This window comes from Urocitellus parryii, chromosome 3 (assembly GCF_045843805.1).
Source record: "Urocitellus parryii isolate mUroPar1 chromosome 3, mUroPar1.hap1, whole genome shotgun sequence".
In the NCBI taxonomy this organism is placed as follows: Eukaryota; Metazoa; Chordata; class Mammalia; order Rodentia; family Sciuridae; genus Urocitellus; species Urocitellus parryii.
In genome coordinates, this window is record NC_135533.1 from 145,896,043 (window position 1) to 146,026,203 (window position 130,161).

General features: G+C 38.7%; 1 protein-coding gene across 1 annotated transcript; it reads right to left on the reverse strand.

Moving 5' to 3' along the window:
- Positions 1-664: 664 nt before the first annotated feature.
- Positions 665-111,956, reverse strand: Sppl3 (signal peptide peptidase like 3). Its single transcript, XM_026403425.2, has 11 exons — positions 111,591-111,956; positions 37,816-37,893; positions 21,917-22,005; positions 14,284-14,403; positions 13,544-13,622; positions 12,145-12,257; positions 6,671-6,777; positions 6,075-6,238; positions 4,848-5,047; positions 3,840-3,949; positions 665-2,712 (listed from the first exon to the last, which is right to left on the reverse strand). Exons 1-11 carry the CDS (start codon positions 111,611-111,613, stop codon positions 2,641-2,643), a joined length of 1,155 nt encoding a protein of 384 aa, XP_026259210.1. The 5' UTR covers positions 111,614-111,956; the 3' UTR covers positions 665-2,640.
- Positions 111,957-130,161: the final 18,205 nt, after the last annotated feature.

Consider the following 130,161-nt stretch of genomic DNA (forward strand, 5'->3'; position numbering starts at 1 on the left):
TGGCCCTTTCTTTGGGGCCAGGGGGAACCTCGGGACTCGTGAGGAAGGAAGGGACGGGGTCTATGCGGGAACTGCAGACATGCCATGAGGATTTCCGGACCCCCCTCACTCCCACAGCATTTCAGAAACCACCAAGAACAGAACAAGGACAGATCAGCAGAGGGAGGACGGAGGACCAGCAGAGAAAGCTAAGGGACGTGCTTCCCGTACAGCCCACCACCATCTCCATCAAAAGGCACGACTTTGAGAACTAGAGGAAACTACTGTCTACCATGATTATTTAGAACAAGTATTTGCAGTTTCTCTGAATTCTTTTTTGGGGGTGCTGGGGATTGAACTTGGGGGCACTTGACCGCTGAGCCACATCCTCATCCCTATTCTGTATTTAGAGACAGGGTCTAACTGAGCTGCTCAGGGCCTCGCTGTTGCTGAGTCTGGCTTTGAACTCATGATCCTCCTGCCTCAGCCTCTGGAGCCAGGCGTGTGCCACTGCGCCTGGCCTCTGCCACAGTCTTAAGGACTTTGAAGACTAGCAAGTGAAATCCAAGTGCCAGTCCTGAGTGCCATGCAGATATCCCTTATCCCAAACTTGCAGAGAAGCGAGGATGGCCAAAAAGTTACATTCCTTCTGTCTAGAATTTGATTTTTTTAATGACAACAAAGTTTGAAAAGTCAAAGTGACAGCCAGGATGATATTTCTACCCCTTACAGGCTCATGTCCTCAATCTGAATCCTTAGAGGGCTGCCCGCCCTGTGGAGCCACGTGGATCCTCGAGGGCCCAGGACGCCGCAGCTGATGAACACACAAGCACGTCTATTCTTGACGTCCACGAGTGGCTTGAGTGCTGTGGACAATCGCTATGACCGAACCAGAGCCCCAGGTGAGCAATTCTGGAGAAAGACAAGGTCTTCCCATTGGCCTTTTGGAAGAGGCCGAGCAGTAGGAGGTGATGGGACGCATCTGCTTGGTACCAGCCACCAAATGTGAAGATGATGTGACAAAGGCTAGAAAGGAGTCATTTATTAAAAACAAAACAAAACAAAACACCCCAAACCCCTCAGCAGGATTTGAAGATAACAGAAGAACCCAGTGCCCTGACTGCGGGAGTCCCACCCAGTAACTGCATGCCACAGAGATGACGGCACGCCAGTTCAGTGCATGGGGAGGACAGGCAGGCCACAGAGGGGACACTCTACGGAAGGAACTGGGGTGTGTGGGCCCTTCTCCAGCCTCTGTCATCGGGTCTTTTCAGGACAATGCCAGGCCGAGGGCCACCGAGGTAAAGGTAAGCACGCGTCGCACCAGGTACCACCAGAGCGAAGACCCCGCGCAGGGCTGGCTCCTGAAGGCAAGGACGTCCTGTTCTTTCTCTGGTTCCTGGAATTTTGGGTCCGTCTCAGACGGCATTTGTTCCCAGTACCCAGTTGTCACCACAGGTAAGTCAAGACTATAATCACAACAGCAAGGACAGGATTATGTTGCTTTTTTCCTTTTTTTTTTTTTTTCTTAAGGGAGTGAGGGCATGGAAAATACAGCACACCAATGAAACAAAATGCCAAAAAAAGAAAAAAATACAAAAAAATACAAAATAGAAAAATGTATTTACAGGTAGTACATTACTATGATCAGAAAGCACAAAGACACCTGCTGCTATATTACATGCACTGGTTCAGGAAGAAACTACTAAAAACCCTGCAGGGAGAAGCCTGTAAAAAGAAAAGGACTTTGTTTTAACTTTTCATCCCTAATTTGCTACACTGATCAAACCAAGTTAAGAGTCCCCCAAAGCCCACAGTCTGTCAGTCCAAATGCTATCCTGGTTGGTAACTGCAGGGTCAGTTGTGACGGGGAGACGGCAGCTTATACAAGGAAGCCACAGTAAACTGCTCTACATGCTCAAAATCACAGCAAGCCCCTGTCTGCTACACAGCATGATCTTAGCAGGTTTTAATTTTGTTTATTTGTATATATCTATGTGCGCATGTGTATATATATATATATGTACGTATGTATAAAAACCGTGCCCTTGTTCACCGCCAACACGACATCTGGGTGGACATGAACTCATTACAACAAATCCTTATGTGTATGTTGTAAGAAGTCACTCAATGTCTGTGGATTTAATAAGTCACTTCACACCACAGAAAATATTTAATAAATCCAAAAAAAGGAAAGAAGAAAATAATGACAGAAGAGCTTCTGTCTCAGTTCTCTGAAACTGAGTCCCCCACAGGAAACTGGTCCCAAAGTTCTGGAGGGTTCACTGAAGAAACTTCGGTTTGCTAATTTTTTTTTAATCCTTTTAGTGTTCAAAAAGTTCTAAAACGACTCCTTGCCGTTTGCAGTTTTTAAATAGTCAAATCTCCATCTCCCCGCACGTAACAGTCCGGTGCAGATCCCCAAAAATGGGAGGGAGGGCCTATCCCTCTGAAAGGCTCCACCCTACCACTGCAGGAGGACCAGCAGGGCCAGCACCCTTCCCTGCCAACCGGCTTCCTCAGGTGCAGATTCCAGTCATATGCCTGTTCCTTAAACAGGTGACTTCTGAGTACCAGGCCAGCTCTAAGAAGAGGAAACAAAACCACGCGGTGAGAGAAAAGGATGACACCGGCCATCCTGGTCACTTCCCGTGGGATCCATCATACTTCCAGGAACCGGGAGCTGCTGGACTTGGAGTGGAACGGCTCAGACCACATCCGCCGTAGGTCACCCTAGGAACGAAGGGACACAGTCAATCCGAGTTAGATTTAGACAGAGGCACACAAAGCCACAAGTCCTTTCTGATTCTCAATCTCAAGATTAAACTGCTTCTGTGGGGGCCAGAGAGCAGTCAATAGCTGTGAGGGCGATCTGGCTGTGACATCTGTCACCTTACTGATTGCCAGGGTTGATCTGTCTGGCTAGGTGGGTATCCCCTTCCTTCCTCACTGCTCCACGTGTGTCCCTCCTGAAGCTGCACATTCAGTCCTAGAGGACGACCCTCCTTGATAAAGGAGGACAGTTCTTCCGTCAAGGGCATCCAAGTAGCTGCATCGCCCCCCCGAACCTCCAAACAGGCTCTCAAAGAGCATTAAACCAAACATAACTTGATTTTAAGGAGAACCTGCTAGAAGAGATGATCTCAGGCTCCTTGAGCAAGAAAGATTTTTAAGAACTCTGTTCCAACTCTAGCCCAATACAGGTTCTAGCCCTGACAGTAACGGCCTTAGGCAGGTTAAGGAACCTTGGCCTGTTTCCTAGCTATAAAAATGAGATGGTGATTCAAATTTGGAAAATGAGGTAATGTGCTCTCTGAATTTAGTTTTTACCATATACTGCTTCAATTCTATTAAATCCTTTTTAATTCTTCCCAAGCCTTAATGCAAGATGATTTAAAAAAGATGTTAGAGTACTAGGGGACTGTTCTTCTTTTCCTTCTGGTTCTGGCGATCAAACCCAGAGCCTCACCAAGCTATACTCCCAGCCCTAGGTACTGCTTTAAGAGAAGAAGTAGGAAGTCCCTCTAGTTGGGCTCTTGGAATTTCAGTCAATTAATCCATGACCAGCTGGTATAATGGTCTAATCAATCCCATTTTCTACTAGTGGCTCTAAGAATCCAGAGAAGTTCACCAATGCCAGGCCAGCGTACATGACAGTCGAGATCAGGAGATCAGGGGCTCAAGCAGAACCCCCTCCAGTGAGGAGAGTATGTGCACAAACCCAAGGTCAGTGCCAAGTTACTGCTTTTGCAGGTTTACACCCACTTCTCTCACCTCATGCCCTGTTCCTGGGGATCAAAACCCAGGCACGTGCTGGGCAGACCCTCTACACTGAGCTACAGTCTCAGCCCTCCTCTCACCTTTAAATAGGCCATGGTGAGGAGTGGCAATAAGGTAAATGGCACCAGGTAAAGGAGGGCAGGCTGGGCAGCTCGGTGGATGCGAGACGCCACAGTAGCAGTGAGCAGACCTGGAAGGAAAGACATTGGTGAGTGATCCTGAAAGAAGGGAGGTCCTGTCACCTGGGAAACAGGATGTGACATAGTCCAGTCCACAGATAGAGTATGAAATGCCCAGCTCCAGCAGTTAAATGTGGAGCAACTCCAAGGACATGTGACTGGCCCAAGTCCCACTCCTCGCTCGGTACCTGGTTCAACCCTCCCTTCCACCCTGACTGGGGCTTCTCTCCCTCTGTCTCCTGTGGTGTGTGACGCTGGACTTGAAGGCAGAGCCCTGGGTTCAGGTTCCAACTTTACTATACTTACACGAGCCGTGTAACCCTGGGGAGGAATTCCCCCTCTCTGAGCCTCCTATACTGCCTCACGAGGGTAATGCCACTTGCCTTGTCCCTGTTAGGGTTTCTGCCTGGAAGTGAACCCATGTGCATGCAGTGCTGCAGGTGAGCACAGTGCTGATGTTGGGAGGCTTGGGAGAGGTGCTCTTCCCTATCCACTCTACTGTAACGGTCACGGGCATGGAACAGCCCAGTCAGTCACTGTCTGTCTGTAGGGGAGCTGGCTGGAGAAACACTGAGCCTGGGGAGAGTCTGAGGTCAGGGGTGACAGAAATATTGACCAAATCAAGGTAAATCTCTGCCATTTACTAAATTCTGTGGAAGATTTATGCTGAGCCCAGGGTGCGATCTTGTGTGCTGTGTCTGTGGCTCTCAGCTGTGCTGTTCAGTGGGGAGCTGGTCCCACAGCAGAGACGGGGTGCATCATCTCACAGGCTGGGCGGGGTCCTTTTTAGTTATCTGAACAGATAACAGTTTCTGCTCTCTAGGTCAGCACCTGCACTTGGAAGACCTGATGTGATCCCAAAGATTGGAGGCAGCCAGCGAGAGGAGCAGCAGCTCCCAGCACTCTTACCTACAAAGTATCCAATGAGGGTGCAGTGGAAGTAGGAGACCTTCTGCATGCGCCCGGAGATGTTGGCAGGTCCAGAGGCACCACAGGAGTCACCGCTGGCTTGTTTTTTATAGTTGTCATAGCGAAGGACAAAGCACAACAGCAGACCGGGCATCACAATGTCTCCAATGCCCAACATAGAGAAGTGACTGCCCGTGGAGCTGAAATGTGGAGTCACATGTTAGGAATGCCACTCTCAATCCAATTTCTACTACTGTATAAAGTCTTTTTTGTGGTTGTAGGTGGACAGAATGCCTTTATTTTGTTTATTTCTATGCAGTGCTGAGGATTGAACCCAGTGCCTCACGCATGCTAGGCAAGTGCTCTGCCACTGAGCTCCAGCCCCAGTCTGTCAGCTTTTAAGTAGTCAAAGAACTCATCCAGAGGGCAGAGAACAATCTCTACTGGTGGACACTAGTTTTACAGTTTAGAGATTAAAAGCCCCTTAGGAACTGGCAGCAGAGGTCTCCAATCCGGGGCCTCAGTGTTTCAGGACAGCAGCTTGTCAGTGACTGCTGAAGTGATGTGCCCAAGCACTACCTCCTCTGGAATATCGGGCAAAGCATGATTTGAGATAGATGCTTATTTGCAGTGTCAATAGTGACTGACTACTCCCAGACACAGGAGATAAAAGCAGCACATTAATTTTGCCATGATTATATTTCCAGGAAATGTTCAATTTTACTACTGGAACATTTATATGAGTGTCTTAAAAGTAAAAATGATCCTGATTCTATTAATATTAGCCAACTTTAGAAAGTGGGAACAAGCTGGGCACAGTGGCACATGCCTGTAATCACAGTGACTTGGGAGGCTGAGGCAGGAGGATCGCCAAGTTCAAAGCTAGCTTCAGAAACTTAGGCCCTAAGCGACTCAAAACCTGTCTCAAAAAGGACTGGGATGTGGCTCAGTTGTTAAGGGTCCCTGGGTTCAATCCCCAGGACTAAAAAATTAATAAAACAGGACTAGCAATGATGTTCAGGTGTTTAGTAACATCGATCAAATATAAAACACAACACCCATATCACTCGGTGATGCATCTTGGAAAGTCAAGTCGGTATTCTCAACCTCACTTTTTCACTTAGAGATGGTGGCCTCCTAGCCCTTTTCAGTTTAGGGCCAGAATGCTGAAGACAAGACACACAACCGAGGCAGGAAACGGGATGAGACCCAACAGGCCAGTCCTACCTTGGGAAGACCAATTTTCCAGGCAGAGACAGGCGAGGAACATCACGCCCAACATTTGGCCCCAGGTGGAGCTTCCGGGATAGAACGTCAAGGGGGTTGTCGGCCGGCTGTGTGGCCACCTTCACCATGACATTGCTATTGAAGATGTAGGCTGAGAAAAATACCTGCCAGGGTAGAGAGGTGCCTTTAGTGAAGGGGGCTGCAAGCAACTCGCTTTCAGCATCATCCTTTCTGTTCTCAGAGCAGAGCTCATCAATGCTTTCTTTGACTTCATGCTTTGAAGAAAATCTTTGCTCTTCAAGTGTGCCTCCAGGTTTCCCAATGTCTCTCGTGCCCGGAGACTCCCCAACAGAACTGGGTGCTCCCACGCAGGGAAGCTCGTTTGCTGGCTGCCTCCTCCACCCTGAGCTACTGCACCACAGCTCTACGGGGAGAAAGCTCAACCAGCTGTCAGCACCCTGTGAACGTGCGCAGTGCAGGGCTGCAGGGAGTGGCCCGGGGAGCAGGCTCTGGGTACTTGGAGTGGACGGCTTTCAGCAGTGAATGCTTCAACTGCACATGAGGAGAGCAGGGGCTTTCAGGAAACAGATGCTTACCCAAAAGACATCGTAGATGAGAAGCCCTGAGAGGAGCAGGCAGGAAACCTTGAGGCTAGGCAGCCGAACAAAGGCGATCATGGCGACACAGAGACCCATGGCCAGAGCTGGGGAGGAGAGAGCAGTCAGGTTTGTGACTCTTCCCACAAGCTCTTCAGCTTATCCACCCAATAGTCTGTGGTTCCTTCTGAAGTCTGGGGGCCCTGAACTATAATTTTAGGCACTTATACCCACACTCTTGTTGCTGGGCCCTGAGAAGCATCCTGTCTCCCGCTAGATATGGTGCTGGACCATACAGCGGCAGGTCAGGCTCAGTTGAGACCCCCTTGCTTTCATTCCTGGCCATCCCCTGTTGCTGTGGCTGCACTGTCCTTTCTCTAGAGTCAACTGTGCCCTAGACCACATCCCCTTTCCTCCGCTCAGGATGTCCTTCCAGCCAGTCACTCTTCTCTCTTTATAGGATTTTCCTTTATTAGAAATATTACACATTTGCATTGTATTTTAACACTCACATAAAGATCCCTCCTCAACAAAAAGGTCCTCTGAGCTGTCTCCAAATCCTTCTATTTTCCTTAATACTTACTAAAAAGCAGTAGCTACATTATAGAAATATAGAAAACTAGAGAACACCGTTAAGGTTTCAAAACCTACATTGCCACTCTCCAGAGATAAATGGTGTAAAACATCTTCCCAGAATTTTTTTACACATGTATTTTTATACAGAAAATAAATTTTATTTCTCGGTAGGGAGACTGAAAAGTACAATGTGCTGTCATCTGTCAAGGACTATATCTTGCTGTATTGTAACATGGAGGGCATTACACGGTGAGCAAGCCATGCATGTGTATTTTTAAAATACGAGATCACAAAATCTTCTTTCCATTTGGTTCTGTGGATTAAACCCAGGGTGCCCTATCACATAGCTACACCCTCAGACCTTTTTATTTTGAGAGATGTAGTGGCCAAGGCCAGCTTCAAACTTTCGATCCTCCTGCTTCAGTCTCCTGAGTAGCTGGGACTACAGAGGTGCATCACTGCTCCTGGCTAAAAAATTTCTTTTATATACTAGGGATTAGTCCAGGGGTGTTATATTCTCTAGCCTTCTATATTTTTTTGAGACAGGGTCTTGCTAAGTTGCTGAGGCTGGCTTAAAACTTGCAATCTTCCTGTCTCAGCCTTTCAAGTTACTGGAATTTTGAGCACCTGCCACCACACCCAGCTAAAATCTGCTTTAAAGCCAACAATTATGAGTTTCCATTTCAATGAATTTTCATCTCAATCAAATGTCTCTAATAGACTCCAGAGTGTCTCTTATATACAGTTTGTCTAAGCCAGTATCCAGTCCAGGATCTTTATGTTTTTTAAATCTTTTTCAATCAGCAGGGTTTTTTTAAAAAATATTTTTTTAGCTGTAGTTGGACACAATACCTTTATTATTTTTATGTGGTGCTGAGGATCGAACCCAGGGCCTTCCACGTGCTAGGTGAGTGCTCTACCGCTGAGCCACAACCCCAGCCCCCAATCAGCGGTCTTTTTAATGAGATGGGAGCTGAGATGGGAACTATGTGTTCTACAGTATATTTTACTTTCCTGGTTTTTCCCTTATTGTGGTGGTTGGTTTTTTCCCCTCTTCCGCTCGCTTTCTGTAAGTCAGACATTATTACCTGAAGACTGACTAGATCATATTCACCTCTTTCACCCGTTCCTCAAAGGCTTCTTCTCTGCTACTTCAGAGTTTCTTGGGGCTGCTAAGGACCCTCCTGTTGTTAAGCGCAGCAAGGAACCCTTGTGCTCATCTCAGCTGATCTGTACACGACCATCGATGGCTTCCGGCTCCCTTCTCACGTGGCTTTCAGGAAAGTGCACACTCCTGGTTCCTCTCCTGTATCTGCTGCTCCTTTTTAGGTTTTGCTGTAGCTCTTCCTCAGTTCCCAGACCCTGAACCTGCCCTCTCAATTTTGCTCTTACCTCTGCTTCACTTCCTTGATGATCTCCTCCAATCTCAGTCTATCACACATTTTTATTTCCAGTCTGTATCTCAACTTTTAACTTCTGATTCATACAGACTAGGGCTAAGTGAAATACTTCCTTGAATGTCCAACAGGCCTCTCACATTTAATCTATCGCAAGTTCTTCTCTAAATTGGTTCCCACCAGAGTAGATGTCTATATTTATTCTCTTAGTTGTGCAGACCAAAATCTGTGGCTCATTTTGGAATACTCTCTTATAACATTTGGTACAAGCTACACTGTCTCTAGCCTGGACTGCTACAGTAACCACCCGGTCTCTCTGCCTCTACCTGGCCCTATATAGTCTCTTCACACAGCAGAGGTTCTTAAACTTGAGCACCAAGAGAAGCTCCTTGAGGACAAGGTTCACTGCACACATATATCTATAGTTTTTCAACAACTGTAGCACTGGCTTTTCTAGATATAATAAAGAAGCTCCATATTGTTTGAAAACTTCCCAAGACTCCCTGATAGCTGAAAGTTAAGTTTATTTGTAAAGCTAATTGTAAATTAACCAAAAGTGTTAGGGAAGTAAATTATAAATCGTAGTTATTTAGGTAGTCATTTTAAATTAATTACTGACATCTCTGTATCACCTTGTCTTCCACAACGAGGAAGGTCAGGGGTAAAGACAATGATATGTTAAACTGAGCTACAAGTGTTCTCAACAAGGAATATACAACCTGTGGGGTCTTAAGCAGTGCCCCTGTTGTTAGAGGATCTTGAGATATCCATACCTATGCAGACTAAGCACCAGAGTCTAGCATTTTAAAATAAAATAAATAAAAATATCAACTTTTCGATTCCTAGCACTAAACATTTCTTGGTGATAGGGTAGTAGCAACTGCTTTAAAATGAGGGGTTGGATTAGATATGTATCAAGATTCTGTTAGTCCCTAAACTGGTCAGGGGATGCACATAGTGAACCTGGTTCAACGATCCTTGAAACACTAAGTTGTGTGGACTCAAGATTCATCAGCTACACGTCTGTAATCCCAGTAGCTCAAGAGGCTGAGGCAGGAGGATTTCGAGTTCAAAGCCAGTCTATGCAACTTAGTGAGGACCTAAGCAACTCAGTGAGACCCTGTCTCTAAATAAAATATACAAAAAAAGTTGGGGATGTGGCTCAGTGGTTAAGTGCCCCTGGTTTCAAACCCCAGTACCAAAACAAACAAATAAACAAACAAAACATCAGCTTGGGCTGGGGTGTAGTTCAGTGGTATAGCGCTTGCCTGGGGCATTCCAGGCCCTGGGTTTGATTCCTAGCACCTCAACAGACAACCTATCAGCTTTTAGCCAACAGACCACCATGGACTGGTCAAATAATTCCAAGCTTTCCCAAATTTAAAAGGTTAATTTGCCACATGAAACTGAGAGTAGATGAAGAGTAGATGAAGTTCTAGGTTTCAGTTTAAGAAAATGCTCAAGTCCACTTTTAGTATGAAAACTTCATATAGCACTGCAAAACATCTATCAGCCTATTTCCACTACACATTAACTTCAAAGGATAGCTATTAACTAAAAATAAAAATGCTCATTTAAAAAACCTCACTCCCAAATCTCACTTGTCCACAAGATGAACTGATTCTGCAGAGGATCCTTGGAAATTTAATTTCCATGCTGAGAGCAACCTATTTCAGGATGTTACAGATCAGGGCAAGAAGCTACACTCTTGTAGTAGCAGAAAAGAAGACAAACACGTATCAAATACTAATCCGAGAAACAAAAACCTCAAAGGCTTTCTTAAAAATTCTACTCACAAAAGCAGCTTAGTGTAAACTGGTTTAAAAAAAAAAAAAAAAACCAGGTTCTTGTACAAATAGAGGGAAATTGCAGCAACAATTGAAAATGCAGAAAAAAATCTACTGAGTAGGCCAATTAGGGCCTAAAAAATAAATTTATAATCCCTTTTAATCAGGTTCTGTCCAAATTTGATCATGAACAGAACATCCTTGGTTTTGAATAAATTCTGATAGTTGATGCAAGTGTTTTAAACAAATCATAAATATAAAAACACCTAACCCCCAATATCCTACTCAGCACACATAAGGTCCATCACAGAAAGCAGACAGATCCTGTCAGCGTAACTTAGTCACTCCTGAACTTGAGGCCTGGATGGCAGGTATCCCTTTGGGTGGTTCTGTGCTTAGAGACCCTGAATGACAACTCATGGTAACTGGCAGAGTACAGGCTTGGCAGCTGGATTAACCTCGTGGTTGCTTGGAATGGTAACAGGAGTAGATGCCATCCATACCTGTAGTTTTCTGATTTTCAAATTCCTTCATTAAAAATTCTTTAGATAGTATTACAAGTAAGTATAAAACTGATTATATTTAACCTGCTTCCCTTCTCAACCACCAAAGGAAAGGAAAAGGTGAGCAGATTTTATGAGACAGACAAGAGTCATTTTCTAATGACTTCTGTTTCTTGAGATTAGGAAAGTAAACTGAGAAAAATGACAGCAGGGTCTTAAAGTTTTCTAATGTTTCCAGAATGACTTGAAGAAGGATAAGAGATTTTTGGAAAAGTATTTTCAAGGTGGTTTGGTAGTTAAGTAAGAAATATACACAGAAGCTCTGTAACTTAGAGTCTAAATCACTTGTTTGAACACAGTTACCTCATATGCAAACTGGGAACCATAACTGTTCCAACTTCCAAGAGTTATATTAAGGATTACATGAGGTAATTCAGTGGAGCACCCAGTGCATAAAAAGCACTCAATGAATTTTAGTTGTTATTGTCATTATTTCATCATCATCATCATCAATGAAGGGGAATTCTCATATGCTGTGCACAGGAGCCTAAACTGCTATGGCTTTTCAAAACCCATATGTTATAGTAACTCCACGTCTAGGAATTCATCTTTAAAAAATTAGCTAGGTTGGGGATGGGGATATAGTTCAGTGGCAGATCATGTATTAGGTCCTCAGGTTAATACCCAGTAGAGCAGGGGAAGCGGGGGAGAATCTAAGTGATCTGAAATATATAAGAGGTAGAACAAGTATTTTTACCTCAGGATTATTTATAACAGGAAAAGATTAAAAAACAATCTAAAGATACAGCAATAATAAAATAATTCACACATTATTCATTAACAGCACAAAACAGGGGAAATAACTGATGAATGAATTAAAAAACTCTGGTAATGGAATAATATTCAGTCATAAAAAAAAGAGCACCCATACAGGTTATGACATGTTTACAACTTAGAAAACATGTTGCTAAGTGGAAGAAGTCAGACAAAGAAGGCCATGTAAGTGTCCAAAATAGAGAAATCCAGACAGAAAATAAGATGCCTGGGGCTACAGAGGGGTGGAGTCTGACAGCTGTGAGTATAGGTTTTAGGGTATGAGGAATAAAAATGCTCCACAACTGACTGCAATGATGGTTCTGCAACTGCACAAACTTAAGTTATCCACAAAATCATGTTAAGTCAAATCAGTCTGTTTACATTTAGTTACTTACCATCCATGAGAAGCCAGTGGCCAGTGAGAACCCAGATGAGGACAAGCATGACAGACAAAGAGAAGGACAGTAACTCAGCAGCAGTGAAACGCCCGCAGCAACCAAAGGAAATCCTGGAAAACACACAGCATTTACTAGAGGGGCGGGCACACTGCATTCAGCACCCTGGCGCTTCCTGATCAGAAGTAAGGATGGCTGGATGAGAATAGTAGGCAACACCTCGATACCTGGAAATCTAAAAGCCCAAGGGTGAACTATGAAAACTCAAGAGGAACTATACTTTTCTGATTTGATAATATTATTATTATTTGGTACTGGGATTGATTGAACTCAATCACTGAGCCATATCCCCAGTCCTATTTTGTATTTAGAGGCAGGGTCTCACTGACTTGCTTAATGCCTCGCCACTGCTGAGGCTGGTTTTGAACCTGTGATCCTCCTGACTCCGCCTCCCGAGCTGCTGGGATGACAGGCATGTGCACCACTGTGCCCGGCGATAATGTACTTTTGAGACCAAATTATCAACATGGGAGTTTAAGAGTTGTGACAAGCTAGGCATAGTGGCACATGCCTGTAATTTCAATGACTCAATGACTTGAGAGGCTGAGGCAGAAAGATCTTGAGTTCAAGGCCAATCTCAGCAACTCAAAATATAAATGAATACTGACTGGGGATGGAGTCAGTGGTAGAGCACATCTGGGTTTAATCTTCAATACTATAATAAACAAGAACTCTGGAGAAGCTAAGAGGGAAAATTCTATTCTTAAGTGGAAAACAAACTGAAGAATGCCAACAGTTCAATTCATTTAATAAAGGCAAATAAATATCTGTATGATGATAAATATATTTGGTTATCACTAAATATAAATAGATCACTAAAATATATTTGGTTATCATCTGGTTATCCTGGGAAAATCAGCTGCTCCCAGTGAACATTTCCACGTGCATACATAATACACCACATCCCCGTTAGCATAAACTTAGTTCCCACAAGCAATGATTTTAGGAGCTGAGGTGTGAATGCTATCATTATGCCAAAGGGCACCCAAAAAGAAAGGCAAAGAATATCTGAATTGAACCACTATGCTCACACCCGTTAGGTCACCAGTAAAGGAATGGAAGTGTTCACCAAAAGAAAACTGCTCCTCTTTCAAAATCTAAGCAGGGGCATAACTGCAAGGACTCCTAATTTCTAAGATTTGTTTTTATTTTCTCTGCCATGAAAAGGTACAAAAGGAAGTACTATATTCTAGTTTTAAAAGATCAAACATCTGGCTTCTCAATCTCTTGATATTACTGTGCTTTGGTCAACACTAGAAATTTAAAACTCCTAATAGTGCTACCAAGCATGAAAGAAAAACACACATTTATAACTAAGAGCAAAGTTCCAAGTCCTTACTTGTTCTGAGGTGAACAGGGTCTTGTTAAATACTGGCACATCGGGAGAAGAAGAAAAGCAAAAGCTATCGTTGCAAGAACTAGAGAAAGAAAGGGTCTGGTTAATTTTTTTTTTTTAAAGAAATCTATTATTTAAAAAATGGCATTTTTAGAAACAGTCATTTCCCAAAAAAAGTGGAAATGATTTAATTGACCAGAGAATCTTTCTTTACTATTGAACAAATAACTTCCTTAAAACAAAAATACCTGGTTTGAATTAGGGATAATATGACTAGATTTTCTCATTCTCTCCTAACTCAGTAAGAAAAGATAAATAATGGTTTGGGGGATGACCTCCTAATAAGTCTTGCATTTTTTTTTTTTTGGTATTTCCATCATCTCTTAGCTTGAAAACAGATCAGAGAGTTGACCCTTTAATTATTTTAATTAGCTAGCAATGTTTTTATCTACAGAAGCATTTGTAGAGGCTGCCAATGACCGCTACACCAAACTGGACCTTCTGGTAACCAAACCAATACTGTTCTGGTGTCATAAAGCTCATGAATATTCAAATCCCTAGCATTTTTTTCAGACTGTGTTGACAGGTCTGAATATCAGGTGATTCATGAAGGAGGTCTAAAGGGTGTAAAAAACTGAAATATAATGAAGAAAAACTTGCATAATTTTTGAACAATTATCTTTAAAAAGGTGATTTTTTTTTCCCTTTCAGTGTGCTAAGAACAGACAGAGAAACTCATTTACCTGCTGTACATATTGTAAAAACTACTTGAACTGAGTCAAAGAAGAAAAACATTACTAGGAGAGAGACGGATGCTCCAATTGGAAGAAACAGAGCCTGGGTAGAGTCAATTGTTTGGATACCTGAAAGACAGAAAACAGGACACATTAACCACTTACTACACTATGCTCTTGCATTTTATGTGTAACACGCACTATGCCCTTGCATTATATATACATTAACTCATTAAAGTCCTCATGTATGGACTACCGAGGCCCTAGTGAGATTAGGAGCTCTCTGCTCTCCTCGGCACCTTCCCTGTAGGGATGCCCAGGAAACACTTGTTGAATTACACAGTATTACCTTCTGGTGCCAACCATGTGAATAACAGGATGCAAAAACAAAACCAAACAAAAATCCCAGAATCAAGAACATTAACAGGCAGTGCTGGGAACAGTGGTATATACGTGTGATCCCTGTTACTGAGACTGAGGTAGGTGGATTACAAATAAGAAAGACTCTGTCTCAAAATGAAAATATCTGGGGATAGAGCTCAGGTGAAGTTCCTGGTTCAATCCCCAAGGGGAGAAGGAGGTACCATTAAGAGGTAGTAAAAATCCAGTTTAGTCCATTTGAGTGTATTTGTGGTCCTGCGTACAGGTTTGGTTAAAAGAGGTGATTTTAACCCAGTGACTAAAGTAATCTATGGATTTAATATACTTACATTTACTCTGGTGGGGAGGATGACGAACAAGACTTAGCTGTAAACAGTGAATCAGAAAAATTATTTTCTGAGAACACTTTAAGGTACTAGAATGGGAGATTAATGGGGGACAATGTCTTGGGATAGAACAGGATTTAGCCCAGTGGTTCTCAAATTTTGGCTGCTGCTCAATGAAATAACTTGGAGAGTTTTTTTTTTTTAAGTCAAAATGCCCAGGTTCAACCTCAGACCAATTAAACTGAAACCTCTGAGGATTACACCCAGCTGAAACACTCCCCAGAAAACTTTAATTTGCATCCAGGCTTAAGAACCACTAATAAAGTACTTGGTAGAGAAGGAAAACACGGAAAAATATGATAATCACTGAACGAAGAGGAAAAACTATGGGTTTTGTCTTATATGCTTCCTACTTCCAAATTAACTGTCCTTAGATGTCATCAAGAAAAATGTATGAAAGGGACCTAAGAAATAGCCATATGACTATTACAATAGAAATATTAGAAATAGCAGTTTCTCTTCAATAAATTAAGGCTACAAATAAAATATGCAACAGGGATGAACATAACTAGATATGAAAGGTTGCAATGATGAACCAACGTTTAAAAACTATTCTGGGACTGGGGTTATGGCTCAGCAGTAAAGCACTTGCCTAGCAAGTGAAGCCCTAGGTTCAATCCTCAGCACCACATAAAAATATATTAATTACTTAAAGATATTGTATCCAACTACAACTAAAAAATAAATATTAAAAACAAACTATTCTGAAGCATTTAAACTTGTCTGTTCCCCAAAAGCTACTTAGGGATTTTTGTGAAATAAAATATTAAATATTTCTTCAAAACAAAATTGCTTCTTGGCAGTTAGATAAATGAGTCAAACAATTCATTTAGGGATGAGGCAGTTCAATTTAGGAAAAGTGATCTAGGTGTCATGACAAACAGAACTGATCTGGGAAATGGTTTGTCCTGAGCACAAGTTTGGCTTGTGTGCCACACTTGGGCTGGGATGGGGGTGCTCTTAATAGTAGTTCAAAGAGGAACTAGAGGAAACCACAGATTTTCAGATGCCTTTCACAACAGAAAATAATGTTCCACAAAAGATCATTTACTACAAGAAACAAATTGTTTTATAAGAATCCATACATTTTAAAACACATACCCATATCTGCCTCTCTTTTATAAAACAAATCATCTTACAATCTACAGATATCTATATTAGTTCAAAATATGAACAGAAAAATTAATTTCCTGGTAGAATATAAAGATTATAGTGACTAGGGTATATAAGGTATGCTTACAATCTAAATTTTAGTCTATAATCAATATGTAAAACTAAATACAAAGAACCTTTCTAGAATGTTAAAAAATGCAGATTTTCATTTCTGAAAACAAATTTAAACCAGGAGGCAATGTTACAAAGCAAATAAAGCTCCTTTAGTTGCTGACAATATGCCACTTAAAATAATATACATGACTTCAATACTGAACTTCATAAAGGATAGGAGACAATGGTACTGAAAGGGAAAGAGTGAATTAATCAAAAATTCTAGCCACACTCGTTGACTTAAAAACAAACAAAACAGAGCAAAGTTAAACAGAGCAGCCATCACTGGGAAGACTTCCAAAGTCCAACTATGTTATTTTTAAAGTCCAAAATCAACTTAAGTGGGTGTAGTGATGGAATTAAAAATTATATATGGCAGTCTGGGGCTGTGGCTCAGTGGTAGAGCACTTGCATAGCATGTGTGAGGCTCTGGGTTTGATTCTCAGCACCACATATAAATAAATAAAATAAAAGTCCACTGACAACTAAAAAAAATTTTTTTAAAAATTATATGTGGCAACATTATTTTTAGTATCCAATGGACTAAATTACTAACTTTATACCTTTTACCAAACACTTCTTATACATTAAGCAACAGGCGGGATTAAAAAAAAACCTTTCTAGATCTTATGGAATTTACAGTCTAAGTGGAAAAATTAAACAGATGTATGCCTACTCATGAAGAGAATTTCAATTGTACATTTCCATCAATCTTCATAGTTCAAATATAAGTGAAGTAAAGGACTTTAAGATGTCACATAATGTGGGGTACGTGGCCTTTTCTTAAATGAAGGAATGACATGCTGGGGAAAAACTATACAGGCCTCTTGGGGCAGATGCAGGAGTTAGAACAAGTCAGCGGAAATCAGGAAGGACCTGGAGGGAAGTCCCTCCCTGCTGCAACTTTCTGTTTTTATTTTAACACTCACAGATAAGTAAAAAAAACCCAGGGACCTGAGTGGATCATCACATACCTAATACCAACCCTGGGCGCCTTTGTGGTATCCCTCCTGTCACCACCCTCTCTTTTTCCCCCAAAGGGAACTGCTGTACTGACTTTTGATAATCTCTTCTTGCTTTGTTTTCCACCCAAGTAGGAACACTTAAATATACTCATGTTTATTTTGCCTGTTTTTTAAGCTTCATATATACTAGATTTGTAGTATGTATTTTTGTGTCTGGCTTATTTCATGCAACATTATTTCTGACAATCATCCATGCTGCTGTATCAGCTCAATTTCATTGTATGAATGTTAAAATTTATCCATAAATGTTTAACATTTGAGTTGTTTCCAATTTTTTGGCCTATTATAAATTGTGCTGCTTTTGAGTGTTCTGGTTATGGTTTTGGTGCACATGTGCTTATATTTGCAGGTATATAATTAAAAATGGGGCTGGGGCTGTAGCTCAGTGGTAGAGCGCTTGCCTAGCATGTGTGAGACACTGGGTTTGATCCTTAGCACCACATAAAAATAAACAAACAAAATCAAGGCATTCTGTCCATCTGTAACTACAAAAACAAACAAAAAATTTAGGAGCAACACTGCTATGTCCAAGTGTATTTATTTATTTTTTAATTTTTAAAGGGAGGACAAAGGGCTTTTTTCTTTTGGTGCTAGGGATTGAACCCAAGGCCTCATGCATGATAGACAAGTGCTCTTCCATTGAGCTAAATCCCCAAGCACCCCTGGATGCTTATATTTTTTCCTTTAGTAGATAATGCCAAAATGTTTTTTCAAAGAGATTGAGCCAATGTATATTCTCATTAGTAGTTCAAGAGGGTTCTCATTCTATATCCTAACATTTGGTGAGATCAGGATTTAATTTTAGATATTCTGGTATGTGTGTAGCACTATTTCATTATGGGTGTAATTTCGGGTTTTTTAAGGAGCTGAGTGGTGCCTTGTTCTCCTCTCTCCCTGACTTCCCTGTTGAGCTGCCTAGACAGGTGGCGTATTTCTATAACATGAAGTAGTAATTCCCCAGTCTGGTCCTGCACTCTAGGGAACCCTGCAGGGATCAATATGAAGTAATATGACCTCCATTTTGTTAGTTCTGATATGAATCACATGGTCCATCTAATCCATCAAGTCATCATTAACACTTCTTCTAGCTTGTTTTATAATCAAGGCCAATTGAATCATTTCTGATATAGCCCATAGCATGTGACCTACACATAAACCTTCAACCTCAACTCTCCACCAATGATGCCGTCCTACACTTCTACTTTTCCCTTCTCTCAAGCTTTTTTCACTCTTGAGTGGGCAACTGCACTGTTTTAAAGAAAACTCTCTATGTGGTCACTTTGTCCTCCAACAAGTCTGAAATACTCTCAGGAAAAAAAAAATTGCTGAGGCTGGCCTTGAACTTGCAATCACTGCTGCCTCAGCCTCTGGAGTTGCTGAGATTACAGGCATGTGCCACCATGCTCAACTCTTAGAAAAATCTTAACACTAACACACCTTCCTTTTTTTAGAAACTTCCCACCAATTCTTCTGTGTTGTCAATCATTTTGGATTCCAATTTCCTTAGCAATCTCTTGTGTTTCTCTGTTCATTTTCTGGTTGCTATCTTATTTCTTTGATTCTTGATAAATGTGACCAGTTTTCCATGCTATCCCTTCAATCTGGAATGTTATATTCCATAATCAAGTATTGACATTCTTTGCAAGGGCTAATTCTTTCATAATGTTACTGATTATGCAGAAGTAGATGGCATTTTTATCCTAATCTGTCCTTATCCCTTAGGAAGGTATAAGTGGTTGGAGTAGGTACTGAGGAAATCTGTGTCATCAGGGATAATTTAGTACAATACAGAAGGAAGATCTAAGAAAATGACTATTTTAAAAAGAAGTGTCCTATTCTATTTAGACTCTGATTAATAAGGAAAAAGAAAAAAAAAAAAGCAATGATACCCAGGTAACTTCTTTCCAATGCAAGCTGAAAACAAAATTGTACTTAGATATATACTACTTATCTCTCAGGTTTCTGTGATGCAATATACAACAGATCTATACTCTGGTTTAACTACATAACTGCATATATGCTATATAACATAGGTCTTTTAAGAATAGTTTCATGAGCATAAAGTGATTTGGCCTGAAATGTTGATAGAAGGTACGCTACTAGGTAGTAATTTAATTAGATTCCACAATGGGTTTAACCTTGTTCCAAGTTAAGTTATTGGTATACAATGATTTGGATCAAAAGAAAAGACTCGCTATATTTAAATGATTCTACTGACTGTCTTTATCACACCCATTCTATACTGCTTGGGACAATGAAACACATTCAACCGAGTTAAAACTAAACAAGTATAATTTGTTGACAGGGTAATACTAAACACTAAATACCATGGATATTAAGTGATCTTTTTCAACTTAACATCCATGTTCTTCCATTCATATTCTACCTGAATTTTAGTAGACTTACAGTGTTTCTTCCCCATTAGGTGGTGACTTTAACCTGTCATGCTCACTTTCCTCTCTGTGCCTGTAATTATATGCTCCTGTCTCCAGCAAGCCAAGTTCATTGTTTCAAATCAAGCTCATCCTTCTCCTGGAAAGAGACCTCACCTGAGCCAGTGTTGCTCTCCTGACTTGGCCCTTTACTCTTCGTACATGGATGTTGAAATGATTTCACCTCTAGAGCTTACTCTGACCCAGTAAGTGGCTTGTTCAGAAGAATTCTGGGATCAGTGAAAAAGAAAACCACAAAACACCTGTCCTAGGTATGGAAGGTGAAGTAGTATTTGCCCTCTTAGCACTTTAAAAAACACTTTGAAAAGAGTTGCTCTTATACTTTTGCATCTTTCAAAATATTTAATAGAATATTGAGTACTCAATACAAACCTGTCATTATCAAATCAGGTGCTCTCCCTGTTTCCTTCCCTTGGGATCAAACCCAGGACCTCACACACGGTCAGCAAGTAGTCTATCCAAGGAGCTCCACCCCCAACCCCAAGTCTCCTTATTTCTAATTTAATTCTTTCCATAATAAACATCATACCTTTTCTATATCTATTGAGATATAATTTATCTTATTTATTTATTGAAAAAAAAATTTTTAGTTGTTGATAGACCTTTATTTATTTATACATGGTGCTGAGAATTGAACCCAGTGCCTCATCCATGTAAGGCAAGTGCACGCTGAACCACAGCCTCAGCTCAAGGTATAATTTATATACCATAAAATTCACCCGATTTGTATAATTCGATTTCTGAGGGGTGGGGTAGATTTTTCAACAGTGAACCCATCACCACAATCTAGTTTTTGAATATTTTCATCACCCCAATAAGACCCCTCAGTTTACAGTTACTTCTCCTTCCTATCTCTAGTCCCAGGCAAATCACTAATCTACTGTCTAAATCTATTTGCTATTTTTGAAAATTCACATACATGGACTCACACAATAGTTATGTCTGGCTTCTTTCACATAACATTTTGAAGTTCATCTCCACTGTAGCAAGTATTAGCACCTCACTCTTTTTTTAAAAAAAAAATGCTACATAACATTCCACTGTATGGATAGACCATATTTTGTTCATAAATTCATTGGTTTATGGACCTTTGGGTTGTTGTATTTTGGGGTTACTAATAAGGCTAACTGGGCTGGAGTAGTGGCTCAGTGGTAAAGAGCTTGCCTGGCATGTATGAGGTTCAATTCTCAGCACCACATATTAATAAATAAAATAAAGGTCCATTGAGAGACAGACAGACACACACAAATAAATAAATAAATATAATGCTGCTTATCATTTGTCATACAGCCCACTTTTTTTAAAAAAGCAAATATTCTCATAAGATCTTAAATATCAGGAGAGATACACAAAATCATACTTATTTTCTTTTTGTAACTTTGTAAGTTACAAAAGAGTTAAATGATAAAGCCTTCAAAAATAACTTACTTATTGTCTTATTTATCTTAATCATTGTGTATTTGTTTGCCTTAAACTGTGGATATTATAAAATATCGATTAATTTGTAAAATAAGCATTTGGTGACTTTTTCAGCTCATTACGTACTTCAAGTAAACATCTTTGTTTGTTCTTTTTAGGTATATATGACAGTGCAATGTATTTTAAAGGCAGACATCTTTTAAGAGTAACTGAATGAACTTATGATTAACACAAAATTATCAATCTCATCAAAGCATCTAAATGAAGTCATATGCTGCGTGTAGTGGTGCATCCTTGTAATCCCACTGACTGGAGAGGCTAAGGCAGGAGGCTAGCCTGGGCAACTTAATGAGACCCTCAGCAATTTAGCAACACCATTTCTCAAAATAAAAATGGGATGTAGCTCAGTGGTAAAGCGGTCCTGGGTCCATCCCCAGTACCCCCACCCATGCCCGGCCAAAAAAATCTACCCTGCACTAATCTCTCCTGCTTATTTTTAACAAAGACTCTCAGCAGCAAGCTTTAAGGAATGAGTTTCTTGCATGCAAGAAATCAGTAGTTCAGACTCAGAACATAAAAATTTAACAGATTATAGCACAGAGTTTAGATTTTATTACAGTACCGAATCCTGACCAGTGAATGATTAACTGAGGGTTTAGAAAGAATCAAGGTAATTACATGGATGAAAATTAACTGATATAAAATGTCTTACTATTATTGGTGCTGTTGCCATTGAAAGACCCAGAAGAACTGTTATTGTCTTTCTCCTTATCTTGATTTTCAAAGTCCATATTAAGGGACCTGTGGAAAAAATTTTTATAGGTAACTTTTAGTTTTGATTTACAAAGTAGCAGGTCAGAAAATCAGCAGAGACAATATTTTAAAATGCTTAGGCATAGAAAAGAAAAGAAAGATCTCTTCTTTTAAATGTGGCAACTAGTTCTTGTTGCCACACTTAAAAAAATAACCTTCATTCCTTCCAATGTCAGCTCAAGAGTTTTCCTGACTGCACACAAAAGCATTCCCAAGTGGGTGAATCTCCTAGCAATGTTTTTGTTCACATCCTTAATTATTTCCATATGATAAAAACCTGGAAAGAGAATGTTAGGTCAAAGGGCAAGCACATTTTGAGACTTTTAACATATCACACAAATGCTTCCAGAAAGGGTGCACCCAACTGACATTCCATAGCAGCATATGAGAACACTTCTTTTTCTGTCTCTAACTTGTCAGTGTGGATTCAACAACAAAGACTGAATTTCTTCTATTATCTGAAACTGTTCTAGTACTTATACACAGGATAGCACTATTAAATTTTTAACAAAAGAATTTGTACATTCAAAGGAGGAAAAAGATGATATGTAAGAAAAATAAATTACATATATAAAAAATTAATAGCATGTGTTGAGGAGAAAAAAGGAAGAAACAAAGAATTTGAAATAAAGTCAGATAATAACTCGGTATGGCCAAGGATATACAACTGGGACCTTCATACACTGCTTGTGGTAACATAAATTAATGTAGTCACTTTGGAAGACAGATCTGATTTCTAGCAACCAAAACTCGGAGAAAGTAAATTTCTGCTGTTTAAGCTATCCATTCTATGGTATTTTGTTATGGCAGCCTACGCTAATAGAGATTAGAGATCATACTTCATATATGGAGACTTGTTTTATGCTCCCAAATGTGTTCTATATTAGTAAATATTCCACGAACACTTAAGAATAATGTGTTCTGTTGGAGTGTTTTATAAATGTCAATTAGGTCACACTGATTAAGAATATTGTTGGAGGGGCTGGGGTTGTGGCTCAGTGGTAGAGTGCTCACTTAGCATGCACGAGGCACTGAGTTCGATCCTCAGCACCACATAAATGTAAAATAAAGATATTGTGTCCACCTAAAACTTAAAAAAAGCTTTGTCTGATATTAATATAACCACTCCAGCTTTCTATTGATAAGTACAAGCAATATATTTTCTCCTGATCTTTTGTTTTGGCTTTATATTTGTAGTATGCTTCTTATAAGCAGCATGTAATTGGGTTTTATGTTTTTATTCAATCTCAACAACTGCTGTCTTTTCATTTGGTTGTTTAAACCAATTTCATTTAATGTGATTACTGATATGATTAGGTTTTAAGACTACGATCTATTATTTGTTTTCTACCTGTCCTTTTCTTCGTTTCCCTTTACCAGTTTTTAGGATTAATACAATATTTTTAAAATTTCATTTGACTTTCCTTGTTATTATATTAGTTCTGTGTCTCTGCTTCTTATTTTAGGGGCTAATGAGGGGTTCATGGCATCCACCTTTAACTATGGTCTTTGAGTTATATGACTTCATGTATAACAAACCTTACAATAGTTCACATTTTCCCCTTGCAAACTTTCTACTATTTTGCAAAGCATTTTTTATTACTTTTACATGTTATGAACCTCAAATTATTTTTGTTTATATAATCAATTTTCTTTTAAATAAGAAAAAAGTCATATTTATTAATGTGCTTGTTTCTAGAGATCTATGTTCCTTTGTGTAGATAACTGATTTCCAACCAACACCACTTTAATTTTGCTGGAAGGACTTCCGTTAATATTTCTTATAGTGCAAACTGGCTGGTGATGAATTCATCCAGATTGTGTATGTCTGAAAACATCTTTAGTTTAGATTTCATCTTCTGAAAGATATTTTTGCCACAGAATCCTATAGTAATATACATTTTGAAGCTGTTGTTCCACTGTCTTTTCACTTATTTACTTATTTTTGGTGGGGGGAAGTGTAGGGGAGACAGGGGATTGAACCCAGAGGCGCTGAACCACTGAGCCACATACTCAGCCAGCCCTTCTTATGTAAATTAGAATTTTTTAAAAAATTCAAGACATGGTCTCACCAAGTTGCTTAGGACCTTGCTAAGGCTGGCCTCAAACACGTGATCTTCCTGGCCCAGTCTCCTGAGGCACTGGGATTTGTGAACCACCATGCCTGGCTCACTTGTATTATTTGTTTTTAATGATAGATCAGCTGTCATCCTTACCTATTTACCCCCCAGTCCCCGCTGCTTTCGGGTTTTTCTCTTTTTTCAAATATTTTTTAGTTGTAGATGAACACAGTACCTTTATTTTATTTATTTTTATATAGTGCTGAGGATCAAACCCAGTGCCACACACATGCCAGTTAAGCGCTCTACCACTAAGCCGCAACTCCAGCCCCAGGATTTTTCTTTTATCACTGGTTTTGAGCTACTGATAATGACATACCTTGGTGTAATTTTCTTCAGATTTCTTGTGCCTGGGGTTTATTGAGTTTTTTGGAAATGTGGGTTAGTTTTCAATAAATTTAGAAAAAGTTGGCCATTATTTCTTGGAATATTTTCCTGTCTCTCCCTTTTCTCTCCACTTTCAGGAATTATAATAACCCATGTATTAGGGCACTGATAATTTCTCTTTTCTGTTTCATTCTCTTTATTTCCTTTTGGATAGTTTCTATTGCTAGGTTTTCAAATTCACCAATCTTTTTTCTGTAATGTCTAATTGCAAAAAAATTGTTAAAATTAGTTATTAATTAATTCCATCCAGTGTATTTAAAAAAACTCAGATATTTTCATCTTCATTTCTATATATTTCATTTAGATCTTTTAAAATATCATCCATATAACTAACTTCTATTGTACATGTGGAATATAGTTATATGTTTTTAAAAAATATTTATTTTTTAGTTGTAGTTGGATACAACACCATTTATTTATTTATCTATCTATCTATTCTCATCATGGATCGCATCTTCCTTCCTCTTTGCTTGTCTGACAATGTCTGGTTATCTTGCCTCAATATTTTTATGTTTATATTGGCTGCTTAATATTTTAATACTTCTGTAAATTCTGAGCTATCATCTGGGATGCTGTTATTAGGAAATACCTTTATTTGTTCAGGTTTATCTTTTATGATTTAAGTGATTCCAAAGAAGTGCTTAGTAAAGGGTAATTAATCTCTATCAACGAGGCAAGGTCTGAATCAAATCAATGCCATGTAAATCATACGTTTTTCCAATGTAGCTAATGGGAATAGGCATTCTTCCCTCTCATTTTCTCAAATTATTTTTCTTTCACTATAGGTAATTTGCTCACATGCACACACTGATCAATACTATGATAAGTGCTCAAAGGATTTTTCGGCAGACCTCTGGGATTTTCCTTCTTTCTTTTGTACTCTGCACTTTTATCAGCTCTAGTTGCTTCGGTCATTCTCGACTCTCAACTCCTTGACTTACAGAATCTGCCTGCCTCCATGATCTAGAAACTGTCTTGAGATAGCAAACCGGGAAATTATTGTTTCATGTATTATATATGGTAATTTTTTGTGAGGGGAGGTTGTTGCAGGTGGCATGATAATCCAGTTCCTGTTACTACATCTTGGCTGGAAGCAGACGTGCCATTAGGTAGTTCTTTTAAACATGATCCAAATTGAGCTGACTTTGAGTGAAGGAGAGGCCTCTTTTCACTTCTTGTTCATGCCTTTAACAGTCTCTGGGGTACTGGAACACTGATGAGTTGTATCCTTCTCTTCAGAAAAGTAAAGAATGTTATCCTGAAGAGGTCACAATCTGTCCTGGGACTTTTAGCCAAACTACTGGGCTAAGGCTACACTGATAATGTGCCACCCCTCTCACCCCAAATCTTTTGATGAATTCAAGAGATCTGTCCCATTACTCTCATAGCCTGACTTCACCTGCCACTTGGTTTCATGTACATGGTAAAACTCTTTTATTTGTTATAGGTATTGAAGAAGCCCCAGTTGACATGCCTGTAATTAGAAGGTAAACTGAGCCAGGCATGGTGGTACCCCCAGGTACTTGGGAGGCCGAGGCAGGAGAATCATGAGTTTCAGCTTGAGATCAGCCTGGGCAACTTGGGAAGAACTTGTCTCAAAAAGTGTGCAGAATACAGATTGGTTAGGTATGCTTCACACTGGTCCCTCAATAAATTTGACTAATCAGTTATTTGACAAACTGACCCGCTAGAGGGCAGTCCCCATGGATGACAATTCCTCAAAAGAACTGAAGGAGAAATTTTGGTAGATGTGGCCAACTTCCTAAACCATGGCAGAAATATGGTTAAGACAACTCTATTAGAATATGGTCCGGACTCTGATGTGTTAGCTTCCCTGGGGTTTTAAAACGATGAGGATAAAAAACAGTTTTGGATTATTTCTCTACTCATCAGAGAAAGACACTTTGGCAGGGAATAAAAACATACTAATTGCTTCTACCTCATTTAGTCCTAGAGCAATTGTTATAGTGACTGGCAAGGGAGAAAAAAAAAATTTCTCCTGTCAATTTTTATTAGTTCCAGATACAGATTTTGCATATATTTCCCCTGCCAAGACACCTGTTGGGTTTCAGTGCATGGTTTCATTTCTATGGCCTTTTAAACTTTATTTCATGTGTTCTCATGGCAGAGCTCAACATCTGTGGAAACTAAAGTCTAGGACTGGTGATTCATTTAATTAGAACATGTCTGAAGTCAATGGACATAAAGATTGCTTCTTCCCTTTGGAAAGATAAGTACTAATTTAAATTGAGTTTTCCAAATTCACTTATGAATGGAAATAATAAGAACAACAATAACAACTATACTTGTTATGCCTACTCTGCTTCTCAGAATCTGGTGACAGCTTGGTAAATTTACAAGATTCTTTATGCACAGCTCTACTCTGGGGGCGACCTACTACAGATCATTAACTTCCCCTATTCTAGAATTTTTTTTTTAATATTTATTTTTTAGTTTTCAACGGACACAACATCTTTGTTTGTATGTGGTGCTGAGGATCGAACCCGGGCCGCACGCATGCCAGGCGAGCGCGCTACCGCTTGAGCCACATCCCCAGCCCAACTTCCCCTATTCTTCTTGTTGGCATTATGTTGACATTCTGGACTAGAAAGTTGTCAGTCCTCTCTGCTTTTACCCAAGGCACAGCTTTTATACACTCTCCTTCATAAGACTGGATGAGTGAGGCTGAGTGGAAATGGCAAGGCAGCCTAGGCTGAAGGGTCATACAACTCCAATTCAATTTATTACCTGACAACTACTAATAACTCTTGGTTATTTTGAGGCAAGGGTTTCCCCCTTTTCAAATACTAGGTAGTTGTGCTTAACCTAAAACCTGTTTTAGCTGGTCCACTTTCTTAAAACCTGGTTGGTAAGAAGTGCTACAGAGACAGGAAAGCCTTATTATGTAGGACAATGAGGTTCTACGGGGCAAGAGAGCATTCTTTTTATTACTGGTCTTTCAGTAACTGAAAGCTGACTCTGAATTTCTCATCACTTGAACAAGCTTAAACCAAGCTTCATCTGATTATGAGAAGTAAACATGGGTCACCATTACCAAAAACTGACATCTGGCAAATGATAAAGTGGGGTTCCACATATTAGTTGAAGCTGGGAAGAGTCAAATCTCCCAGCTCTACAAAATAAGATCAAACAGTGGGAGTAGGTTTAATAGATCCCTGGCTACTGTTACCCACACTGACAGCTAATAGCCAACTTAAGTTGTTTAAATATCTTTGCAGAAGATTCTGTCTTCAGGACCAATTTTATTACAGGTCTTTATCCCAACTTACTTGGTAATTTATTAACTCTACAAACATCAAACTGCTTGGCTGGACCTGGAACAATTTGTTCTATCTTCAGAGATGATTACCCATCATCCTCCCTGCCAACCTCACCATCATAGTTTTTTATTACTGCTATACAATGACATATAATATGACGATACATCACAATGTTATTACTACACATTCTACCCAAATTGCACCCTGGTTATTTGCTTAGTAAACAAGTCTGGGTTACTAACATGAATGATTAAATAACAAAAAAAAAAAATAGGACTTGAGCTATGGCTGTTTCATTACAGATAACCATTTAACACTGTTAAGAAAAAAAAGATCCATCCAATTACAGCGTACTTGTTTTTCCTGTCATTTACTATGACTGAATGGAAGTAGTTGTGGGTCAAGTTACAGAACATAAACAAATTTCCAATTATTGATACATAAATATAAAACCTCCAATGAGAATTAGCTACTGGTCAAAAAATGGTGAGTAGGCTTCCTTTGTAGCATTAGACCAGTGGCTGCATACTATTCAAAAATAGTATTTTAATGTTGCAGGATTCAACTGGGGTTCATGCAAGATAATACAAAAAATATATAAGAATGAAGATGTAAAGTAAGGCATTAAGAAGGCTTCTTGAGAACCTTCATAATGACGGGGTGTTTCACATTTGAGGGAGTACTGGGCCTGATCATGAGGTCTGAAGACCAGTGGATAAAACAAAAACAGAAGGATCAATTCTGCTTTCAATCACATCTGAAAAAGATTATTCAGAAAAGAAAATAAAGGAGAATGGGTCAAGAAGTAATCAAGTAGTTGTAATCTGTGGATGTAGCTGTCCTTTTATGAAGCTGGTTAAACCTGAAACATACGCTTTAAATATTGTGCTATGAGCACTGTTATGAGGTCTATTTTCAGCAGGCAACAGAGTACATGTCCAGAGTGCTTGCCATTCATATTTGTCAAGGGCCAACATTCAGGAATAGCCAGTTGAAGAATTAATAACTCATTCACTTCTCCAGATATTGTAAAATATAACCTCAGGACATACTTAGCAGTGAGCTGACCATCTGGACTACAATACAACTCCCTGCTACCTGCTGTACACCTCCAATTTTGGCAAAACTGATTTTGCTGAGATACATTTTTGTTCAATACTACCAGCTTACATTAAAGGATATTACAATTCATTTAACAGACATTTACTTGAATGCCTACTATATGTGGCCTCTTCATGTGGGTGTTTGAGATAAATGTTTATCTAATCTTAAGACCGAGAACAGTTATGGTTCACCTGCACAACTGGGTTCAGGTTCTATTTACTAAAGGACACTGAAAGTTTTAAATTTCTTTCTTAAAGTTGGCTGCTAAAGTTTACCATGGTATTTGTGAAACACCAGTATTAATAGTGTGGGCACGTGATTTTAGGGTCATTTTTGGCTCTATTTTGTCTCTACTTATACTTTTCTTTAGCTCCATGTTAATTTAGCGTATCCTCTCACTTAATGAAACTTGGTAAAAGGTCTGAAATCCTTTTTAACAGGGTAGAACAAAAATGAACAATTGCAGGAAGCAAAATGGAGGTGAAAACACATTAATTTGTTCCAAGTTATACTTGTTCATCCATTTTAATTCTGATAACTGAGTATAATACTGGAAGTGAACATCATGAAGGGGAAAACTCACTGGCCAAAGTAAACATTACAAGGCTGAACTTAATTTTAAGTTAAATATGTGTTCCCAGAAAACTTACAGTAGGTTTTTAAAATTAAACATTTTTAAAATAAATTGAAAATAAATTGTTAAATATATAAAGAACTTGTTCATATACATCATAATGGATATAATCATTCCCTACATCATCTAACAAATTAAATGATACTTTTTTATGCATGACAGATTATGAAATGACAAAGAGCAGCTCCAAAGACAGTAAACACATTGCACACCATTAGAACATCATGACATTAATGAACAACAGTGACTTCTTTTGAATAACCTAGCCTACTATGATTATATGCATTTAGTATGGAGGGAAGTAAAAGCAGATAAAGTACAGCTTTAGTTATCTCTGAAGTCTTATTAATCTGATGACACCATATCCCACAGAGTTTTGAGTATAAGCAAATAAATTTTCCTCACCATTAAAGAATGTAAAGGTAGAAGATGCTTTCCTTAAAAAAAAGTGTATTTACACTGAAGTTATGAAAGTCTTATCATTCTGTAATACAGCAGCTTAAAAATAAATACACAGAGGGTGTTAAGGGAGACAAGGTATGAGGGAGAGGGGAAAGAAAGGGAGGAAGCATGAAGTACACCTTTCTTTTGGATTTATTTCAAACCTGTTATTTCTTGTCAGAGACTCCTGCTGGGACAGAATATCAAGTCTTAAGTTAGTTACAAGCTAAGAAACACCAAACCACCTTCATATCTGCATGAAGTATATTTTTCTTTTAATTTCCTTTTGGATTTATTTCAAGCTTTGTCGTTTCTTTGTCTGAGACTCTAAATGGAACAGAATGTCAAGTGTCTTGGCAGTTACAAGGTAAGAAATTCCAAACCAGATTCACCTTGTAATTCTTTGGCCAACCTGATTGTAATAGTTCGTCCTATTGTATTACTTTTATTTTTCTGTTCGGTTAGTTTTTTGTTTTTCTTTCTGTTAACAGTCTCCTGTAGATTTGTCACACTCTTCAAGAACATGCTGATTGGGGCTGGGGATGTGGCTCAAGCGGTAGCGCGCTCGCCTGGCATGCGTGCGGCCCGCCAATAACTAATAAATAAATAAATATTTAAAAAAGAACATGCTGATTATGATAAATTATTCCACATAGATATCCACCCCATCAACTGGAAAGATTAAGAGGCAGAAGTGAGCTTCAAGTAATACAGGAAGACTTGCAAAGCTCAGCCAAGGGATGGCAAATGTATCATATCTGATACAGCTAAGTTAACAGAAGGAAATTTATACTAGTTTTAAATGCATACATAAAAAGGAAAAGGTTTCAAAATCAATAACTTGAATTTCTACCTTAAGGAATTAGAAAAACAAGTAGAAATAAAAATCCAAAACAAGCAGAAGGGAATAAAAAGATTAATGAAAACAAAACAAAAAAAAAATCAGTGAAAACAAAAGCTGCTTTTTTGAAGTGATCAACAAAACTAATAAACCTTTTTACACCAAAGACATAAATGACTAAAATTTTTTAAAAAAATGAAAGAAGAAACATCACTACCTACATTAGAAATTAAATGAATTATAGCTGGACATGATGGTGCACACCTATTGTATTAGCTGCTTGGGAAGCTGAAACAGTAGGATCACAAGTTTGACGACAACCTGGGCCACTTAGTGAAACCCTGTATCAAAGTTTCAAAATAAGAAGGGCTGGGGATATAGCTCAGTGATAGTGCTCCTGGGTTCAAGACCCAGTATTTGAGGGGGAAATTATAAAGAACACACAAATGCCAACAATTTAAGACACTTCAGAGGAATTGAACAAATTTGATAAAGACACAAATTAGCAATATTGATCAAGGAAGAAATTGGAAATCTAGCCTTTCAAGAAGAAACGGAATTAATAGTTAAAAATCTTCCCATATGCAACCATAAGAGACTTGGAATGGAGGCTGGGGATATGGCTCAAGCAGTAACGCGCTTGCTTGGCACGCGAGGGGCGCTGGGTTCGATCCTCAGTACCACGTACAATAAAATAAAGATGTTGTGTCCATGGAAAACTGAAAAATAAATATTAAAAAATTCTCTCTCAAAAAAAAAAAAGAGACTTGGAATGAGCATAATAATATCAGATAGTAAGACAGATATTGTTACTAGAGGTAAATAGAAACATTTTTAAAGGCCAGTCCATCAGTAAACGTATAACAATTATAAAGAAAGTGAAAAACCAAACCTAAAGATTGAAAGAAATGTTTTGCAAACATTTATCTGGTAAAGAACTTGTCTTCAAAGTATAAAGAACTCTTTAAAATTCAACAATAAAGAAGAGAACCAAATTTACAAATGGGCAAAATATCTGAATAGACACATAACCAAACAAAGTACACAGATAGTAAATAAACACTTGTAAAGGTGCTTTGACAGTGTTAGTCATTAGGTGAAATGCAAATCAAAGCCATAATGAGATACCACTTCATATCCACTATAACAGAATAGTTACAGTCAAAAAGACATAATATCAAGTGTTGGTGTGGATTTGGAGAAACTGGAATCTTCATACACCACTGCTGGGGATGTGAAATGATGTAGCTACTTTGGCAAACAGTAGAACTTCTTAAAATGTTAAACATGGGAGTTACCATATGACCTAGCAATTTTCTAAAAAGAAATGAAAAACTGTACATAAACTCAAAGAATTTATGTAGATAAATTATATAAAATATATATTCATAAATGCTCAGAATTATTAAAAATAGCCCCAAAGTAGAAATAATCCAAACAAAGAGCGTATTACTCATCAATAAAAAGAAATGAAATAACCATAAATGACATATTCTTGACATAATGTCAAGAAAGCATTATGTCAAGTGAAAGCAGCCAGTCACAAAAAAGTTACAATATGTAATATTCCACTTATGAAATGTCCAAGATAGGCAAGTCTACAGAGACAAAGTAGACTAGTGGCTGCTGGGGTAAAAGGAATGAGGAATTGCGGCTAATGGGATGATACTAATGTCTAAAATTGGATTATGCACTATGTCTGCACAACTTTGTAAATATACTAAAAACTGAACTGTATTAGTTTAAGCAGGTGAACTTTATGATATGTATTGCATATCTCAATAAAATAACTAAAAAAGGAACAAAACAGTGAGCCAAGAAGGAAAATCAAGCCAAACCAAAAAATGTCCTACAAAGAAAAGGCTAGCATTACATAGTTTCACTAGTGAATTCTATCAACTAGTTAAAGAAACAAACAACAACAACAAAAAACAACAATGCAATTCTCTACAATATTTTCCAGAAAATAGATTTACTCTATTTCCTAACTTATTCCATGATACTAAAACTTTAAGACATAACAATAAAGCTGTATATTAATATTCCTCATCACTACAGACACACAAAATCTTTAACAAAATGCCAGAAAACCAAATGCAGCACCATGTAAAAATAAAAATTACTTACCTTGACCAAGTAGCATTTATTGCAGGAAGGCAAGGTGGACTTACCATCCAATAATCTGTTAATGTGCCATACTAATTGAGTAAGGACACAACCCATATGATCATCTCAATAGATGAATAAAAAAACATGTAACAACACACATTTATGAAAACAATTCTCCAAAACCTAACGAGGAAACTTCCTCAACTTGGTAAAGGACACTTATGAAAAACAATCTGCTAACATCATACTTAATGACATATGCTTTCCCCTAACATTACGAACAAGGCAAGTGAAGATATGTGTCCTTGTCACTTCTAGTCAACACAACTGGAAAAGCTAGCCTGTACAATAAGGGTGTGGTGGGAGGAATTAAAGGCTTTCAGATTGAAAGGAAAAAGCGGAGCTGTTGTTATTTGCAGACCACATAATCCCGCATGTAAAAACTCCTAAGGAATCCAACACACAAACAAAAAACTTACCAGCACCAATAAGTTCTTCAAAGCAACAGTATACAACATTAATATAAAAAAACCAATTGCATTTCTATATTCTCAGCAATAAACAACCCAAAAATTAAATCAAGGAAAAAATTCCAACCAAAATAAGATCAAGGGGCTAGGGATGTAGCTCAGTGGCAGGATGTAGCTTAGTGGTAGCCTAACATTCACAAGGCCCTGGGTTCTATCACCAGTACCACATAAAAACCCAAACCAAAAAGAATAAAATACTTGGGAATAAATTTAACAAAAGAGGTGCAAGCCTTGTACAATGAACATTATAAAACTACGAAGAGAAATTAAAGATCTAAATAAATTCAAGCCCATGGATTCTAAAGAGTATTATTAAGAAAACAATTTTGCCCTAATTACTGGTCTACAGACCCACTGCACCTAGCAAAATCCCAGCAGGGTTTGTTTGTTCTGGTAGAAACTGACCAGATAAATCTACAATTCCTGTTAAAAAAAAAAAAAAAAAGATTCATAATAGTCAGTCTTAAACTACTCAATTTCAACACTTACCATAAAAGCTATAGTAATCAAGACACTATGGTACTAGCATAAGAAGAGATATACAGACTAACAACAGGAATGGGAAGTCTGGTGACTAATCCTTTTACAGTTAATGATTTTTGACAACTGTGGCAAATTAATTCAATGGGGGCAAAGGATAGTCATTTTTAACAAATGGTGCTGCAACAACTAGATAGCTATATTCATGAAACTGAATTTAGATTTGTAGGTAACAATATACACAAATATTAATTCAAAATGAATCATAGTCTTAAATATAATAATGAGCAAAATGAGAAAATTTCTTAGTAGAAAATCTTTGTGCCTGGAGTATAGGGTATTGATTTAACATTGGAGCAGCCATCTTAAATGTTAACCACCATCTTATGAGTTAAGTTTCGCTTTCCTATACTTCCTCTTACTGGAACTCCCCCACTCCCATTAGTGACCTACCCCGTGGTGTCATCGGCCAAGCCAATCCCATGCTATTCCCATCAGCCTAGCTCTGATGCAAGGACCCTGTGCCTATCCCATAGCGCTACAAGTACAACTCCAAACCCCTACCCCACAAAAGCTGAACCCTGAAACATCTCAGGGCCTCTCTCCTCTGTCTACAGAGGGATGGCCTTTATTTGTCAGCTCTCTTTTCATGGAGATTAGGCAAAAAGCTTGGTACAATCAATACCAAAAGCATGATCCACAAAACAAGAAATTGGAAAAGTTGGACTTGACCAAAATTAAAAATGTTTGACCTTAAGAAACACCATTAAGAAAACCAAAAGGCAAGCCAGAGAACAGGAAAATATTTGCAAATCATAGGCCTGGGAGAGTTTTTGAATGAACATTTCACCAAAGAAGAAAACAAATGGTCAGTAAGGAAAAGATTTCAAACTCTTTTTAACATCACTACCTCAGGGAAATGCAGTGAAAACATTATAAAAATACCACTTCACACCCTACTAGAATGGCTATAATGACTATAATAAAAAGATGTTCAACAGCAGGCACTAAAGAAAATCCTCACCTGCCACTGAACTGTACGTTTAAAAAGTTTAAATGGTACATTTTACGTATCACATTTTGTTTACCACAATTATAAAAGCAAAAACAAAGCTAGGGACAGTGTTACGTGCCTGTAATGACAGCAACCTGGGAGGCTTAAAAAGGAGAATCGAAAAGTTTTGAGTCCAATCTCAGCAACTTAGCAGGACCTTCTCTCAAAAATAAACAAACAGGGCTAGGGTGGTGGCTCAGTGGTACAGTGCTCGCCTAACATGTGCGAAGCCCTGAGTTCAATCCTCAGCACCACATAAAAATAAAGGTATTGTGTCCAATTACAACTAAAAAATAAATAAATAATAAATAAATAACAAATGGCTAGAGATGTAGCTCAGTGGTAGAACATACCTGGATTCAATTTCCAACACTGAAATTTTATATAAGTACACACACATACTATAGACATATATACATGTATATGAAAATAAAATTTCAGTGTGTATATACATATATGTCTATATCTCACATACATATGTCTCACAAAGAAAGCCTAGCTTTATATGGCTTTGCCAGTAAATTCTATCAAAACTTTAAAGAATAACAATTTCACATAATCTGTTCTGGAAAACAGAAGAGGAGAAAACACCAACTTATTCTATGAGTTCAATTTACACATGCACTTAAAGGCATCATTATTTTCAGAAAATGCATTATATTTAAGTATAGAAGACATAAGGTACTAGGACCTTGAGAACTGTTCCAATTCAGACTTTGTTACCAACTAGTTGTGTCATCTCTGTCAAGTTACATCATCTTCTTGGGCTTCATTTAGTCTTCTCATTTGTAAACAGGGACGTACATCAAAGAAATCTTTTTTTAAATCTATGTTATACTATTACACAAAATTTTATTTGACAAATCTTAAATTGGTATAATCATCTGGCAAACAATACAGCAATATATACTAAGAGTCCATCCATACGCTGGTGAATCACGTCCACTTTTGGATATTTATCTCAAGCATATTATCCAATCAAAGTGAAAAAAACACATATGGAGATGGTCACTTTAACAACCCATATGTCCAGCAAGAGTGAAATATCTTACACATCTTTTCTATTTATAATTTCAAACTTTCATAAAGCATATCAGGAATTTCATAAAAAATTGTTTTCAGTGAATTATTATTTTTTGCTATGGTAAGTCATTAAATATAGCATTTACTCTTACAAATGGAAATGTCTGAACATCTAGAATATTGACATATTTCAACTTGCAGTCCTCTTTATGTTTTTTTGGACTGGGTATGTCAACCAACATTATTCTGAATGGTATTAAGTGATGGCTCAGAAGAGAAATTCTTTGAAATTATATAATATTTATTCATAATGATCAATTAAATTGTTTGCTTAAGAAAACTGACTACTGTGCATAACTCTTTCTCAATCTGTATTGTGACTTTGAATTTGACATGAGTTGACAAGAGAGAGCCTGAGTCTACCTGTGGAATATATTGGTTTATTTTCAGTACTTGAAAAACATGCAAAGATAACTGGTTTGGGAAGTTACTATAAAATTTTTAAGTAAACATGCATGCTGTAAATGTGTTTTTATGTTTCAATAAAGAGGAATTTCTTTTGGGGGGGGGAGATATTAATACAAAGAAACGTCAAAATTAATAAAAGCTAGTATGAAAATAACTACAGAAAATATTTTTTAGGTGAAAGAACCAGAATATAATTAATTTGTATTCTGAAAATATCAGTATATGTCAAACAGGCAATTTGCATGAATGAAAGTCGTATTAGGGTTGTGAATCTAAACTGCTTTATTCTGAAATGTTGATACATATTATTATACATATGTATTCCCCACCTACCCAGTGTGGAAAATAATATACAAAATATCAAGGGTAGATATTCCAGATATAATATTAGAGAGGTCAAAAATCCTTAAGCCTATTTAATTGATCATCCTCATTCCCCTTGAGGTTCTCAATATTTCTCAACCTTTATTTTTAAGTGTCTCAATCACAAAACTACTATTTGAATTGTACAACCACTAAAGCTTCTCTCAATTAAGAATAGTGGTGCGAAGAGTGTGTCTAGTTTCTTGGTTTTTCTTCCTATTCCTATGGATGCCTGATAAATGAGAATTTCACCAGGATCCAGTCTTAGCATTTACGAAGTGAGCACAACTCTAATAAAAGTAGGTTGGACCCTATGAAATTATTTGCAGGTCAAAAAAGTTCATCAGCAATTTCATATGGTTCAACCTATGTCAATATCTTTGTGTTTAAAAAAAAAAAACAAGGAAAATTTCCTAAGGATATAATTTACTTGCTTAAAGGCATTTTATGGTGAAATAAAAAACTTCATGAGCTTCTTAGATACGGTTTTATTTTGGTTTCCCTGGCCTTTTTAAGTCTTCTAAAGCTTTGTGGCTATGCTTTTTAGGTTAGGGGGGAAAAACATGAAATTTTCTTTATCATATATTTTATTACAGGAATATCTAGTAATTTTTTTTTTTTGTATGCTGGAGTGTTCTTCTATGTATTTTTTTCCCCTTAAAGACTCTAGAACTCAAGAACTCTTTTCATAACTTTCCCAACAGTGAGTACTCTTAAATCAGTTGTTTTCATAATTTTAAGCAACTAGTTTTTGCCTGTTTGCATTAGTAAGCTAAAGTCATAAGCAAAACCAAGTGTTTAAAATCGGCCAAATAAAGAATATTAACATCACCCTGTTCTAACTCAAATTCTGCTGAAGTCTTGTTTCTCTTCATAAAACAATTAAGTTTTGGTGTCAACACTTCTAGAACAATGCTCCTTCCACATCCAATTGAAATCAGCCCCATTTTGAGAACATCTTACCTGAAACTACCATAGACTATAAGAAGAATGGATATCAGAAACGTAGACACTTGACTGGAATCCACCAGGGAATAGGCCCTAGAGAAATAAAGAGGGGAAAAAATTAAGTTATATGCAGCAAATCCTCATGGAGCTTACAATCTGTGGTCTTCAAGATGACAAATATATGCAAATTAAAACTAGCAAAATAACATTAAAATTAAAGTGTGATTTGCTAGTTCCACATGAGGAATAAATAGTAAGTTCATAGTTATTACAGTTAATATTCACAGGATATTAAGTGATAGATATCTAAGTAAAAATTCCATCTCTTTACGATATACAATGTATTTGTAACATCCATTCTCAATTTTAAAGGTATCCAAATATCTACCAAATATATGCCGACAGAAAACTCCATTTACACTGGAATCACTAGTAGCTAAAACCATAGCCTTTTTTTTCTTTCTTTCTTTTAAATTACTGATAGACTTTTATTTATTTATACAAAGTGCTGAGAATCAGACCCAGTGCCTCACATGTGCCAGGCAAGAGTACTCTGCCGAACCCTAGCCCCAGCTCTCTAGGCCCACTTTTTAAATTTTGCGCCAGGGTCTCAGTAAGTTGGCCATACTGGCCTCCAAACTGATATCCTCCTGCCTCAGCCTCCTGAGTCACTTACAGGCGTGCATTTTTCCTGCTGCCTTGTGCTTTGCCTTACTGCCCCTTTGCTGCAAAATTCAGACCCAGAAAACTTCATGATACAGAAAGAACTCCTTTCTTTGTGTTAATTAAAACTTCTGGTTTTAATGAACACAACTTTCAACCTCATTCTTGATATTCTCATTTTTCTGAGTTACTAACTACAACAGTATTTCCCAATGATTCATACTTGTTCATCTTATTTGACTTGAACTTTTTGAATTAAGAGTGAAATAGAAATAAATGGATGCCTTTACTCTTGCTTTTGATTAAAGATTTAATGAATAAAGGAACATTTGAAACAATGTTTTATCACAGGTAAACCACGGGATCTCACAGGTAAATATCACACATGCCATGCCATTGAATGTTCAAGTCTTCTCTGAAAACAGCATTAGGAAGAAGTGCATTTTGCAATTTTGGCAGATATACTTTAATAACTTCTATCTAGCCTAAAAGAATCATAAAAACATTGATATTTTACATTTTAAGTGTGCAGAGAAATCATTCCTAGAAAATAACATCTGCTTGGCAAATGTGAATACGTTAGCACAAACATTCTGCTATCCTGCAACAACTTTATATGTTTCTTTCCCCCTATTTACCAGGGAACTGTCAGACACTTAGATTCTCTAAGTTTAGGGGCTTCTTGGCATTGATGCATCACAGTTTTTGAATCACCCAAGCTAATTTCTTTAGAGGTTGCTCATAAGGTCAAGTAGAAATATATATACTTTCCTATTGGGTCTTTTAAAAGTTCTGGAGACAAAGAAACTATTAGCTGATGCTAAGCTAATAGTTAGCCTAGGAGGTACTTAGAAACACAAGTTGTTCCCTTCACATTGACTTTCTTAGCTAGTAGTATTTTTTTCAGTCATTTTTATAGTAGGGGAGATAATTACAAAAATAGCAAAACTGGATTCTGAATGGAATATGAACTCAAGTGAATTACACAGAGCTATGTTGTCCAACACTGTAGTCACCAGCCTCACATAGCTATTTAAATTAAATAAAATGAAAAGTTCAGTCTGGCAGTTGCAATAGATAAATTTCAGCTGTTCAAAAGCTGGTGGGTACTGTACTGGACAGCCAGGGAAAGAACATTTCCATCACTGCAAAAATTTCTAGTGGACAGCACTGACATACACAGGAAGACAGACATGTTATATTTCAAAACTGAGGTTCTGGAGCTTTACTGGTGGTAACACCAAAAATACTTAACATTTTTTTAAAATTGTTTTTCTTTTAAGGAAATCTTTTTTTAAAATTTTTAGTTTTAGGTAGACACAATATCTTTATTTTATTTTTATATGGTGCTGAGAATCGAATCCAGTGCCTCACGCATGCTAGGTGAGCGCACTACCACTTGAGGCACATCCCCAGCCCCAATACTTAATATTTTACTGAGCATTTAATTCTTACACCATTCTACAAGGGAAGTACTACACTTTGTTTAGGTAAGAGATTGTACCTAAATCCTTACCTAAACAAAGAACCTTGAGAACAGATGTGTATAAGAACTAAAATAATAATTTTTTTTTATTTTATAAAGAAAATGGGCTGAGGTTGTGGCTGGAGCAGTAATCTGTAATAACATTATTAATAAATAATAATTAGTAAAGATCATAAATAGCCATATTAGTTTTAGGTCAGGTTTTGTTGAAAATGAATTACAAAAAAACTCTTTTGAGTTTTAGAGAATTACCCTTCTGTTTTCTGAAGATCTGGAGCAGGATGCAGTTCTGAATGTAGGCAGCCTAACTCCAGAGTCTCCCAAACTGATTTCCATCAAATTTGGAGTCAGAAAATGTGTGAGTTTCTATCTTTAATTACACCATAACTCGTGGTCTAAATTATCTTCTGGCCCCAATGAAATGAAGGCCCAATTAATTTTTATTTTCAAGGGTCCAAGTTTTTACATTGTGATTTTCTTCCAAAAACCAGAAATGTTACCAGGTTTACCTTCTCTTTCATTTTTCTGGTCACTCATTAAATCAGCTTCAATAGAGATGACACTGTTTCCATGCTATTAAAAATTGGCATTTTAAAAACCATCCAATATTTATAGATGTAAAACAGCTTATATAAATTCTACGTTATACCAGCAGAGAGAGATGAATATGGGGGAAAAGTATGAAGTATTTGTTGGTTTAGTCAATTCATGGGAAATTCTTCTCTTTGGTCACCTTTAAAAAGAGAGTTTTTTATTTGTTTGTTTGTTTGCCAGCTATATAGTCTAACCTACAAGCTTCTCACCCTGTACCAAATAGTTTGCTTTGATATTTGGATATAACCTTGGTCTCCTGGAGTAGGCTTTTTTTAAAAAACTCTACAGGCTCATAAAAAGAATAGCTGTTTCAAATGTCTAAGGTTTTTTCTTTTTAATTTTTTAGTTGTAGTTGGATACAATATTTTTATTTATTTATTTTTAATGTGGTGTTGGGGATGGAACCCAGGGCCTCGCCTGTGCTAGGCGAGTGTTCTACTGCTGAGCCAAACCCCAGCCCCATAGGGTTTTGTTTTGTTTTGTTTTGAATATTTATTTTTTAGTTGTAGTTGGACACAATGCCTTTATTTTATTTCTTTATTTTTACGTGATGCTGAGGATTGAACCCAGGGCCTTGCACGTGCTAGGTGAGCACTCTGCGGCTGAGCCCCAGCCCCAGCCCCTGTCTTAAGGGTTTTCTTGCTGGTAAGAATGGGGGGTAAAAGGGCCCCTTCTGTTACCTGTCTCTATTCTTTTCATCCATACAAATAATTGAAGTAAGGGTCATTAGCACTTTAGAAGTACTCACAAGTTTTAGGACTTTTACTACAGGAGTCAAAATCTGGGGTCTGGATTCTGAGCCCTGGGGTAAGACTAAGATAGATGGGGTAGGTGAGGAGGAAAAGGAAGGTAGTCTAAGGAAAAGGATGAGCAATCTGTCCAAGTCTAGGATTCAAGAAAAGCCTAATAATTGTACTTCACATCTTCTTTATTCTACACTTTAGACTCTACCAAAGCATCAACAGAAATGTGCTATTCTTCAGATGCTCCTACTGAGGTTGTCTATTCTCAGAAATTCTGAATGCATATTAAAAACAGGAACAAATGCTATTTTCTGAAATTAAAAAAAAAAACCTTACTGAAACATAAAAAGAAACTAAATACATGCATTACAGACATACCAAAACTAGTTAGCCAAATATACTTTAAACCGACTTGAAGACTTTGTCAAATGATGTATCGGTATAGGTTGAATGTTGAAGTGTTTTAAGTGGTCATTATGGAAATCACCAATTTTTTACTATATTCCCCCAAGCTGTACCTTAATAGACAAATTCAAAAAGCTACCAGAAAGTCCTCTCATATCCAAAACTATACTATACACCCTATGATTTTTAGAACCAGGCTGGATTTTAGTAATTCTACAGTCAAACATCTATTTCTAGCTGTTTTACCAGCAAGTGCTTATAAAACATATCCTGCTAAAAATCATGCCAAACTGAGACAAACAAAGTACTGTTTTAGAACATGTTCTATGTGTCAGTCTTCCAGCTATACAATGAAGGCATTATTGTCCACTCAACAAACCAAGCTACTACTATTCCAACCCTGCACAGATATTGCCCTTGACCAGCACTCCTCAAACTTTTTGGCTGTGGAAAAATTGAGACCCCCTAAGAGCTTTTGTTCATGTGAGTTACAGTCCGTGATATTTCCCATTTAAAAAATTCAAACTAAAAAAATTTAAAGATATTTGTTAACTTATTTATTTACAATAAAACTACTGTTAACATAATACTTCTAAAGGAAAAATAATCACACTTAAAAAATTAGATAAGCACAGAATTCTTTTATAGTTCTGCAAACTTTGAAAATTTTTAGTTGTATAGACTCAATACTTTTATTTATTATTTAAAAAAATTTTTGTCATTCATGGACATTTATTTATTTATTATTTATTTATTGTGTTGAGAATCAAACCTAGTGCCTCATACATGCTACACAAGTGTTCTACTACTGAGCTACACCCCCAGGTCTGCAAACTTCTTTAATGTCTGATTCTATATTCAACCTGTTGTCATATGTTGCTCAGGGAACTTTATGAGGTAAAATATGGCCTTACACATATGGACAGTGGAAAATAGAGTATTTTAATAACCCTTTCAACTAACTAATGATATTCTTTGATACTACACTAAAATCCAAAAGGTGGAATCTGTGGAATCTGAAACCATATCACTAGATTTTTAAAAATCATATTACATTAAAATCCACTGGACTATTCTGTACTTTATGTGATACTTTCACCCAGGAATGATTCCATAACATTGTACATTGGTAATCTGGAAGCAAATGGTTCACTGAATCATTCAGCTCTTCTAGGTGTTGTCACTTTTCACTATACAATATCTGGAAAATCACATTTGTTAATCTCGTTCCGTTGGTTCATAGGAGCAGATTTAAACTTTCCAAAATTTTAATTTTCATTTGAGCTCAAATTTTCCCACTGGCAAAAAATAATTTTTCCCCCTTGAAGTGATAGTTTCTCAAAAATGAATAAAGTATGCCTAACTGCTAAATACCCCAGTCTGACTAACTCTAGCTTGTCCCCCAGTCATTTCAGAGAAAATGGTGTCCAACCCCTGCCTCATATATATATATATATATATAGATAGATAGATACAGCTGTTTCTAGCTCAGTCAGCATCGAGTGACTACACAAGTATTTTTCTCAAGGTTCTCAAGGTAACCCGAAGGTACTTTGGCATACACAGAAATCTTTGTGGAAACTTTTCATTTTATCATAAAAATGTGTGCTTTAGAGTTGAGAATTTAAATAAAACAAACTTACTGCTTCATCAAGAACATTCTCAGTGAAACTGGACGGCCTATTTATTTATTTGTACTGGGGACTGAAACCAGAGGAGCTTTACCACTGAGCCACATCCCAACCCTTTTTGTTTTTTTGAGACAAGGTTTTCACAAAGTTGCTTAGGGCCTTCCTAAGTTGCTAAGGCTGGCCTCAAACTCACGATCCTCCTGCCTCAGCCTCCCAGGTTGCTAGAATTACAGGTGTCATACCTGGCTTGAAACTGGCCTTAAAACAAACAAACAAACAAACAAAAAAACTGTACTTGGTGATGAATACCATGATCACTAGTACAGAGTGATACACTGCCATGACTCACTGATAACGCATCAGTGTTTATACAACCAATGCCTTTTTATCATGAGCAAAAAAATGCCAAGATGAGGTGTTTGGGGATGTGGGTCAGTGATAGGGTGCTTATTTAGCATTCACAAGGCCCAGGGTTTGGTCCCTAGCACCAAAATGGAAGTCAACATGAGAAAGACAAATAACTTTATTAATATTATGAAAATAGTTTGATCTCATGTACCCACTAAAAGGATCCCAGGAATACCCAGGGATTCACACTGGCCAAAATATCTACTATCTGAACCTCTACAGGAAAAGTTTGCCAACCCTGTTATAACACACTTTGAGAATTGCTGCCTTACACCTTTACCTATAAACCTTGGAAAACTTCTAGCATGTTCTCCAATGTAATCTTTACACAAACACATCACAAAATAACAAAAAGCAGTTGTAATTATTCTGCTATCCAAGATTTTTGGATTCAAATGTTTTTTTTTTTTAAATATTTATTTATTTATTAGTTATTGGCGGACACAACATCCTTGTTTGTATGTGGTGCTGGAGGATCGAACCCGGGCCGCACGCATACCAGGCGAGCGCGCTACCTGCTTGAGCCACATCCCCAGCCCTGGATTCAAATGTTAAGTGCAGAAAATAATTTGTATTTCAGGCCTAAAGAAATGCTAGTTTTCCCACTATTGGAATATGCTGAAATAGGATTCAATTTGTATTTTTAACTAAAAAAGTTAATAACATAATGTGCACAATAATTCTCTTTCACATCTTTCCATATTTTAAGGAGAAAAATAAAATATGACTCATGATGTGTCACATAAAGATATTTTGGTCAACAATGAAGGCCTAAATATGGGTGGTCCCATAAGATTATATAGTCTAGTGATACTGTAGTCAGTTTATGTAAGTATCTATAATGTTCACACAATACCAAAATTACCTAACAACATATTTCTTGGAACACATCTCTTATTGTTAAGCAACCATGACTATATTCTAATCTTAATACAATAGGTACCTTATCAAATGAAAATTTAAGAAATTAAATTCAATTGTTTATGTGCAAGATACCAAAAAAAGTCACAATTCTATAAGAAGGACACAACATATAAGGTGGCAGAATGAAGTTTTTACCAGGGAAATAATGTGCTCTGGGAAATGCCATGAACTGCTACAAACCAGGAACCAGCAAACAATGGCCTACTGCTATAAACACAGACAAACTCAGTTCTTTAGGTATTATCTATGGCTGCTCTAGCACATTAGCATTTAAGTATTTGTGACAGAGAACTATGGCTCTCAAAGGCCAAAATATCTACTATCTGAACCTCTACAGGAAAAGTTTGCCAACCCTGTTATATACTATTGTTTTTTTTTTTTTGGTACTGGGGATTGAACATGGGGCATTCAACCACTGAGCCACATCCCCAGACCTAGTTTGTATTTTATTTAGAGATGGTCTCATTGAATTGCTTAGCTCCTCGCTTTTGCTGACGTTGGCACTGAACTCACAATCCTCCTACCTCAGCCTCCTGAGCTGCTGGGATTACAGATATGCACAACTGTGCCCAGCCTAAAAAATGTTTTATTAGTACATTATAGTTATACATGATAGTGGGGTTCACTTTGACATAATCATTCATGCATGGAATATAATTTGCTCCATTTCAGTCTCCCAGTACTTCCTCTTTCCTTCCCCCATCCACTATTCCCCCCCTTCCTGTATTCTAACTGGTCTTTTTTCTACTTACTTATTTTTTTAAAAATATTTATTTATTTATTTTTTAAAAAAATTTTCGGCAGACATAACATCTTTGCTTTGTATGTGGTGCTGCACGCATGCCAGGCGAGTGCACTACCGCTTAATTTTAATTTTAGGTGGACATAACATCTTTGTTTTGTATGTGGGCTGCATGCATGGCAGGCGAGCGCACTACCGCTTGAGCCACATCCCCAGGCCATATTTACTTATTTTTAATTGGTACTTTATAGATATAAAGGTGAAATTCACTGTGGTATAATCATATGCGTAGGTAGAATATTTTTGTCTACTTCATTCCACAATTACTCCCTTTTCCAGTCCTTCCTCCTTCCACTCCATTGATCTCCCTTCTCTTTTCATGGGATGCTCCCATCTCTCCCCTCTATTTTGCTCTAGCTTTTGCATATGAGAGAAAACATTTAATCTTTGACTTTCTGGTTCTGGCTTATTTCACTTAGCACAACGGTACCTGGCTAAGAGGGCCAGTGAGTGTTAAAGTACAGTCCACCTCCTTCCTCCTAGAGGATGCATATTTATCAGTGTGCCCATGTTTGGTGATCAGAGTCATGTCTTAGAAGATAGGTATAGTCAACTGAAGGGAGGAGTAACTTTCCATTCATAAAGATGGCATTTATGAATTGTGAGTCCACCTGGCCAGAGGACCCCATTTCCTACTGTGCACAAAGGTGTGTGTGTGTGATGTGTTTAAGCTATCAATATTCTTCAGCATCTTAAGAGCCACACCATAAAGATGGGTGAATTTTTCAAACATCAAAATATTAATATCCCTTCATTAGAACCAAATATTTTATTTTGCCTTCATTAGTATAATGTTTTATGAAAAGAACAAATATGAAATGCTCCATATGTTAATAGCTACATTTTACCAAGACTAGTATAGTGAAAAATGATTATTTCTATCAGTGATACTGATGACTGAGCAAATTCATATAAAAGAACAGTATTAGCCTTCAAGGCAGTAAAGATGATCTATAATTACTTTATCTTACATTTTTTATTGCCTATGAAAGACAGGATGAATTTAAAGGGTGGGGAAACAGAAGACCCCTTATTTAAAGGTTTCCATGGCAACATGCTTTAACTCCTTCCCATGAATGACATTCTCATCTCTTTTAAGATTTTTTCAAAAGCATGTGCATTTTATTGTGATTTGAATGTTCATCCAGCAATGTTAACTGCAATTCCTGTGTTAAAACACCAGAAGCCAGACACAGCCCTATTAAGAGACATATCTCCAAGGCACAGGGAAATATTAGTCAATTGTTTTCCTCAAAGTAGACAAATAGCTACCAGCTGGGATAAACTAGTTTATGGCCAAAGGACTATGTATGGGGAAGAGGGATATATGTGTGTGTGATATATATAGATATGTATTTAGATATATATGTAATGCAGTTTTTAAAAACATCTTAGTTATCATTATCAAAACCTGCTTTAGAACTGAAAACAATCCAAATGCCTATCAGCTAGTGAATGAATAAACAAATTGTGGTATCTTTACATTAGAAAAAAAAAAAAACACAGGTTACCAAGATTCAATACGTGCATGACTATGATAAAGTTCAATTTTTAAATTAGACACAGTAGATTAACAAGTTAATAATAAAATATAACAATATACTATAATAAAAGATATACAGATATGTTATCCCTTAAAATATCTTATTGTACGTACCCATTTGACTGTGGGAAAGTAAAACTACCAAAATCAAAATCAAAAGCTCTAATAAGGAGACACTACTGTAAAATGTTTGTGAAACTGGTTATCAAAAAGGAAGGCAGAACCAAATAACATATTGTTCTAAACTCAGATGAAAATTTCATTTCTGTATATGAAACTACACTTAACACTCATCTCTATGACTTATTAAATACCATAAGCATGTGCTCCTCACTGAACAATAACTTTTTAATTATTTCTCATTCCAGAAATCTGTACAAGCTTATTTGTTATAATGTAATAGATTATCAAGAATTCTGCCAAAAAAATCTGGGACCTAACTTTTGACTCACTCTACTGCCACTCTCACAATGAAATGAAGCTTAACATTTCACAGGCAGAAATCAATCTCTCTCTCTCTCTCTCTCTCTCTCTCTCACACACACACACACACACACACACACACATACACTTTTTGGCATTGTAGATTGAATCCAGGGGCACTTAACCACTGAGTCACATCCTAGCCACTGTTATTTATTTTTTAAACTTTTGAGACAGGGCCTTACTAAATTGCTGCGGCTGGCCTTGAATTTGCTTTTCTGCCTCAGCTTCTGGAGTCCCTGGGATTACACGCATGTGCCATCACAATGGGCTCACAGGCAGAAAAATCGTAAGAGAAAATGCTTTCTAGTTTCAATTCCTCAGCTGAAAAGAGTCTTTCTTTTCTTCTTTTCTCTCTTAAACAGTCTCTTCTGTGAAGTTGAAAATACCATGAAAAACAATATCCTTATGCCTTACCTAAAACACTGAATGTCAAGAGGCAAATCTGTGTGGTCCCTTAAAGTTAGTATTATACAAATCTTGAACTATGTATACAAGGCCCCTGCTCTTTTAAGAGCACAAGAAACGGCCAGTCTGGGAAAAAGAAAAGGAGGTGAACCATTCCTAACATCTTAAGAGCCACTTCAAGCAACCATTTGTTCTGTAAATACCACAGGCCCCTGGGGAATCCTTAGATTTGGCTGATAACTTGAACTCTGGCAACTTGCCTTGCAGCAGAACTGCTATATTTGAAACTGGCATTAGCGAAGAAAAAAAAGATATCACTTTATCATGTTCAACTTGGTCTCCTCTTTTTTTTTTTTTTTGAAACTGGGTCTTGCTATGTTGCCCAGGTTAGTCTTAAACTCTTGGACTCAAGAAATCTTCCCCTCCTCGGCCTTCCCATGCTGGGACTACAGAAACGTGCCATACTTTGTGTTTTGAATGGAATTCAAACTACTACAGATTTAAAAACTGAAGGTAACATTTATAACAGATCCAAGCAGACACATGTGCCATCACTCATATATTCAACTATCTTGTCTTAAGTGGCAACATGAAAGAGAGAAGCCCTTTACATGAGAGGAGACACGAGAGACATTTAAGATGCCCAAGCCAAAAGCAAGTACAAAGGCTCAGTCATGTCAACAAGACTATCTTGGATCCTCCATTCCCAGGAGAGTCCAGCAGATATCATGCAGAACAAAGATAAACCATCCCAACTGAGGCCTGCCCCAACTGCAGATCCACAAACTCATGGGGAAAAGTAAAAATAACATTGTGTGTGCATGTATATATGTTACATTTCTGAAAGAAGAAAACATTAGAAATGGCAATTGCCAGGGGTTAGAGACCAGAGTGAGAATGGATGGAGGTCAGCACCAGGAGGGAGGTGGGTGGGCTTACAAAAGGGCAACTCAAAGGATACTTTCAATGCTAGTTCTGTTTTTATCTCCACTGTGGTACTGGATATACACACATAGGAATAAAAATATATATACCTTAGCACATGTGCACACACAAGTGGCCAGTAACTAGGGAAATCTTAATAAAATCAGTAGTTTGAATCAACGCCAACATCCTGGTAGTGATAACATAGTTTTGCAAAATGTTACTCACCAGTAGGAGGAACTAAGCAAAGGGTGTGTAAACTACAATTATTTAAAAAAATTCAATTAAATATAATAAATTAAAATTACTAGGTTTTGAAACAGTCTGTTATACACAATAGATAATTGATATTGATCAGTATCAATTCTCCATTTTCCAGTAGTTATTCCTTCAAATGGCTGGAGAAGCAGGAGTTGGCTTTTGTCACCTACTATGAAAGACATGCCTTCCCCCACACTGTAACAACTCTGAAATTAGAATGCAATTTACAACTGGCAGCATTTTTATTTAGTGGCTCAAAAATGAATGTTCATTCAAATTGAAATCAATTAGTAGAAATACATATTAAAATCTCAGTTCTTTTTTAGTCCAAATATGTATTTAGCTGCATTTCAAGAAAGATTTTTGGGGGCTGGGGTTGTGGCTCAGCGGTAGAGCGCTCGCCTGGTGCGTGCAAGGCCCTGGGTTTGATTCTCAGCACCACAAAAAATAGAGGCATTGTGTACAATTAAAATAAATAAATATTAAAAAAAGAAAGATTTTTACTTTTGAGGGGGAATTCTTTGCTATATAATCACTAAAAGTGAGAATCAGCTCATATTTGCACTCACGCTTTAATTTATACAGTAATTTTCCATTTACTGCCAAGAGGGAATGAGATTCCTACAAGTCAACAGAACACTCAAATTATCACGATCTATTAAACAACCTGCCTATTTATCATTTGCCAAATACCTAGTACATAACGATATAATATCTTTGTTTTACAAAGGAAGAATTAAAAACTATAATATGAAAGAGATTGCAAACTTCCTTCCAAAATATATTATACTTGGTAACAAACTCTTGATTTGTGAGTGTTTATGTGCACCCATGTGTATGTTGGGGATTGATTCTAAGATCTTGTGCATGCTAGGCAAGCACTCAACCATGCAGCTATATCCCAGCTCCACTGATTTTTTTTTTAATGTATCTCCCAACTTTTCTTGCAGCTATATGTTGCAAGGTGACGAAGTTTTGACAATATGAAGACAGCCTAGTAGAAACTGTATTGTATGAGACTTAACAGGAAGTCTCCTCAAAAGAAAGCATGCCCTTCTTCTTTTTCCTTTCCTTCTGCACAGAATATACAAACAATGCTCTGAACTTGGCCCCTTGAGGATGAGGGAATACAGTAAGGATAGTGGATTATCAGGATAGGATCCTGGGTCATTAATGGCATTAATGGTAATGAGGCATCATACCATGTTGCCTACTTCTAGCCACATTTTATATAAGACAAATGAACTACTTTAAGTGGCTGTTGTCCTGGATTTTCCTCATTATATAAAATTAAACCTATTTCAGGTTACTAACATATAGGGCCTACAACAGTGTCTAAAATGTATACCATGGAATCTTATTTTTTCAAATCCCTTTTCTTGGGGAAAAGACTTCCATCATTAAATTAGCGGGGAAAAAAACCACTAACACATTTAAACCTAAATTCCTTAAAGTCTATAAAATCACTTTCCTACAACCTTTGGAAATGCAAGACAAAAAAAAAAATCTTTCTAGGCACACTGCTGAAAATATTTTTTAGGTTACCTAAATGTTTCTAAATAAAATGTTAAATGCCCAACGTTTTCACTAATTCTGCTTTCTAGATATTATAAAATCCTTGTAAAAGTGGATATATAAACTAATTAGTTTGTTAAGTTTTAGATGATCAGAGTAAGATACTTTACACAAGAGGCTAGTATTAAGAATTACCATGCAATTCAGCAAATGTCTTCAGACACTAAGAGGAGCTGAACACAGTATTACTCAGTGGTAGCAATAAATATCATTTATTAATTTTATTTGAATTTTATTTTTGTACTGGGAGTTGAACTCAGAGGTGCTTAACCACTGAGCCACTGTTCGACTTGGTCCCCTCTTTTTTTTTTTTTTTTTGAAACTGGGTCTTGAACTCCTGGACTCAAGAATCTTCCCCTCCTCAGCTTTCCCAATGCTGAGACTACAGAAATGTGCCATCCTTTGTGTTTTGTATGGAATTCAAACTACTTCAGATTTAAAAACTGAAGGTAACATTTACAACTGATCCAAGCAGACACATGTGCCATCACTCATATGATTCAACTATCCCCAACCCTTTTTTATATTTTATTTAGAGATAGGGTCTCACTGAGTTGCTTATGGCCTTGATATGTTGCTGAGGCTGGCTTTGAACTCACTATCTTCTGGCCTCATCCTCCGGAGCAGCTGGGATTACAGGCATGTGCCAACGTGCCCAGTGAACAATAATGGTTTTAATCAGGTTTTTTTAAATATTTATTTTTTTGTTTTAGGTGGACACAATATCTTTATTTATTTTTATGTGGTGCTGAGGATCGAACCCAGTGCCTCGCACATGCCAGGCCAGCACGCTACCACTTGAGCCACATCCCCAGTCTCTTAATCAGGTTATTAAAGTGTGACCAATTATACTCTTCCATAATCTTAATTTATTCAGTCTAAGGAGAAAACTGTTTTTGTCACACAGTCTTATGTACCTTTATTCTTACAACAATACACATAGCTAAGTAATATTCCCAAATCTTTACTACCTGCCTTATTAGAGGTATGCACAAATGTTCACTGTTGTGTGATTCTGCAATGCCTCCCACTGTGGGAACAATGTATTCCCTGGTTATGTGACTTGGTGATATTACTGACTTTCACTAATAAAACTGGGAGGAAATTCAGTGTGCAAGTTGCAAGCTAAAGTCATAAGAGACACTGTATGTTTCCACTCATTCTTCTTCTAATCCTGTGATCCTATGTGAGAAGACCATGTGTCCACATGCCCAGGTAGCCACAGCCTTTCAACCTAAGCTCCAGTAAAAAATTATGAAATAGAGTTGACCTAGTCCAAAAGTTTAAAGTCCTGCCTGGCCTAGCTCAACAGAACTGCACCAACCTGCAGGCTCATATGAAATTGTTGGCTTGTGATTCACTGAGATTTTGAGATTGTTGTGCAGCTTGAAAAAAAAAAAATCAAGAAATAAATTAAAATGCATTTTAGCAAACAGATATACAGAGAAAGTCACTAGAGTGGACAATTCAGACAGTGCATATGATATGTAGAAATTCACTTAATGCTTATCTACATTCTTCTTATTAATGCCCAAAGAATATTTAAACTCCCTTTTGTTTACTCTTTTGCCCTGTTACTTATTAGAATGAATTAGAAGAGTCAAATACAGATTCCGCTTCAGACAAAATCCAGGTTGTACTAAAAACCCAACCCTTTTATTCATCGAGCAAGGGACTATCGCTGAGCAAAAATAAAACATTCTTAACTGTGACAGTCTTTTTAGTATTAGTGATTATAAACACAGCCTACCCTTATCACTTGAAACAAAGGAAACATTTTTAACCAAGTTATAAAATACTTTGCCAAAACAAGTACTTCAGTATAAAAAGGCACAGACATATAAAGGATCCTCAGGAAAATTTAGAAAAAGAAAGGGTTGATATCTAGAGGAAATCACTAGGCTATCAGATTCAGACTTAAGTACAGTGAGTATTATTTTCCTTTATCAGCTCTACAACAGGAGAGGTGTGACTCTGGAGTAGACTGTTGTTGGATTTCTCTCTCCAGCGTACACTTCTCCTTCTTCTACTAGCAGTACCCTAACTTGGATTGCATCTGTTCTCAGCAGCACTAGCTTATCTCAAACCTTGACAAAGATAAGCACACATCCTATGGCAGACCAATCAGGTTCAGTAATATTTGACTTGGGGGTTTCTATTTAAGACATCAAGGAACCCTGTCCTATTTAAAGTGAAGATCAGTCTCGCCTAAACCAAGGTCAGCTTGGTCAACTTAGTGAGATTTAGTCTCAAAAGATAAAATAAAATACATAAAAAAGATAGGGCTAGGGTATGGCTCAGTGAGAAGGCATCCCCAGGTTCAATACCCAGTGCTAGGGTTGGGAACCTAGTAAGTTTTCTTAACTCATATGAAATTAAAGTTTCTTTGTTTTTGTGGTACCAGGGATTGAACACAGGGGCACTTAACCCCTGAGTCACATCCCCAGCCCTTTTTATTTTTTATTTTAAGACAGAGTCTCACTAAGTTGCTTGGGGACTCACTCAATTGCTGAGACTGACTTTGAACTCCTGCTGGTGTGATCCTCCTGCTTCACCCTCCTGAGCTGCTGGAATTACAGGTGTGCTACCATGCCCGGCTTAAGAGTCTCTTTAAATAACCAAAGGGGGAAAAGAACATATTAAAATCTCTAGTTATGTGGCTAAGTGATTTTTTTCAGTATGTGATATGTCCTGTTTGGTGAACTAGTCAACAATTATATTATTCAAGAAACAGTAAGATGGACTGTACAATGATAGCTGTTTTGGAAAACAGTCTGGCAGTTCCTTAAAACATGAAAACACAGGACTAGGGTTGTGGCTCAGAGGAAGAGTACTTGCCTGGCACCTGTAAGGCACTGGGTTCAATTCTCAGTACCACATATAAATAAGGAAAACAATGGTATCATGTCCATCTACAACTAAAAATATTTTTTTAAAAATAAACAGAATTACATATGACCCCAGCAATTCTACTCCTATGTATAGTTAAAAAAGGAAAAGAAAAAAAAAAAAAAAACCCTGAAAACCTATGGTCTTACACACACACATACACATATTTGTAAAACAGCAGTATTCATGATAACCCAAAGGTGAGAACAACCCAAATGTCTACCAATGAAGAATGGATAAACACATTATGGTATATTCATTTGATAAGAATATTCTGGACCATTAAAAGGAATGAAGTACTGACATGTAATAAAACATGAATATACTCTGAAAACATTATGCTAAGTGAAAGAAGTCAGATACAAAAGGCTGCATATTATTCATTTATATGAAATGTCCAGAATAGGCAAATGAACAGAAAGAAAGTAGATCAGCTGTTGCTTAGGACAGGGGTAGAAGGATGGGGGAATGCAAAGTGACTATTAGCATATACGGGCTTCTCCTCACAGGATTAATCAGATAACGATGATGGTTGTACAACTAAAAGCAAAGAACTTGTATACGATAAAAGAGAATCTTAGGGCATGTGGAAAGCTGTTGTTGTAAGAAGAAACAACAAGACAAAGCTTTAAACTATTCAAAACTTCATTATTCACTTTTTGGGGGAGTGGGGTAGGCTACTGGGTTTTAAACTCAGGGGTGCTTTCCCACTAAGCTACATTCCCCAGCCCTTTTTAAATTTTGAGACAGGGCCTTGCTAAATTGCTGGGGCTAGCCTGAAATTTGTAATCTTCCTGCCTCAGCCTCCCCTAGTCCCTGGGAGCACAGACCTATACCACCTGCCCCAGTTTATTCACTGGTTTTGTTAGTGTACTTTTAAGTGGAAGGAATAGTTCATATACAAAATATTTGGGTTGTTCCCATTTCTACTCAATTTTTATTATGGATTCTTAAAACCCTTATTTTGTAGGGGGATGAGACATTCAAGGTCAAGTTATATATTTTCCCTAAAAGAGTGAAAAGAGAAACAACTCTAGTTTGTTCCTTCATGTAAACTAGGTTAAATTGCTTGACTGTGTAAGTTAGAAATTCTGGAGTATGAAACAAAATGTATTAATTGGGCAAGACCCAGTCTGTGCTTTATACAATCAGCCCAATGTTATAAAAACAAGTATCCCTTGTTATCCAAATCTATTCAGTTTCTGAGTTTGGGAAGTGAAAAGGTCAGACACAAAGTGATAACTGAATTTTCTTCTGGTTACAGAAGCTCAGTATCTGACTAGTTAGCTAATGTTCTCCTATAAAGTAAAATTAAGTATCACTATAACGTGGTTTTCTGTTTTTACCACTGATCAACAGCCTGATTCACAGAATTAATGGCTCATACACTTAAATGTGCACCATTGCATTTAGGAAAGTAGTATTTAACAACTTATGTTCAAAGCTTCTATCATACCACAGTTCATTCTTATTATCTGGAACTAGTAGTATATCTGAGGATCAGCAGGCTGAACTAATTTTGATCATAAACATAGATGGTCTTCATACAGCAGTTCAGAGAAAATAAAGCACAGTTAAAAATCATGATGGCAAGAATAAAAAAGGGGTTTGATTTTTGCATCTATGGTCCAGAAGCACACAGGAAATTGATACTGTTAAGGTAGAGTATGAAGAGAGAAAAATAGTTATAAAAGTCCCTTGATACTCTACTTGATTAATGAAAGTTAGTTACTAAGGTCAATAGGCATTATGAAATGAAAGAAACCCACAAATGCTAGAAACTTTGCTCATCAATCTAAGATAATGGTAGAATATTATACTATATACCAAGAAGCTACAGGTAAGAGGAATAAAGGTTTACTGAAAGCTTAAGTTAATGTTCCTGAAGGAATTATTTTCAAAAATAGTGCAAAGGGAAAACAGTGTCTTAGTCTGTTTAGACTGATAAAACAACTTAGAACTGGATAATTCATGAACAAGAGAAACTTACTTCTTATAGTTCTAGAGGCCTGGAAGTCCAAGATTCTGTTTGGTGAGGACTCATGCTCTGGTTCAGAGATGGCACCTTCTTAGTCTGTCTTCCTCGCCTGGTAGAAGCAGCTCACTAGCTCCTTGGGGACTCTCTCATAAAGGAATTAAACCCATTCATCAGGACTCTGCCTTCCTTATTTAATCACCTCCCCAAAGGCCCTACTTCTTTTATTTATTTATTTGCACCAGGGTTTGAATCCAGGGGCACTTAGCCACTGAACCATATCCCCAGTCTTTTCTATATTTTATTTTGAGACAGGGTCTTGCTAAGTTGCTTAGGGCCTCACTAAGTTGCTAAACTTGGAATCCTTCCTGCCTCAGCTTCCCAAGCCGCTGGGATTACAGTGTACCACAAATCTCAGCAAGGCCCTTCATCTTAATACCACCACAGAGGGGATTAGATTCCAACATATGAATCTGGGAAGAGGAGGTAGACCACAAATATTGAGGTGATAGCCCAGAGTATTAGAAAGAACCTTAAACACTACAGCTGATAGGGAAAATACCAAGAAGACAATTTTTTAAATGCAGAAAAACCTGCTGATCTATTACTTGGAAGCTACAATGAGTTGTTCTCTCTCCCCACCATCTCCATCTCTTTCTCACAAACTTACACATTTTACATTATTTCTGGCTTGAAATAGATTAAATTATAGCCTCAAAGTAGTAGAGTGAGTCTCTTACCACACTCCCAGGAAGGCAGATACACGAAAGACTCCCTGCCTACGTTCCATTCACCCCAGCTGCTGGAATTATAGGTGTTCAACACAGCGTCCAGCTTCTTCTTCTTCTAACCAGAAAAACTTGGTTTGTTTATTTGCAGTGGTGGGGGTTGAACCCATAGCCTCATGCACAGTAGGCAAACAATCTAGCACTGAGCCACATTCTTGGCCCCTCTGCTGCTTAACCTTAAAATCTATCTATAGCCCTAACCTCTCTCTGGAACTCCAGAATTACATATTCAATTGCTACTCTGACTTCTCTAATCAGTTTTCTAATAACGATTATCTTAAACTTAAAATGGACAAATACAGGGCTGGGGTTGTGGCTGGGTGGGGTGGTAGAGTATTCACTTAGCATGTGTGAGGGCACTGGGTTTGATCCTCAGCACTACATAAAAAAAAAAATCAAATAAAGGTATTGTGTCCACCTACAATTAAAAAATATATTTAAAAAATGGACAAATGCAACTCCTGATTTTCCTCTTTGTATGGATGACTCTTTGTTACACAGACATCAGCATAAATGTTACCTAAGGTATTTCCTGCCTAGCCAATCTCAGAGCCACTCCACTGTATCACCTATTTGAATTCTCTCCTTAGAATTCATTATTATTATTATTGTTGTTGTTGTTGTTTATTTTTTAGTTGTAGTTGGACACAATACATTTATTTTATTTGTTTATTTTTATGTGGTGCTAAGGATCTAGCCCAGGGCCTCACATGTGCTAGGCGAGCACTCTACCATTGAGCCACAACCCCAGCCCTGATTATTTTCTACTTCTCCCTACAACATCAACAGGTAAACTCCACAGGAGTAGGTGGTCTGAAACCTTGTTCACTGCCATATCCTCAGCAGCTAGAACAGTGTCTCACACATAACAAGAGTCCAGTAAATATTTTAAATGACTAATAAAGAAATGTAGAGACACTGTAAGGAGATAAATAAATTTCTAATTTTATAAATTCATTTCAAATACATGCACAGGATGGCACATTTGTTTAGTGTACACTTAACTTTATCAAAGACACATGCTGAATTCTTCAAATACATCTTTAATTATTTTAATGAATGCCTGACAAGAAAAAAAAACAAGAGTAATATTTGGCTTACACAGTTGATAGCTATTTCAATTTAAAATCGTTGTCTTCAGGTTCTAAAGCCTGAACATGTTTTGTTCCGTAGTGGCTATGGAGAGTAAAATCAAGAGATAGGGATGTTGTTGTTTTTCTTTTTTAGTGTAGGTTACTTAAAACTGGAAAGAGAAGTCTTAAAGTTGCAGTTTTTAAAACTTGCAACAAATTAGATAAAATTTCTTATACAGTAATAAAGTACTCAAGGAAAAAACCAGTTTTTCTTTTTCCTTTTTTAAATAAGTAGCTTGGAGAAAGTGGCAAAATGGAATGGAAACAGTAGAGTTTGGAGCATTTTTTGTAGACATTCACAAAATTTCTAAACTAGTTTCACAGAAGCTCTTGGAACAGATTCCTGTTTCTGTTTGCCAGACAGAGGGCAGGAACAGAAAGCCCAAGGGAGTTTGTGGAGGTGGGGGTGGAGGCTTCTTTCAAGCCCTCAACTTGGGTATGATTTTTGTGACAGAAACTCTGTGGTTAAGTTTGGGCTGTAATTAAATAGTGTGTTTATTATAACTTAAACCTCCACAGACTTTTAAAATTTCCTCTAAGGCTCAAGAAGAAGAAAAATAGCACTCTGATTCAATAAACACAAATAAGTGAAGTTTTATGTTACTAAATTTCTGCACTAATAGTCTCAAGCTTCATCATATACAGAACCAAACATAAGCAGAAGAGGAGACTCAAACAAAATAAACGGAAAGGAAGATGTAACATTGACTTCAACACTAACTTGAGAGGGAGGTAGGGAAAGAGGGAAAAGAATAGGTCTCTCTGGGGAGCCTGGGAATATGAATTAGGTTGGTTTTTAAGGTAATCATTGAACTGACTTTTAATCTAATAAAAAAGAGTGCTGACATTCATAATTAATATTCCCCAATAGAGCACTGTCTTTCTGTTCTCTTGGACCTGGGTACCATAACTACCTTAAGGATGTCCCCTTACTTTTAAAATGCTGCAGTGAATATGAGCTGTGTTCATCTTCACTACTGAGATAAAGAGGATGATCACTGGCTTAGGTAGGAAGTGATCTTTGCAAGCAGTTAAATAGTGACAGAAAAAAGAGAAGTATGGCATTAAGCAAAATTTAAACAACTAGTTTTGTGACGAAAAAATGGTGTACACAAATGAGAACAGATCCTGTCCTAGACTACTACTCCTGATAAGCTAAGCAGTAAGGACCTATTACAGGAAAAGTATCAGAAGTATAAGTATGTGAACAATAAAGAAAAATATTTTTGAAAAAATGTGTGAATAAACTACTCTTTATCACTACTATGGGTAATAACAATGATCAATGAGGGAGACAGATGATTTGTGTGACATTCAACTGTTGTTTCTAAATACTTTTCAGGGTCTGGAACATAAAAGGAACTTGATTAATGTGTAACTGTTTTGGTAGTACTAAAACTAAAGACACATATAGTTTCTTTCCCTCTAACAGTTACCAGAGATTGGATCATTAACTCTAAAAAACATTATTGTACATTAAAGCTTTCTAAAGGTAAAAAATAATTTAATTGGTATTGCAAATTGGTATATACGAAGTTATAGTCAACTAGTAGGACAGTTTGCTAAACTATTAAGTAGTTATTAATGAACTAAGGAGTCCTCACAAAGGCAGGTGAAATAGAATGATCTGTCTATACTAGAAACAGATGAAAAAATCCTGGAGAGTTAGGTAACCAATAAAAGCAAAAACAGGTAAAATCATGGATTTTACTTAAAATCCAAATAGCTCAATAAAAACAACAAAACCCCAAGATCAACCTGATCTTGTGATTTTTGTGATTTTTGCATAAGGCACCGGATAATCATATCCAAGAAAATGTCTAGCTTGCATGAGGCATACCAGTTAGCTCATACAAGCGAACTAGCTTGACTAATGAATAATACATGTCATCTCTACTTTTGGAATTAGAAAAATCCTATTTAGCTGAGATTCCAGAAAATCACTCTGGGTTATAGGTTCTTGTTCTTAATGTAACTATTCTAAAGTTTACATGACCGTACTTCTTTAGGACAGCTGCAGCTTTATAAATCTGTATTCAACTGTGAAATATTTTTAGTTGAAAATCTAGGACTGGAAGGCCCATGACAAGGATGCCTCAGAGAATACACAGATAAATACCTGCAGACCTGGATCTGATGCTTTCCTCCGCAGAATCACCAGGCCATGGAGAACCCCAAGTTTGCACCTCAGAGGGGTTTTAACTACTGCCCTCTGGTGTGAAAATATAAAGCACATTAGGCTTCAAGAAACTTTTAAAACAACTTGCCTGGCAAAGCCACATTTGGAAATATGATGGATAATCAGTGAAGGACAGCTCTATCACAGGGATTCAGTTCCAGGAACTCTTTCCATAAAATTAAGCCCCCAGACACTCATCTTAGATATTCCAAAGGTTTGTGAGTCCTTTTCAATGCCCCTTTCTAATCTAATTACTTTCTCAAAGTCTCTAGAGCCATCTGAGAGTTAAGGCCAAAGGAAAGTTCAACATGTCCACACCACAGAAGTTTATGCCACACTGCAGGGAAGTCTAAAAATCCAAATGCTGCTAACCCAGACTTCACACTACAAAAAAGAATGTTGGGTCTTGACAACAGATTAATAGTTTCTCAAAGAAACTTTCCTTTTTCAATTTGAAGAACACCCTGTATTATTTTCTTATTGTTGCTATAAGCACACACACACACACACACACACACACACACACACAGACTTAAAACAACACTAGTTTATTCTCTTCCAGTCCTGGAGGTCATGAGTCTGTAAGAGTCTTACAGAGCTGGTTCTACCAAGAGATTCTGAAGGAAGAACCCATCTCCTTGTCTTTTTCAACTTCTAGAGGGCCATGGCTCACATGCACACTGAAACATCACTTCAACTGCCATTATCAAATCTACTAACGTTGATTTCCTGCTTACTTCCTCTATGGGTCTTCTGATTTTTTCTGGCCAACTTATATGATATCCCCTGTGCCCAAGTGAGTTTGCTAGTGCACCCAGCCAGTTACTTGAATCTATGGGCTTACTCTTTTCATTATGACCTTACACTCCAATTCTAATAAAAGTGTGCTCTTTGAATGCAAAATGCATAGCTGTGCATCTAAACAAAAAGCTAAAACAAATGAATTTCAAATAGAGAAATCCCAGTTTGTTATTGCCTGCCTATTTTATATTTTCTAGTGACAATATATTCTTTACTATCACTTGTTTAGTCATCCACTATTTTCTCCTGAGGAAGACAAAGAGATGAAGGAAAATGTCTGTCCATAGTGTTTCACTTATTAAGTCTAGGACCATATTACATCTGCAAGCAAAGAATTTGTATGCTGGACAAATAAAACACATTGACATTTTTATCTGCCCAAAGGAAGTGCATTTACTTTTTAAAAGTCACATTCACTGGGCTGGAGTTGTGGCTCAGGGTTCAAGTGCTTGCCTCACATGTGTGAGGCACTGGATTCAATCTTCAGCACCACATAAAAATAAACAAAAAATAAAATTAAAAAACAAAATAAGGGTTTCTACAACTAAAAACAAAAAGTCAAATTTATTCATTAAAATGACAAACTTCTGACACCAAATATATATATATAAATTCCATTAACTTTCAAAAGGTACACAATAGTAGCAAAGCAAGAAACTCTTCATTTTAAGGTTAAGGTTAGCAAGGAAAATATGATGCAAACCAAAGTAGGTAAAAAATTTCAGAGTTTAAAACAAAAAAGTTTCAGAGTTTATCCAAAATGATGGAAATTCATGGGTCTTCTAGATCAGTGGTTCTCAAAGTTAATGGTACAACAGAATCACCTGCAGGTTTCATTAAAACAAATTGCTGGCTGCACCCCAGAGTTTCTGGCTCAGTGTATCTGGGGCCAGAGCATTTTTAAAAAATTCCCAGGCAATGAAGATATCTCCCAGGACCATAAAATTTACATTTTCATAGCAATTCAGAAAAACTACTCAATGTATTATGAAAGCTGGTGAGAAGACTTTATACCTGAAATAGCAAAACAAAATACAAAAAGAAAAATGAAATCAAAACAATAAACAAGGGGAAAAACCCCAAAGAAAACAGTAGAAGTTCTTCACTCAGAATAGAAATGAACTACTCATGGTTTGTGCAACTTATCAACTTACCCCTCATTTACTGCTCTGTGAGGATTAAATGTGGTAATATGCCACTGTGAGATAGGTGGGCAGAGAAAACAAAAACTCAGAAAAGTCCAGGGTTCACCATGAAGTGCCCGAAAAATTCTAAATATTTAGTGGGAGGGTGTAAAATTTGGAAACATGCTCTGTAAAATGGTTTGTGAACTGTTTTAGGATGCTGAAGAAACTAGAAAATTTTGGTGATGTTGACAAATTGTATACTCTAACAGTTAGATGTAAGTTAATCTAGTCTTGCTGATATAAAATGGAGAAGCAAGCATCACCTTTTGTTTTCTTTTTAAGTCCGGGACTATGTGCTGTGGTCACTTCCCTTTTCAAAGCCAACATCTCCAGCAGTCAACCAGTAACTGGTGGACAGGAGTCTGAAGTGCTATCAAAGCTCTAACAAGGGCTGGGGATGTGGCTCAAGCGGTAGCGCGCTCCTCTGGCATGCGTGCGGCCTGGGTTTGATCCTCAGCACCACATACAAACAAAGATGTTGTGCCCGCCGAAAACTAAAAAAAAAAAAAAAAAAAGATTAAAAAAAAAATTCTCTCTATCTCTGTCTCTCACTCTCTCTTAAAAAAAAAAAAAAAAGCTCTAACAAAAAATTTTTAATTTCATCCTGTGTGTTTTATAAAGGCAAAAAAAAATTCTAAATGTACTAAAAATATTTTCTGAAGGTCTCTTAATAGCTGTTGAGTCCATCTAAAATTTAGTCAGTCTCAATGCCACCAAGTCAAGGCATCATTACATTACAGAACTTTGCAAAAAGGTTAATAATAAAGAGCTGGACTTCCTGTTATTTCTTTCAAATAATAGCCATTATCATGTGTTTGAAAAGCAGGGCATTTTGTTTCTGGTATAATCAATTGAGAGAAAAGGTTCAAAAGTAAGAACATTCTTATATTTATGATATTCAGGATATTTACTAGAGCTTATGGCAAGCCAGTATTTGCAATATTCATGCAAGTTACTAGTGACAACTCTGCAAGGGGATGGGAAGGGAGAGGGCAGAAAGAAGAATGCAGAACTTGCCTGAACTTACTGCTCCTATAAAGGAAAGATGAGAGGAAATCATTACCCTTCCAGCCACTATTACTTCTAGGTTCATTAGACCCCAGAGTGCAAGTATAACGAAAAAAATAAATAGAACTATAGATGATTATTACCCTTTTTTTTCCAGCCACATGAAGAACAACAGAAGAGGAAAAAACAATAATTAGTTTATGGAAAGCCCTAGAACAGTTCTACCCATATCCATATTCATAGCACTAATAATTTATGAAGTAGACCACCCAGTATAGGGGCTTCCAGATAGCACAACAATAAACAGAAATAACATACTTACTGACACTTTTCAACGACCCATTTAGATACTGACAAATGTATACAAAACAATTTTTGTCAGGTAAATCACAGCCCCTGTTATTTAGCATTATGACTTTAAAGTTTAATTTCTAAATGAATCTACTGGTCTTGCTTCACAAATGCTTTAGGTATTCTTTTTGGGTAGTGAAATATGTAGCTCATGCAAAGGAATGGCAGTGTGATTCAAAGCCCTACAGCCATACAAAAGCAATCTCATTGTCAGATACTGTGCCTGTTCACCATGTGGATGTCTCCGGAAACTATAAATTAACCAAAATAATCCACTTTGGGGGGGGGGTATCAGGGATTGAACCCAGGGGTGCTTAACCACTGGGCCACATCCCCAGCCCCCACTTTTTATATTCTATTCAGAGACAAGGTTTCACTGAGTTGCTAAGTGCCTCACTAAGTTGCTGAGGCTGGCTCTGAACTTGTGATCCTCCTGCTTCAGCCTCCTGAGTTGCAAGGATTATAGGCATGCACCATGGCACCTGCAAGAATCCAGTCCTAAAGTGAGACTGTAATTCTGAGAAGACCCAGGGATGAACCATGATTAATGTAAGCCAGCACTATCCAAGAGAACTTTCTGTGGCTATTAAGCACTTGAAATGTGGTTGAGTGTGGCTGAGGAAATGAATCTGTAGTTGTATTTAATTTTAATGAATTTAAATTTAAGTAGCCTCATGTGGCTGAGGTTACCTTACTGGACAGCACAGATCTAAACCAATCCTGGAGATTCTAGTCTGTTCGGTAGTGATTTGCACAAGCTTATGATGCAATAATTCTGGCCAATGAGATAGGAGTAAATGGTTTCCTTTGATTTGAAAAAAAAAAAAAAAAAAGACACCAGCAAGGAAAAAAAGGTTCATTTCTCTACTTTTGGATGTGGTCTTTAGGATAAGATGTCTAGGATGTGTTGCATCCATCCTGCAAATAGCAGGACAGGGAGTCTACAGATGGAGCCAGTATGCTACAGAAAGCAGAGCAAGAGAATGGAAAGAACAGGACCCAGGATGCTCTCAATGTCTTTTATTTTCATGTTTTATTCAGATTTTTTTTTTTAAAGATGGGTCTTAATAAATTGCCCAGGTTATTCTCAAACTTAAGGATCTTCCTGCCTCAGCCTCCCTTGTAGGAAGTTTGGATTACAGGTGTGCCACCACACCCAGCTATTTAGATAGTTTTGATTGTTCAGCCTTTTTTTTTTTCTTTTAACCTGTGATTGAACACAGGGATGCTTTACCACTGAGCCACATCCCCACCCTTTTTTGGTATTTTATTTAGAGGCAAGGTCTCACTGAGCTGCTAAGTGCCTCCACAATCTGCTGAGGCTGGCTTTGAAAGAGATCCTCCTGCCTCAGCCTCCCAAGTTGCTGGCATCACAGGCGTGCAGAAACGCACCCAGCAGATATTTTTATTCAAATAGTTCTTAAGCACTGACTGGGAATACAATAACAAACAACAGACAAAACTCACAAATTAAACAAGGTCTTATTGTTTAAGTCAGGAGTTTTTTATTACCTGCAGCTGAAGGTGCAATAGGAATCGAAACAGAAGTGGACGAAGTAATAAATTTTCCTTGGAATGGAAGTGAAATAAACCTAGGCATTTACAGAATAGATATTGATGACAATCCCAAAGGAAGTACTTGTGGAACAAATATAACCTAATAAGGGGTCATAAGGACTTAGGTAAAAATAATTTATTAACACATAGTAAGGCCAGACTACTAAGATAAATAAGTACGGTTTATAGTAAACTGACCATCTGTACTGTCATCCAAGAACTCATTAAAAAAATTGTCATTAAGGTTTAGATATGCACACACATTTTTCCCCTAATTTCTTATCTATTTACCTCCTTCACATTATGAACTTTCTTTAATTATATACACAGACTAAATCATGTTACTAAAGTAAAAATAATTCAAACCTGTCTGCTACTCCTAATGGACTTAAAGAGTATATTACACAAGAACTTTTCCATTATATTGTGTGCACATTTGAAATAAAAATAAAAACACTATCATGCTCAATTTTTACCATGTTTCTGCCTTTTTTTTTTTTTTTTGGTACTGGGGAATGAACTCAGGGGCACTTAACCACAGAGCCACATCCTTGGCCCTTTAATTATTTTTTTGAGTCAGAATCTCACTGAATTGTTTAGGGCCTTGCTAAATTGCTTAGGCTGGCTTTGAACTTGTAATTCTCCTGCCTCAGCTGGGCCTGAAAGAAGTTTTGCATATTCCAACTTATGGACTGTAGCTATCCAAAGGGAGGGAGTAATCTGGACCCTGTACATTCAAAGCTAACCACCTGAAGCTCCTTTCCAGGATAAAGTCGTACAACTGAGGAGAAACTATTGAGAACAGAATCTAAATGATGTAGAACAGACAGGAGATGAAATGGAGAAGGCCCAGATCAAGGATGGAGAGAAGAAATGATCAGAAGACGTCTGAAAGTCCAAGGGTGCCCACCATTTCCACCAGAATTCAAAAGGAGCTCTAGAAACAGGAAGCTAGAAAAGCTTTCCTGATTCACCTCACTCTTCTAATAGTTCAGGAAAATTAATTCCACTTAAAATAATTAACAGGAAAACACTGTCGTTATATCACAAAGTCACTCAAAGTTTTTAAAGAGAAAGATTAAGAGGAATACAGAATCCCTAAAAAACAATGAAAGTCAAACCTTAAAATTAGATGAAAACTATAACGAAATATTATCTCAAAATTAGCTAAAAATTTTAAGAATATGACATAATATGAAGGGGCAGCATAATCAGAGCACGAATTAGAAACACTCAAAAGGGGTGACAGAACTCAGGAAACAATTAGAAATAAAAACTAATTTGGAAATAAAATTTAAAAAGAATGTAACATGTAACACAATGTCTTAAGAACACTTAAAAACTTAACATCAAAAAGAAATAAATAAAAAGATCTTTTTTAAAAAAAAGGATAAAAAGGGTTGCAATCTATAAATATAGGAAAGGAAGATCCAACCTGTGTATAATAGGAGTCACTAAAGAAGAACATCAAAGTAATGGGACATAAATACTAAAAAGCATAATATAAACCATATTTAAGGTGAAAAAAGTAAATAAATTGAAATTACATATTGAATCAATCTAATGATCAATTCTGAAAAATTCTAATAAAAGTGCTAGAAGTTTTTTTTTTTTTTTTTTAAGGAGGTAAAGAGAAAAGCAAAAAGTTCTAGTATCTAGGCAAAACAAAACAAAAAACCCCAAATCACTTGTAATGAATGGAAAAACTCTCATTTTTTCATTTTTAGTCTTTGCCAGCAACAGAAGGCGACCCAAATGTAAGCCAAGAAGTTACAGGGAGCCAAATCAGGAGGGAAACTACAGGGTCAAGTGGTAATTTGCTTGACTTTTGAAGAATCTGTGCCTTTAACCTGTTAGTGTTTCTTTTACTCTACTTGGGGTCTTTTTAATAAGTAGTTATGTTTTCATTTTTTATTGTCTCATCATGTTGTTGGAGGCACAGTAAAAAAGTTTTCTGTGGAGAGATTTTATATACAAAGATAATTTATAGTGTGCTGTAAGTGAAATATAGAAATAAGTGTTAAGGGGTTAGGGTTGTGGCTCAGTGTGAGGCATATGTGAGGCACTGGGTTTGATCCTTAGTACCACATAAAAATAAATAAAGATATAAAATAAAGAAATTGTGTTCATCTACAACCAAAAAAATGAAAAATAAGTAAAGGTATTGTATTCATATACAACTAAATTAAAAAAAAAAGAAGTGTTAACATTCCTAAACAAGGTAAAGATTGCCAAATCCACATAAATTGTTTCTTTTCTTTCCTTCCTAGAACTGGGGATTGAACCCAGGGATACTTTATTACTAGAGCTACATCCCCAGCCCTTTTAAAATATATATATTTTAAAATATGGTCTTGCAGTGCAGGGCTGACTTCCAATTTGTAATCTTCCTGCCTCAGCCTCCCACGTACCCAAAATACAGGCATGTATCATTATGCCCAGGTAATCAGTCACTTTTCAAGTAATATATGAGGTAAGATTTGAGATACGAATGTATGTACTCATTGGTTTAATGGAACAGTATTCGAAACAGAAAGCCTGCAGGAACCATTAATTTTAGAATTCTTTTTGAGCACATATCTATAGCTACATTGTCCCCATCAATAGGGGAGTGATGCTAAGTCTAAACAAAAGGAAAAACACAAGAGTCAAAAAGTCTATTTAGTCACTGAAGAAGATACTTGAAGTAACAAAGAACACAGTACACTATTCAGGAAGAACTTTACTCACTGGAAGATTCACATCACTGACAAGTGTGTATCTTCAAAATATTTGGTAGATGCAATAAAAAAATACACCACATCTACAAAAATACTTGCAGGAAAAAGGTGAACAAGCTCTACAAATATAAGTTTTCTAGTCATAAAATGCATACAAGAACAGAGGTATTCCAAGTGTAGTTGAGTATGGTGTTGGTTCATAAACAATTGGCAACTGATCCTATCAAAGTAGGTACAAAAATTGAGAATATCAGAAATCTTAACAGCAATTCAGTAAATTTCATGTTAGATATAAAAAATTGAGTGCATCATTTTTATGGTAATTTATTGGCTGTATTTCATACAAACACCACTCCAGCAAAACTTGTTCATGATAAATGGGGAGAATGGAGGAAGGAGGAACTGGTACTTTACCATAAATAGTATATAAAGAAGTTGGCAAACTTTTTCTGTACAAGGGTAAACAGTAAATATTTTAGGCATTTCAAGTCATACGGTCTCTCTTGCAACTACTTATTATGGCATGAAAGCAGCCACAGATTGAATGTAAACAAATGGGCACTGGCTGTGTTATAATAAAAGTTTACTTACAAAAACAGAGTTGGCTTGCAGGCCAGTTTGCTTATTCTTACACTACAACATTCAAGAAAAACAGAAAAAGGGAACACAGAATTCTCCAAAATGATAAAATCTTAAAAACAGTGCTGGTAACAGAAGACCAAAAGGGTAAGATTTTTTAGAATTCAATCCTGAAGATATTGTTACCCATATAATCTAGATTTCATCCAATTACCCTGGCAAAAACCGTTCTAATCATACGGTAACCAGAAGTGGTGAATCCTTGCTTAATTAATATCCACTACAGTGCCCTTTGTGACAATACACAAGATGTTTTCATTTATATACATCATAGCAAAGTTTATTTAGCAGGAAAGGATACTAATACAGTCACATCTCTGGCAGATTTATTTATTTACTTTTAAAAAGAGATACATTTCTTCTTCTTTTTTTTAACCTTTATTCATTTTTATGTGGTGCTGAGGATCGAATCCAGGGCCTCACATGTGCTTAGGCCATGGCTCTACCACTGAGCCACAGCCCCAGCACCTCTGGCAGATTTTTTTTAAAAAAAAACAAAAACAAAACACTTCCTTGAAATCTTATTACAATTAAAAGAAAATCTAATCTACTAACAGGATTAATTTCTGCTAGAACTTTGATTAAAGGTATAAATATAAAATTTTGCCTTTAAAAGTTATATCCTAATGATGAAAATATAATATATCCACAAATAATGAAAATGCAGGGCAAAAATGACATTACCTTGGGCTGGGGATATAGCTCAGTTGGTAGAGTGTTTGCCTTGCATGCACAAGACCCTGGGTTCAATCCCTGGCACCACAAAATTTAAAATTAAAATAAAAAATGTTATTTACAAATGTTTTAAAAAATGATATTACCTCTCTTACTAGACCCTAAGTTACCTGAGATTAAGATTTATGCCTGAAGGGACCTGGGGATGTGGCTTAGTGGTTGAGTGTCTCTGAGTTCAATCCCAAGTAACCACTCTCCCCCCCAAAAAGATTTATGCCTGATTTTTCCCTTTTCATCTTTTACATATTTAAACATTTTTTGCTATTTGCTGAATGAGCAAAGATATAATGGTAGGGAATTACTGACTGCTTTTCACAGATGCAGAAACAAAGGAAAATAAAAAGTTTCATAGCTGGTTAAAAGCAGATTCAAGATCACAGTTCAGATTTCCTAACCTCAATTATTCAGGATTTCCCACCAGGCTAAGACATCTCATTATATACTATACATAGAGAACAAAACACCACCAACAGTCAGACCATCTGAAACAAAACTATATAACTTAAAAGACACCCAAAATGGAGTGATAGTAGGGATAGATCTCAGAAGCAAAGTGTGTGCATGAGGGTGTGCATGAGGTCATGAGTTCAAAGGCCAGGTTTGCAAAAATAAAGTAAAACACCCCAAATCCCTCTGAAGAACAATCTCTCAATTTTAAATTGAAGGTTGATAACCATACTATAGGAAAAAAAGGATAACAGACTTGTGGCTGACAAGGAAGAGTAGGAATACATTCTGGATCCCTGATACTTAGAGTTCTGAGATACCAGAAACAGAACATACATTGTAAAACACAAAGGAATAAGAAAGAAAACTCCAGCTGGGCTTGGTGGGACATACCTGTAATTTGAACAACTCAGGAGGCTGAGGCAGGAAGATCACAAGTTCAAGATTAGCCTCACAACAGAGCAAGATCCTGTCTTAAGATAAAAGGGGGTGGGGATATAGGTGGGGATGAAGCCCCTCTGGACCTCAAAAATGGAAAAAGTAAAAGAAAAGGATTGAGAACACTGTTTTGAACAGATACTCTCAACATCTTCATATTTACCACATGGTTTCAATTTTAGGCAATATACTTGAAGCGATTAAAACCAAAAACAACATAAATGAATTAACAGCAATTACAATACCACTTATAATACAGAAAAATATGTACAGAGTGTCTACAGAAGAGGTTCTCAAACTTTTTGGATTATGGACTCTTACTGAGAACTCCTTTGCTTCTGTTTGTGTAGATTACATCTGTTGACAGTTACCATATCAGAAATTAAAACAGAGGGCATTAAAATGTATTCATTTAAAAACAATAAATCAACTATTCATAACTATACACACTACCATGATCTGTTTTGATTCATAACATTTCTTTTTCATTTTTTATTTCTTATTTTGAGACAGGATCTTGCTAAGTTATTTAAGGCCTCACTAAGTTGCTGGTACTAGTCTTGAATTTGTGTTCCTCCTGCCTCAGTCTCCAGAGTAACTGGGATTACAGGCGTGCAGCACCCTGCATGGCTGATTCATAACATTTCTAACACCAAATGTGTGGAGTTTTCCAACCAACAACCAAGGATCCAACTCCCCAGACAATAAGTGGATGTTTAATGATTTAATTCAATTCTGACGCTAACTATACCAGTTATTAGCACAGACTCCACAGATTAAGGGCTCAGTCCTACAAGACTGTCTACTTTACATCCCAGCTGTAAACAGGGTGCCCACGCTACTCACACTTCTACCAGGCTATCTACAAATTCAGGGGATCCAACAACATTCCTCCCCTCAGGTTCAATAATTTGCTAGAATAACTCAAAACCCTCAGGAACTCACTTTTGTTTACATACCAGTTAATTATAAAGGGTACAACTCAGGATCAGCCAAATGGAAGAGAAGCACAGGGCAAGGCAAGGTGGATGAGGCTGGAGCTCCCAAGCCTGTGCCAAGTGGGACATCCTAACAAAAATACATGATTAAATTTTGTCCTTTCTCTGAAAATATGTCTTGGTAACCTATCTTCTTGAGGACAGAAGAAAAATTTTTCTTCCCTGATATTGTCTATGAACTCATCTAAAATGTACATTGAAAAGTGAAAGTACTAGATTATCATCAAAACAATTCTGAAAAAGATAAAAATCAAGAGGACCCATATTACCCACTATAAAGCTTTAGTATAAAGATGCAGTAATCAGGACAGGTTGGTCCTGGTAAGGGAATAAACAGATCAACGGAGCAGACAACACAGCAAAGACTCAAATACAGTCAACATATTTTTGACAAAGGTACAAATGCAATGGAACCAAGAAAGGACAATGTTCTAGGACTTAAACTGGGAACAACTGGTAGATTCTGAGTAAAGGAGAAGTAAAACATTATTAGGTATTTTTGTTTGATTTGCTTTTTAAAAGACTCACTCTGGATCCTTGATGGAGAAAAATTGTAATACAGTAAAGGTAGGCATGAGAAAACTGCATGCTACTGTAATTATTTATAAGGAAAATGATGATGGCTTGGACTAGAGATGTAACAGTGGCAATAGTAAGATGTGATCAGTCTAGAGATGTATTTTCAAGATAGAGCCTAAAGAAGGAATTAGAGTATGAGGTATAAGGGACATACAGGAGTCAAGGAAAATTTCTACATTTCTTTTCTGAGTACCTGGAAGAAAAGCAGCATGGTGGTTTCTTGTAACTTTGATGAGCTGTTTTGGTGCAATGGACTAAAAAGAATGGGAGGAGACTGAGTATAGACAACTCTTGGAGGAGAATGGAGATGATGGGGTGGTAGCTAAAGAATGCATACGTAAGGAAAGCATTTTTTTAAGGGGGTAGTGGGGATTAAATCCAGGCAGGGATGCTTAACCTGAGCCACATCCCCAACACTCTTTTTATTATTATTATTATTAGAGACAGGGTCTTGCTGAGTTGCTAGGTGCCTCACTAAATTGCTGAGGCTGGCTTTGAACTTGGGATCCTCCTGACTCAGCCTCCTGAGCCACTGGGATTATAAGCATGTGTCACGGTGCCTAAGGGAAGCACTTTTAAAAGAATATTCCAGTATGTTTGTATTGGAATAATCCAGTAGCTAGGGGAAATGGATGATGCAGGAGAGGAAGAAAAGTCAATCACAGGTGTGAGTAGAGATGGATTCAGGGACAGGGCAACATCCTAAGAAGCAGGAGCAGTTCACATTAGAGGCACACACACAGATGTGGGTGGGCAGATACAGGAAGTAAAAGAATAAAGTGATTTTTTTACATTGTGTCAGAGAATCATTCCAATTTTGCAAAATAATAAAAATATTATAAGCAGAAAAAATCTAATTTTAAAAGTCATCTTTGAGTTATAGATTACTAGGAACTTTCTCCTTCAGATTCTAAATTTCTGCAGTACTTGGCTTTTCTACAATCAACATCTATTACTTCAGAAAGTAAGGAGGAAAAAAATCTTTTTATTTTTGAAAGATATGGATCAGAATTGTTATAATACTGAAAAACCGGAAGCCACTAAGTGTTGTACAAATAATTTTTTTTCAAAACCTCACAAATAGAAAAAAAGTACTAAGTATGAACAATGAAGAAACTTAAAATATTATGTTGTAGAAAGCTTAAGGATTTAGAAAATCAAGTAACAGAAATGATACATAGAGAACACAGTGTTATAGGTATCATGACAATGTGTGTGTGTGTGTGTGTGTATATATATATATATATATATACACACATACATACATACACACTCAAACACACATACACATAAAAAAGATTAAGCATATTTAGGGGCAAATGTTATCTCTGTATAGTTAATATTTGTAATTTATTCTTGTCTTTCTGTATCTTCTACTATGAGTACTTATTATTTTTTTAATTTTTAATTAAAAAATGGATGTCAGGAAAGAAAACTGGTGAAACATTTCACAAGTGGAATGGTTATGACATCAAATCCGAGAATGGCCCTAGCTGCTTGCTTATTTTATTTTATGGCGTGGTGGCGAAGGGCTCATAAATCCAGGAAGGCTGATTTATATAAGTGCAAGTAGAAAATGGACACAGAGGCTCTGGCCAGAACCACCTGACGTCCTGCTAGTGCAATAATGAATGCTACACCCCTGGAGCTTCTGGGATGAAGCAACTCCTGGGGAAAAAACACGTTTTTATTTCAAGTGTTAAGCTCTGGCTTTGGGATCCCCAGATGACAAGTTTAGGATACCAGGACTTATGCTTTTACTGAGAACAACTTTGGGCACCTCCTCCTCACCCCAAGAGAACCAGGCCTTGCAAAGGCTGCTGACAGTGGGGGGCTGAGACTGAAGCAGGGACCTCCCTCCTCCCTGGAGTATCGCAAGGCCCTGCTGACCCACGCTCCTCAGGGGATCTCTGATCACGTGGGCCCCACCTGAAACCACAGGGCAGCTGGTGGCTCAGGATGAAGTCCTTGTGCCTTAACCAGGCTCACAAGCCCCAGAAGGTCTCACTGATGTCCACCCTCGGGCCTCATCTCTCCCACACTCGCCCCACAACTTCTCTGTAGTCCAGGTGGCCTTCTGGGCTGCCAACCTCCCTCCAGCTTCAGGCCCTTGAACGCACTGCTCCTCCCTGCACATCCCCTCAGCCCAGCTCCCTGCTCTCCTGGCTCCTCCAGTGTGACTCCCTAGAAAAGCCTCCCAGACGCCCAGGCTATAGCAGAGCCCCCAGCAATGGCCTCTCTCTCCTTTGTTGCCTCTGGCACAACTGTAATCACCTCCTGTGTGCTTCCTTGTTCAAGAGCTGCCTCCCCCTGAGGACAGGAGCATGTGTGACTAGCTCCCCTCCATGTCCTTAGTACCTACATGGGGACTTTATTACATCAAGAAGGTGCTCAATAAATGTTGGGGAAAAAAAGTGACTAAGAGGCGGGGCACAAACTCTGAAGCCCATCCTCTAAATGGCCCAAGCACCTCGGCAGGAAAAAGTCAGTCAGTACTGGGACTCCTCTTGGGAAGATGCCTAAGAAAGTGCATCTGAGGCAAGCACTCTACCCACTGAGCTATATCCCCAGCCCAGGGAAGTGCATCTGTACCTGGCACCTCACTCAGGGCCTGGCCCACAGCAAATGCTCAGAGAATCCTGTGAGCTGAATAAGCATTTCCTCTTCCATCTGCACGTACTCCTCCCTCAGTGGTGATCGCATCCCGTCCCATGATTTTAAATGTCATCTATAAGCTGATGACCCCCCAAATTAGAGCTCTTGCCTGGAACTCCTTCCTAGAACTCATATATCCAACAGGGTATTTGACACTTCCACTTGGAATGTCTAAGGGGCACCTCAAACTAAACATGGCCAAAACAGAACTTTTTGTTTCTCCTGCCAGCCTTCCCGTCTCAATCTCTGTGTGTTTGTGTGTTGCTGGGGACTAAACTCAGGGCTCTCTGTACATGCGAGACAAGCACTCTACCAACTATATCCCCTGCCCTCAATCTACTCTTATTGTTCACGCCACGCCATACCACACTGTCTAGAGCCATCCTTAATTGTTCTCATCCATTCCTATGTATTCTGCATCCAATTCATTAGCAAGCCTATCAGTTCCACCTTTAGAATACAGTCAGGTCCTGATCATCTCTGCTACTACTGTCCTGGTCAGGCTACCATCACCTCCCTTGGATTGTTGCAATAACTTCTAACTGATCTCACTGCTTCCCAGATTGCGGGCCTCTACCAATTAGCCAGGTTATCACATTTTGATTCAAATGTAGCCTCTGCTTTCTGAAATTTTTATTTAAACAAGACTCCTCACCCTGTCACCTTGATTCTCTTTATTTTTATCCACTGAACTTTATCAGAGTCTCAATTTTTGCCAATTTGTTATCTTTACTCTCCTGCTGGAATATGAGCTCCAGGAAGAAGGGACTGGATACTTGTTCTCCTTTGTATCCCCACACCATATACAGTTCTCTCTCTAAAATCTCTCAGACATCCTGAATGAATGTCCAAAGGAACTCTTAAGTTCTGGAGAGTCAAGATTTTCTCCCAATTGTGAATCAGAATGGAGATCAGAAAGCAATGCTAACCTCAGTCCCTTTGTTTCAAGCCCTAGAGTAACTGAGAGTTAAGTTAGGACCACTCTTCATACAACCAAATAGTGGACAATGAGGTCACCTGAGTCATAGAAGAGTTCTTACCTCCTAAAACACAGTTCTTGGCTTGTGGTATACACTGGAGCCAGTCTGACCTATAATTTCTAGACATTCCACCCCTTGATCTCTAAGTAGGGAAGCCTTTTGGTATCCTTTATATGGGGCTGTGTGAAATCTGTAGGTCCAGACTGGGTGGTGGTTCTCAACTAGGGGTGAGTAATTTATTTCACTCCCCAGAGGACAATTTTCGTTGTGGATACTGAGGGTACAGCACAACTGACATCTAGTGGGGTAGAGGTCAGAGATGGTGTTAAATGTTATTAAGTAAATTACAGAAGGTCATTGTTTTGAACAGTGCACCTGTACTAACAGACCAGAATCAAAATAAAAACACAATCACTCATACTAAAGTTCCACTTCACCAAATTAACTTATTCTGTGACCTTCCTAAAAGTCAGCAGATAACAACCAAATTTCCCCAAAAGTCCAGTTTCAATGGGCATGAAAATGAAGTTCCCTCTACTTTAATCTTTACAAAAAAGTAATCTGAAGTAATGTGAAGTTAACCAATCAGTTATTTTTCTATTGTTCTGTTTCCCTGCCCATCACCTTAAAAGAAACGTAAACTTTGAAATGACCAATCTGGTTTTTGTACTTTGTTTCTGCTTCCTTCAGTCTCTTTCTTTCTATAAAACTACCTCCTCTGTTCAGCTCATTGGAACACTCATTCTGTTTTATGTAACGAAATGCTAATCTCAGAATTGCAAAAAAAAAAAAAAAAATTGAGATTGTTAAATTAAATTTGTGATATTCTGTCCTTTGACAATATCCTCTAATGCACACAACAGTGCACTACAACAACAAAACATCCTGTTCCAAAGTGTTAACAGGACCAAGCCAGGCTTGGTTATTGGCCAGATGGGAAGTTCTTCCTCAACCTGTCTGGCCTCACTCTGTACTGCAGCAAAATCCTGGACTCCAAAGTTCAGTTTCCCTGACAGCCCCTTTTCCTGGGATCAACTCCACACATGGGAAACACTTAACCTCCAGGGAAGTTCTTAGTGGTGTCCATGAATGGATTTCAAATGTTTCACAAGTCCGCTAGAAATTTACACAAAAATGTGTGCAGTGCTCACAAACATTTTTTTCAGGGAAAGAATCCTTAGTTTCCGTCAGATTCATGGAGAGACTCCAAACCCAGAAAGGATTAAAAATCCCTCTTCTAAGAAATTCAGAGTCCTGGAATATAATTTTGCTGGCTTCACCAGGTGCCACTGCATTGACCTATCACACCCCTTGGCAACTCACTTTGTTCAAATACTTTAAGGTCACCTTCCATTTAGGGCAAGTGAGACTAGTTTTCCATTTATGGCAATGAGATAATTTTGTCTTTAAAAAATGTGCTTATTTTTAAAATAAAGGGGGTTTAAAGAAAACAATAAACATTATATAAATACTATCAACATTTTATATTAATTTGTAACATCATAAAACTATAAGTAATAATAATAATAAATTAATAATGGTAGGGGTAGTGTAAGGACTAGAAAAGTCAGGAGGTAGGAAATCTCTCTGGCATTTCTACTTGGTAGAATCACAGAGGCTTTACAGTACTTCCCAGAGGACCCTAGAAATGACCTATTCTTAATTTCTCTGAATCTGATGGAATAAGTCTCATTAAACAAAAATAGAAGGCTTCTGAGCCTTCACTTTCTCTTTTTTTCCCATGCAATCCCCCTGCTGCCCACAACGAATGGAACCACCCTGGTGCCAATCAACACAATGCAAGATATAGACTTGCAAGGCATTCTGATGCTGTACCTATTTGTTTTTTCACAATTTATTAAGAAAATACCATGTGTCAACTAGTGTAGTCCACACTCCACTCACTCTCAGAAGGTATTCAGTACCCAAGGCTAAGTCAAACTGTGTGATGCACAGTTTCTGCACAGATTTGGAGTCAAACTGAATTAAAAGATTGCAAACTGCAAGCCTATTTGCCATAGACTATAAAATGATTTAAAAATTTTTCCATTTTAAAATGAGGATATTTACCATAAAACAACACAGATTTCTCATCTCTCTTTAAAATCAGAAGTAATAACACTGGGCCAACATTTTTAAATGGCAACATCTGCTTGGTACCTTTAAAGGGACTTCTCCATTTGCCATACTCCCTACCACTCCCTAGTGTGCCACCTATCTTGCTCTGCTCACTGTTACCCACTAAATCCTTGTATTCCTAAAATCCCTTTAAGCCCTCCAACCTATGATGGTACTAGCAGGATTAGCTTATTGTGACTAGAACCTTTTTGAGGATAGGCACAAATTTCATGCATCCAAATGTTCTACAGTACTTTTCTCTGATAATCAGGGGATATTTATTTTCTGCCCCATTTGGAATAACTAGAAGCAATGAACAGATCCTGCAGAAATGAGTGACAAAGGAATGAAAAAGGCAGAAAGTTTTTTTTTTTAATTCCTAAAAACAATAACCCCAAAAAGGTCTTTGAGGGATAAACATAGACCTGAAAGGCACTGGTGTCTGATAGCATCTTTTTTCACATTTAAATAATTCAGATTGACAGGAATAAAAAGACAGGAGATGCCAGGGAATATACGGAGGAAAACCTACTATACTCATTATTTGTTAGAAAACCTTAACATCATTCCATTTCAAAATTCTGTCCTGCTGGGGCTGGGGATATGGCTCAAGTAGTAGTGCGCTAGCCTGGCATGTGTGAAGCACTGGGTTAGATCCTCAGCACCACATAAAAATAAAATAAAGATATTGTGTCCACCTAAAGCTAAAAAATAAATATTTTTTAAAAAAATTCTGTTCTTTAAAGTTTCAAGAAAAAAAGCAAACTGACTAATCAGATATATGTACGAAAGTCACACTGAGATTGAGAGAATGACAGTAGGTTCACTCAGACCTGAAATTGATTCATGTCCTTGGGAAAAGCAATTTTTCTAATTGGTAAAATTGGGACATAAGACCTGGTAAGTTTAACTCAATTAATACTTATTTAGTACCTATTTACTGTGCCAGACACTGAATTTGATGCTGAAGATACAGCTGTGAACAAAACAGGAAGGGGCAAAGAAATAATAACCAATCAAATCAATACATGAAATAATTCCTCTGAAGGAATAAATGAGGCAAATACAATGGAGGAAAACAACATGTTGTAGATAGTTACTGAAAGGTGATGGTGGAGAAGTAGAGAGGGAAATTCAGGGAAGTTGACATTTGAGCTGAAGTCCACATGAGGAGACAACTTTGCCAAGAGGGCAGTAAAAGGAAAAAGGTCTCCGGCAGAGCTGCTGTGCAAGGGGCTGCACTCAGTGCTAAGCAGCCACTCAGTGAACAGCTGCGATTATTACCTCATTCATGTTAAACACACCCACCTCCTCTACTTGAAGAAGGCAAAGTTGGTCCAGCCATAGATGAGAGGGAGATCATCACACAAATCGCCCAAGAGAGGCCCAGGTTCTGGCATCATCAACAGATTCCACGGCTCACAAGCCCAAGCCGGGAGGGGCACTAACCCAGCCTCACTTGTCAACCCGTTTCTTCCTCAGGACAGACACCATATCGAAATATTCTCAAATTCATAATCCCACCATTAGAAACATAAAGCTGAAAAGAAAAGGCTTTTGATTTGATTTGACTGATGCACATTTGTTGTACCTGAGGAAGGCCTCATTTTTTCTGTTTTTCCTATCATTTGTGAGAGCAGGTGGTCAAGAGAAAAAGCAAGAAATGTAAATAGGAAGCTCCCAGTTACATGATCAACCTAAGATACATGGAGCTTCAAAAATACACAGAGACTCTGATGTGGCCTATAAGATAGTCCCATAAGTGACCATTATTGGTAAGATTTATTTACTATATGCCACATGTTGTGCTGAGAACTTTACATTAGTTCATTTAATACTCCCAACAAACCTATGCAGCTTCACATTTATTCATTTTATTTTTATTTTTTTTAAATATTTATTTATTTTTTTTAGTTTTCGGGGGACACAACATCTTTGTTGGTATGTGGTGCTGAGGATCGAACCCGGGCCCCACGCATGCCAGGCGAGCATGCTACGCTTGAGCCACATCCCCAGCCCACATTTATTCATTTTACAGATTAAAAAACCTGAGATTCAGGGGAGGAAAGAGAGGGGAAAGAGGACACAATGGGGACTAAATGGAGCAAATGATATTCCATGGTTATATGATTATGTCAAAATGAAACCTACTGTGGTTATGTGTAACCACACTGCATGAATAAAAACATTTTTAAAAAAAACCCAAGGTTCAAAAAGCTAACAAGTAAGTGACTCTGCCCCTGAAGCCTCAGCACCTTCTTTGATTTAGCCACTTGGTTATCAGTTTCTCTAAGCCAGAGAAACCTCTGAGGACCACTTTCTAGTTTATTAAGATAACTTTCCCCAAGAGATAAATCCCCAATCAAAAAACTCGGAGGGGGGGGGCTGGGGCTGTGGTTCAGCAGTAGAGCGCTCACCTAGCCACCTAGCACGTCTGAGGCCCTGAGTTCAATCCTCAGTACCACATTAAATAAATAAGTAAGTAAGTAAGTAAATAAATGTATAGTGTCCAACTACAACTAAAAAATAAATATTAGAAAAAAGATGGGCTGGGGATGTGGCTCAAGCGGTAGCGCGCTCGCCTGGAGTGCATGCGGCCCGGGTTCGATCCTCAGCACCACATACAAACAAAGATGTTGTGCCCGCCAATAACTGAAAAATAAATGTTAAAGTTCTCTCTCTCTCCCTCTCTCTCTCTCTTTAAAAGAAAAAAGAAACTCACACAGGAAAGACTCCCTTACCTGAGCAAGAAGCCCAACCTAGATACACCAGGTGCTCAACACTCCCAAATCTACCTGGCTGTCCTGTCTGACAAAAGAGACCCCACTCTTGGGAAGTGAATCCCCCTTCTTTCCTGAAACTTTTCTATCCGTGCTGTTTCAGGGTAGGAGCAGCTACCCAGGGGATCCCTGTTAACAACTAGGAATTTCAGGAGTAAGGCAGCAGAGCCTGAAACCCAGCTTGCATGATTTCACTGGTGGCTTGCCCAAGAAGCCGGCCCTGCTTCAGAGATGCCCTTTCAGTGAAGAAAGAGTTTATGATCAGTCAAAACCCATAAATCCTTCTAATACGGGGTAGTGGTAGTCACCTAACTTCTCAGACAGTCATTTGACAACATGCCCTGGAACAATCTTAGTGGACTGAGAATTAATTTCCAGATAGCTGAGTGGTCCTCACAACCCAACCCCAGCTCCACCTTCCAGATGCTTGGGCTTCACCATGCTGCGGGGACTGGGTCTTGCAACAAAAAGCAGGAGAAAGATCCTGAGAGAACCATTGAGAGTCCACAGACAAATTGGAGAATTCTGGGGGTTGTGTTAAGCCAACAGACTTATCTGTGGGGGAAAGGCGAGGCTGGGGGGGGAGGCTGGCGGGGGAGCACGGCCGGGCCAGGCTACTAGGCAGCAGGGGCTACTGGCGTTTTTCACACTGAATTTAAGTATGGCCAAGTCTGCCTAACTTTTCACCTCACATTGTCTCTTAAAAGATTACCTTTGACCCCCTCTTACAGGATAACCTAGAAAAAAAATTAACACAGATATCATAATGCCTAATGACTTTAAGGTGAGGGAAATAGGGAAAAGTTGTTCCTAACAACTTCTAGACTTCCTAAATGGTGTAGAATAGCACCATTGAGATATGTGGAGGGCTGGGATTTTAGCTCAGCAGTGGAGAGACTGTCTAGCATGTGTGGGGCACTGGGTTCGATTCTTAACACTGTGTACAAACAAAGGTCCATCAACAATAAAAAAAATTTTTTAAAAAAAGATATGTGGAAAGAGAGCCATTTAAATTATCATCGAGGATAACATTTGGCCAGTTAACTGTCAGATCCTGCTTCCGATATTTTTTTAAATATTTTTTTAGTTGTAGGTGGACACAACGTCTTTATTTATTTATTTATTTTCATATTGTGCTGAGGCTCAAACCCAGTGCCTCACACATGCTAGGCAAGCACTCTACCACTGAGCCACAATCCTAGCCCCCCAACATTCTTTTTATTGAAGTATTTAAGTGTCTTGCTCCCTTAAATTTAAACTTCGATACCAAGCTGTTTAATTTAGATGCTAACTGAACTAACTGAAAGTGTAGGATTATTTGGCTTTTTTGTGTTTGCTTTTGGTGGTAGTGCTGGGATTTGAACAGAGTATTTCACTCATGCTAAGCAAGTACATTTACAACTCAGCTATACTCACAGCCCGAAGTCATCTTTGCAGTATTGCAGAAATGCAGATTAAGGTTTTGGGGATGAAAAATGGGGACAAATGAGGTATTACATCAAATTTTTACCCCCCCTCTTTTTTTAATATTTGTATTCATTACAAACATAGTAGGATAGTTTCATTTAGTTTACACAGAAGAACATGATAAGGTTTGGGGTTGTGGAGTAGAGCAGTAGAGCGCTCGCCTAGCACTTGCGAGGCCCTGGGTTCGATCCTCAGCACCACATAAAAATAAATAAAGGTACTGTGTCCAACTACAACTTAAAAAAAAAAGTTAAAGTAAATAAAGAAAGAAAGAAAGGTACTGACAACTATAATTAAAAAATAGATATATAAGAATGAACATGATAAACCGTGACTGTTGGTGTCACCTGCTGTCAGCAATAATATCATACAAGACAAAAAGGTGCAATTATAAATAAGTGCCCTATCTTTGAGGCTGACTTTTCTGCTTTTGGTCACCTCTGTCCCCATTTCCATCTTAGCCCTAACTGCAAACATGTTTACATTAGTGCACTATGTGTAGGAAACTCAAAGCCAGGGAACATTATTTGATTCTAAGAATTTGCAGATACTAACCACCTTCTTTTCTGTCCTTACAGGCTAAGGCTTATCCAGGAGGTAAACGCTGACCTCTCTGGTTTAGTATTAAAATTCTAGTGTTTTCCTTGTATCTTAGTGTGCATATATGTGTGAGATTTCTTTCTTTCTCAGGAGTTTGGCTTTATAATCATACCTGTCCTTCCTGGCACTGAAAAGAACCGCTCATGGTAGGAACATGTAATGGGCTTATTGAAGGACTAGAGGGGAGTATGTTCCTAATGGAACAAGAAATCGTGTCAGTTTATAAAACCAAAGACACATTTCTAAGCCAAAAATCACTGTCAATGAGGCATTTAAAGCCATTTAACAGAATGTCTCCCCATCTCTAGAGGACCCACTTCACGGTCCTCAACTGTTTGTTACTTGTTCCTAATTTAAAAAAAAAAAAAAAATATATATATATATATATATATATATATATATATATTGTAATCTTTTAACCAAAACACAACACTGCAGGTGGAAAATGAACCCTGTTGCTGTTGCTGAGGTTTGACAGCTGACATAGGTGTTCTCAGGATGTTACTACTTATTGTGTGGTCTTTAGTTTCCTTGACTACATCACTGGTTCACTGTAGACATGGTATGTCCTGTTTTTCACTGTTTTTATATATGTATAAGTGCAAGAAAATGACTGCTTATCAGCTGTGTATAAATTCAGAGTCAAGAATGATGGTGATGCTTGGGCTGGGGATGTGGCTCAAGCGGGAGCGTGCTCACCTGGCATGCGTGCGGCCCGGGTTCGATCCTCAGCACCACATACAAACAAAGATGTTGTGTCTGCTGAGAACTGAAAAATAAATATTAAAAAATTCTCTCTCTCTCCCCTCTCAAAAAAAAAAGAATGATGGTGATGCTAAACCACAAGCTGTCACGCAGGTGGCTAAGGTAGTGATAACCTTTGCTTTCTGAGGGTTCAGTGTGAACAAACTTTCTTTTGTGCACAAATTTATTAAGAATATTTTATGAAATTGCCTTCAGGCTGAGTTAGGTATATACGAAACAGAAACTAATTTCATTTTTAGACCTGGATCCCACCTCCACAATATCATTATACACACAATTACTCCAAAATTTTAAAATATCCAAAATCTCAAACACTTCTGGTACCCAACACTTTGGGTAAGGGATATGATCTGTGTGTCATACATGTAAGTTCCTGTAATTTTTAAAAGTCCTTTTATTATCTTGAGATCATATTCATTGATTACCTATTCACATAATTTTTAAAAATCATTACAATGCCCTACCTTTAGTTTGAAGACAGAAAATTCATAATATTAAAACACTTTTAATATGTGAAAACTTGAGCATCCATACACTATATTATTATAGTAAGATGTTCACACCAATATGAAGAATCACCATAAATGTGAGGGTTACAAAGGCAGACTCAATCAGGTGTGTTGAATAGTGACTAAAATACCAAGAGGAATACTGATGTAATAGCAAACTCTTGTGAAAGCGTAAGTGAAATGTCTTTACTCACCCCAATGTACATAGCAAATTGCATTTCCAGAAAATATAATGCATCACACAAGAAATATTTTGTTTTTACAGAATTATTTCAGGCCAGTTGCAGTGCTGCACACCTGAAATCCTTAGCTACTCAGAGGCTGAGCCAGGAGGAACACAAGTTAGAGGGCAGGGATAGCTCACTGGTAGCGCGTCCCTGGGTTCGATTTCTAGAACTGTGATAACAACAAAAAATTTCAAACTTGGGTAGTTAAAGGAGCTTCAAATGATGAATGAGACAAATTATTTATTATACAGCACTATACTGTACACTGCAAGGCATCTAGTAAACCTAGCCCCTTCCTATTAAATACCTGTAACAACCTCCACTACGGTGACAATCAAAAATGCCCCCTAGATAATGGTACCACTCAAGCTGAGAACCACTGAGTGAAGTGAAATGTGTGTGTGTGTGTGTGTGTGTATATATATATAAAATACAACTACACTAGAATATTTAAAATCACTGGCATGCTCCTGCACACCCAAATTACATTTTCGTATTACTTTGAAGCTGCAATTCACCATAATGGATCAACATAGAAGTAATTATGAAAATAAAAACACAACATGTAAGCATACTATAAATACATACTTAAGCATGATTCAAGTACAAAAATGGGGAAAATATATGTATTACAACAAAAGAATTTTGAATGTGATTTCAAAAAAGCAGCTAAGAAAAAAATGGGATTACTTGAAAACTGGATTTTACTAGAATAGCAAACTGCTCACAACCAGTACATTGTCCTAAGTGAAAAATCTGTTAGTGACAAAAAGCCACTGAATCCTTTATACTGTTCTCAACAAATGTAACCCAACAATGTCAAACTAGTTTACTACAAAAATATTTAAGAATTATTTTAAAAGCAATAAAATGATAAATGATTAGAACTTCAGAGAAAACTACAAACGTCAATTTTAGGACATATAAAAGAAGCATTCTACTTTAAATTATTCCATGGGACTACTGTTCAGTATGATGAGTAGAGATTAACAAACATACTGCACGTTTCAAATATCTAGGAGAAAGGATTCTGAAATTTTCCACCATAAAGAAAAGGTAAATGCTTGAGTAGATAAACATGTCTAATCCAATTTAAACATTACAATACATTGTATGCATATATCAAATATTACATTGGTTCCCCATTAGTATGGGGACCAGTATGTACAACTTTTATGGTTTTTGTATTTCAGTCAGAATTCAAAATTAATTATTCTACTAACAAAAAAGAACAGAGATTCAGAATAATAGCAAAGTAACAATCTTTTCTTTAAAAAAATCAGAAGCAAAGATAAAGCTGGAAAGAACTGAAAGCAAGCACAGAACACAACCCAAGGGTCTCAATGAAGATGTAACAGTGAAAGCTGAGGCAGCTAGAATTTATAGGACAAGGGTACTTGGAGAGGAAGGAGCTGCATGCAGAGAGGTCTGCAGAGGGGTGGGTTCCCTTGAGTATCCAATTTTCAAGGGTGAAAAAAGAAACCTCCAAGGTCAGAGAACAAACTGCTGAAAGCAATAGGCCCAACAATTCCCAGAGCTCATAAATGGTTGGGAATCATCTGCGATCCATTGGTCAGAAAGAAGAAATCACAGAGTCCAACCATTGTCTCTATAAGGATCATAAATTAGTAGCAGGGCTAAATCAACCCTAGGACAATGTTAACAAGGATCAAACTGATCCCAAAGTTACTTAAATGTGTAACAGAATAAAATCTTTAAAGGGATATGGCAAAATCCAGTGTCCAGCAATACAAAATTCACAAAGCCCAGGCATGCAAAGCAGGAAAAATGACTCATCTGTAAGAAAAATTGATAGAAACACAAATGATAGAAATAATGGAATTAGAACAAAAAGATATTAAAAACAGACATCAGAAATACAGTTCATATGAATGTTACATAGAAAAGAACCCAAACAGAACTTGGAGGGGTTTAAAGAATACCTCAAATGAAAATACACTGGGTAAAAATAACAGCAGATGAGATTTGAAAACATCACTGAACACAAACTATCCACGGCAAAAAAGACTGGAGTTAAACAACAACAAAAAAAGCAGCCTCAGTAACCTACGGGAGACTATCAAGTGGTCAACAAGGTTAACTGGGCTCCGAGAAGGGCAGAAGGGAGAGAAAAAGTGTGTTATTCCAATATAGATTGTGTATTTTCTTCACACAGAAAAAAAAAATAATGAAAAAGAAAAATTGGATCTACAAAAAGAAATGAAGAGTGAAATGTAGTAAATACATAAATATAAAAGACATTCTTAAAACAAAAATACTGTGGCATTTATAAAGATGGGTGGATATGGTCAATTTCATTTTCCAAAGACAGCTTCCTAACTGAACCCACTACTCTGTGCTTCTAATGTGACATCAATTTTTCCAACAAGATGTGTGTGGTGGGGGGGAGGATTCTCTTTCCTTGAATCTGCAGGGCAGATCTTTGTAACTGCCCCATCTAAAAATATAGTGGAAGCGATGCTGGTCAAGACGAGGTCACAAATGGCAATTCAACTTCTATTTAGCTCTCATCTGTGGGGACACTCGGCTTTGGAACTCAATTACCAGACTCAGAAAATGTGGGCCACGATAGGGGCTGGGTTGGGGCTCAGAATGCTTGCCTTGCATTCATGGGGCATTGGGTTCGATCCTCAGCACCACATGAATAAATAAAACAAAGGTATTGCATCCATCTACAACACCAAAAAAAAAATTTTTTTAAGGATTATAAAAAGAAAATGCGAGCCACAATAAAGAGGCTCTGTGTATGGGTTCTGCTGACAAACTAATCTAAGCTCTAAGCCAGCATCGGCTGCAGAATATGTAGGTAGGCAAACCTTCAGATAATTCCAGACCCCAGCTATGAGCTACCTCAATAGAGACCTCAGAGATCATGGAACAAAAACAGACCATCTCTGTCTGCTGTGGCCAAATCAAATGCTTTACCCACAGAATAGGATGACAATAGTGTTATTTTAAGGAACTAAATTACTGTGGTTTCTTATGCCATAAAGCAACCAGAACAAGGAAAATACAAAATTTTTAAATTATAAGTACACCAATCCTTAAGTTACACTTTAAGTTATAGAGAAAGCAATATAACATTATTCCTGATGATGATAAATTAAAGATGTATATACTGTATAACCTATTCTCAACCACTAAAAATCTAAAACAAAGGTGTGAAGTTAGTAAACCAAGAATGAAGATAAAATGGAATTATAAAGAAATCAACCTTTTTTTAAAGCAGTAAAAACAGGAAAAGAGGAAGAAAGATGGAATGAATACAAAAAAAATTGCAAGAAGGAACCTTTAAACATAAGCATTTACATCAAATGTAAATGGTCTCCTATTTTACCAATTAAAAGGTAAAGACTGGCGAAGGGTGTAGCTCACTGGTAGAGCACATGCTTATTAGTATGTACACAGCCCTGGGTCCAGTCCCCAGCACCAAAGAAAGAAAAAAAGATTGTCAAATTGGACAAAAATTAAGACTCAACACATGGTATGTACAAGAAACATTTAAAATATAAAGACACAAATACCTTAAAATTAAAAAGACTGAAAAATATATATATACATAATAGGCCATGCAAGCATTAAGCTGGAGTGATATAAACATCAATAAAGTAGACTTTGGAACAAGGAGTTTCAGGAGGAACACTATAAAATGATGTGAGAAGAAAATACTCTGACCTGAATGGAAATGTAATATTAATATTTATGAGATGCCAGCCAGGTGTGGTGACTGACACATGACTGTAATCCCAGCAACTCAGAAGGCTGAAGCAGGAGGATCACAAATGCAAGGACAGCCCTGGCAATTTAGTCAGACCCTGTCTCAAAAATAAAAAGGGCGGGGGGTGTAGTTCAGTGCAGAATGCCCCTGGGTTCAACCCCCAGTATAACACGGTGAAAACAAAATTACGAGAAATAGTTAAAGAACTGCTTAGAGGGAAACATACTTTAAACATTACTGGAAAACAAGAAAGGTTTCAAATCAATGACCTAAAACTTCCACCTTTAACTAGAAAAAGAAAAGCAAATTAAAGGCAAAATAAGGAAGTAATATGGAAGCAGACAGAAAACTTGAGAAAAAAGCAACAAAACCAAAAGCAAGTCTTTGAAAAGAGAAAATAAACCTTGAGCTAGACGGATCAAGAGGGAAAATACAGGTGCTGGGGCTGTGGCTCAGTGGTAGAGCACTTGCCCAGCATGTGTGAGACACTGGGTTCAATTTTCAGCACCACATAAAAATAAATAAAGTTAGAGGGAAAAAAAGTCATCTTTGCCATATTTTTTTAAAAAAAGAGGGAAAATACAAAGTTATCAGTATTAGAAATTAAACAAGAAACATCACGTTATAGACATTAAAAAGGTAGGAAGAAAGCATGATAAACAATTTATGCCAAATTAAGACTAAATTTGGTTACATTAGAAGAAATGGAAAGACACAAACTACCAATGTCAACAGTGATCAAGATGTACACTATAACCAAGTGCAGTGAGGCAAGCCTATAATTCCAGCTACTAGGGAGACTGAGGCAGGACAATCCCAAATTTGAGGCCAGCTTAGGCAACTAAGCCAGACTCTGTCTCAAATCAAAGGGCTGAGGATAGAGCTCCATGGTACAGTGCTTGCCTAGCATGCACAAGGCCCTGTGTTCAATCTATAGCAGTAGAGAGAGAGAGAGAGAGAGAGAGAGAGAGAGAGAGAGAGAGAGAGAGATCTTGTCCACATAGCAGAAGATCAATACTGGAAAGATATCAATTCTCCCCAGAAGATTCACTACAATCCCCATCAGAATCCCAGCAGTTTCTACTAGAAATTGATAAGCTAACTCTGAAATGGAAAATTCAAATAATTTTAAAATAGCAGAACAAAGTTGGAAGACCCACATTAGACATTTTCTGACTTCTTTTGGGATTTGATGGTATAGCTCAGCAACAAGAGTGCATACTTAGTATGTACAAGGTCCTGGGTTCAGTCTCATGTGCCAAAACCAAAATTAAACAGAAATACTTACTACATACCCAGTATCACGGCAATGTAATACTGATATAAATATAAAGACACAAAAATCCACAAAACAGAGTCCACACATTTATAGTCAATTGATTTCTTTGATTTCTGACAAAGGTGCAGTATTTCAATGGGAAAAAGGATGTCCCCCCATAAAGGTGTGGGGAAAATTGGATATTCATATGAAAATTAAATAAAAACATGCTATTACCTCACAACATATGAAAAAAATAACTAAAAAAATGAATGAAAGAGTGTCCTATGAATCAAAATGTACTCCTTTGTCATGTATAACAAATCAGAATAAATAAATTAATTTTTTTTAAAAAAATGGATGAAAGACCTAATCAAGAAGTGTAAACTTTCTAGAAGAAAACATAAGTATAACTTTAGTTTAGGCAAAGACTTCTCGGGACACAAAAAGCACAAGGGAGAGGGAGGAACCCTGCTAAACTGGATCACATCATAAAGTTTAAAAACCTTCTTCACTCTTCAAAAGATGCTGTTAAGAAAATGAAAAGGCAGGTCACAGAGAAAAATCTTTGCCTAGTATACAACTGACAAAGAATATAAAAGAAACTTTTACAACACAATAACAAGACAACAACCACCGTAAAGAAATAGAAGATTTCAACAGGCATTCAACAAAGATACATTAATGGTAATTAAACATGTAAAAAGATGCTCAACATTTGCCAGGCATGGTGGCACATGCCTATAATTCCTGCTACTTAGGAAACTGAGGCAGGAGGACTGCCAAGTTCAAAGCCAGCCTCAGGAATTCAGTGAAGCCCTAAGGAACTTAGTTAGACCCTATCTCTAAATAAAATATAAAAAGGACTGAGGATGTAACTCAGTGGTAAAGTGCCTCTGGGATCAATCCCTGGTACCCCTTCACCCCCCAAAAAGGCTCAACATCAGTCATCATGGAAATACAAATTAAAACCCAATAGTGAGAGGTGGGGTTGTGGCTCAATAGCAAAGCACTTGCCTAGCATGTGTGAGGCACTGAGTTCGATTCTCGGCACCATATATAAATAAATGAATAAAATAAAGGTTCATCAAAATCTAAAATTTTTTTTTTAAAAACCCAACAGTAATCACAATCACTACACAATCATTACATGACTAAAATTAAAAACATTGACAATATCCAACAACGAGAATGAAGCAACTGGTATGAGAATGGAGCGACTGGAACTTCGCCCACTGCTGGTGAGACATACTATCTAGACATTCCCTTATCATTATGCACCAAGCAAGCCTAGGGAAAATAAGATCATGTGGCCACTAGAAGATTTATACTTGAATGTGCCTAACAGTTTTATTTATAATAGCCCAAAACGAGAAACAGTGTCCACCAACTGGTTGTGATACATCTATACAAGAAGTATTACCCAGCAATAAAAAGAAGACACTTCTGAGATACCCAACAACATGGATGACTTCAAAATCACCATTCTGGCTGAAAGAAGCCAGGTTCAAAAGACTACATTTAGTATGATTCAATTTATATAAAATTCTGGAAGAGTAAAATTGTAATGACAAAAAGCAAATCAGTGGTAACTATGTGCCGAGAAGTGAGAAGAGATTAAAGGAAAATATTTGGAATGATGGGGGAAATGTTCTATATCTTGATTGGTAGTTTCACAATAACATACATTTTCAAAAAAACTCATTAAATGCTGTATATGGTGATAAATACCTGTGATCCTAGCTACTGGGGAGGCTAGGACAGGAGAATTGAAAATTTGAGGTCAATCTCTGCAGCTTAGCAAGACTGTTTCAAAATGAAAAATAAAGAGTGCTGGGGTTGTAGCAGTAAAAGGCCCCTGAGTTCAATCCCCAGTACTGCAATGACTCATTAAATTATACACATAAAGTGAATGGATTTGACTGTTGGCAATTATATCTCAAAAGAAAACTGCACCTTAAAATTACAATAATTTAGGTTGGGATATAGCTCAGTAATAGAGCACTTTACCTAGCATGCACAATGTCCTGGATTCAATTCCCAGTACCCAGCTACTTGACCCCCAACAGAATGTAAATATTAAAAAGAAAAGAAAAATCTCAAGGTTAGAAATGAGAAGGAATAAAAAGGCAAAATAAGAGAGAAATATTATTAGAGAATACAAGGAACATTCATATGTAATAAATTTAAAACTGAAGTTCAATACATAATATGCTATTATAATATTAAGCACCAAAACTGACACAAGAAAACATGAATCAACAAATTTATAACAGAAGACGCTACTGAAATTACAGAAACAAAGCAAATGCCAACCACTCTTTATTTACCCTCGTAAGTGCACTAAAACCCAACAACTTTACACAATAATTTAAATTCTTCTAACAAAAATACTGATCTAAGAATATTCTGGAGAAACATTTAGGTCTTAAAGTTGATTAAATTAAAAGAAACTTAATCTTTAAAAAACTGAAGCAATTAAAAGGAATACCTCAAGAGATCTATTTAAAATGACTAAATAAGTTGGGCATGATAGTACATGCCTGTAATCCTAGTGGTTCAGGAGACAGAGGCAGAAGGATTGCCAAGTTCAAAGCCAGCCTTAGCAATTTAGCAAGGCTCTAAGTAACTTAGTGAGACCCTCTCTCCAAATAAAAACCAAAAAGGGCAAGCCCTTTTCAGGATGTGGCTCAATTAAGCGCCCCTCGGTCTATCCCTGGCACTAAAATAAAATGACTAAATAGTTTTTATTCTAAGAATGCAAGGTTTTTTTTAAAAAAAAAAAAAACTACTGATATACAACCTGTAAAAGATACATGTAAAATAAAATGTCTTTATAGTAACAATTTCTGTGTTTTATAAAATTCAACCAATCCCATTTTTATAAAAAGAATTTTTTATTTTTGGATACTGAGGATTGAACCAGGGATCCACAACCACTGAGCCTTTTTTATATTTTACTTAAGAGACAGAGTCTTGCTGAGTTGCTAAGTGCCTCGCTAAGCTGCTGAAGCTGGCTTTGAACTCACAATCCTCCTGCCTCAGCCTCCCAAGCCACTGGGATTACAGATATGTGCCACTGCACCTGGCAAAAAAAAAAAAAAAAAAAAGACCTTTTTATTTTTTAACATATTAAAACAATCAATATCATAAATTTCTTTTTTTTTTTTTTTTTTTTTTTAATATATTTTTAGTTGTAGATGGACATAGTACCTTTATTTGTTTATTCACTTTTTTTTTTTTTTTAAAGAGAGAGAGGGGATAGAGAGAGAGGTAGAGAGAGAATTTTTAATATTTATTTCTTAGTTCTCGGCGGACACAACATCTTTGTTGGCATGTGGTGCTGAGGATCGAACCCGGGCCGCACGCATGCCAGGCGAGCGCGCTACCGCTGAGCCACATCCCCAGCCCCGCAATATCATAAATTTCAAGGTTAAACATAAGTAGTCTTCTGTTTCAAGGACAAAGGGACCCTAATTCGGGAACAAATAAGAGTTACAAAAATTACTGAAAGACATGTTACTTCTTAATTCTATATAATTATTAAGGAAAGATTCATTAGAATAATTAGTCTACTATAGTTGCTGAATATTTTTAAAAATCTACAAGAAAACATTAATGATGGGTTGGGGTTGTGGCTAAGTAGTAGCGCTCACCTCGCATGTGGGAGGCCCTGGGTTTGATCCTCAGCACCACATAAAAATAATTAAATAAAGGTATTGTGTCCAACTACAACTAAAAAATAAATATTTTTTAAAAAGGAAAACATCAATGATATTTCCACACATTACTAATAATCAACTAGAAAAACAATGGGAAATATCTCCATTAAAACAGCAACAGAGGGGCTGGGGTTGTGGTAGAGCTCTCAGTGGTAGAGCACTTACTTTGCATATATGAGGTGCTGGGTTCGATCCTCAGCACCACATAAAAATAAACAAATACAAATAAAGTTATCGTGTCCATCTACAACTAAAAAATATACTAAAAAGCAGCAACAGAAAGCATAAAATACTTGGTAATTAATGTAGTAAATACATTTTAAAAACTGAACTTTAATGGGGAAAAAGCTGCTTAGGTACAGAGAAGCAATATATCATGAAGAAGACAATCTTGTTCCAGTTAAATAACAGCTGTATTGTACTTTCAATTTAAACATTAACAAGACACTTTACAGAACTTGGAAAAATGGGCAAAAATATCAAAGAACTTTCTATAAAAACAATGATAGGTTTAGCCCTATGAATACTAAAATCAAAGGACTAGGTCTCAATTCAGTTGATAACTTTCTCTTACGATACGAGTGCAAGTTGGTTGCTGAATCATTCATTTGCTGACCAACTCTGACACGTTTCTGTTCAGTATTTAAATAATACATCCATAACAGAGACAATCTTTCATTTCCTAAATCACAGTTTATATTATCTGTGGTACAGTTAAAATGAACAATTCATGACCAAGACACAACTTAAGAGCTCACATGTAAGAAGAGTTGCTTGTCAAATGTTAGTTTTTCTTAAATATCTCTAAATGAGTGTCCTATCCTCCTGTTGTACTACAAGCGAAGTTGTCAGATGGAATTTACCTTTGGAATTACCTCTTTGAGGCAAAAGTTGACATCTCCCCACAAAAAGCTACACAACTGGTCTATGTCAGTTAGTCTATGGATTGATCTCTTCCTCACCAAGTTAGGATTTAATCTTGTGTCCTTAGATCTAATATAAGAAGCAGAACACAACTATAAGAGGCACTTCCAAAAATAGTGCTAAAGTAGAGTTGTATGGCTAAGGTGCCTAGGAATGCATCCCTTAGGCAAGTTAGTGTCTTAACATTTAAAACAAAATTAAACAGGTTTCTTTTTTACTATCCAACTTCTCAGACCTCATACTATGCTACTCCAAGAAAGGGATTTAATGCCTTGCCTTCCTCAAGCTTACTTTGATCAAAGGTTCTCTTTACTCTCAGAGAACCATTAATGGCAAAGTGTTCTAGCTTTGTAGTCAAAAATACCTGTGTTCAAATTCTAGCTCTGCCACTCATTAACTATAAAATCTTGGATGTGTAATCAATTTTTCAACTGTAGAATGTAGAAAATCATACCTATACTTCAGGGGATTGATTTAAGGATAAATTATATACACACAGTATATATACATTTTAACATTGTGCCTGATAATTTCAAGCAAAGTGCATTCTGTCCTCCTGAGAGCAAAAGCTGATATTTATTCCCATAGTCTCCCACTTCTTTTCTTTTCCCTTCCCTGACTTTGTCTTTTCCATATTCATGCCTGAGTTTAACATTTCTATTTGATTTTCTTTTAACTTTAGCAGTACGTTAAGGTAGACATTTAAAAGGTCTCATACACACTGACTCACACCATTCAATGGAATACAGAAGGACTGGATCAGAAGGAAAAGGTAGGGGCTGTAGTTACACTGTTGAGTGTAAAAAAAAAAAAAGATAACAGCATCACAGTGTGTACAGCCCACTATCATCCTATTAAAAAGTGATTACACGAAAGAATGAAGCTGGAACTTAGTATATATGAGTACAAACTCAAAATGGATCACAGACCTATACAACTTTTAAAATTTTTTAAGGAGAAAAGTATTATGATATTGTATTTCACAGACACCAGAAATACAGAAACAAAAAAAAAATAGACGAATTGGACTTTGTTAAAATTATAAACTTTTGTGCCACAGAGGTTACAAAATTAATTGGGGCTTAATATAAAAAAATACATAAAGAACTCTTACAACAACAAAAAATCAACCCAACTAAAAAATGGTCACAGAACTTGAACAGATACTCTTCCAAAGATATACTAATAGTCAATAAGCACACAAAAACACATGCTCAACATTACTAATCACTACAGAAGTATAAATTAAAACCACAGAGACTTGAAATACTTCATATCCATTAGGATAGCTATTAAAAAGAGAAAATTAGTTAAAAATTATAAAAAAGAGAAAACTAGTGTTGGCAAGGATGTGGAGAAACTGAAACCCTTTATGCATACATGGTGGGAATGTAAAATATGCAACCACTATGGAAAATGGCATAGCAGTTATTCAAAATATTAAACTTAGAATTACCATGTGAACCAGCAATCCCACTTGTGGGTATGCATTCAAAAGAACTGAAAGCAGAGACTTGAACAGTTATTTAAACAGTTATGCTCATAGAAGCATTATTTACAAGAGCCAAAATGCAGAAGCAACCAGTGTCCACCTATAAATAAATGGATATGCAAAATGTGGTACACATTCATACACTTGAAATCTATTCGCTCTTATTAAAAAGGAAATTCTGACACAGGTTACAATGAATGAACTGTGAGTACACTATACTGGGTGAAATAAATCAATCACAAAAGGATATCTGTGATTTCATCTGTATGAAGTACCTAGAATGGTCAAATTCACAGAGATGGAAAGTAGAAGAGAGGATGTCAGGGCTTGTGAGGAGAAGGGAATGGGGAGTTCAGAGTTCAATGGATACAGAGTTTCAATTTGAGAAGATAAAGTTTTGGAATCACTATAATGATGATGGGTGCACAACAATGTGAATATACTTTATGTTACTGGACTGTATATTTTATCACAATAAAAAGAGAGATTACATAGAATTACATTACACTATATATATGCTTTCATGCACTTTTTTTTTTTTGAAAGAAACCCAGTTTTAGGCTTTCTAGAAGAGAGAGACTAAGAAAATCAGAAATGAACATGATAAAAATAGAGGTGCTGGGGCTGAGGTTGTGGCTCAGTGTAGAGTGCTTGCTAGCATGTATGAGGTATTGGATTCAATCCTCAGCACCACATACAAATAAATAAATAATAAAAGTACATCAACAACTAAAAAATATTTTTTAAAAACAGAGATACTGAATATAGTAGCCTACTATGTACCCATAAAAACTTGACCTATAAAATATTAAATGGTTTGGAAAGACATTCAAGATATCTTAAGTATAAAAGCATATAATAAAATACTATTTACAATTCTAACATGTTCATATATACATATGCAAGAAATAGTCTCAGAGGGGACATTAGAAATTACTGAGAAGGGATTAGTTAATAAATAATTCTGGGATAACTGGATTCCTAACTCACAATAAATATATCAAACATTCTAGAAAAGCAAAACGTTAACCCTAACCTATGTTTGCTTAGAGGGTCTCAAGCTAGAAAAGAATTTCTTAGGATACAAAAATACCATAAGACACTGATTGATTCCATCCTTAGGTATATATCCTACCTTCCACGAAAACCAGGAAACCCATGAAAACCAGGAATATGTGCAAAAATGTTTACACAAGACCTCTTGCCTCAAACTATAACCCTAAATATTCATCAGCAAGAGAATAAATTATGGCATATTCATAGGATGTAGAACACTATATAGCACTGGAAATGAGTGCAACATCTTGGAAATAATGCTGACTGAAAAAAGCAAACTGTAGGACTAGGCTGTGGCTCAATGGTAGAGCACTTGCCTTGCACACGTGAGGCACTGGGTTCGATCCTCAGCACCACATAAAAATAAATAAATAGGGATGGGGTTGTGGCTCAGTGGTAGAGTGCTACCTCTCATTCATGAAGCCCTGGGTTCAATCCTCAGCACCACATAAAAGTAAATAAATAAAAATAAAGATATTTAAATAAACAAATAGAGATATTGTGTCCATCTTTACCACTAAAAATTTTTTTAAAAAAGCGAATTATAAAAGACAATACATAGTATTTTTGTAAAACCTCACCTTATTTAAAACAAACCAAAATTAAATATTATGAACAAATGCAAATGTAAAACTAGTTTTGTTTTGTGTTTTTTTAAAGAAAGGGAATGATAAACACAAGATTTACAACAGCAGTTACCCTAATAGGAATAGGGGGCAGAGATAGGAGGGGACCAAGAAGTACAAGGGAGCTTCCAGATAATCAGTTACACTATAGTTCTCAAAAGATGAAGTTCATGAGTGTTCGTTATGCTTCATAACTTACATACCCAGAAGATACATTCTTCCGTGGATACTAAAAATCACATAAAAATTTAAAAATAGTAAGAACCTGCTCCAATTTTTGTGTTAAAAATGATCTATAGTTCCTATATATAATTCTGAAAGAGTAATATGAAATATTTCCATTAATTTAAATTTTAGGCAATTATAATTTTTCTTTTTTACTTCTAACTGGGATCTCTGATTTTCAACAATGAAATCGTATAGTGTAATTTTTTTTTAATAAAGTCACAAAAAATCCATTTTTTTTTTAATTTTTTTTTTTTATTGGTCGTTCATAACATTACATAGTTCTTAATACATCATATTACACGGTTTGATTCAAGTGGATTATGAACTCCCGCTTTTACCCCGTATACAACTTGCTGTATCACATCAGTTACCCTTCCATTGATTGACATATTGCCTTTCTAGTGTCTGATGTATTCTGCTGTCTGTCCTATTGTCTACTATCCCCCCTCCCCTCCCCTCCCCTCCCCTCCCCTTTTCTCTCTCTACCCCTTCTACTGTAAATCATGTCTTCCATTTGTATTCTCTTGACTTACCCCTCCTTACCTCTTATATGACATTTTGTATAACCCTGAGGATCGCCTTCCATTTCCATGCAATTTCCCTTCTCACTCCCTTTCCCTCCCACCTCTCATCCCTGTTTACTGTAAATATTCTTCTCAAGCTCTTCGTCCCTACCCTGTCCTTGTTTACACCCCTTATATCAAAGGAGTCATTTGGTATTTGTTTTTTAAAGATTGACTAGCTTCACTTAGCATAATCTGCTCTAATGCCATCCATTTCCCTCCAAATTCTATAATTTTGTCATTTTTTAATGCAGAGTAATACTCCATAGTGTATAAATGCCACATTTTTTTTATCCATTCATCTATTGAAGGGCATCTAGGCTGGTTCCACAGTCTTGCTATCGTGAATTGAGCTGCTATGAACATCGATGTAGCAGTGTCCCTGTAGCATGCTCTTGTTAGGGCTTTAGGGAATAGACCGAGAAGGGGAATAGCTTGAAGGATATACAATAAATTTAATAAAAGATTCCATTACGTTGATACAATTATGGGAGGTTTTTTATTTCTTATGTTCATCCACATTTTCCAAAATTTCACCAATATACATTATAGCTCCAAAATCCCTTATCTGCCATTCTTGTGACTAGAAATGTTTCAGAATCCTGATTCCTCCTCCACCTCCTCCTCTTTTTTTTATTTTTTAAAGAAAGGCAACAGGTACATACATTAGTACTGCCCTAACATTCCAAGAAGGATCTCAATCAGTAGACCATAATACAAGTGACTGAAAATTGGCCCCATGTATAGTAAATACATATAATAAGTAACTTCATGTAAGTTAAGGTCTTATTTTGTTGCCAAAAAAAGCCTAAATTAGGTTTTATTATCACAGGAGTAGAATTATTTAAATAAGGCTCCCAATTCTGACCCCATGTGTCCAACTAACTTAGAGCTTAGTCACTAAAGACTGTACACTCAGTTGAGAAATAGGCCTTAAATTAATATTTTATAATAACAACAAACCAAAGCATCTGAAACTCAAAAAAGAATAATGAAAGACCGTTTTTCTCAGTAAAGTTAAAGCTTTCAAGCACATTTCAAAAATAAACAAGTTAGCAGGTCCCAGCAGCTCAGGAGGCTAAGGCAGGAGGATTACAAGTTCAAAGCCAGCCTCATCAATTTAGCAAAGCCCTAAGCAACTTAGTGAGACCCTGTCTCTAAATTAAAAAATTTAATAAAGGGCTGAACATGTAGTTTAGTAGTTAAGCACCCCTCAGTTCAATTCCCAGTACAAAGAAAAAAAACAAGTAGTAATTAATGAACCAATATAAAAATAAAAATATTTATAAATTATCACAATCATAATGTATACCATAAATTCAACATAGCCACCAAATGAACTTAACTGAAAAGACAGTACCACTTTATGGTATTCTTTAACTCCACAACTGTGCATTGAGGACCTAAGACCCAGGATTTCATGTGGCCTTTAAATTTGAATCCATGAACTCAGAAATGGATCCTAGGTTCACACTAACACAAATGCCAAGAATTCAAAGACAAATGCAGTAGGATGTATCAGATAAATTAAGTTGTCATATATATGACTCTTGTCACATTCATGGACCACAATCCAAAAGCTTATGATCCAAAAGCTTGGAGTAACTATATGTCAGTGCTAAGAAAACCAGAATGATGGCTAATTGAACATTTCTTGTTAACACTAAGGTATTCAACAGTCAACATTACTTAATGCAATGGTCAAATATGATGAAAGTCTTTGTATCTAAACATTCAAGTGTCTTAAGACAAGGTGTTTTGGTTTGTTTTTTTTTAATCCACTATCACTGGGGTTCTGATCAGTCATCTCCTTATCCTCAACCTATCCTTGAAGTAGTGACTACAATAGACTATGGGCACCAAGGAGTGACATGTATTAAAATTCTTTTTTCTCTATGTAAGATTTTTAGGTAAATAAAACTGGGGTTCAACTTCAGTACTGTATTTTTAAGAACAAACATCTAACTTTTAAAACCATTGCTATTTTCCTTTATAAACCCTAATTAAATAAAAACACACAAATAAAAGCCACAACAAGATACCACTTCATACCTACCAGGATGGTTATAATTTTAAAAACAATGACAAGTTTTGGTGAAAATGTAGACAAATTAGAACTCAAATACATTGTTGCTAAGAATGTAAAATGGTGCTGTCCTTTTGAAAAAGCTGGGCAGTTTGTTAACATGTTAAAAACTCTATGAGCCAGCAATTTTACTCAAAGAATTTACTCAAAGTATTAAGCTAGAAAAAAAAATGATATGCAAATGTTCATAGCAGTATTATTCATAACAGCACCAAAGTGGAAACAACCCAAATGTCCATCAACTGATGAATGGATACAATTTGGTATACACATACAAGGGGAAATTATTGGGAAATAAAAAGGAATTAAGCACTGATACATGCTACAGCATGTATGAGCCTTACAAGACATTGTTAAGCAAAAGAAATAAGATGCCAAAGACCACACAGTTGTAAGATTCCATTAATTTTGAAGCAGGCAAATCCAGTAAGACCATTAAGTGGCTGCCAGTGGCTGATGAGAAGGAATGGGGAATAATTGCTAATATGTATAGATTTTCTTTGGAGATGAAGAAGTTGTTCTAAAATTGATTGTGGTGATGTTTGGTGCAACTCTGTGAATATACCAAAACTCACTGAATTGTACACTTTAAATGTCTGAATTACATGGTATATGAATTATATCTCAAAAGAACTATTTACAAAATATAAATATCAGAATGAAAACAAAATGCTATAGAAAGGGGGGGCCTCTATGTTTTTTGCCTATATGAAATTTTTCATTTTATTTTATTTTTTTTAACTTATTTATTTATTTATTTTTAAGAGAGAGTGAGAGAGAGAGGGAGAGAGAGAATTTTAATATTTATTTTTTAGTTCTCGGCGGACACAACATCTTTGTTGGTATGTGGTGCTGAGGATCGAACCCGGGCCGCACGCATGCCAGGCGAGCGCGCTACCGCTTGAGCCACATCCCCAGCCCGAAATTTTCATTTGAGAAAGAATAAAAAAAATCTACCTTGACTGTGGTAGACTGCACTAGTGGCCCTAATTCCTCACTGCTCCCAGGATCTAGTACTTGGCAATGTGATTTTACAGTTCCTCCACTAAAGGAGTAAGATTTTTGTGGCTCCTTGTCCTTGATTTCAACCATATGAATTGTTTTTGTCAAAAGAGTGAAGCAGAAATGGAAGTGTGCCAGTTCTGAGCCTGAATCATAAGAAATCCTACAGTTTTCCCTTGTCTTCTCAAGTTCCTGTCAGTATCATTAGTGGAGTTTCACCTGGGTCATTACTTCCCATTTAGCCTGGGCTCCAAAATGAACACACATGAAGCATGAGCTGTCCCAATACACAGATCTGAAGAAGCAGAGTTGCACCAGCCAACCTACAGATCCACGAGAATATCTGATTATTTCAAGTCATGAGTTTTGGGGTAATCTGCTATGCAGTGTTACTGTGGCAACAGCTAACTGACACAGTAACTAAGAGGCTACATAAATTAAATGATGATTATCAAAGTAGGTCCAGACTAATAAGTGTTACTTACTCAGCTTAAGATAGTCATCTAACACTTAGATATGTGGTATCTGTCCCTGTAAGCTCTCAAACTGAAGGCTGATAGCAACTTAAGATACTGTGTACTTTTCCACCTTAACTAAATATAATTTTTACTTTTAGGATTATTGTGTTTTAAAATCAAATATGAAATAACATTTGGAAAAAAAAATGTGCAGAACCATGGAGGATAAACCTATGAACAAAACATAGTCCCTGTCCTCAAAACTTTACAAGGAACAATACTTAAAAGAGGCAAGTACAGGGAACACAGAGACAGGTCATTCTGGAACAAAAATTTGGGGAAATGAAGAGGAGGCAAACTGTAAGAATAAAATTTTAAATATGGAGAGGGAGAGAGGGAGAGAGTGAAGGAGAAATGAACAGAAATTTACTAACTTATTTGATGAGAATCAAGGTCTCCAACCTCTGTGAAGCCCAAACAGGGTGCACTCAACAGCTACTAGAGCAGGCTAAGACTGCCCTATCACTAAATGTTGACTCATTATCAACTTTGTAAATCTAAACTGAGCACAAAGTTGATTTTCTAAAGATGTTTAGGGCTATTTGTCCCTTTGCTTCATGATGACTCTGGTCAATTACCTATTTCCTAGTAGTGGCTGGCTCTATTTTTCATTTGCTATCCCAACCTAAAGCGTACTATGATCTATGATCTTTGCGTCTCCTCCTATTGTCTGATTACATTTGCTAGTCACTGTTCTCCCCTACTTCTACTTATTCCCTTTTATTTCAAGCTGGTTAATGTTAAGTCTTGACTTTTTTTTTTTAATAACTTTTGCTATCCATGAATTTCCAGACTAATAGATCATACATAGGCCTATAGGCTTTCACTACTGCAGAGAATGCAAAGGTTCAAAACCCAAAAATTAACAAACCCTCAAACTTCTGGTTTATGCCTATTCCAGATGATGTTGTTAGTTAATTCTAGCCTAAGACTGAGGCACTGTTATATCTATTAAATTTAAAATATGCAAACAGCAGGCCAAGAGATTTTTTAAAATTGCCCATTCCAAATAAACACTATTAAACAAGAGAAAAGAAACAAGTTAAAAAGAGAACTTTTAGAAAGAAAAGGCTGACAGCCAAACAAGTTCCATTTTTTTCATTTGTATTGCTTTTTAAATAAAAAGCTTAAATACAAAAAATATGAATTACTGAAATAGTAACCAAAAAAGAGAAATGTTAAATTGTTCAGAAGCTAGTTTCCAATACAATCCAATCTCAAAGGAAGCTTTCCTGTAAAATATTTCCACTTGAGCATATTATTGAAATTTTTTCTCTAAAATTGATTTGTTAATTCAAAAAAAAAAAGGCAGGGCTTCTACACTTTAGAAAAGTAATAATGTATGCCCCATAAGTGCCTGTTTGAGAGGAAAGAGTAGAAAAAAGTTGGTAACAGACTACGGTCCAGTTCAAAAAGACTGGAGATTAATGATGATGTCCATTCTAAAGAATCTGTGATCTGGGGGCTGGGGCTGTAGCTCAGTGGCATTCGTGAGGCACTGGATTTGGTCCTCAGCACCACATAATAATAATTTAAAAAAAAAAAAAAAGGCATTCTGTCCATCTACAACTACCAAAAAAAAAAAAAAAAAATTCTGTGATCCTTTGTAATCGGCTCCCTCAGTGTTCAGTTCCCAGGTTAAGCCACTTTCTTTTTTAGGTGCTATCAGAATGTTGGGAAGGTAGGTAAATCTGGCTGTAACACTTGAACCAACTTGACAGTAAGAATTTTACTTTTGTATTTAATTCAAAGAGCACTGAGAATGTTAGGTTAAATATTCATGCCTCTTTTCTATGTGTCCTGTCATTATAGTTTAAGGAAAACATTCTAAAATCTATCATCTAGCAAATTTCACCTCTAAAACACCCTTATTAAAAAAAAAAATCAGCACAACTACTATGTGTAGGTCTTTATATCATAAAATGAATGACTTTGATCCTATCCTTACAGAGTTCACTGTCAAGGTGGGACAGCGGCCACATTAAATACATTCAATATAGCCAGGCACAATGATGCATGTCTGTAATGCCAGCTACTCAGAAGTCTGAAGCAGGAGGCTAGCAAGTTTAAGGGCATCCACAACAACAGAGACCCTGTCTCAATCAAACACACACACACACACACACACACGGCTAGGGATGTGGATACAGTGCTCCTGGGTTCAATTCTCAGTTCCACCAAAAAAGAAGAAGGAAAAAAAGCCATAAGGTCAGAAAATCACAAGTGCTGTCCATATGACAGAAACAGACTATAACTACAGCAGAATATTTCTCCTGGGCCAATCAGAATGTCCTGAAACAAGAGGACAGCATTTCAGCTTGAAAGACAAGTAAGATTAACATTATTTAGAGTCTTGGAAGAAGGACGAACCATGTAGAAGAGTGACCTAAAATAAATAGGGAGACAGTAATAATCTAGTTTGGATGAAATAACAAGTGTTTAAAGGAAATATGGGGAAGCCCAAACTGTTTTTAAAGTCAGGTTTTAAAAAGAGGTTAAATGTCACAATTAAAATAATAATAATAATAATAATAATAATATCCAAATACAATGTAATTAGACTAGTGACAATATAAATACCAAAGGAGACAAATACTGTACATACACATTAAACATTCTCCATTAAATTCTCTTCACAATTAGCTGTAATAATTTTTTTTTAAAGAGAGAGTGAGAGAGGAGGGAGAGAGAGAGAGAGAATTTTTAATATTTATTTTTAAGTTCTCGGCGGACACAACATCTTTGTTGGTATGTGGTGCTGAGGATCGAACCCGGGCCGCACGCATGCCAGGTGAGCTAGCTACCGCTTGAGCCATATCCCCAGCCCAGCTGTAATAATTTTTTTAAAAAAGATATCTCTAAACTTATAGTTAAAATAACAATCTTCTCAGGGGTCAGGATCAAGGCACTGGGTTCAATCCCAAGCACCACATAAAAATAAATAAATAAATAAAATAAACAATCTTCTCTTTCCAAGATCAATTTCCTCTTTCCCCTATTTTCAAACACACATTTTTCTCCCTATTTAAAAAAAAAAATACTTAAAAAACAAACAAACAAAAACAAAAAGACAAAAAATAAAAAGACCTTTATGACCCGGCAGCCTACTAGAACCATTGGCCCCTCACACTTAGGTCTTTTTTTAACATTTTCTCAAACAAATCCTCAGTGCCCAAGGATGCCTTTATCTCTTCACTACTCATCCCTAATTTGGCTCTCACCTTCACTACTCTGATCTTTATTAGTGCACTTTCAACAATGACTTCCTTTACCAATTCAACAACTTGTTTTTTCTTCATTCCCTCTGAACTCTACAGCCTTTTTACACTCCAGACCCTAAATCTTTCTGTGCCTTTCATTTTCTTGTGCCACTGCACCTTCCTAATTATTCTACTTCTGTTGGGGTTTATTCTGACCCCTCTACCTCCTCCCATTTCTCAAGTGTGAGTTTCTCAGGCCTCAATTTCTACTCTTCCATTCTTTCCTTTGGTTAAATAACCTTATCTCTAATCTTCAATTAACTCTAGCTAGCCCTGGCTTGTAGTCCCAGGTGGCATTTCTAAAAATGTTTACACTAATCTATGGTAACAATAAGAGAATTTGTTCTTTCCAACTAATTTTTATTTCTAACAGTAGTTTTTTTAAACATTTGTGAAAAATGAATTTAAATTTCTATTAAGTTTATAAAGTCAGAAACGAGCTACAGGTGTCAGCATAATATTTCCTTTTAAATAAAGGTTTACGACAACACAAAGTCAGGCACTATATTTAGGTCAAAATATCCATATGCCCAGGCTGAAGAAACAATGAACAAAACTTTACCGGGCATGTCCTAGTTAGGTCAAGAGTGAAGCCCAGGCCTGGGGCTCTCAGATGAAGGGAAGTGGGTGTGCCCCTCAGACTTGGTATGAAGTTTAGGAAATAGATAAGAAACTGCTCAGAGTCACTCCTTAGGCATTTTAGAATGGTGGAAAACTTTTCCTGTGAATTAAAAAGAAAACTAGGGAAAGATTTATCCACCTCACAGCTCTTTCTTGAGTAGATTATGAAGGAAGCTATCTTTTATTTTTTTTAAGAGAGAGAGAGAGAATTTTTTAATATTTATTTTTTAGTTGTCGGCGGACACAACATTTTTGTTTGTATGTGGTGCTGAGGATCGAACCCGGGCGCGGCACGCATGCCAGGCGAGCGCTACCGCTTGAGCCACATCCCAGCCCAGGAAGCTATCTTTTAAAAGATCAAAATAAAACTATCAAAAACAAAAGGTTAACTTTATTCAATTCACAGTTTTCCTTTGTTTTGTGGAATGTAGTGATGGAATATGAATCTTGATACTTTTCAAAGAAACAATAAATCAATGACAAACTGCATGACAGATACATTGGCACATGCCAAAGTACCCCTAGGTTCAATCCCCAGTACCAAGAGGGGGAAAAACAATTTACAAACTATTCTATTTTTTTCCAAATGGCATTACTTGGCATTCTAAATAGAATGAAGATCTCAAACATGCTAAATAGAATGGACATCTCAAAAATGCTGATTAAACTGTGAAACAAAAAAAAAAAAAAGCACTTCTAGGCCAGGTGCAGTGGCACACACCTGTAATTCCAGTGGCTCAGGAGGCTGAGGCAGGAGGATCATGAGTTCAAAGCCCACTTCAGCAAAAGTGAAGTGCGAAGCAACTCAGGGAGACCCTGTCTCTAAATAAAAAACAAAATAGGGCTGGGGATGTGGCTCAGTGTTCTAGTGCCCCTGAGTTCAATCTCTGGTATGCGCCCCCCCCCCAAAAAAAAAAAGAAAAAGAATTTCTATAGCAAAGATTCTGTGTGAAACCTACTGGGATCTAACAAATAATGAAGACGACAAGTAGCATGTCTTTGTACAGCACTTAGGAATTTACACAGCATTCTACATACATCATCTCACTGAATCCTCACAACAACCTTATAGAGGACAGGCACAGCCACTGCACAAAATGCAAGACTGGAACTAAGGCATGGCTAGCTGACAGTTAATGAGAGGTAAAGATTCACTCTCAAACTAGAGATTTCATGATATGAAACCAGTAAAGAATTTGGTACTCATATCAGAATTTCAAATGAAAATTTAATGAAAAATGAATTTTTGAATGATTATTTACATTCAGTATAATTCAAAAACATGTAAAAATAACTACAGCATACTTCTATTTAAGAGCACTACCTTAGTGGTTCTTCACCATCAATAAAACTCCAAAAGAGACATTATCTATAATTTTCCCACCAGGTTAAGGTAAACCCTATAAGCCAAAAAATAAGATTCTTCTATAAAATCTCTATTAGGCTAATGCATAGTTACTGGTGTAATACTTTAAATATAGCTACAAACAACTTTCTTAGGGGCTGTTGAATGTTTCATTTTAAACTGTGGCCTTAGTGAGACCTATTAAAAAGCTGAGTAGTAACAATTCAATACAAGGATCATGAGGACTAACCATAGATTTCTCCCTATAAACTGCATTTGGCTACCTGAAGCCCCCCTAAAAACCTAAGTGGTTAAAATTCCAGAAGGAGAGCCCTCCACTTCTAAATCTTTAGGTGAGGATTAGAAAATATGCTACAGAAACTCCCAAATTCTAAACATTTCCTAATTTATACATGCAACACACAAAGCCAGTACTTTAATTCCTAAGAAGGAAAACTAAACTCCAGCTACATCAACAAGTAGATTATAGATTTTAAAAATCAAGGGTTGGGTGACAGAGCTCAGTGGTAGAGCACTTGCTTAGCATGTGCAAAGCCCTGGGTTTGATCCCCGGTATCACAAATAAACAAACAAAAAAAGGACAAAGATTTTAAAAATCAAAATGTATGCTCACTGGCTTTACTGCCAGGGAAAGCAATCACATTAAGTTTCAGATGCCAACAATACTCAACTAAAATAGCCCTTGGTCAGACACTATCTTTTTAGAACATTTTCTGATTTTTCATAAAATGGTTTGATAAAACAAGAAAGAATGACAAAAATTAATATTATTGATGTTAAAATAAATGTAACTAGATGGAACTATGTAACATCTCACAATTCAATGGCATTGTCATCTCTAAAACAAATGAACACACAGAAATCTACTTCGAGAAATACTTTGGGCATTTAAATCTGTAGTACTACTTGATAATTACAGGCTGATACGGTTACAAACTCTTTAGCTTTTTTCTCCCCTAAAGGCTTCATAATAGACACTGAGAAAAACAATTTAAATACTGATTCATGGTGTTATAGCTTTGGCTAATTTTAGTTTAAATCATGCATCCCCGAAACAATATTATCAAAGCACTTTAACTACAGGCAAAACATGTTTTTAAAATAATAAACAAATCTTCTAACATCTATAATTCTAGACATAAGTTTTCAACTAGTTTCTTTAAAAAAAAAAACTTTCAGCAGCTATAATCAGGTATGATCATGTCAGATGCAATGATCACAACAATAATCCTCAATTAGAACTGCCTTCCATTAGTTCTGAAGATCTGCATTATTGTTCATTCTCTGAGTTAGCACTATTTTGCAAATACGTGACATGAAAATGACCATTATCACAATAATATACCACCTCCATACAATTAAGCCCTGAAATTAGATTTTAAAATAGATGGCACAGGTAGACGCATTCTCACGCATTAATTCAGTACAATTTTATCAACCACCTATTGACAGACACTGGAGAGAGTGCCAAAACGGAAAGAGTCTCACCCTCATATAGTTTATTTTGTTTACTGTCATCTTTTTTTTTTAATTAATGTCATCATTTTATTTTGCTTTGTTTATTTTTTTTAATAAACAAAGTTATAGATGGACACAATATATTTAGTTTATTTTCATGTGGTGCTGAGGATCAAACTCAGTGCCTCGCATGTATGAGGCAAGCGCTCTGCCACTGGACCACAACCCCAGCCCACTGTCTGTCATCTTTAAGAGATTAAAAACAAGGCCAAAACAGGAAGAACTGCACTAAGGAATTAGGACTTTATTCTAACTGGACCCAAAAGCCACTGCAGAATTTTAAGCATAGGACTGCCATGATCTGGCTTAAGTTGTTAGAAGGCCACTCAGGAGAATGGCCATTGTGTAGAGACCGTAAGAAACCCAAAGAGAAGGCTAATATAGGAACTTAAGCAAAAAAAATGGTTGGCTTAAAGTAATGACAGATTCAGTATCAGAATCTTAGTGTCAAACAGTCTTGACTTTGAGCCCTTTTACAAACATTTGTTTCCTTAGGCAAATTATTTATACTCTTGGAGCCTTATCTTCCTTATTTTGCAATGCTTGTGAAACCTTAGCATATTCAAAACAAAGAATAAAATTATTATGATAATACTTTGCTAATGAACTCACTTGAAGGGTTTGGACAAATTGACTTCTTTCCCCCTTGCACAAACATTAACCTCAATATAAGTAATTTTTAGCAGGGTCCAAATGCAATTATACAAGTACTGCATTGACATCCTCAAGAGACAAGCTCCTGTTTCTTCCAGAACTTACACTAAAACAAGTGCTCATAAGAGTACACCTAGAGGGCTGGGGATGTGGCTCAAGCGGTAGAGCGCTCACCTGGCATGTGTGCGGCCCGGGTTCGATCCTCAGCACCACATACAAACAAAGATGTTGTGTCCGCCGAAAACTAAAAAATAAATATTAAAACTCTCTCTCTCTCTCTCTCTTTAAAAGAGTACACCTAGAAAGGTGTTTTTCTCAAATTAATAAAATAAGTCTAGTTTGCACGTTCTGTTTGTGTTTTCACTTGCATTCTTTTACTTCCTCAGTGTATGAGCAAAAAAGATATATGCAAAATCTTGTCATTACATCATGATAAAGATCCTGGTGTTACTACCAGTTACTTTAAGTTCTCCTTTTAATTCTCAATAGCTTTTATCTATAATATGGGATAGCATTCCTCATTCTTACAGCATTGGAACATCAGGAAATCCAATACCAAAAGTTCTTCTTTATAAGTACACGAATTAACATTCATCCTTTAGTAACCTCCCTCTGTATTTAATATTCTTTCAACAAAGGATAAGCCACCTTGAAAATTTACTATCATATTCACTCAAAATTTACTTCAAATTTAAAATTTACTCAAAATTTAACAGGGGCTATGTGCAAGACAATGTGCTAGGACCATGGGAGGACAAAGGTTAGTGTTTAATGAGGAGATTCAGTATTTACACAAGAACAGAAGGGAGTGATGCAGACAGAAATACAAGTATTAAAACTAGCTGAGCACAGTGGCACAGGCCTGTAGACCCAGTGACTCGGGAGACTGAGGCAGGAAGATTGCAATTTCAAGACCAGCCTTAGCAACTTAACCAAATCCTGTCTCAAAATAAAAAATAGGAAGGGCTGTGAATGTGGCTCAGTGGTTAAGTGCCCATATTCAAGCCCTGATAACCTCCCCACCAAAAAATCAACAGAATAAAATAATAAACGTCTGATGTACTCAACCCTTAACTTCACTAATTACCAACTCCTGGCCAATCTTTTTTATAGCTTATATGTCCTATTACATGACAATCCTAAAGGAGTCTATTTTCATACATGTCTACATTCCTCACTAACTCCATTTTCAAGACAAATCTATAGTGCCACAGCAGTCTCCACAGGTTGATTTTTCCTGAAGGCCACATACAAGTAAGTAAAATGCAAGTCTTTTTTTTTTTTTTTTTTTAATCAATTCTTGATTTTTTAGCACAAGCCAAGGGAAGAGTAACATAGATGCTACAAAACTACAGGTAATCTAAAAAATTAGTTTACATATATACTTTCTGAAATACATTTCTATATTTATATTTCAATTTAAACAGGCAAAATACAGAATTCATGTTAAACAAAAGAATGAATCACAGGTGAAATGCTCTGGCCATTTCTTCGATCTTCTGAGACTATTTTCTCTTATATAAAATAGGAAAATATGTTCTTAGGGACTTGGGAGAATTAAATTTAATTCTGAGTGCTAACTCAGAGAATGAACAATATATTAAATGCCATGTGTGTACAGCTCTTTATATTGTTGTCTGGTTAACTCAGAAAGAACTAGGAAGCTGTCCAGTTTTCCAAACCTCTCCCCTGTATATCATCTTCTCTCAATATGATGTAAAAAAAACTTTTCTCCATCTCAAAACATGCTAGATGCGAGGGGTTAGCTAAACATCCTGATTTTTGAGGCGCTCCATTGCCTGTAACCTAAATAAAGGGAACTGAGATCTGAAGAGTTTTCAAATAAAATTATCAAACTTCACAAAGTAACTCCCCTTTAACTAATAGACCCAACCCACATTACATGGAGGTGATGTGTAGCTAATCTACAGTAAAAACACTTTCCCCATTTCTCAACCACCCATGACTTCCATACAATACAGCAAGAACAAGGCAGCCATGAGAACTCTCACTTGGGCCAGAGTAGGAGCAGCTCTAGAAGAGTTACCATGAAACATGACAGAATCACCTCCAGCTTCAGTTCTTATTCCATCCACAAGAATGCTTGAACTGAAACCTTGCGTTTCACACCACCTGCTCCTGAGATGCAGCTCAATGCTGCTCAAAACTATTAAATAATTTTGTCTTTTTAAAATACTATACAGTCACAACTCTAAAATTTTAATTCTTGAAGAGTTCCTTCTTTTCGATCTATTATTTTCTTGAAATTGTGTATACATTTTTAAGTTCCCTCTTGAATTATTATCTTCAATCACTAATAACCCTCTTTCCCCTATGTGAGGATACAATGAGTTCTTGATTTATCATAACCCCAAACACTACAAATCATCCATTTGGTTAAAGCTTTCTACCCAAAACCATTCTTTATATTCAGACATTACCGTTTTTTCATGTTTCCCTATGATAATTACAATTTAGTTATAATTATGGCACTTTGCAATTAAAAAGAGCACTTCATAAAGGTATTCATTTAATCCTTTTAACTTGTGAAAAAAGGCAATTCCCCTCTTTTATAGATGAGGAAAAGGGAATGAAGAACCCACTAGCTTGCCCAGTTACAAAACAAGTTAGAGGGTGAACCGGACCTCCAAATCAGGTCTTCCAACTCCAAATGTCGTACACTTCCCATTCTACTATGCTCTTTTCTAAGAAAGGAAGTCTGCCATTCTGTCCCAAACTGCATGTGCTTCAAAGAATAAAACATCTTCGAACAATCTCTCTAGACTGCAACCAGAATTCCCATCCCCACACCTCCAATCATCTATTCCTTACCTCCTCACCCTCAAGCCATTACTTCCTTCCCACCACACAATTTCCATACTTCACTCCCTTCCTTCCTTCCACCCCTTCTGCAGATATTCCACCTTGGCACGCAAAAAGGAGGGCCTCTCTTCCCGCTTGCCCCCAACCCTGGCACTCCCTTATCAGGAAATGCATGCCCCTAAACTGCAAGGACGCATCGTTAAGACACGAAGGAGCTACTTGATAAAAGTCCTACACAAATGGGCATAACTTGCAGGTCCTCCATTTCGGTATATGGCCTGGGGCACAAGCACACCTAAAATCCCTAAGAACACAGGAGCAACCTTTACAAAGACGCTGCCCATATCCTACCGCCACCAGAAGGTGGTCATCCAAACAGGCCCCCCTTCCAACTCCTCTCTATCAGGGGCCCACTCCTGGGCCTCTGGCCACCTCACCAACTCCCCCTTAGCTTGGGATGCCAGAGCTGAACAGCAGCCCCACAGACAAGACGGCTGCTTCTCTCTCACAACTTGAAAGTTCTGCCTCTTATCACCTGTTCTCACGGAGCTCCCTCTCGGCCCGGTGGCCCACCTTTGCCCCGGCCCGCCTCTCTCCGCCTCTCGATCCCCGCTGCCCCGTGGCCACCCCAGGTCAGTTCCGGGGTGCCGGTCGGATTCAACTTCCTATCCGCAGAGATTCCCACTCCCGGGGTCACACTCCCCTTCTCCATCACCTGCTCCGCCCATGACCAAATGACATCCGCCGTGGCCGCCTCCATCCCCCTCCCCGGACGCCGGGTCCCCCCGGCCGCTCGCCGAGGTCCCCGCGCGCCAGCCGCCCCTACGCCGGGGGCCAAGGGGGCGTGCACCCCCAACCCGCGGCCCAGCGCGCACCTGTTCCGCCTGCTCTCCCCCCCGCGCGGCGGCGCGCGACCCCCACCCACGCCGCGCCCCGGCCTCCCGGAGTCCCGCACTCACCACGAGTAGGTCTGCTCCGCCATGGCGCTGACGCTCGTGGGCTCCGCCGCAGGCAGTGGCCGGGCCCCGCGGCGGCGGGCTCGCTCGCTCGCTCGCGCAGGGAGCGGAAGGCGCAGCCGGGGCCCGGCGCTCGCTTGCTCGCTCGCTCGCGGGCCGGCTCGCACGGCGGGCGGGGAAGGCGGCTGGCGGGGAGAGGCCGGGCTCCGAGGCGGCCCCGCTCCCTGGGCCCCGGGGCGGGGCGGGCTCCGCTCTCGGCCTCCCTCACCCGCGGCGGCGGCGGCGGCTCCGCTGCGGCTCTAAACCCAACATGGCGGCGGCGGCGGCGCGGAGAACAAGGGGGCCCCGGGGCGGGCGAGCGGCAGCACGGGCCCGCGCTCAGCGCGCTGCGGGCTGCGGGAGCGCCGCGCTCGGGCGGCGGCGGCGGCGGCCGGGGGACATGGCCGGCGGACCGAGGCGGCGGCGGCGGCGGCTGAGGGGGGCGCTAGGCGATGAGGCGAGGCCGTTCGGATCACACCCGCCGACAGGAGGAGGGAGGAGGCGGGGGCGAGCCTGGGCCCTGCGCGGGTCACGTGCCCAAAACACGCTCACGTGACGCTCGCCCCGCCCCTCGCGCCCGGCCCATGCGCGGAGACGTCGGCTGTTGGTTCCAGGCGACTGGGGCTCCTACAGCCTCTGGCGGACGGACGCCTGCCGCCGCGCCCCCTCCAAGCGCAGCAGTCGCTCAGAGCCCCCCTTTTCCCGCCCCTTCCCGAGGTACTACAGCACCAGCCAATCAGGAACCGCGGTACGCGTCCGTTGACTGCCACTCAGCTGTCAACCTTCAATCAACAGCCTGCTGCTCGCGGGTCCCCAACTGTCAGGTAGCCTGTCCAGGCTGAGCGCTGCCTTCGCCCCTTCCTAGTTCATTGGTTCCGTAATTCATTTAGCAAATGTACCATGCAGCCAAACTTTATTGCGCCCAGGCTCGGTGCCAAGTAAAATACCCTAGGCTTGTCTTCATGTACCCAGTCAACAAATATTTATTGGGTGTCAACTTTGTGTCAACTCATTCTGCTTGGTCTCACCCTCCAGGTGATTATATTTGAGAGGAAGGGACACCATCCAAGCCGATGCAAAAATGAGCACAATTTCACATGAGTTTTAAGATGATACTACATTTTAGATAATGGGTCAAAGAGTGACTACTTAGTAGATGAGGTGGTCAAGGAGGGCCTCGCTGAGGAGGGTACATTTGAGATGACATTTGAAGGATGAGAACATCTAAAGATCCCAAGGAAGGAAGAGAGTTCTTAGCAGAAGGAATAGCAAGAGCAAAAGCTTAGGAAACTGCCCACCTGGAGGGCAGGAAGCAGGCACAGAAGTAAACAGAACTAGACCCCAAACCAACAGTAAATCCTAGGATTAGGGGAAGAGAGAGAGGAGCCATGAGTTGAGGCTCCTGCATTAGGAAAAGTTTTCTCAGAAGTGAGTGGGGCAGGCCAGGTATGATGGATGGCACATGCTTGTAAACCCAGCAACTGGGGGAGGCTGAGGCAGGAGTATCACAAATTTGAGGCCAGCCTCAGCAACTAAGTGAGGCCCTGAGCAACTTAGTGAGACCCTGTCTCAAAAAAAAAAAAAAAAAAAGATGGGTTCAATCTCTAGTCCCCTCCACCCAAAAGTGAGTGAAGCAGTCTGAAATCCTCAGAAGCTTACCGAGAAGAGACAAGGGCATGAGGCAAGGCTTACAGATGTGGAGGTTCATGGTTAGCTTGGTTCAGGCATGGGACAGATGATTTGTGCTATGAATTACTGAGAAAAGAGACAAAGTCTGGTGCATTAAGGCCAGACTTTGAAGGGCCTAGCCAAGTCTCCCTACTATTGTAAATGAGGGGAAAACAGACATGCTAGTCCTCTTGGACACCCCCACCCCTCCCTTAACAGAGAGCAAAGCTCACACACCTGAAACCTGCATACCCAAGTGCTTGCCCAACTTTAGGCCAGGATCTAGCTCTGCTCCAGTTTCCCAGGGCCTGCCCAAACTTAACAGGAACACCACACCCTGACTCTATCTCCAAATGGATCAGTTGGCCATTGCCCTGCAACTGCTGCTTGCCTGTCCTGGAGGGGAATCCTTTAGTGACAGAGCCAAGTACACTCTTCCTTCAGTTGCAAGCTCTCTGTCTTCCTCCTTCCCCAACTGCCAGGTGCCAGGACCAATCAGGTTCAATGTGTTTCCTATGAAGCTCCACCAGAGAGCCCTGGGAAATGGCCGGCTGATAAGATCAAGGTTCTAGGAGAGCTTGAAGCGGGGCCCCAAGAAAATACTTAACCATCAGGGACCCTTCCTCTCACCATTAACACAGAGATACCAGCCTGCAGAAACCTGCCCAGCCATAAAACTGCATGCTATGAGGAGACCAGAAGGCAAAGGACCTAAGTTCTTGACATTGATGGAGCTGGTACAATATTGCCAGGTGCGTTTTCAGTCAACTGCGCTCTTGAACATGACATGTAGTCGTTCTAAGTCTTGAGGGGGCTGGAGTGAAGCTTTAGGTCCCATGGGAAAGACCTGCAGAAGCGCCTTCTCTGAGGAGCTAAGAACAAAACAGAGCAGACACGTCATTAAAGAAACAAAAATGACACAGGGAGCCTGGGCAATTCACCTGGGCTTTGGTTCCCAGTGAGTCATAGAAAGCGAAGCCAAAGGACACGTTGGTATTGGGTGGATGCAACAGGAGAAAAAAATCTGGTGAAAGAAAGGAAGGAGAAGGTGTGGAAGAAAAAAAGGAGCATTTTCTACTCTCCATCTACACCAGAGACTCCACAGGTGTCTCCTGGGGAAACAGAGGCTCCAGGGCCTGGTCAAGCTCTCTACAAGTTTGCAGTTCCCTGAGAAAGCCAGGCTGGAATAAGACTGACCAACAGTTGGATGGGCAGCGGGTGGCACTGGTGGGAGAATTTTAGTGCTTCTGCCAGCCCCAAGCTGGAGCAGCCCCAGGTGTATTCATGGCACTGCTGGGCCTCAGCAGGCAGCCAGTATGCCTGGCAGGAGAGGTGACCTGGTCTCTTCTTCCCCCACTCCCCAGGTGAGAGGGCCGCAGCTTGTGCATGTTTGTTGAAAGAGGCTCTGGAAGCGGCTCTAATTATCACGGTGGTAATTATAGGCTGGGTTCTTCTACCCAGGGTGTTCAAAAGAGACCTGGGGACTCTCCCTGGGACGCGTCACCTGCCTGAGGCAGACTCCCAGGAGGAGATGTTGCCAGTTCTGGTTGGGCTACTTTGACACCGCTTCTGAGAGAGCTAAAGACTCAGGTTTGACCTAGACACCACCTGTCCCTCCAGCCCCCTCCCCTCTGTGCACCCCCTCTCCACATGCACAGGTGGGCTGGTTTGGTATTTGGGGGGTTTTGTTTTTCTTTTGATTCCAGATCTCTGAATACATGCAAGAGGCTTTCCTATTGTGCCCCCTCTTTGTTCTTTTTAGATACCTGACAGTAGAGTTTATCTGGAGATATTAGACATACATGGAGTTTAACTTATTCTCATTAGGATCCCATTCTTGTGGTTGTACATGATGTGGAGTTTCACTGGTCATGTATTCAAATATGAGCATAGGAAAGTTATGTCCAATTTGTTCTACTGTCTTTCCTTTCCCCATCCTCCCTCCCTTCCCTTCATTCCCCTTTGTCTAATCCAATGAATTTTTATTCTTTCCTCTCCCCACCTTATTGTGTATTAGCATCCACATATCAAAGAGAACATATGGCCTTTGGGTTTGGGGGATCAGCATATTTCACTAAGTATGAGAGTCTCCAGTTCTATCCATTTACTGGCAAATGCCATAATTTCATTCTTCTTTACGGCTGAGTAATATTCCACTGTGTATGTGTACCACAGTTTCTGTATCCATTCATCTATTTTTTAAAGACTTTTTTTTAGTTGTAGATGGACACAATATCTTTATTTTATCCATTCATTTTTATGTGGTGCCGAGGATCATACCCAGTGCCTCACACATGCTAGGCAAGCGCTCTACTGCTGAGCCACAACCCCAGCCCTCCATTCATCTATTGAAGGGCACCTAGGTTGGTTCCATAGCTTGGCTATTGTGAATTGAGCTGCTATAAACTTGGATGTGGCTGTGTCACTGTAGTATGCTGATTTTCAGTTCTTCAGGTGTCAGATGAGGGATGGGATAACCCAAATATTCCAAGTTTTCTGAGGACTCTCCATACTGCTTTCCATAGTGGTTGCACCAATTTGCAGTCCTATTGGCATCCTATTGCCTCTTAACTGGAGCTTGCCTTCAGTGTCACCTCCTCCAGGAAGTCTGACTCAGCTCAACCTAGGCTGGGTTAGATACTCCTCGCCTGTGCTCCTGTCTTGCCTTGTAGCACTTAACACAGCGAGCCATTGTTGTGTGTTTGCTTATCGTTTTCTCCCTCAGATTGTGAATGTTTGTGGGACAGGATGGTGGCTTGATGCCAGTTACCTCCCTGGTGTCCAGGATAGGACCCAGCTCAGAATAGAAACTTCAAATTTGTGGAATGAATGAGTGTGAGGGAGAAGGCAAACCAGGACGCAGAATAGCCACTTTCGCCTGAATTGTATTAAGTATCCGCTTCTGTCCCCAGCTCCCTCCCTGACTGAGAGAGAGAATCCTTTAGGACAGAGAAATCTCTCATTAGTGACATTATGGGAAGAGAGAAGATCAGAAGTAAGGTATGTGAGGAGCTTATTAGATATCAAGTTACTTGAATTCTTTAAACATGGCTTTTTAAAAAAATGTTTTTGAAAGCAGTTTTAGGCTTGCAGAAAAATTGATGGAAAAGTACAAAGAGTTCCTGTAGTCCCTCTCCTCCGACACACAATGTCCCCTATTATTTGCATCTAATATTAGTGTGGTACATTTGTTACAATCAATGATCCAATAATAATAGTTCACTCTTTGTGTAGCATAGCCAGTGGTTTAGACAAACGTGTAATGGTGTCATACAGATGTCATACAGATTAGTCTCATTGCCCTAAACATCCTCTATGTAATGGAGTACTGTGGCACATGCCTGTAATCCCAGCAACTTGGGGTGCAGAAGGATCACAAGTTTGAGGCCAACCTCAGCAATTTAGCAAGGTCCTCAGCAATGTGGCAAGACCCTGTCTCAAAATCAAAAAAGGGCTGAGGATGTGGCTCAGTAATAAAGCGCTCCTGAGTTCAATCCCAGTATCAAAGGAAAAAGCCCACTTAGGTTTTGCCTATTCATCCCTTCCCCAAACCCTGGCAACCCCTGATCTTTTTTTTTTTTTAAGAGAGAGTGAGAGAGGAGAGAGAGAGAGAGAGAGAGAGAGAGAGAGAGAGAGAGAGAGAGAGAATTTTTAACATTTTATTTTTTTTTTTTAGTTCTCGGCGGACACAACATCTTTTGTTGGTATGTGGTGCTGAGGATCGAACCCGGGCCGCACGCATGCCAGGCGAGCGCACTACCGCTGAGCCACATCTCCAGCCCAACCCCTGATCTTTTTATGGTCCATGTTTTGCCTTTTCCAGAATGTCATATAGTTGGAATCATATAGTATGTAGCCTTCTCAATTGGCTTTTTTTCTCTTAGCAAAATACTTGAAAGTTTTCTCCAAGTCTATATGTCACTTAATCTTTTTAAAAATTTATTTACCTACTCTAATTTGTTATACATGACAGCAGAATGCATTTCCATTCATAGTACACATATAGAGCACAATTTGTCTTGTCTCTGGTTTTTCACTTAGTAGAGTCACACCATTTGCGTCTTCATACATGTACTTAGGGTAATGATGTCCATCTCATTCCACCATATTTCCTAACCCCCAGTCCCCCCTCCCTTCCCCTCCCTCCCCTTGCCCTATCTAAAGTTCCTCCATTCCTCCCATGCTGCCTACCGCACCCCAATCCCCATTATGGATTAGCATCCACATATCAGAGGAAACATTTGGCCTTTGTTTTGGGGGGATTGGCTTACTTCCCTTAACATGATATTCTCCAACTCCATCCATTTACCTGCAAATGCATGATTTTATTCTCTTTTAATGCTGAGTATTATTCCAGTGTGTGTGTGTGTGTGTACCATATTTTCTTCATTCATTCATCTACTGAAGAGCATCTAGGTTGGTTCCACAGTCTAGCTATTGTGAATTAAGCTGCTATAAATATTGATGTGGCTGTGTCCCTGTAGTATGCTGTTTTTAAGTCCTTTGGATATAAACTGAAGAATGGGATAGCTGGGTCAAATGGTGGTTCCATTCCAAGTTTTCCAAGGAGTCTCCCTCCAAACTGCTTTCCATATTGGCTGCACCAACTTGCAGTCCCACCAGAAATGTATGAGTGTCCCTTTTCCCCCACATCCTCGCCAACACTTATTGTAGTTTGTCTTCATAATAGCTGCCATTCTGACTGGAGTGAGATGGTATCTTAAGAGTAGTTTTGATGTGCATTTCCCTAATTGCTAGAGATATTAGATATTTTTTCATATGTGTGTTGATTGATTGATATCTTCTAAGAAGTGTCTATTCAGTTCCTTGGCCCATTTACTGACTGGGTTGTTTGATTTTTTGGTGTTACGTATTTTGAGTTCTGTATAGATCCTAGAGTTTAGTGCTCCATCTGATGTGCCAGTGGTAAAAATTTGCTCCCATTCTGTAGGCTCTCTATTCACCTCACTGATTGTTTCTTTTGCTGATAAGAAGCTTTTCAGTTTGAATCCATCCCATTATTGATTCTTGATTTTATTTCTTGTATTATAGGAGTCTTATTAAGGAAGTCGGGGCCTAATCCCATGTGATGGAGATTTGGGCCTACTTTTTTCCTCTATTAGGCACAGGGTCTCTAGTCTAATTCCTAGGCCCTCGATCCACTTTGAGTTGAATTTTGTGCATGGTGAGAGATAGAGGTTTAGTTTCATTTTGATGCATATGGATTTCCATTTTCCCAGCACCATTTGTTGAAGAGGCTATCTTTTCTCCAATGCATGTTTTTTGGTGCCTTTGTCTAGTATGAGATAACTTTTATGTGGGTTTGTCTCTGTGTCCTCAATTCTGTACTATTGGTCTACATGTCTATTTTGGTGCCAATACGAAGCTGTTTTTGTTACTATTGCTCTGTACAGTTTAAGGTCTGGTATAGTGATGCCACCTGCTTCACTCTTCTTGCTAAGGATTGCTTTGGTTATTCTGGATCTCTTATTTTTCCAGATGAATTTCATGATTGCTTTTTCTATTTCTGTGAGAAATGTCATTGGGATTTTGATTGGAATTGCATTAAATCTGTATAGTGCTTTTGGTAGTATGGTCATTTTGACAATATTAATTCTGCCTGTCCAAGAACAAGGGAGATCTTTCCATCTTCTAAGGTCTTCTTTAGTTTCTTTCTTTAGCGTTCTGTAGTTTTCATTGTAGAGGTCTTTCACCTCTTTCATCAAGTTGATTCTCAAGTTTTTGTTTTTCTTTATGCTATTATAAATGGATTGGTTTTCCTAGTTTCTCTTTCAGAGGATTTGTCATTGCTGTACAGAAATGTCTTTGATTTATGGGTGTTGATTTTATATCCTCTACTTTGATGAATTCATTTATTAGTCCTAGAAGTTTTCTGGTGGATTTTTTTGGATCCTCTAGGTATAGAATCATGTCATCAGCAAATAGTGATAGTTTGAGTTCTTCTTTTCCTATCCATATCCTTTTAATTTATTTCATCTGTCTAATTGCTCTGGATGGAGTTTCAAGAGCTGTGTTAAATAGAAGTGGTGACAGAGGGCATCCCCGTCTTGTTCCAGTTTTTAGAGGGAATGCTTTCAATTTTTCTCCATTTAGAATGATGTTGGCCTGAGGCTTAGCATAGATAGCTTTTACAATGTTGAGATACGTTCCTGTTATCCCTAATTTTTCTAGTGTTTTGAACATAAAGGGTGCTGTATTTTGTTGAATGCTTTTTTCTACATCTATTAAGATGATTAAATGATTCTTATCTTTAAGTCTATTGATGTGATGAATCACATTTATTAATTTCCATATGTTGAACCAACCTTGCATTCCTGGGATGAATCCTACTTGATCATGGTGCATCAGGGAGAGGGCAAGGGGAGGTAGTAGAAAGTCAGATTGATTAAATTATCTTACATGCATGTATGAATATGCCACAGTGAAACCTGCTATTCTATATGATAAATATGCACCAATAAAAATGTTTAAATTTTTACATCCTCTAGACAGCATATATGTGGCTCTTCTCTTCCCTGTCTGACAATTTCTGTGTTTCAATTAGGATGTTTAGTCTGTTTACATTTGGTGTAATTATTGACCTGTCTAGGCTTGTTTCTACAATTTTGTTGTTTGTTTTCTATTTGTTCCATCTTTCTTGGGGGGGGTGGGTACCAGGGATTGAACTCAGGGACACTTGGCCACTGAGCCCCAACCCCACTCCCTTTTAATATTTTATTTAGAGACAGGGTCTCACTGAGTTGCTTAGGACCTCGCCATTGCTGAGGCTGGCTTTGAGCTTGCGATCCTCCTGCCTCAGCCTCCAGAGTTACTGGGATTATAGGCGTGCACCACTGCGCCTGGTTGTTCCATCTTTAGTTGTGTTGTTTTCTGTTTCTCCTTTCCTAACCCTATTTTGGGCAATGACATTTTAATTCTTTTATTAGTTTTCTTTCTTTCTCTCTCTTTTTATTTTTTATTATTTTTTAAAAATATTTTTATTTACATTTTAGTTTTCGGCAGACACAACATCCTTGTTTGTTTGTGGTGCTGAGGATCGAATCCGGGCCACACCCATGCCAGGGGAGCGCACTACCGCCTGAGCCACATCCCCAGCCCCTCTCTCTCTTTTTCGTTATATCCTCTTTAAACTGTTTTGTAGTTGGCTGCTGTAGTAAGAACGAATCTCATGAATGTTTAGCTCAACAAATTGATATTGGGCCATTTCATTTGAAGTATAGAAACTTTGAACTGGTATAGTGCCGTCTGTCTCCACTCCCACCTTTTTGGCCATTCTTATTCTATAAATCACATTGATCTTGCTATAAACTCCACAGTAGGGCTGGGGATGTGGCTCAAGCGGTAGCGCGCTCACCTGGCATGCGTGCGGCCTGGGTTCGATCCTCAGCACCACATACCAACAAAGATGTGTGTCTGCCGAGAACTAAAAAATAAATATTAAAATTCTCTATTCTCTCTCTCTCTCTCTCTCTCTCTCTCTCTCTCTTTAAAAAAAACCCCACAGTACATCATGATTTTAGCCTTTGAATAGTCACATATCTCTTCATAAAATCAAGAGAAGAAAACAATGTGAAGTTTTAAAAATGTTTATTCACATATTTTGAGTGTTTTCCATTACATTTTATCAACCTGAATTTTCTTTTTTTTTTTTTTGATTTGTTCTAACTAGTTATACAAGATAGCAGAACGCGTTTCGCCTCATTGTACACAAATGCGGCAGGACTCTTCATGTCTCTGGTTGTGGGCGGTGGACAGTCCCACCACATGTGCAGTCACGGGTATCCCTAGGGTAATGATGTCTCAACCTGAGTTGTCACCTGGTGTCATTCCCCCTCAGCCAGATGAACTTCCTTGGTGTTTGTTTTACGCAGATCTTCTGGTGACAAATCAGTTTCTGCTTATCGCTAAGGTCTCTATTTTGGCTTCATTTTTGAAGGACAGTTTCCCTGGATGTAGCTATGATCTCTCTTGAGAGTTGGCCTTCCCCCGCCCCCACCTCAGTGTCAATCCAGTGGGTTCTAACCTTCATTGTTGGCAACGAGAAGCCAGCTGTCATTTGTCATTATTCTGTTTATAATGAGTCATTTTTTTTTTCCTAGATGTTTTCAAGATCTTATTTCAGCGTCAGGAATCTAAAGCAGGATCTCATGCGAGCTAGACCAACACTTGGCCACAGAGCTACAAGCCCTTCCGTTTTCAGGATTTTTCTATCTGGGGATTTCAGCAGTTTGACTAGGGCGTGCCTAGGCAAGGTTGACTTTGTGTTTTTATCTGCTTGGGCTTCAGTGAGCTATGTGTGTGAGTGTGTGTGAGTGTGTATGTGTGTGTGTGTGTGTGTTGCTGAGGATTGAACCCAGGGCTTCACACATGCTGGGCAAGGGCTCTATCACAGAGCCACATCCCTACCCCTTTTTACGTTTTATTTTGAGACAAGGTCTCAGAGTTGCTTAGACTGGCCTTGAACTTGTGATCCTCCTGCCTCAGCCTCCTGAGCGGATGGGATTACCAGTGTGTGCCACTGCATCCAGCAATCACCAGGATCTCTGAGCTTACAAATTTGTCTGAAGAAATTGGAGAAATCAGTAAACACTTCAAATATTTTTGTGCTCCATTCTCTTCTAAAATTCAAACTGCATGTGGCGTGCAGATCTTTTAATGCTGCCTCACAGGCCCATAAGCTTGGTTTAACTATCTATTTTTTCTCCCTTTACTCTTTAAAATGAATCATTTCCACTGGCCTGTCTTCACATTCACTCTTTGCCATCTTCATCCTACTATTTTGTGCATTTTTCATTTCAGGTTATTTTACTTTTCGGTTCTAGAATTTCCACCTTGTTCTTCATAGTTTTTATTCTGAGGATCCACATCTGTTCTCCTTCATTTTGACTAAGTTTCCATTAAGGCCTTGAAGACGTTAAGAATTGTTTTAAAACCCTTGTTACTGAGTCTGACATCTGGAACCTCACTCTTTCCCTTCGTGGGTTGTGAGTATGATCAGTTTTCTGTTTCTCCGTATGTCTGGTCCGGATTATTGTGTGCCGGTCACTGTCAAGGTACATTGGATTCCGTTATATTCCTCTCAAGAGCATTCCTTTTGTTCTAGCAAGCAATTTACTTGGCTGAACTCAAACTACAAACTATTTCCATTGGAGACAGCAGTGGCTGAAATTTCCACCAGTTCTTCCAACTTCCAAGCTACTGAGCTTACTGGAATTTCTGGAACCTCCTATGTGTGAGTAACAACCAAGAGTTTGGACAGAGTTTACATAAATATTTTGTGACTCATTTGCTTTACAGTTTATTTCTTTCAGGAACCTCTCCTTTAATTTTTTAGCCATTCTTCTTGCCTAGAACTCTACTCATGACACCAGAAACCATTGTGAGTGCAACTTTCAGCAGGCACAGTGGCACACACCTATATTCCTATGACTCAGGAGGCTAAGGCAGGAGGATCACAATTTGGAGGCCAGACTCAGCAACTTAGAAAGACCTGTCTCAAAATAAAAAATAAAAAGAGCTGGGGCTGGGCACAGTGGTGCAATTCCTGTCATCCCAGGGGCTCGGGAAGCTGAGGCAGGAGAATCGCGAGTTCAAAGTCAGCCTCAGCAACTTAGTGAGGTGCTAAGCAACTCAGCAAAACCCTGTCTCTAAATAAAATATAAAAAAAGGTCTGGGAATGTGGCTCCATGATTAAATACTCCTGAGTTCAATCTCCGGTATGAAAAAAATAAAAGAAAAGAAAAAGACTACAACTTTCTGCCACACAAATTAGAGTGCCCTTGGATGAAAGGCACCCAGTGGCGTTCCTAGCTTTCAAGTGTTAACCCTCCCACAGTTCTGCAGTTCATGTTCCCCAGTGCCTTCAAATCATTGGGGATCTTGTTGTGTTTTATTTTGTTCAGATTTTATAACTGTTATGGTTGTAACCATGGTTATCCAAGGCTTGGTTATCCTGACTGCGTTATCCAGACACACCACACCCTTACATGAGTTAACCTTTTAAATTCCCCAGGTATAAGCTGGGGAAATTGAGGCCCTGAAAAACCAAAGCATGTGTCCAAGGTCACACGGGATTTGAAACCTGATGATACTGCCCTGTGCTTGCTCCCCTTCACCCCCCACCCCCAAGTCTCCAAGGTGGTTCAGATTCTAGAGTCTTCTGGGAAAACACTTGGAGATGGGAGGAGGGGAGAGCCCTCAAAACCCCTGCTCAGGCCAGGGTGGTAGTTTCCAATCCACAACATCAGAATCATTTGAGAACTATGAACAATGTGGACTCGATGCCCACCAGTTACTAGATCAATAGCTGTAACTGGAGGGACTGGAATCTATGTCTGATGCTGGGTCCCTGAAGGTTCCAATGTCCAGTCAGGATTGAAACCCCCTCTGGTAAAACAGAGCACTCCCTGCTGGTATCACACAGGACTCCCTTGTCCCTCATGCTTCATCTAGTGGGTGACACCATTCCGTCACTTGCTAGTGTGTGGTCTTGGGCAGACTGTACCCAGAATCCCCTCCCAAAAGTTAACCATCTTTGCAATGAATCTATGCCCTTGCTGAGTTCCTCTCCCCAACAGCAGGAAAGATTTTAAACTTATCCCAGAGCCTGATAGGACGTCTTAGAAATGGTTCAGATGTGGGGAGCTTGAGTTGTACCCCTTCTTGCCTATCAGAGGGTGCATCATCCATGACCACCCCCCAGTGGCAATTCTGGATATTGGAATAGGGCATGGAAATCACAAAGTCAGGCTTAAATGGTGGATACTACCAGTCAGGAGTGCCCTCAGGGGCCCGGGCTTGACCAAGGACCCATGGAGGCAACTCTGTTTCTTTTTTTCTTTTTTGATACCAGGGATTGAACTCAGGGTCACTCAGCCACTGAGCCCCATCCCAGCCCAATTTTGTATTTTATTTAGAGACAGGGTCTCACTGAGTGTCTTAGGGCCTCGCTAAGTTGCTGAGGCTGGCTTTGAACTTGCAAAATCCTGTCTCGGCCTCCAGAGCTGCTGGGATGATAGGCGTGGGCCACCACACCCAGCTGGGAGGCAAGCATTTAATGCCCTGGTTTTTAGATGCCCGCTGAGCAGGTTGGTGGAGGGAAGGAGCCTACCCCTTCTGATAAATTTCTTTTTGGGACCCCTCCCCAGAGAAGCCTTTCCTGGGGGTATACTCCAAGATGGCCAGTACCTGGCATGCAGCTTGCTGCTCTTCAGCCACCCCCGTCACATCAGGGCAGTAGTGTCAGTGAGCACTGAGGATCTGCAGAGCTCAGACAGCTCCAGGGAGGGAGGGAGGAGGACCTACTGTTTCCTGAGAGCCTTCAAGGTGCCCGGTGCCCTTACCTTACCATCTGCTACCCTACTGGGGTGACAGCTTTCTTTTCTTTTTTCTTTTTCTTTTTTCCAGTGCTGGGGATGGGACCCAGGACCTTTGGCCATCCTAGGCAAGCGCTCTCCCACCCAGCCCCAGCCCCAGCCCTGTTTTCACTTAGGGAGCTGAATCCCTAGCACCCTAGCACCTAGCAGGACAGACACTGGATCTTGAATCATGGAAGTGGTAAACGACGACCGCTGTCTGGGTGCTCGGGAGGCCCCAGGCAGGCCTCAAGTGCGACGACCCTCTTATTCATGTGCTGGATGAGAATTCTGCCACAACCCCACGAGGTTGGAGTCTTTCTTCCCATTTTCTATAAGAGGAAATTGAAACCCAGAGCAGGTAAAGAGGTGATCCAAGGACAGACAGCCTAGATCCAAGAAAATGGGGCAGCCCCAGAATGGAAGGGTCTGAGTGGGAGGGAGGGAGGTGGGGGAGGGGAGATAGAGCAACGGGGCGTGGGGGTGGGGGTGGGTATGGGGGTGCTGGGGCCACTGCCAGGAAGCTACCTCTTTGAGAAAGTGTATCTGAGCGGCCACCAGCCACTCCCCCAAGAAATCTGCTGACTCTTCAAGGACCACACCCTTTCCCCATAGGAAGAGGCAGAAAGGAACCTGGGGGTTCACCCTGGCCACCTGGGGGAGGGGAGAAGGGACCAGAGGCTGCCCTGTGGTCATAAGCCCCTACTTCCATGAGTTCTCTGGTCAGATCCTGTCCCGGGGCCTTGGGCTGGGGCACAGTCTGGGCGGCAGGTGGCTCTCCACAGTGCCTGCGATGAGTCACAGGTGACACCCCTGCCCTGGAGCCTGGGCCTCCCTGGGCAGATCAGGGCATATCCTAAGGTGGCTGGCCACCACCGCAGTTCAGAGGACACCCACTCCCTCTGCCTCATTGCTGGGTGAGATCGCCCCCGGGTTTCCTTCCTGAGGGGACCACAGGTGGCCCTGCCCACCTGGATAAGCCTCAGGTGACAGAGGGACCCCAACGAGGCAGATCCTGGGGGTGGGGCCCAAATGCAGCCCCTGTGCCCGGGCTCTTCTCAGGGTGACACAAATGACCAAAGCTGCCCTGGCCACTCAGCCCCACCCTCCCAGCCACTGTCATCATCTCCCCCGCTGTCCCAGAAGCTCTTCCGCAGAGCTCCTCACTGTCCACCTGGATCCACTGTCCACCTGGATCTGAGTGAGCTCAGCACAGAGGAGGTGCCCCACAGGGACAGAGAAGCCACAGTGGGAAGTGGCCTGTTGGCAGCCCACCCGCCTGCAGTCCTGAGGCCACAGGGCCCCACCCCCACCAGGCCAGCAGGAAGGGTCCCCAAGTACCCCAGGGAGGCCCTGCCATCTGACAGGGGCTGTGGACTCTAGGCGGGGGCTCACTCTCCAGGTCCAGAAGCAGGACTGCTCTTTGCAGGGAAGGGCCCTGGACACCACCTGCAGGCCTCCCACACTGGGCCACCAGTTCCCGGGGAGGCTTTCTGCTGTCCTGGGCGCTCTCTGGCCAGAGCCTGCAGGACCTCCTGTTGAGCTGCCGGGGAGGGTCCCTTGGCAGAGCTGTTTGGGCCCCACGCTTCCTGTCTTCACCCACAGCCCTTTGTACCAGGGCAAGGAGGACCCGGACTCCAAGCCCAGCTCAGGTTGTTCCTGGCCCCAGTCCCTGTTCTCTCCAGCCAGCCCTCGGGGAGACCCTCTCTGCCAGGGGGCTTCCTCCTGGGACTCCCTCTCAGACACCCCTTTCCTTCCTCCGTCAGCCTCTGTCCGCTCCTTCAAGGCCATGGGGCTGGTGGGGACCTGAATCCCGGGTTCTGGTGCCTGCAGAGGGTGTCTTTCCTCTCCCAGGAAGCCCCAGGGGTCCCCTGCCAATCAGGGGTGTGGCTGGGCATGTCTCCTAGGGGATCCCACCTTCTTAGCTACTGGGGGACTAGCCCTTCCTACTCCAGGGGGGCAGATGCAGAACCTCAGACCTGTCTCGGAATCTGACACTGAAGTGAATCCTGGGTTTTGGCAATACCCCCCGGAGTCAGAGCACATCCAAGTTTGAGGAGCCTGGTCTCATCGTGGGAGAGAAGCAGTCTAAAAACGAAAAAACCCACAACTTCAGGAGCGATCATGCTTTGGCTCGTAAAACAGGAAGGAGGTTCACTGATGTTTATTTTGTAATTAAGCCTTATACCATCTACAGGCTTTCATCCAGGTTCACACTGTCAATGAAGCTTTTTATGGTCATCTTTATGGTCACACTATTTAAAAATCGCACCTCCTGCCACGCACTCTGTGTTCCTTGACCCCTTTTCCAGTATTAGTTCTTGCTAGAATGTGTGTAACCATCTGACAGATGAAAAATACCATTTTAAAATGTGTACATTGTTTCTCTCTCCCCTTTTAGGTGAGCTCTATGAAGGCAGACACAGATCTGTCTTAGATGCTGCTATATCCCCAGGATCTACAACAGAGCCCGGTATTCCACAAGCCCTCAAAAAATGTCTTTGAAATTAATGTTATATGATATATATATATATATATATATATATACACACACACACACAATTATTACGTGATAAATGATGAATTTATCTAACAAAAAATTAATTTCCAAAATACATAAGAAACTCAAACAAGCTGGGCATGGTGCATATGCCTGTAACGCCAGCAATTTGGGAGACTGAGGCAGGAGGATCACAAGTTAGGGCAGCCTCAGCAACTTGGGAGACCCTGTCTCAAAAAAAAGGGCTGAGGATGTCGCTCAGTGTAAAATACCCTTGGGTTCAATTCCTAGTACCAAAAACAAAAGCAAAAGCAAAATCCCTCAGATGACTCAAGAACACCAGGAACAAACAACATAATCCAATTAAAAATTAACAGACCTTTCTCAAATGAAGATACACAAATGGCCAAGGATCACATGAAAATTTGTTCAATGTCATTAAAATTGTTATGGTTTAGATATGAAGTATTTCCCCAAAAGCTCAGGTGTTAAGCAGTACAAAACTGCTCAGAAGAGCCGGACACGGTGCCGCACACCTGTCATCCCAGCAGTTTGGGAGGCTGAGGCAGGAGGATTGCGAGTTCAAAGCCAGCCTCAGCAAAAGCAAGGCACTGTCTCTCAATAAAATACAAAATAGGGCTGGGATGTGGTTCTGAGTGAGTGCTCCTGAGTTCAATCCCTGGTCCCCCTCCCCACCAAAAAAGGCTGTTCAGGGGCTGGGGATGTGGCTCAAGCGGTAAGGCGCTCTCCTGGCACTCGCTGGGTTCGATCCTCAGCACCACATAAAAATAAAGATGTTGTGTCCACCAAAAACTGAAAAATAAATATTTTTTAAAAAGGCTGTTCAGAGGTGAAATGATTGGATTGTGAGAGCTGTGACCTCATCAGTGGATTATTCTATTTGACAGGTTAATAATTTGAGCCCACTGCTGTGTGATAACTGGCAGGCAGGGTGTGGCTGGAGAAGTAGGTCAGGGGGGTGTGCCCTTGGGGAATAGGCCTTGTTCCTGGCTCCTCGATGTCTGTCTTTCTGCTTCCTGGCTGCCAGGAGCCAACAGCCTTCCTCAGCCACACCTTCCACCATGATGTCCTGCCTCCCCTCAAGTCTCCAGAGCAATGGAGTTGGTGGGCCAAGATCTCAGGCTCCGAAACCACAAGCCCCAAGTCAACTTTTCCTCTTCCAAGTCGTTCTTGTCTGGTATTTTGGTCACAGTGACAGAAAACTAAGACTCTAATCATCAGGGGAAATGTAAAGCAAAAGGAGATATCACTTTACCCCAGTTAGAGTGGCTATTATCAAAAAGACAAAAGACAAAAACAAAAAACAAAAAACAAAACCCAAACAAACAAACCTCTCCCCCAAAACCAAATGTCAGCCAGAATGTGGAAAAAGAGGAACTTGCATTCACTGTTGGTTAAATATAAATTAGTACAGTCTTTACGGAAAACAGTGGGGAGTTTCCTCAAACAGTTCTACAAATAGAATTATCATATGACCATTCTTCTACTGAGGATATATTCAAAAGAATTAAAAGCAGTATATCAAAGAAGCTCCTGCATTCACATGTTTATTGTATTCAATAGACAAGATATGGAGTTCAAAATAGACAAGACATGGAGTCAACCTCGGGGTCCATTGTTGGATGAACAGATAAAGAAAATGTGGTTTATATTCAAAATGGAATATTATTCAGCCATGAAAAAGAATGACCATTTTTGTCCTTTATAGCCACATGATAGAACTGGAGGACATTCTGTTAAGCTGATAGGAGGAAAACTTCCAAACGTTCTGTAGCACAGCAGCCTGACTATGGTTGACAACAATTAATGGAATATTTCAAAATTGCCAATAGAGAAGATTTAAATATTTCCAACACAAAGAAATATTTCCAAAACATGGAGATCACAGAGTGCTGGAGTGCCTCAGAGGCAATGGATGCACCGGTGACCTTGATTTGACCCTTGCTCATCTTATACACGTATTGAAATGTCACCCCACACTTCATAAACACGAACAATTACTATGTATCAATTTTAAAACACCTATGTATCATCCAGGGGTTCTGAGCCCTCAGCTGAGCCCTGGGCCTCACACCTCACCATATCCGCACCAACACGGGGCTGGGGAACCGAGGCTTCCAGAGCTAATCACCTGTAGGACTTGGAAGACACAGGATTTGCATTAAGCAAAGACAAGTGCCTGGAGGGACCCTGGAGGTGAACTGGGGACAAGATGAGGTGCCAGGAGCAGAGGGCTGAGGTGAGGTCACAGAGGAGGAAACGCCCCTCCTAACGCAGGGCTGTGTGCTTTTAAGAGCTGGGGTTGGCTGGGCGAGGTGCTTTATATGGGAACTCTGGAGCCACCGGGGGAAGGAGATGTGTGGCAAACTGTCACTCGGGTTACAACATGTGCTCAGGGCCTGACAGACTTGTTACGCCTAAGGCCATCCAGAGGCACAGAGAGGGCAAGTTATCACCCATGGACAAAAACAGCCAAAAAGCCAAAAACAGGGTGGGCAGAAGCCTTGGAAATCTGAGACTTTGAGTTTCAGGCTGCAAGGCCTCTATATTTGTGACTGGCTCAGCCTGCGGACCCTGACCTGACCCACACGGTTGCTTTTCTGCCAGTGACCCTTTTTTTTGGGGGGGGGGATACTGGGGATTGAACTCATGGGCACTCGACCCCCGAGCCCCATCCCCAGCCCTATTTTGTATTTTATTTGGAGACCAGATCTCACTGAGCTACTTAGAACATCGCTCTTGCTGAAGCTGGCTTTGAACTTGTGATCCTCCTGCCTCAGCCTCCAGAGTAGCGGAGGCCAGCCCAGCCTCGCTCTTCAGGGCAGAGCACGTGGCGCTCCTTCGTTCATTGGCGGAGGAACATTTGGGTCACGTCGGCTTTTTGCCCGTTGCGAGTAAGGCTTGTGTGGTCAGCACAGCCGCCTGCTGGGGGCCGCCACCTCCCAGCCTCTGGACTCCCGGCCTCAGTCCT

Coding starts and splice junctions, on each gene's coding strand:
- Sppl3 (XM_026403425.2), bottom strand. CDS start 111,613: ATGGCGGAGCAGACCTACTCGTG. Junction 22,006..37,815: donor ATAGTCTATGGTAGTTTCAG/GTAAGATGTTCT, acceptor TTTTTTCCACAG/GTCCCTTAATATGGACTTTG. Junction 3,950..4,847: donor CCTCATTGGATACTTTGTAG/GTAAGAGTGCTG, acceptor CTTTCCTTCCAG/GTCTGCTCACTGCTACTGTG.